Source organism: Mytilus californianus, unplaced genomic scaffold, assembly GCF_021869535.1.
Source record: "Mytilus californianus isolate M0D057914Y unplaced genomic scaffold, xbMytCali1.0.p SCAF_9, whole genome shotgun sequence".
Lineage (NCBI taxonomy): Eukaryota > Metazoa > Mollusca > Bivalvia > Mytilida > Mytilidae > Mytilus > Mytilus californianus.
The window spans coordinates 36,644,741-36,768,861 of record NW_026262745.1 but is presented as its reverse complement, the minus strand read 5'-3'; the positions used below and the strand labels follow the sequence as shown (position 1 = coordinate 36,768,861).

The window sequence follows — 124,121 nt, the reverse complement described above, 5'->3', positions numbered from 1 at the left end:
TTAGAAATACTATGAAAACTTTTAAAACATTGACAAATGAACCATGAAAATGAGCTCAAGTTCATATGAAAACTGCCAAACAGATATGTAAACCTTTCAATCATTATATATATCAAATATAGTGCTCTTATTACTTATAGTATTTGAGAAAGAGACAAAACCACAAAAACTTATCATTGTCCAATGAAACCTGGAAATGTGGTCACGGTCAGATGTGACATGCCAGTCGGCCATGTACACATTACAATCATTCCATACACCAAATACAATAGTTGACCTATTGTTCATAGTATTTCAGATACGGACTTGACCAAGAAAACTTAACCTTGATCACTGATCCATAAAATGAGGTCGAGGTAAGGAGAACCCTGTCTGACGGACATGTAGACTTAGTATTTGCAAGGATCCCATATACCAAATATAGTTATCCTATTACTCATAATAAGCATGATAAGCGAGTATTTCACATGAAAAAAAGCTATACATTTTTTTCAAGCAGTAACTTAACCATGAAAATGAGGTCAAGGACAATGGACATATGACAGACAGAAACTTCGTAACATAAAGCATCTGAATACAACATATGAATCATCAGGGTCTTCTATCTTCTGTAATATAAAGCATTATACATATATTTTCGCAGGGGAGGCAAAAAACCCTAAAACAAATGAAACTTTAAGCTGTTGCTCACTTATGACAAGAAGTCGAATAGCAATGGATGTGAAATACCTATCACACGGTATAACAAATGTCAAGCTTGAAACATTGAAGGTGTTCTGATTTCTAGATCCTGAGAATAATCCAACAAATATTTCACACAATTTCATTATGTGTAAAAATATATCAGTATTTAATTTACGGTAAACCAGAAGCTGATGATTTCTTTACACACTAGTAACTGTGGAATAATGTAATGAATAAGAAAGCCGTATCTACCAGCAATGCAGTAATTATCATCAATGACAATAGACTCGAGTACAATGCAAAAAAGTGGAACTTGGTAAAGAGACTATATCGAATATGTACTTTTTGTCTTTTGTGTTTTGCCTTGTATCGATGTGAAGAGTTGAGCCCTTTTCAACTGATTTTTATAGTTGTTCTTATGTTGTGATATTACACAACTGTCCCAGGTTAGGGGAGGGTTGACTTGCCTGCAAACATGTTTAACTTGGCACCACTACATTTTGTACGTATGTATGCCCGTCCTTTTTTCCTCAAATGTGACCTACCAATTATACTTATCACCGGGATTGTACTTAAATGAGCAACACGACGGGTGCCATATGTGGAGCAGAATTTGATTACCCTTCCGGGGCACCTGATATCACCCCCATTTTGGTGGGGTTTGTGTTACTCAGACTTTGGTTTTTTATGTAGTGTTTTATGTACTGTTCATTTTCGACTTGTGAATTTGAATATCCCTTTCGCCTCTCTTTCCCAAGTCAGTGTGGTGCGAATGTACATGTACTGGTAATGGATTTATATACAAATATATAATAAATGTATAATGTAAAATTTCTGAGGAACAGACTTAATCCTTAAATCTAAGACTAACCACTTCAGTGCGACAATGAAGTCAAGGCCATTCACCACCTATTCATGTTTTGGTAGAAAATTTCAAGTTAATCAAAATGTATAATACAAGAAAGGGATAACAGGAATACTACCATACAGTACATCAGACCACATAAACCACTGACATAACAGGAATAATACCATACAGTACACCAGACCACATAAACCAAAGACATAACAGGAATAATACCATACAGTACACCAGACCACATAAACCACTGACATAACAGGAATAATACCCTACAGTACACCAGACCACATACACCACTGACATAACAGGTATAATACCATACAGTACATCAGACCACATAAACCACAGACATAACAGGAATAATACCATACAGTACACCAGACCACATAAACCACTGACATAACAGGAATACTACCATACAGTACACCAGACCACATAAACCACTGACATAACAGGAATAATACCATACAGTACACCAGACCACATAAACCACTGACATAACAGGAATAATACCATACAGTACACCAGACCACATAAACCACTGACATAACAGGAATAATACCATACAGTACAACAGACCACATAAACCACTGACATCACAGGAATAATACCATACAGTACACCAGACCACATAAACCACATACAGTACAACAGACCACATAAACCACTGACATAACAGGAATAATACCATACAGTACAACAGACCACATAAACCACTGACATAACAGGAATAATACCATACAGTACATCAGACCACATAAACCACTGACATAACAGGAATACTACCATACAGTACATCAGACCACATAAACCACTGACATAACAGGAATACTACCATACAGAACATTAGACCACATAAACCACTTACATAACAGAAATAAAACCATACAGTACATCAGACCACATAAACCACTGACATAACAGGAATAACACCATACAGTACAACAGACCACATAAACCACTGACATAACAGGAATAATATCATACAGTACAACAGACCACATAAACCACTGACATAACAGAAATACTACCATACAGTACAACAGACCACATAAACCACTGACATAACAGGAATAATACCATACAGTACATCAGACCACATAAACCACTGACATCACAGGTATAATACCATACAGTACAACAGACCACATAAACCACTGACATCACAGGAATAATACCATACAGTACACCAGACCACATAAACCACATACAGTACAACAGACCACATAAACCACTGACATAACAGGAATAATACCATACAGTACAACAGACCACATAAACCACTGACATAACAGGAATAATACCATACAGTACATCAGACCACATAAACCACTGACATAACAGGAATAAAACCATACAGTACATCAGACCACATAAACCATTGACATAACAGAAATAATACCATACAGTACAACAGCCCACATAAACCACTGACATAACAGGAATAATACCATACAGTACAACAGACCACATAAACCACTGACATAACAGGAATAATACCATACAGTACAACAGACCATATAAACCACTGACATCACAGGAATAATACCGTACAGTACAACAGACCACATAAACCACTGACATCACAGGAATTATACCATGCAGTACACCAGACCACATAAACCACTGACATCACAGGAATAATACCATACAGTACATCAGACCACATAAACCACTGACATCACAGGAATAATACCATACAGTACATCAGACCACAAAAACCACTGACATCACAGGAATAATACCATACAGTACATCAGACCACATAAACCACTGACATAACAGGAATAAAACCATACAGTACATCAGACCACATAAACCACTGACATAACAGGAATAATACCATACAATACATCAGACAACATAAACCACTGACATAACAGGAATAAAACCATACAGTACATCAGACCACATAAACCATTGACATAACAGAAATATACCATACAGTACATAAGACCACATAAACCACTGACATAACAGGAATAAATCCATACAGTACATCAGACCACATAAACCACTGACATAACAGGAATAAAACCATACAGTACATCAGACCACATAAACCACTGACATAACAGGAATAATACCATACAGTACATCAGACCACATAAACCACTGACATAACAGGAATAATACCATACAGTACATCAGACCACATAAACCACTGACATAACAGGAATAAAACCATACAGTACACCAGACCACATAAACCACTGACATAACAGAAATAATACCATACAGTACACCAGACCACATAAACCACTGACATAACAGGAATACAACCATACAGTACATCAGACCACATAAACAACTGACATAACAGAAATAATAACATACAGTACATCAGACCCCATAAACCACTGACATAACAGGAATAATACCATAAGACATAACAGGAATAATACCATACAGTACATCAGACCACATAAACCACTGACATAACAGGAATAATACCATACAGTACATCAGACCACATAAACCACTGATATCACAGGAATAATACCATACAATACATTAGACCACATAAACCACTGACATCACAGGAATAATACCATACAGTACATCAGACAACATAAACCACTGACATAACAGGAATAATACCATACAGTACACCAGACCACATAAACCACTGACATAACAGGAATAATACCATACAGTACACCAGACCACATAAACCACTGACAAAACAGGAATAATACCATACAGTACATCAGACCACATAAACCACTGACAAAACAGGAATAATACCATACAGTACATCAGACCACATAAACCACTGACAAAACAGGAATAATACCATACAGAATATCAGACCACATAAACCACTGACAAAACAGGAATAATACCATACAGTACATCAGACCACATAAACCACTGACAAAACAGGAATAATACCATACAGTACATCAGACCACATAAACCACTGACAAAACAGGAATAATACCATACAGAATATCAGACCACATAAACCACTGACAAAACAGGAATAATACCATACAGTACATCAGACCACATAAACCACTGACAAAACAGGAATAATACAATACAGTACATCAGACCACATAAACCACTGACATAACAGGAATAATACCATACAGTACATCAGACTACATAAACCACTGACAAAACAGGAATAATACCATACAGTACATCAGACCACATAAACCACTGACAAAACAGGAATAATACCATACAGTACATCAGACCACATAAACCACTGACATAACAGGAATAATACCATACAGTACATCAGACCACATAAACCACTGACATAACAGGAATACTACCCTACAGTACACCAGACCAATTCAGTACACCAGACCACATAAACCATTGACATAACAGGAATAATACCATACAGTACATCTGACCACATAAACCACTGACAAAACAGGAATTATACCATACAGTACAACAAACCACATAAACAACTGACATAACAGAAATAATACCATACAGTACATCAGACCACATAAACCACTGACAAAACAGGAATAATACCATACAGTACATCAGACCACATAAACCACTGACAAAACAGGAATAATACCATACCGTACATCAGACCACATAAACCACTGACATAACAGGAATAATACCATACAGTACATCAGACCACATAAACCACTGACATAACAGGAATATTACCATACAGTACATCAGACCACATAAACCACTGACAAAACAGGAATAATACCATACAGTACATCAGACCACATAAATCACTGACAAAACAGGAATAATACCATACAGTACATCAGACCACATAAACCACTGACAAAACAGGAATAATACCATACAGTACATCAGACCACATAAACAACTGACATAACAGGAATAATACCATACAGTACATCAGACCACTTAAACCACTGACAAAACAGGAATACTACCATACAGTACATCAGACCACATAAACCACTGACATAACAGGAATAATACCATACAGTACACCAGACCACATAAACCACAGGAATAATACCATACAGTACACCAGACCACATAAACCACTGACATAACAGGAATAATACCCTACAGTACACCAGACCACATACACCACTGACATAACAGGTATAATACCATATAGTACACCAGACCACATAAACCACAGACATAACAGGAATAATACCATACAGTACATCAGACAACATAAACCACTGACATAACAGGAATAATACCATACAGTACACCAGACCACATAAACCACTGACATAACAGGAATAATACCATACAGTACACCAGACCACATAAACCACTGACATAACAGGAATCCTACCCTACAGTACACCAGACCACATAAACCATTGACATAACAGGAATACTACCAGACAGTACATCACACCACATAAACCACTGACAAAACAGGAATAATACCATACAGTACATCAGACCACATAAACCACTGACAAAACAGGAATAATACCATACAGTACATCAGACCACATAAACCACTGACAAAACAGGAATAATACCATACAGAATATCAGACCACATAAACCACTGACAAAACAGGAATAATACCATACAGTACATCAGACCACATAAACCACTGACAAAACAGGAATAATACAATACAGTACATCAGACCACATAAACCACTGACATAACAGGAATAATACCATACAGTACATCAGACTACATAAACCACTGACAAAACAGGAATAATACCATACAGTACATCAGACCACATAAACCACTGACAAAACAGGAATAATACCATACAGTACATCAGACCACATAAACCACTGACATAACAGGAATAATACCATACAGTACATCAGACCACATAAACCACTGACATAACAGGAATAATACCATACAGTACATCAGACCACATAAACCACTGATATCACAGGAATAATACCATACAATACATTAGACCACATAAACCACTGACATCACAGGAATAATACCATACAGTACATCAGACAACATAAACCACTGACATAACAGGAATAATACCATACAGTACACCAGACCACATAAACCACTGACATAACAGGAATAATACCATACAGTACACCAGACCACATAAACCACTGACAAAACAGGAATAATACCATACAGTACATCAGACCACATAAACCACTGACAAAACAGGAATAATACCATACAGTACATCAGACCACATAAACCACTGACAAAACAGGAATAATACCATACAGAATATCAGACCACATAAACCACTGACAAAACAGGAATAATACCATACAGTACATCAGACCACATAAACCACTGACAAAACAGGAATAATACCATACAGTACATCAGACCACATAAACCACTGACATAACAGGAATAATACCATACAGTACATCAGACCACATAAACCACTGACATAACAGGAATAATACCATACAGTACATCAGACCACATAAACCACTGATATCACAGGAATAATACCATACAATACATTAGACCACATAAACCACTGACATCACAGGAATAATACCATACAGTACATCAGACAACATAAACCACTGACATAACAGGAATAATACCATACAGTACACCAGACCACATAAACCACTGACATAACAGGAATAATACCATACAGTACACCAGACCACATAAACCACTGACAAAACAGGAATAATACCATACAGTACATCAGACCACATAAACCACTGACAAAACAGGAATAATACCATACAGTACATCAGACCACATAAACCACTGACAAAACAGGAATAATACCATACAGAATATCAGACCACATAAACCACTGACAAAACAGGAATAATACCATACAGTACATCAGACCACATAAACCACTGACAAAACAGGAATAATACCATACAGTACATCAGACCACATAAACCACTGACAAAACAGGAATAATACCATACAGAATATCAGACCACATAAACCACTGACAAAACAGGAATAATACCATACAGTACATCAGACCACATAAACCACTGACAAAACAGGAATAATACAATACAGTACATCAGACCACATAAACCACTGACATAACAGGAATAATACCATACAGTACATCAGACTACATAAACCACTGACAAAACAGGAATAATACCATACAGTACATCAGACCACATAAACCACGGATTTCACAGGAATAATACCATACAGTACACCAGACCACATAAACCACTGACATCACAGGAATAATACCATACAGTACATCAGACCACATAAACCACTGACATCACAGGAATAATACCATACAGTACATCAGACCACATAAACCACTGACAAAACAGGAATAAAACCATACAGTACATCAGACCACATAAACCACTGACATAACAGGAATAATACCATACAGTACATCAGACCACATAAACCACTGACATAACAGGAACAAAACCATACAGTACATCAGACCACATAAACCACTGACATAACAGGAATAATACCATACAGTACATAAGACCACATAAACCACTGACATAACAGGAATAAAACCATGCAGTACATCAGACCACATAAACCACTGACATAACAGAAATAATACCATACAGTACATCAGACCACATAAACCACTGACATAACAGGAATAATACCATACAGTACATCAGACCACATAAACCACTGACATAATAGGAATAATACCATACAGTACATCAGACCACATAAACCACTGACATAACAGGAATAAAACCATACAGTACACCAGACCACATAAACCACTGACATAACAGAAATAATACCATACAGTACACCAGACCACATAAACCACTGACATAACAGGAATACAACCATACAGTACATCAGACCACATAAACCACTGACATAACAGAAATAATAACATACAGTACATCAGACCCCATAAACCACTGACATAACAGGAATAATACCATACGACATAACAGGAATAATACCATACAGTACATCAGACCACATAAACCACTGACATAACAGGAATAATACCATACAGTACATCTGACCACATAAACCACTGACAAAACAGGAATAATACCATACAGTACATCTGACCACATAAACCACTGACAAAACAAGAGTAATACCATACAGTACATCAGACCACATAAACCACTGACATCACAGGAATATTACCATACAATACATTAGACCACATAAACCACTGACATCACAGGAATAATACCATACAGTACATCAGACCACATAAACCACTGACATCACAGGAATAATACCATACAGTACACCAGACCACATAAACCACTGACATAACAGGAATAATACCATACAGTACACCAGACCACATAAACCACTGACATCACAGGAATAAAACCATACAGTACATCAGACCACATAAACCACTGACATAACAGGAATAATACCATACAGTACAACAGACCACATAAACCATTGACATAACAGGAATAATACCATACAGTACATCAGACCACATAAACCACTGACATAACAGGAATAATACCATACAGTACATCAGACCACATAAACCACTGACATAACAGAAATAATACCCTACAGTACATTAGACTACATAAACCACTGACATAACAGGAATACTACCCTACAGTACATCAGACCAAATAAACCACTGACATAACAGGAATAATACCCTACAGTACACCAGACCACATAAACCACTGACATAACAGGAATAAAACTCTACAGTACACCAGACCACATAAACCACTGACATCACAGGAATACTACCATACAGTACATCAGACCACATAAACCACTGACATCACAGGAATTATACCATACAGTACATCAGACCACATAAACCACTGACATCACAGGAATATTACCATACAGTACATCAGACCACATAAACCACTGACATAACAGGAATAATACCATACAGTACATCAGACCACATAAACCACTGACATAACAGGAATAATACCATACAGTACACCAGACCACATTAACCACTGACATCACAGGAATAAAACCATACAGTACATCAGACCACATAAACCACTGACATAACAGGAATAAAACCATACAGTACACCAGACCACATAAACCATTGACATAACAGTGATTACTACCCTACAGTACATCAGACCACATAAACCACTGACATCACAGGAATATTACCATACAGTACATCAGACCACATAAACCACTGACATAACAGGAATAATACCATACAGTTCATCAGACCACATAAACCACTGACATAACAGGAATACAACCATACAGTACATCAGACCACATAAACCACTGACATAACAGAAATAATAACATACAGTACATCAGACCCCATAAACCACTGACATAACAGGAATAATACCATACGACATAACAGGAATAATACCATACAGTACATCAGACCACATAAACCACTGACATAACAGGAATAATACCATACAGTACATCTGACCACATAAACCACTGACAAAACAGGAATAATACCATACAGTACATCTGACCACATAAACCACTGACAAAACAAGAGTAATACCATACAGTACATCAGACCACATAAACCACTGACATCACAGGAATATTACCATACAATACATTAGACCACATAAACCACTGACATCACAGGAATAATACCATACAGTACATCAGACAACATAAACCACTGACATCACAGGAATAATACCATACAGTACACCAGACCACATAAACCACTGACATAACAGGAATAATACCATACAGTACACCAGACCACATAAACCACTGACATCACAGGAATAAAACCATACAGTACATCAGACCACATAAACCACTGACATAACAGGAATAATACCATACAGTACAACAGACCACATAAACCATTGACATAACAGGAATAATACCATACAGTACATCAGACCACATAAACCACTGACATAACAGGAATAATACCATACAGTACATCAGACCACATAAACCACTGACATAACAGAAATAATACCCTACAGTACATTAGACTACATAAACCACTGACATAACAGGAATACTACCCTACAGTACATCAGACCAAATAAACCACTGACATAACAGGAATAATACCCTACAGTACACCAGACCACATAAACCACTGACATAACAGGAATAAAACTCTACAGTACACCAGACCACATAAACCACTGACATCACAGGAATACTACCATACAGTACATCAGACCACATAAACCACTGACATCACAGGAATTATACCATACAGTACATCAGACCACATAAACCACTGACATCACAGGAATATTACCATACAGTACATCAGACCACATAAACCACTGACATAACAGGAATAATACCATACAGTACATCAGACCACATAAACCACTGACATAACAGGAATAATACCATACAGTACACCAGACCACATTAACCACTGACATCACAGGAATAAAACCATACAGTACATCAGACCACATAAACCACTGACATAACAGGAATAAAACCATACAGTACACCAGACCATATAAACCATTGACATAACAGTGATTACTACCCTACAGTACACCAGACCACATAAACCATTGACATAACAGGAATAATACCATACAGTACATCAGACCACATAAACCACTGACATAACAGGAATAATACCATACAGTACATCAGACCACATAAACCACTGACAAAACAGGAATAATACCATACAGTACATCAGACCACATAAACCACTGACATAACAGGAATAATACCATACAGTACATCAGACCACATAAACCACTGACATAACAGGAATAATACCATACAGTACATCAGACCACATAAACCACTGACAAAACAGGAATAATACCATACAGTACATCAGACCACATAAACCACTGACAAAACAGGAATAATACCATACAGTACACCAGACCACATAAACCACAGGAATAATACCATACAGTACACCAGACCACATAAACCACTGACATAACAGGAATAAAACCATACAGTACACCAGACCACATAAACCATTGACATAACAGTGATTACTACCCTACAGTACACCAGACCACATAAACCATTGACATAACAGGAATAATACCATACAGTACATCAGACCACATAAACCACTGACATAACAGGAATAATACCATACAGTACATCAGACCACATAAACCACTGACAAAACAGGAATAATACCATACAGTACAACAGACCACATAAACCACTGACATAACAGGAATAATACCATACAGTACATCAGACCACATAAACCACTGACATAACAGGAATAATACCATACAGTACATCAGACCACATAAACCACTGACAAAACAGGAATAATACCATACAGTACATCAGACCACATAAACCACTGACAAAACAGGAATAATACCATACAGTACATCAGACCACATAAACCACTGACATAACAGGAATAATACCATACAGTACATCAGACCACATAAACCACTGACAAAACAGGAATAATACCATACAGTACATCAGACTACATAAACCACTGACAAAACAGGAATAATACCATACAGTACATCAGACCACATAAACCACTGACATAACAGGAATAATACCATACAGTACATCAGACCACATAAACCAATGACAAAACAGGAATAATACCATACAGTACATCAGACTACATAAACCACTGACAAAACAGGAATAATACCATACAGTACATCAGACCACATAAACCACTGACATAACAGGAATAATACCATATAGTACATCAGACCACATAAACCACTGACATAACAGGAATAATACCATACAGTACATCAGACCACATAAACCACTGACATAACAGGAATATTACCATACAGTACATCAGACCACATAAACCACTGACAAAACAGGAATATTACCATACAGTACATCAGACCACATAAACCACTGACATCTATGAGAAAAAATAAACAGAAATACAAACAAGGACAACAATAAACAACATATGGTCCAGATTGCCTTACTTGGTTCTAGCACACAATGTGGTGGGGTTAAACCACTTATATATGCACACAAACCTATTGTGATGTTCAGCCTGTACCATTCTTGTCATTAATAAAAACATTGCATTACTATAAGATTTAATAGTAAAATATTCCCTCTGAATTTCCAAAGTTTGATTTTTCTTTCAATTACAGAAACTGCAGCATTTCATACTAAATTTATTTGAAATATATAACAACATAGTTACAACAACATTTTAGACCAAAAAACAATTTGATCATATGGAAACATTATTTTTATGGTCCTGGGTAGAAAGCTTGAACTATGAAAACATTTTTCATTATAAAAATTATACAATGAATTAAATAAGTGTATTCATAGTCCTGAAGAAATGTTTAAATTCAGGAAAACAACAGTATCAGCTTTTGTAAAAATACACAGGTGCTAAAAATATATAAATATCAAATGAAGAAGGTCTTAGAATCTCATCATTCACAATAAACATGTACTTTAAGGAATGCTGGTAGTCTTTGATGTTTCCCTTCCAATTTGTCTCTTCTAGGATTCAATTTGAAACTGGTTCTGTCAATGATGTTTCTGACTATACTTGAATCTTTCTCCCATGTTTGTTAATACACATGCACCATTCCATATAAAAATCTTTACCAATGTTAAGGATTTTTTTTTTAATTTTAATTCCACGAATGCGTATGCTATGAATAAAAGGAGATGTGAGTTTGTAATCAATAAGGCAGCAACCAAACAATACAAATAACCAAAGACATTAACCAAACAATACAAATAACCAAAGACATTAAGTAATCAATCATAGTCTTCAATAAACATACAAATGTTAATAAAGTATGGCAAGATATGTGAATCCCCCCCGTCTAAAACTGATAAATTAAACAAAAACTATCATTAACAAATGAAAATACAGGATAAAGCATAGGACAACCACTGACAAGTTCCTGACTTGCAACAGGCAAATGCACATTTTTTAGACATTTCAACCAGACTGTATACCAAAGCTAATTGTAAAAAAAAACTAAGGACATCAACTTCAACTCACAAAGGTTGGATAGAAGAACAAATAAATAAAGAAAGACTATTCTGACATTGAGTTGCAATCTCATTATATCCAAACTGTATATAGTAGTCTCAGCCCAAAAAACTTTCCTCTTGGGGGTATACTGGAATAAACCAGTTGGACCATCTTTCCTTGTGCCTTATCTGTATAACTCTACCTAAACAGCAGGACAAATAATGATTTCATCTTCACACATTTGTACAGCACTACCCAAGGATATCCATACAGGAATATAATCCTGGTCCCACATTTAAAGAAGATATTCCAACTTACTTGCAATATGTGGTAATAGTCTCTAGTAAGCACAACTCCTCCTCAATGGCTGGAAAGATGTTGATGAAACTTTACACAACTGTAGAACACTACCTGAGGATGTGCATAATGGAATAAAATCCCTGACCAACATGTTAATTAAAGGAGAGATAAGTAAATGTGTTTCTGATTATATGGGATCCTTTTGTGAGTTTACTTATAGTACTAGTTAACTTACACCATCACAGCTCTTTTTATGTGCGTATAATATATTTCAACATAAGAAAAACCAACTTTTCAAGAAAAAATGCTTTTTGAAATCAATTCAATCAAGTACAGTAGAGTGGTTAAAGGTCTTCACTGTTTAATCATGTCTTTAAAATTCATATGCAATGCATATTCTAATCCAAATCTGCTTCTGTATTTCCCATAGGGTCTTATGTTAAAGGAAGTCCCCCCACTGGCGGCCATCGTGGATGAAGGATGAGCTTCAAAGTAACAACACTTAGTCAGCACCTCATAAGGAACATTTATGCCATGTTTGGTTTCAATCCATTCAGTATGTGGTTCTCTAAAAGAAGACATTTGTATGTATTGTCCATAGGGTCCTTTGTTAAACATTGTCCCCATCTGGTGGCCATCTTGGATGATGGATCGGCTTTAAAGTAACAACACTTGGTCATCACTTCATAAGGAACATTCATGTCATGTTTGGTTTCATTCCATTCAGTGGTTCTCTAAAAGAAGACATTTGCATGTATTTCCCATAGGGTCCTATGTTAAACTAAGTCCCCCGCTGGCGGCCATCTTGGATGATGGATCAGCTTCAAAGTAACAACACTTGGTCAGCACCTCATAAGGAACATTCATGCCATGTTTGGTTGCATTCCATTTAGTGGTTCTCTAAAAGAAGACATTTGTATGTATTTCCCATTGGGTCCTATGTTAAACTAAGTCCCCCGCTGGCGGCCATCTTGGATGATGGATCGGCTACAAAGTAACAACACTTGGTCATCACTTTATAAGGAACATTCATACCATGTTTGGTTTCATTCCATACAGTGGTTCTCTAGAAGAAGTTCAAAATGTAAAAAGTTAACGACGACGGACAACGGAGCCAAGTGATGAGCAAATTTATTGATATTTTCCACTTGTATCACATGTTTTAGAAATAATTCCCATTAGGATTTGTTTGGATCGGTTATTTATTTTTGTAAACTAAGAGGACAGATTATTTATTTTCTGCACTGTTGAAGCATGATTTTTCATTTTCATTAAAACAAGGGACTGATTATTTATTTTCATAACTATATTAATAATATTTGAAAACATACAATTTTTAAATTCATTTTTTATTATAAATAATACATGTACAGTCAAGTCATTAATGTACCATTTAATCAGAATTAATCATCATCCTCTGTGGAAATGAATGTTCTGAATTCCCAACTGCATATACATGTATTGCATACATACACGGTATTAGAGTTGGGCTGTGACTAGCCTCTTTTAAAAGTTTTGCCAAATATATTTTCACCGAGCAGAGCGAGGCAAACAAATTTTGAAGGGTTTTAAAGCCGCTGAAGGCCCAAAGAAACTATAGAACAAATGATGCAAAATCATGCTTTCTGGGCGTTCCCAGACCCTTTCTTATTCTGAAAACGCAAGTTCTGTTTTAATAATTTTTTGACAATATTTTGGTCTCAAAGCAAAATGTATAGATTCAGCGTAAGACTTAAGTTTTTATGGACAACATCAAAAGACCAATATGAAGAATAAAGTAAAAATGTAATTCACAACGTTAAGTATGTGGCTGCTGGTTTTTTTGTTTTTTTGTTTTTTATGTTGTTGTTTCGGCATGCAGAATTTAAATCTTTTATACATGTAAATTATATGGAGTTTTATTCAAATTAAGTTAAGAGGGGGCTGATTATCAGTGATATAACTATGTCAAGTCATTTTTAATAACACATTTCAATTACAACTTGATGTAGCTCTTAACTGGGATACAATTTAAAGTAGTTAAGTTGTAAAATTAGCTAAAAAGTCTTAAATAAAATAAAACTCATTATCAAGTTGAAAACAAAATTACTAAATCACAAAAGGAATGCAACACTAAGAGAATACAGAAGGGCAATCAATGAACAAAAGACAAATTTAAGGAAACATTGATCCCGAAAAAACAGGTGCTACGTCCAAGGGAGAACAGAACTTGCTTCTTGCAAACACTTGCTGTGAAAAAAATTTGATATGAAGACAAGCTTTTGGTTTTAAAATTTCCTACATAAAGGCATTTGCCTCAATGTAGTTACAGCCCTGTAATAAAAGTGAGGTAAGTGTTCCTGAGCCAATATACCTCAAGTTAAATGAAACCCATTTTCAGACATTTCAAGTATATTTAAATAATATTTATACCTTTATTATTAAAAGATTTGGGAAGTGTTTGCCGAATTTTTTTTTGAAAAAAAGATGAATTTTATGAAGAATCTGGTGCCACCTCATACTTTCGAATAGCATTTATAAAATGGCTTAAAGACCTGCCGAGTTATTCATTTTCAATACATTGTAAGTCAGGTTATTTATTTTCGAACTACCACAGAACAAACCATTTATTTTTGTGATTATCAAGGCTGAGTTATTTATTTTATTTTCAAAATCCTCCTCCCCCCCCAGAATATCAAATGGTCGTCCCCTTATATTGGCTATTTTGAAAATTTTGTATTGTTGATAATTTTTACTGTTATCAATAATAATTCAATTTCTGTTTATCTAAAATAATTTTGAAACCTTAGGCAAAATGCTAAAGTTTGACCTATGATAGTGGGTAGGGTTGTAACATGTAAGTCTTATAAGGGTCTCCAATGAACTGCTTCCCCTGAGTTAAGATGTTTTAATCTTTACAGGATTTTTCATTTGAATTTTTTGTAAATTTCCCCGCTTAAATTTGATTTTTTAGAATCAACTTCTAGATTGGTTGATGGGCCAGGACAGCTTAAATTGGATTTTTTAATTAACAACTTCTAGACTGGTTGATGGGCCAGGACAGTTAAAAATATTATCAAAAGCAAAACTTGAGAAGATTCAAGATTTGTCCCTTGGCAATTGAAAGAAATAGACAAATATGTCTTTGAGAGGTGAAAGGTCATTAAATCAAATTATCTACCTCTTTTAAAATAAACTGTTATCACAGAGATATGTCTCGCCTTTTTGTAATTTTGATAATGCAAATGTTGAAATTAAAATAGCAATACTTTAACATGTAAGTTATGCAAATATTCAAAGTCGATGAACCATGACTGAAGGTACATGGCTAAACAATCTCCATGGAATGAGATGTGCCAATACTAACTTATACAACTGCATACCAAATACCATTGACTTATTATAAGTCATTCCCTTTAAACAAACCTAAACACAAACAATAACTTGTAAACTATGTAAAAGTTTCAAAGTCAATGAACCATGATCAGGGGTGGGGCTATATAATCTCCATGGAAACGATACTTGCAAATGCCAATACATTTGCATACCAAATATCATTGACTTAACATTAGCAGTTCATCTTAAACTGATCTAATCACAAACTAATACATGTAAACTAAGCAAAATTTTCAAAGTAATGGGACCATGACTGAGGGGGCAGGGCCAAATATTCTCCATGGAAATGAGATGTGCTAATGCTTATACAACTGAACACCAATTAACATTGACCTACTACTAATGGTTTCCCTTGAACTGACCTAATCAAAAACTAATATATGTTCACTTAGCAAAATTTTCAAAGTCTATAGACCATGACTAAGGGGCAGAGCCAAATAATCTCCATGGAAATGAGATATGCAAATGCTTATACAACTGCATACCAAATATCATTGACCTTCCACTAGTGGTTCCCCATGAATTGACCTAATCACAAACTAATACATGTAAACTATGAAAAGTTTCAAAGTCAATAGACCTTGACTGAGGGGGCGGGGCCAAATAATATCCATGGTAATGAGATGTGCCAATGCTAATACAACTGCATACCAAATCTCATTGACCTACCACTAGTGGTGCACCATGAACTAGACCTAATCACAAACTAATACATTGTTGACGCCACAATATTCAAGCTTGATACAGGTCTGAATTTGGATTGTATTAAATATTTGACATATTATAGGTTTCTGAATAAATGTAGTCAAAGAACTTGAAATTGGTTATATGAATTGAATTTATATTCAATTAAAGATTTCTTGTTGTTGTGCAATACACTGTGCTGTTGCGCAATACTTAGTAAATCTGTTGTCAGACTATAAACAATTAAAGTTCAATTAATTCTCAATATCATATTAGAAATTTATGAAAATGTAAAGGGAGCTTACATCAATAGATATAAACAATTCACCAATTGTTTCATGAGAATTGCTGACAGCATTTTTGAGTTATTGTCCGAAAACTGGAAAATCCCCCTTTTTTAATGAATAAAACCCCATAACTCAGAAATGTAAAATGTGAAATTTATAAAATTCTAAACGGAGCTTACATCAATAGATATAAACAATTCACCAAAGTTTCATAAGAACTGCTGAAAGCATTTTTGATTTTTTTGTCCGAAAACTGGAAAATCCCCCTTTTTTTATGAATAAAACCCTGTTACTAGGAAACATAAAATCTAAAATATATAAAAATAGAAAGGGAGCTCATGTCAATAGATATAAACAATTTACCACAATTTCTTGCAAGTTGGTGAAAGCATTCTTGAGTTATTGTCTGAAAACTGGAAAACCCCCCTTTTTTTAATGAATAAAACCCCATAACTTGGAAAAGTAAAATCTAAAATTTATAAAAAACGAAAGGGAGCTCATGTCAATAGATATAAACAATTCACTAAAGTTTTATGCAAATTAGTTGGAGCGTTTTTGAGTTAATGTCCGACATGTTGACGACGGACGGACAGACGGACGGACAACAGTATACCATAAAACGTCCCGTAAACGGGCGTATAAAAATGGGTCAAAGTCAAAATTGGCCTGGTTACAATATTTGTGACTAATCAATGTAGAATATTTCTGTGAAGTCTCAGGGATCTTGGTTGAAAACTGTAGAAGTAGAAAACTTGTTCTTTCTTTCATAAATTTGGCTGAAAAAAGACTGAGATCTCAAGTCTGGAAAAATGAGAAAAAAAATCACAAACAATTCCATATTAGTAGGTTCACAACTTCTACATATGTGCTATCTTCCTGTGAAGTTTCAGGGATTTGGGTTTAAAACTGAAGCAAGAGTTGAAAACACAAAACATGTACCCCCTTCATAAATTTTGCTGAGAGAAGACCATACTCCGAAGTCTGGAAAAAATGAGAAAAAAATTCCTCAAACAATTCCATTATAGCAGGTGCTCAACTTCAACATACATTGTATGCACAATCTTTATGTGAAGTTTTAAGGGTTTGGGTTGAAAACTGTAGGGGTTGATAACAAATATTAGGTACCCACTTTTCCCCATCCTCAAACCTATCACCCATCATTCTATAAGCCACTCAAAATATGTAAATTTAATGCACACATAGGCTTAAGAGTGCTTACAAAGGCAAATTTCCATAAAACTTACTTTTCCAAGAGCACAACTCTCATGAAAAAGTTGATTGGCACTAAGTTTGAACTTGTCCATTGCTGATATATACCAGTACCTTTAATATGTTGCATCTAAATGGTTTTTTTTTAGATAATGTGTCCTTATGTTGCTCTGTCATTGATATATACCAGGTATCATCTTTTATTCCTGATAAAAAATTAATGAAGAATGTGTCCGAGGACACGAATGCCCCCACTCAAGCTTCAAACAAACAAAATGGGAGGGATGGACGGTCAAGGTAACACTTAATGCTCCCATCCCCTACGGCAGCGGCATAAAAATCCAACAAGAATTGCAGGGGTAGCAGGTCTAGCAATATAACATTCCATTAAATTTAAATTATTAAGGGCTATAATATCTCCTGTTAAAATAGTCTATCTGCACTGATTTTTAATACTTGTTCTAGATATTGCTGGTATAAACCTTTGATACAAATTTCCTAAAGATTTGGAAAGATTTAGGAATAAGAGCCCATACAAGATCAGTCGTACCAATGACCAGTATTTCTATGTCCCTGCTCCCTGTTGAAGCAGGGGACAACAATAATGGCCAATTTTCACTTTAAAACTACAATGTTACCCATGAGGTGTAATGGTTATTGCCAAAGGACAAATTATACAATGGTAACAGGCACCCATGAATTGGTGATAGCTTAAGTTGGTACAACGGACCTGGTTATGAGAACACCTGTTAATAATTTTGGTACACCAAAAGGATACGTCCAAAATAAAATATATGTCTGAAAAAGAAGTTAAGGAAAACAACTTATATCAATCAAATACATGCAATGAGTGTAAATAATATAATTTTACTAAACTTTAAATGTTGACAGCTTTTTAGTATTATTACATGATTGATCAAGTTCAAAACATAAATGAGAATTCAATTTCCCAAAAATTATTTCATGTTCATTTTTCAATACATCAATTTAAGAAATGATGTAACATACTCGACAGACAGTGAAGGTTAATAAAACTCGTGACCAAAAAATTAACTTTTAGATACAAGCCAGAAGCCATATAAATTTTGATATTGTGTAATGAGAAAATAAATTGCTTCGCTGAGCGCAGCTGGATACGACCGCAGATGTCCAACCCTGAAAAGTTGGGCCAAAATGGACACAATATTCACGCTTGATACAGGTCTGAATTTGGATTGTAACTAAATTTTTGACACAGAATAACTGTAGTCAAAGAACTTCAAATTGGTTATATGATTTGAATTTATATTCAATTTATTGCTTTTGTGCAATACACTATGCTGTTGCGAATTGACCCCCCCCCCCCCCCTACCAAAAAAAATTTATTTTACCCCGTTTTTTTTTGCTTTTGTGCAATACACTATGCTGTTGAATATTAACCCCCCCAAAAAAAAATATTTGAAGAAATTTTCTTTTAATTTCTGCAATCTGAAATGAGAAAAATTGTCACCGCTCCCAATTTTTTTCACCTCCCCCCTTTCCCTTATTCCCCAAAAAAATTCTTTCCCTCGAGATATGGTCAGTATCTCAAATCAAATTTCTAATGCAGTTTGCAACCAAAATTACCCATTTAAATACATCATAAAAGTTTTAAAATATAAAATGACATACATAGTCATGGCTAAAATTAATATTAATTAATAGTAACTGCTAAAAATAAATTGACAGCTAATCACCTCAAGACAATCATCATTTCTTAATACATAATTTACAAGCAGTGTAAGGGAGGTAATCAAACAGTGTTCTTTCATTTGAATTGGATTAACTCCCTTACACTGCTTTTAAATTGTCTCATTTGTCCTTTAACCAGAAAAACCCTTGTTTTTCCCCTTTTTTTGCCCCTAACTACTAAATGGTTTGAGCCATAACCCCCCAAACTATCCCTTTGTTGTATGGAAGTTTGTGGTATAATTTCAGAGAGATTCATACACTTTAACACAAGTTATTGTCTGGAAACTACAAAAATACTTATTTGGGCCCCTTATTCCTAAACAGTTGGGACCATAACCCCCATAATCAATCCCAACCTTCCTTTAGTGGTTATAAACCTTGTGTTTAAATTTTATTGATTTCTATTTGCTTATATTAAAGTTATTATCCGGAAACCATCTGTCTTCGGACGACGCTGACGAAGACAACGTGATACCAATATACGACAAAAAATTTTTTAATTTTTGCGGTCGTATAAAAAGGGTCTTCTCTCATTTACTTATTACTTGGTATAAAATATATCTTTTAATATGCAAATGTTGATCTAATAAGGATTCAGAATTTCTTCTGGTCCAGGCAAATGATTAAAATTACCATTTTCCATTTACATTGTATCTAAAGAAGCAAATGAAATTTTGTATCTTAATAGATAAAATAAAATGCTTCGCTGGGGCGCAGCTTGATACGACCGCAGAGGTCGAACCCTGAACAGTTGGGGCAAGTATGGACACAACATTCAAGCTTAATACAGCTCTGAATTTGGATTGTTTTTAAATATTTGACACAGCATAGGTTTCTGACACAGAAAGAATGTGGTCTAAGAACTTGAATTTTTTTAACTTACCTATTATGGTCCAATGTCCAAAATCAAAATACATGGTTAGATTCAGCATATCAAAGAACCCCATATATTCAATTTTTGTTAAAATCAAACAAAGTTTAATTTTGGACCCCAACTTGGACAAACTTGAAAACTGGGCCCATAATCAAAAATCTAAACACATGTTTAGATTCAGCATATTAAATAACCCCAAGAATTCAATTTTTGCTAAAATCAAACTAAGTTTAATTTTGGACCCTTTGGACCTCAATGAAGACCAATTTAAAAAACGGGACCCAAATTAAAAATCTAAAAACACGGTTGGATTTGGCATATCAAAGAACCCCAATAATTCAATTTTTGATGAAATCAAACAAAGTTTAATTTTGGACCCTTTTGACCTCAATATGAACCAATTTGATAGCGGGGCCTACAAATAAAAAATCTAAATACATGGTTAGATTCAGCATATCAAAGAACCTCATATATTCAATTTTTGTTGAAATCAAACAAAGTTTAATTTTGGACCCCAATTTGGACCAACTTGAAAACTGGGCCCATAATCAAAAATCTAAATACATGTTTAGATTCAGCATATCAAAGAACCCCATATATTCAATTTTTGTTGAAATCAAACAAAAAGTTTAAATACTGGACCCTATCTTAGACCAACTTGAAAACTGGGCCCATAATCAAAAATCTAAACACATGTTTAGATTCAGCATATCAAAGAACCCCAAGAATTCAATTTTTGTTAAAATCAAACTAAGTTTAATTTTGGACCCTTTGGACCTTAATGTAGACCAATTTAAAAAACAGGACCCAAAATTAAAAATCTAAATACACAGTTAGATTTGGAATATCAAAGAACCCCAATAATTCAATTTTAGATGAAATCAAACAAAGTTTAATTTTGGACCCTTTTGACCTCAATATGAACCAATTTGATAACGGGGTCCACAAATAAAAAATCTAAATACATGGTTAGATTCAGCATATCAAGGAACCCCATATATTCAATTTTTGTTGAAATCAAACAAAGTTTAATTTTGGACCCCAATTTGGACCAACTTGAAAACTGGGCCAAAAATCAAAAATCTAAATACATGTTTAGATTCAGCATATCAAAGAACCTCATATATTCAATTTTTGCTAAAATCAAACAAAGTTTAATTTTGGACCCTTTGGACCTTAATGTAGACCAATTTGAAAACTGGACCCAAAATTTAATATCTAAATACACTGTTGGATTCGGCATAACAAATAAATAAATGTGATCAAAGATTTTACAAATCTAATGCGCCATACTGTGCAATTAAAGATTTCTTCTTGAAATTTTTCAATATTTGAAATTTGAAAAAAAATAATATTTGAAGAATAATATTTTTAATTTCTGAAATCTGAAATGAGAAAAATTGACCCCACAATTTCTTTTTACCCCCCCCCTCCTTTTTTCCCCAAAAAAATTCTTTCCCTCATGATATGGTCATAATCTCAATTCAAATTTCCAATGGAGTTGGCAACCATAATTACCCATCTTAATCTATTTTATAATAGAATTAAAAATATAGTGTCAAATCTTTCATATGGATTTTTTTGTAAAAAAAAAAGATGCAACATTTGCAGATATTTTTACTGGTCTTCCTTTATAAATATGCATTTCTTTAAACATAATTTAAAAGCAGTGTAAGGGAAGTAACCAAAACGTTGTATTTGGATTACCTCCCTTACACTGTTTTAAATTATCTTTATTGTTCATTAACCATTACTTTATACATAATTTAAAAGCAGTGTAAGGGAGATAATTTCAATGATGTATTTGATTTATCTCCCTTACACTGCTTTAAATTATGGTTTGTACTAAAGTATTTGTCCATTAACCAGGACAACCTTGTTTTTCCCCCTTTTTTGCCCCTAATTCCTAAACGGTTTGAGCCATAACCCCCCAAAGCAAATCCTAACCATCCCTTTGTGGTATGGAAACTTGTAGTATAATTTCAGAGAGATCCATACACCGTTCCACAGTTATTGTCTGGAAACTAGAAAATGCTTATTTTTGGCCCCTTTTTGGCCCCTAATTCCTTAACTGTTGGTACCATAACCCCCAAAATCAATCCCAACCTTCCTTTTGTGGTATTTAACCTTATGGTCAAATTTCAAAAAGATCCATTTAATTAAACTAAAGTTAGAGTGCGAAAACCAATGTGTCTTCGGACGACGACGCCGGACGACAACGACGTCGACGACACCAACGTCATACCAATATACGACCACAAAATTTTTTTGAGGTCGTATAAAAACTGGTTTCTAACAAGATTTGTCCTGTGTCCATAGTACTCAGTTTCAATTTGTAAATGATGAATATCAAGTACCATATTGAAAGATGCTGTTTTCCCCTTTCCAGATAACCAAATTCATCTGAAGTTTATCATTAATAATTATGTGTAGTAATTGTAAGTTCCTTATCTTTAAAAAAGTTTACATTTCAATAGTTTTCCTTCTTCTCTAAATCCGCTAAGATTGGGAAAAAAATAAATTTAAATAATCAAATTTGTTTTGGATTGGATAAAAGAATATCAAACTTGCTAAAAAAATTGATGGATAATAAAAAATAACAACCTCAGCAACTTTGTTGCAGGAGATATAAACAGAAGATTGATAAATCCTACCCTTTTGCAGGTGTTACATATAGTTATAGAATAAGAATTTACAAAGGGTAAATTTTTTTTACCAGTATTCAAGTTATTTTTTCAATAATGCAAAGAATTTATTTCATTGAATAAAAGGATACAAATATTCCTCCAAATAGTCCGCTTATAAAAAGGTCTCTTCTTGTTACAAAATATTTATTCCATGATCCACCAGCCTTGAACATTAACATCACCTGGAAAAGGAACAAAAATACAATGTATTTGAATGTTTAACAAGTTATTTTTAATGTATACACAATCTTATGTCCTGTTCTCGTGAATTATGTGAATCATTCCTTTATTCATATGTATATTTACTAAGCAATACTAATCAGTTATAAAGCTTGCCTTAGAAAACACATGGAATATTGAGATGTTCAAAAATTGAAATGGGATTTCCTCCTTTCTTTCAGTAAATATTATTCCTAATCATTTTTACAATCAGTATATGGTAAACAGGAAGTTAATGAGCAATGTGCATGAAATTAAAGTAAATTTAATATTATTTACCGACAATAACAATGCTGTAACAAAATAAAATGCAAAGCCTTGTAGTCCTGTCAATCCAAGAATTCCAGCCGCAGCACCTGATAATGATGACATTGACGTCCTACAATAATCCAAGATGGCTCCATTTTGACGAAGACTCATTTCATTGTACCTAACAGCATTATCTGCAACGAAAAAAAAACATAACTGGAAAGCTTAGATAAGACAGTTTGTATAATATAATAAAATTCTCCACTGGGCGCAGCTTGATACGACCGCAGAGGTCGAACCCTGAACAGTTGGGGAAAGTATGGACACAACATTCAAGCTTGATACAGCACTGAATTTGGATTGTGATTAAATATTTGACACAGCATAGGTTTCTGACACAGAAAGAATGTGGTCTAAGAACATAAAAAATTTTAATTTACCTATTCAAACCATATCATTATTATTTGCTTTTATATATAAATCAGAAATAACCAATTTAAAATGGAAAATTTTAAAGAAAAAAAAAATGAAAAAAAAATCCCCCTCCCCAATTTTGTGAACCCCCTTATGATTCATCACCCCCAAACTCAATCCCAGCTTTCCTTTTGTGGTATGGTACCTTGCAGTACAATTTCAGAGAGATCTATACACGTGAACACAAGTTATTGTCTGGAAACTAGAAAAATGCTTGTTTTTTGGCCCTATTTTGGCCCCAAATTCCTAAACGTTTAGGGCAATTACCCCCAAACTCAACCCCAGCTTTCCCTTTGTGATATGGAACCTTGCAGTACAATTTCATAAAGATCCATACACGTACACACAAGTAAGTGTCCTGAAACTAGAAAAATGCTTGTTTTTTGCCCCTTTTTGGCCCCTAATTCCTAAAATTTTGAGGCAATTACCCCCAAAATCAATCCCATCCTTCCCTTTGTGGTATGGTACCTTGCAGTACAATTTCAGAGAGATCCATACACTTGAACACAAGTTATTGTCTGGAAACTAGAAAAATGCTTATTTTTGGCCATTTTTCCTAAACGTTTTGGGCAATTACCCCCAAACTCAATTCCAGCTTTCCCTTTGATATATGGAACCTTGTAGTATAATTTCAGAAAGATCCATACACTTACACACAAGTTATTGTCATGAAACTAGAAAAATGCTTGTTTTTTGCCCCTTTTTTGGCCCCTAATTCCTTAAATTCTGAGGCAATTACCCCCAAAATCAATCCCAGCGTTCCCTTTGTGATATGGAACCTTGTGGTACAATGTCAGAGAGATCCATACACTAACACACAAGTTATGTCTGGAAGTTACAAAAAACTGCTTCGCTGAGCGCAGCTGGATACGCCCGCAGAGGTCCAACCCTGAACAGTTGGGGCAAAAATGGACACAATATTCAAACTTGATACAGGTCTGAATTTGGATTGTAATTAAATATTTGACATATTACAGGTTTCTGAATAAATGTAGTCAAAGAACTTGAAATTGGTTATATGAATTGAATTTATATTCAATTAAAGATTTCTTGCTGTTGTGCAATACACTGTGCTGTTGCGCAATACTTAGTAAATCTGTTGTCAGACTAGTATATATATTTGTTTAGGGGCCAGCTGAAGGACGCCTCCGGGTGCGGGAATTTCTCGCTGCATTGAAGACCTGTTGGTGGCCTTCTGCTGTTGTCTGTTCTGTGGTCGGGTTGTTGTCTCTTTGACACATTCCCCATTTCCATTCTCAATTTTATAAACAAATAAAGTTCAATTAATTCTCAATGTCATATTAGAAAATTATGAAAATCAATAGGAGCTTACATCAATAAATATAAACAATTCACCGAAGTTTCATGAGAATTGCTGACAGCATTTTTGAGTTATTGTCAGAAAACTGGAAAATCCCCCTTTTTTAATGAATAAAACCCCATAACTCAGAAATGTAAAATGTAAAATTTATAAAATTCTAAAGGGAGCTTACATCAATAGATATAAACAATTCACCAAAGTTTCATAAGAACTGCTGAAAGCATTTTTGAGTATTTGTCTGAAAACTGGAAAATCCCCCTTTTTTTTAATAAAACCCTGTAACTCGGAAACATAAAATCTAAAATTTATAAAAATCGAAAGGGAGCTCATGTCAATAGATATAAACAATTCACCACAATTTCTTGCAAGTTGGTGAAAGTATTCTTGAGTTATTGTCCGAAAATTGGAAAATCCCCCTTTTTTTAATGAATAAAACCCCATAACTCTGAAACATAAAATCTAAAATTTATAATAAAATGCTCCGCAGGGCGCAGCTTGATACGACCACAGAGGTCGAACCCTGAACAGTTGGGGCAAGTATGGACACAACATTCAAGCTTGATACAGCTCTGAATTTGGATTGTGATTAAATATTTGACACAGCATAGGTTTCTGACACAGAATGAATGTGGTCTAAGAACTTAAAAATTTTAAATTGGACATTCACCTATTATGGTCCAATATCCAAAATCTAAATACATGGTTAGATTCAGCATATCAAAGAACCCCAAGATTCAATTTTTGATGAAATCAAACAAAGTTTTATTTTGGACCCTTTTGACCTCAATGTGGAAAAAGTTGATAACGGGGCCCATAAATCAAAAATCTAAATACATGGTTAGATTCAGCATATCAAAGAACTCAATATATTCAATTTTTGTTGAAATCAAACAAAGTTTAATTTGGGACCCCGATTTGGACCAACTTGAAAACTGGGCCCATAATCAAAAATCTAAATACATGTTTAGATTCAGCATATCAAAGAACCCTAAAAATTCAATTTTTGTTAAAATCAAACTAAGTTTAATTTTGGACCCTTTGGACCTTAATGTAGACCAATTTGAAAACGGAACCAAAAATTAAGAATCTAAATACACGGTTAGATTTGGCATATCAAAGAACCCCAATAATTCAATTTTTGATGAAATCAAACAAAGTTAAATTTTGGACCCTTTGGACCTCAATGTGGACCAATTTAAAAACGGGGCCCAAAATCCAAAAACTTAATACACGGTTAGATTCAGCATATTAAAGAACCCCAAGAATTCAAGAATAAAACCCCATTGAAATTGATCAAGAAATAAGCAATTTATACGAAGTATCTTCTTTTGCACAATACTGTGCAATTGAATATTTCTTGCTATTGCGCAATACTGTACAATTGACAATTTCTTGCTATTGCGTAATAATGTGCCATTGGATATTTCTTGCTATTGCGCAATACTGTGCAATTGAAGATTTCTTGCTATTGCGCAATACTGTGCAATTGAAGATTTCTTGCTATTGTGCAATACTGTGCAATTGAAAATTTCTTGCTATTGCACAATACAAAACATGTACTTATTATATAATAATTTACACATCCTGTTTGGTGTGTATCTCCTACCATATCATTATTATTTGCTTTTAAATATAAATCAGAAATAACCAACTTAAAATGGAAAATTTTAAAAGAAAAAATAAAGGAAAAAAAGAAAAAAAAAAAAAAAAAAAAATCCCCCCCCAAATTTTTTGAACCCCCTTATGATTCATCACCCCTAAACTCAATCCAAGCCTTCCCTTTGTGGTATGGTACCTTGCAGTACAATTTCAGAGAGATCCATACACTTGAACACAAGTTATTGTCTGGAAACTAGAAAAATGCTTATTTTTGGCCCCTTTTTGGCCCCCAATTCCTAAACGTTTCGGGCAATTACCCCCAAACTCAATTCCAGCTTTCCCTTTGTGATATGGAACCTTGTAGAATAATTTCAGAAATATCCAAACACTTACACACAAGTTATTGTCATGAAACTAGAAAAATGCTTGTTTTTTGCCCCTTTTTTGGCCCCTTATTCCTAAAATTTTGAGGCAATTACCGGGTACCCCCAAAATCAATTACAGCCTTCCCTTTGTGATATGGAACCTTGTGTTTCAATGTCAGAGAGATCCATACACTTACACACAAGTTATTGTCTGGAAGTTACAAAAATGCTTATTTTTGGCCCCTTTTTGGCCCCTAATTCCTTAACTGTTGGTACCATAACCCCCAAAATCAATCCCAACCTTCCTTTCGTGGTATTGAACCTTATGGTAAAATTTCATGGAGATCCATTCACTTAAACTAAAGTTAGAGTGCGAAAACCAATGTGTCTTCAGACGACGCCGGACGACAAAGACGACGACGCCAACGTCATACCAATATACGACCAAAAAATTTTTAATTTTTGCGGTCGTATAAAAAACGAAAGGGAGCTCACGTCAATAGATATAAACAATTCACCAAAGTTTTATGCAAATTGGTTAAAGCATTTTTGAGTTAATGTCCGACATGTTGACGACGGACGGACAGACGGACAGACGGACGGACGGACAGACGGACAGAGGTATACCATAATACGTCCCGTAAACGGACGTATAAAAATGCTTATTTTTGGCCCCTAATTCCTTAACTGTTGGTACCATAACCCCCAAAATCAATCCCAACCTTCCTTTTGTGGTATTGAACCTTATGGTAAAATTTCATAGAGATCCATTCACTTAAACTTAAGTTAGAGTGCGAAAACCAATGGGTCTTCGGACGCCGACACCAACGACGACAACGTCATACCAATATACGACCGCAAAATTTTTTTGCGGTCGTATAAAAATGAGAAGATGTAGGATGATTGCCAATAAGACAATTATTCACCATATATATGTATATTAAAGTTGTTTACTCTTGACTGCAAGCCAACATGCTTAAGAAAGTCGCATATTCTCGTTAGCATAAATGACATTTTTTTATTTTGAATGCCTGAGACATGAACTTTTCAGTCCCTTATCTATATTATTAAGGAGAAACAATCAACAGAAGTTTCATGATTAGATCAAGCATTTCCCTAGTCTCATTTCCCAATGAGGTTTTTGCCTATAACCTTAGGTGCTCTTGGTTTGAAAATTCACTGTTAAAGTTTATCAATATATTTGTTTATCGTAAATTGTTTTGTTATAAACTAGGCTGTTAGTTTTCTCAATTGAATTGTTTTATATTTTAAGTCGGATCCTTTTATAGCTGACTATAGGGTTTTGGTTTTTCTCATTGCTGAAGGCCTAATGGTTGCCTATAATTGCTTACATGTACATCCATTTTATTTGAATTCTGATAGTTGTCTCACTGGCAATCATTCCACATCTCCTTATTTTTATATCTCTATTGATATATTGTATTGATGGTAAAATTATGTCATTGCTAACATGAAATATTAGATATTTTTTTAAACTAACTTTTTATTTCACTTAATGCCTCTCATGCATACCTGTCAACCTATGACAATGAAAATGCAGGTGATGACCTGCATAGAAGAATGAAATCTCAGGTCATAGCACGTAAAAACTTTTTCGAGCTGAATTTCAGTATTTAGGGGACATTTTTCTTATAATTTATATCAAAGTTTCCAAAACATGTCCACATGGTTAAGTAATTTAAAATTGTACATATTATTATTTCACTGCACCTGGAGGCCATTGATAGATTTGTGTTACATTGCCTTTATTCCTGTTAATATTCATTCCATGACATACAATGTGCCAATTTGTGTTTTCTTTACATATATTTGTGCAGCTTTTAAATTGTAGAATATATTATATGTTGATATTAGAGTATAATAAAATAAAGTTAAACAATTAAAAGAGGTATAGATGAAAAAAGTAATTTTCAAAATTTTTTATTTCTTAATTGTTCTAAGGTAGAATAATAAGTAAAAGTATTATTCTGATATGTTTGTACATTCAATTCATTTTAGGTTTAATTTTTTTACAAAAAAGTTTAAGGAGTATATTGTGAATTGACAAAAAAGGGGAAGTAACTCAAATTGTTTTTAAAACAACTTTGAAATACACAAGTTATTTACAACCTAAAGCTAAGGTAATTGGTGTTAATTAACAGTGTGTTTGACACCAAAGCTGTCAAGTGAAGCCATGCACTGAAATGGGTCAATTGAGCTGAGTTAACACAGCTAATTGAACTTCTTGTCCAGGAAGAATTACAAAATTTGCCGGTATTTCATTGAAATCACTTTATATCAAATCAGTCTGAAGGCTAAGGAATCCGGGTGAAAACAGGTTATTTTCCGAATTTCCCGGGTTATTTGGTCATCCGGCGGGTGTTCCGAGTGACCCCTCAGAATTGTGAAAATCTCAGGTCACACCCACAGGATCCGCGTCAGTTGAGAGGTATGCTCATGATGCATGGTTATGCAGTAGTACACACAAACAATATAAACAAACATAATGCATGAACAATATTAAACATATGTACATGTACAGAATTATCACTTTTAAAATATAGACATTAAAATTTAGAGAGTTAAGATAGGCCAACAAGAATGAATTTATCATTTACTTTTCATTAATTCATAGAACCTAACAATATTTTTCCTTCATACAATGTATATCTCTGCAGTCAATATCTTTTGTCTCTCAATTTCTTTCTGACCTATCAATATCCTCGTACATGTATTATGGGTTTTCGTGCTATTAAGAATGCATTGTGACTTCACAATTTCCATTGAAAAAGCATTAACAGTACGAATTTACAATGTATATGACGTATGAAAACGTATGATCTGACGATACTAAAGAATGCCTTTTATAGAAAGTGAAAGTAAATAAGAATCTAGTTAAGTTAAAAGTGAAAGTTAGTCAATAAAGTCATTAACGATGTGGTTAATTGCTATTCTTATAGCTGACTCAGCGGTATGGGTTTTGCTCATTGTTGAAGGCCATTTGGTTAGCTATAGTTGTCAACTTCTATGTCATTTTGGTCTCTGGTGGAGAGTTGTCTCATTGACAATCATACCACCTCTTCTTATTTTTATTATTAAACAAAAAGATGCTCATCAATCAAATTACTTATCTCCCCTTTTCTTTCATGTACAAATAAAATAATCCTCTTCTATAACAAAACAAAAATATGCTTTGATAATTATCTTACATTTAGGAAATAATTATTTATAAATATAATTTACAGTTGATGTGCACTTTTTAACTCATTCAGACAAGTTTTTGAAAACAATTTGAAAAATTATTACCTTCACCAAAATGCAAACATGATAGAAATAAAACATGAATTTCCTCAACAAACAGTAGACTTCGTCCTCTTTCACATATGTTACAAGGTAACATTTGCTTATAATAAATATTTGACACAGACTGATAACCCCCCCAGTCTGAATAAAAACTAAATAAAAGTCACTACAAGTTGCAAGTATTTGAATAAACACTATTGATAAAAGCAAAAACTATAAGTATATAAACTTTTCTTCATATCCTGATTTGTGTATAAAAAATAAAATAATCATAATGAAAGAAATCAAGGATAATTAATACAGTGTGTCATCTTAGAGTTGTGTGAACATACAGTAAGAAAGAAATGACAAATGTACATGTACTGCTAGTGGTGACTTTGATTGGTTAATTGACTCTATTTACTCTCGATAGATGAATGATGTGTCTAATACTCAAAAAGGTAACTTGTTCATTTAAATCATGTTCTTAATTACCAGCAAATTTTCCTTTTCGTTTCGTCTTCACCACCACACCTGAAGCCATCATCAGCCTGATTGCCTGATACCAAATGAGCAGTTTCAAGCCATGGAGGACAGAATCACAACCAAGGAACCAGACTGTAAACCAGTTATCGTGTTGATTTTATATTTTATAATAAATATTTTTTAAACAGAGTATGTAAAAATTAAGATCCTTTGAAAAAAATAATGCAAACATAAATAATTTAATGTTTTTCGTGTAGAAACTATAAAATTTTAGATTAAATTAATGATTTAAATCATAATATGATACAAATTTATCAGCACGTTACAAAAGAAATTTGCTCTGGATCCCTGTTTCATTCTCAAGTTTCTTCGTTTCAACTGAAAAAGGATTTTCAGTCTTCATAAGCAGACGAAAGGCAGAAAGACAAAGGACTAGTTGGGTTTCTTGTGCCTTTTCTTTTCACATGGGGTATTTTAACTATATCAGGCAGGTATAACCTGTGAAAGAGAACGAAGTATCTATTTCCAATAGCCACACCCGCACCTGAATCCGCCCCTGTATTAATATATGTATTTAAAGACTTGGAGTAGGAAAAACTCTATATTAAGTTATGCAAATACTTAGAAGAAACACCCTTATTCAGTTTGGTCGGTTTATGTAGACTGTCATTTTTTATTTCACAATTTATGAGGGTCTTAATGGGGTTACCTTCATGACGAATAATGGTAAAAAATCTTGCCAAATGACATTAACGGTAATTTTTGGTGCATTACAATAAAATGTACGACCATAAAAAAATCGACTGATTTTGACAACTCATGATAAATTATTTCCAAAAATAACAGTAACGGTTAATTATTTGAGAACTCTGATGAATCATGATATTAAAGGATACTTTGACAATGTTTGATGAATCACAATAAAATTTTAACCAATTTGATGCTAACAGTAGCCGGAAATGACCAATTGACGACTGACAGTAAAGGGCATTCCTACCCTCATTTATCAATGTAAAAATAAGAAGATGTGGTATGATTGCTGATGAAACAACTACATGTATCGACCAAAGTTCAAATGAAGTGGATGTAAGCAATTATAGGCAACCTTATGGCTAGCGACATATATTTTCCTACTTCAAGCTCTTACCATAGTTTAGTTAAGGTTGAATTAGAAAAGAATAGAATATATAAAGGGCATAGAAATCAGTTACAATTGATTGACATAATTGATAATTACAACAATAAACATCACAGTGTACATGTATATTTAGTATATTACATGTAGCATTAATCAGAATCAGATCCATCAACCATATAAATTATGAATGCACAATTAAATAATAAAATTACATTATGCATTCCTTATAAAATTATTTTTACTAGTATCTATATTCAACTTGATAATCTTAATTCAAAATGTTAGAGTAAGTGTTTATTTATGGTTAGGATTAGGTTAGGGTTTGTAGGTTTACAGTTATGGTGAAAGGTTACTATAACTCTTTGGGTTTGGACCCCTAAAGTAAAAGTAAACAGAACAATCTTTGTTGAATTGTACCTTAAAAGAAATTAGAAAGTATCCCTGTGCTTGATATGTATGCTCTTCTGTATTTTTAAAGTTATGGTGTATTTATTCTTGAGATAACTTCTCTTATGTGTGCCACATCATTCTCTTATTGATATATACTCATAACTAAAAGCAATGAAAAAAAATAAGCTTTTTGATTAGTGTTGGACTAACGGTGGACAGACAGCAAATTGAATAGTGTTGGACAAACATGAAGACATATATATTCAATTGAATTTATTGTTATAAATGGAAATAAATTCAATTGTGGATTAAAAAAAACAATCTCTTTACATTTCAGTGGAGATTAGTGCATAATTAAATACACAAGTCTGTAGAGACAACTGACAAAAAATTTATATTTTGAAAGTGGTGTTGTGATGAATCAGGACAGACTTCCTGCAATAAATAGAGGACTTTGCTTTATGAAACAACCAGTGTTACAATAAAACACATACATGTAACTATTCTGATGTACAAAATTGTCTTGTACAAGTGAAACACTGTTAGAATTAGACCAACAAATGACAGACTCGCACTGGTGTTGGGACGAACAGAAATATTCTTAGACAGACACAAACTTATGTTGGACGAACCAAAGATTTTATAAGGACAGACACACTTTCTTTTCCATGTAAGCCTTCATTTTACAGCTAATTAGCATAGCATATCATGGAATGCAATGTGAATATTAAACTGAGTACATCATCATAACTGTCATTGCAATGACTTTAGACTTGGCATACTCCCAAAAATTCATTTTTACCTATTAAAATGTTGTCCGTTTCATGAGACAGACATGAAGCAAGATTTTCATTTTTATGTGTTTTGATTCGGATGGCAATGATTTTCTTCTCTGTGCATATGTTCATTTCCTTTTTAGAACAAAAGTTGGTCAAATATTATATTGAGAAGCATTTATTATAATTATTTGCTTCTATAGGTCACTTCAAATACTACAGCAAGATTTGGACAGACACTGTTACGTCCAACAATTTTTTTTCTAGATTTTTGGGGCAAAAAAAATCAACGAAAAAGACAATTTTTAGTATTCAAATTATTTTTACACATTTATTTTTCAAAAAATGATTCATTTGACTGATGTGAGCAGTCATATGACTGCATTTTGCTCTTATACATTCTTCACTGTAATATCCTGTCACAAAATTGAGAGGGGAAAAGCCCTTAAAATGACATGAAATTCTGAATTTTCGAATTTTCTTACCACTTGTTAATGTATATTTATTCATTTTGTCTCTTTATTCTATAATGAATATAAGAAAACTGAAACAGTATGAAAATATTCATCCAATTACTTCCAATATCCATCTTTAGGCAACTACCCCTAAATGTTGCACCTTAGCAAATAAGCACTTTTATGCCAGCACTCTAGATTTGCTTTTTCCCTCTGGAATACTAAAATATGTGCCATTGCCCTTATCTAGCAGGCTGGTAGGTTATGTATAACTAATTGGACAGTTTTTTTATGCTTTTAGTTCTAGAATACAATAAATAAGTCCAATATAACCTTAAATGATCGTCGAACAACCCAAAATCAATGACTTTGCACATTGGAAAGAGTGCTCAATGGAAAGCCTAACATTGTTTTTTTTTATATTCTGCGCTTTTGATAACGATGTTAAAGAACTATTGTATGAAATATTTCATCGCTAAAAATTTCTATGTACAAGTCGTTTACATTTGCCATATGACAAATTGTGCATGAATATCGTTTGGCGGTAATTTTAAACTGTAAACAAAAAGTAGATTTCAAGAATTTATTACGAACGTTTCTCTGTGCAACTTTGTTTACATGAATCATACCTATTACAGTTTCGTTTAAACGTAGCAGTCATGTGGCAGACTTTTGGCAGTCATGCATTGATCACTAATAATGCTTTCATTCCTTTCTATTATATTATTCCGTTTTATTATATAACTGGCCCTGTCAAATGAAGTTGTTGTAGTTAGACGACAAACGATTTAATGGCTTTTTAGGTCAAAATTTTGATCACTTGACAAAAGGTCAGAGTTTACAGTGTATGCATTGTTTTGTTGTTCCATTTTTTACACCGTATCGTGTTATTTTTACTTTTATACATACACTCGCATCAAACAAAAACCTATAAAGCTAAGGGCCCCTTTACTACTTTGCAACAGCTATAAACATATTTTACATACGATTCATTGAAAAATTTATTTATAGATCGATAACATTCTATTTTTATAATTTCATTTGTCATGGAGACAATAGGAAGCGCCAGTAAACAACACATAAAAAACAGACTGACCATTGTTTATAATCTATATTAAAAGAATTAAAACAATATTATATGAGACAAATATATTTTATTGAATTTAACAAGATACATATATTTCTTTGATTTAATACTGTGACATATCGAGCATAGCTCTCCATCCTTTTTCGGGGGTTTCGGAGGTTGACCTCGTAATTTCAGATTTCGCATATCAACTGCATATCGTTTTCGCTATCTAAAAAATGGCTATGTAAGTAACTGAAATCCACTCTACTGCTGCCAAGAAAGAATAGTTACTCCTCAAAACTTTTTGAGAAGTGATTTTTACTTCTTCAAAATTCGTCTTGGTCAAAGTTTAAAAGAAAGTTATCCTATTTGGCTATAGTTCCACATCTTCAGACAACAGTGTTAGTGGACTTTATTAGGTTTTTTTCATAGAAAGGAAGAAAAGCATAACTTTTGTACTGTAGAACTTACGTCGACCAAACTCAGTGTTCTCCAAAGGCCAATATAATATTGGAGAGTGGTCCTTATACCTATCAGTCTTAGTGCTGTCCTATATTTCTCGCCCATGGTGCTAAAATTTTCAGTCAAAAATCGTATATCGATAAAATTTTACTGGACTTGTTAAATCTTATCTGTGTAGTTAAAAATTCATGGTGAAATTTAACAAACACCTTGGTTGTAATTGAGTTACCTGATAAGGTAGGTATGATGAGTCTATAAGTTGTAAGCTTGTAAACTAGCACATTAAAACATTTATTCAGCATTTTGGTCATGAACAAAGCAAGGTTCATAATCATGAACATAATATTAGCCTTCAATATAATATTTTGTGTAAAAATTGCATCCAAAGACTGAAGCTTCCCATTAAACACACTAAACCACCTTTTCATAAATTCCCATGATAGATGCATATGCTTTTTTAGCTCACCTTTCCAAAGGAAATGTGAGCTTTTGCCATCACTTGGTGTCATTTGTCGTCCGTCCGTTGTAAACTATTTCAAACATCTTCTCCTCTGAAACTAATGAACCAATTCCAACCAAACTTTAGCTGAATGATCCTTAGGGTATCTAGAATAAAGTTTATGTTTTATTATCTGTTTCGTCAAAAAACATGGCCACCATGGCTAAAAATAGAACATAGTGGTAAAATGCAGTTTTTAGCTTATATCTCAAAAACTAAAGCATTAAGAGCAAATCTGACATGAGGTAAAAATGTTCATTAGGTCAAGTTCTATCAGCCCTGAAATTTTCAGATGAATCTAACAACCCATTGTTGGGTTGCTGCCACTAAATTGATGATTTAAGGAAATTTTGCAGTTTTCGGTTATTATCTTGAATATTATTATAGATAAAGATAAACTGTAAACAGCAAAAATGTTCATCAAAGTAAGATCTACAAATAAGTTTCTGTGACCAAAATTGTCAATTGACCCCTTAAGGAGTTATTGCCCTTTAAACAAAATTTTTCACAATTTGTTCATCTAGTTTGCTTACTTTAAAAAGATCTTCTCCTTGAAACTGCTGAATCAATTTCAGCCAAACTTGGGCTGAATGAGTTTCAGAGTATCTAGTATAAATTTTGTATTTTATTTCCTTGAAGAAACATAGGCACTATGGCTAAAATGGAACATAGGGGTAAAATGCATTTTTTTGCTTTTGAAGAAAATATGACAGATACATAGAACATTTAAATGGCATTTTTAAGCCACTCATTAATATATACTGAGTGCCAATGAAAACGCAACACTAAGTTTTTTAGAAATAACATTTTTATACAAAATAATATTTTCAATATAGTAATTGTTAATGACAGTTAAAGGGTTTATCTAAAGATAAAAGTTAAACAAAAATGTTCAATTGCCACGATTCGAATGCAATACGGTTAAGCATCACAACGCTACAGTTCACTAACTCACAGTCTCAATAACGAATGTGTCCACCGCGTGCTGCAACGCAAGCTCTACAATGACGTGGCATTGACCTGACCAGACGTCGGATACGGTGTTGTGGAATGTTTGTCCATTCTTCCCGCAATGCAATTTCGAGTTGGCGCAGCGTAACTGGTGGTGGCTGTCGTCGTCTTACGGCTTGTCCAATTTGATCCCATAAGTGTTCAATTGGACTCAAATCTGGCGAAAAGGCTGGCCCTGGTAATGTCTGAACATGGTTGTTGTTGATAAACGCAGTTGTGAGTCGTGCGGAGTGTGCACGAGCGTTATCTTGCTGAAAAAGAATAACATCTTGATGCCTAGCCATAAACGGTATAACGGTCGGCCGTAAAACTTCATCAATGTAGCGTTGAGCGTTTAAATTGCCATTGGTAGTGATGAGCGGAGTTTTATGATATTCCTCCCCATACCATGACACTACCACCACCCCAACGATCTGTCTCTTGGATACATGAATCTGCATAGTGTTCTCCTCTTCGTCTCCACACACGAGTTCGTCCATCACTACAGCGAAGATGGAATCTTGATTCGTCCGTCCATAAGACAGTTGTCCATTGCCTGTGTGACCATCTCTGACGCTGTTGTGTCCATGTAAAGCGATTTTGGCGTCGTACTGCTGTCAGCATGTTACCACAGAAAGGCCTCCGTGCCCTTAATCCACTGCTGCGCAAACGGCGTCTTACCGTGTTTGCTCCAATTTGTCTCCTATGGACGCCGACAGTCTCCCGTGCTGTTTGGACAGCCGTACGGAACCGATCTCGCAGATGCTGAAGACGAATGTGTCGGTCCTGTTGGGCAGTAGTTGCTCTCTGTCTTCCGGGACGTGGTCTATCATTCAAAGACCCAGTTTGGTTGAATCTTTGGATAAGTCTTGGCATCTACGCCTTAGTTTATTGCAGTGGCTTACAAAAAAGGATGGGAAAGTTAAATTCTTAAGCGAGGCTTTCCAAAACACACAATGAAAAAATCACTCGTGGGAAAAATAGCGGTGCACTCGACTCACCCCCTTTTTCTGTAACCAAGCACGTTACTTTTTTTTCTAAAATCATTCAAGCGTAAAGTTGTCGAAAGAAGTCTGACGATTCAATTTCAAACCGATATATAGGTAATCATTTTAAAAAAAATATTTATATATTTTAAAATATTTGAAACTTACAAGTGTTGTGTTTTCATTGGCACTCAGTATATATTGAAAAGCAATAATAATCATTGATGAAAGATTTAAGCAAAAAATTTTGATAATGCTGAATTTAACCGTGTATTTAGATTTTTAGTTTTGGGTCCCATTTTCAAATTGTTCCACATTGAGGTCCCAAGGGTCCAAAATTAAACTTTGTTTTATCTCAACAAAAATTGAATTCTTGGTGTTCTTTGATATGCTAATTCTAACCGTACTTTTAAGTTTTCTATTTTGGGCCTCTGTCCATATTGAGGTCCAAAGGGTCCAAAATTAAACTTTCAAAGTTGAAATCTTGGTGTTTAACTTTAATGAAATACTGATTCTAACGATATATACAGATTTTTTCGAATTTGAGCCCCGTTTTCAAGATGGTGCAAATCATTGTCAAAAGGGTATAAATAAAACTTTGTTTAATTTCAATGAAAATTAATTCTTGGTGTACTTGGACATGCTGAATCTAACAGTGTATTTAAATTTTCGATATTGGACCATAATAGGTAAAAGACCAATTTAAAAATTTTCAGTTCTTTGACCACATTCATTCTGTGTCAGAAACCTATGCTGTATCAATTATTTAATCACAATCCAAATTCAGAGCTGCTTCAAGCTTGAATGTAGTGTCCAAAATTACTTGCCCCAACTGTTCAGGGTTCAACCTCTGCAGTCATATCAAGCTGTTCCCTGAAGCATTTTATCATAAGCTGTGATAAATAACTTAACAAACTCTTCCACAATTTTCATCATTACTTTTGCCTTGGTTTTCTATTACTGTAACTGCCCACAGCTCTCACGGTGCTTAGATTTTCTCATTTTTCCAGATTTGGGAACTAAGTCATTTTTTTAGCAAAATTTATGAAACAGGGTCCAAGTTTTGTGTAATCAACTCCTACAGTTTTCTACCCAGATACCTGAAATTCACAGGAAAATTGTATATATGTTTAAGTTTTTCATCTACCATTATTTATTGTTTGGGGAATTTTTCTAGTTTTTGGAACTTAGTCATTTTTCAGCAAAATTTAGTCACAAATATTTCAGCCTGTCCAATTGAGACTTTGACCTATTTTTTTTATTTTCAATATGTGGTTCACTTGATTAATGTTTTTAATGTGTCAAAATTCAATGATGACAATAATTTTTCCTGCTTTATTCCTAAGTCACTTTTGAGCATCACAGAAAAACGAACATCATATTTGATTTTGCAGATCACTAGTAAAAAACATTAAACTTTGTCTTTGAATAGTCTAAAAAGAAACAGATTCAGTGCAATTCAATATATCTCCTCTCTTTACAGTTAAAATTTAAATATAAGAATTGCTTCGAACACCTTATGCTTTAAATTTGAAAATTTAACTATCTGGAGAGGATAAATATTCAAATAATGTTGTATCAATCTTTGTTTAGTAGTAAACTCTATATTTTACTCTTTCATGCCTGTAGATCAAACATGTCAGTTGAAGTCAATATGACATTTCTACCAATTTTGTTCCTAGTTTTGACCCACTCTTACTTCTTGATTTGGAATTTTGATGATGTACATGCACAGCAGTTTATGCTTACCCTTTCGAAACAATGTGTGTTACTCAATTGGAGTTCATTCGATTCAAGTATTGTCAAGTATTCAGCATTTTAAAGGAGTTCATGGTTACAAAAGAAAATGTCATGTGTTAATCTGAAATTATAGGAGTACTTCTATTCTTATTTAAATGTATATTATGCACTATTTTTCTGGACTACTGTTATATGCATGTATTTTACCATAAGATATTCCAATTAAAGGGCCCATGAAGAGCAAAGTAATTTATTGTAATGATTTTGATAATTGACACAATAGTTTTGATAATCATATATAAATATGAATATTATCAGCTAAATTCTAAGATCTTAAACCACAGCCAGACCAGAGCCATAAGCAAATTAGTGAAAAAGCATAACAGTTATATAATATTAGCAGGCAAATATATGACTATATGACTTTTAAAGAGGTTAACCTCATTTCTTGATTCTTCATTTTATGTATAAGATGTCATTGTTATAAAGATGAGGTATCCCATACTTAAAAAAAAAGGCTTTGGAAAATTGTAAATATGGGAGATAACTCTTGTTTACTTATGAAATTTTTAACATAAGGTGAACACTGCATTTTTTGTACTACTCATGCTTGGTTACACTATGAATTAGTTGGTTTTAGTTAAACTGAACCACTTGTTTTAGTATATTCTGCATTTCATACAGTTTCCCATTGATGGATGCACGCAGGTGTTGTGTACATGGTTTATGCTTTGTTGTATGATTTGTTTTGACATCAAAGAATTTTTTATTACATATTATTGCATTTATTTTCAGGTAATGGAGCAGGTAGTCAGACTGATGGCATGAAAAATGAGAAAAACAGAAAGATATTTATTTGTGTTACAAAATAAGAATAAAGGCAAACAAAAATAGGTGTTTATTTCAAGTCAGGTAAGTGATATTTGTTCATTTACTTCTAATTGACATGACTTTGAGATATAAGAGGACAAGTGTTATATTGTATAAACAAATCAGTCATGGCTCATTATCTACTTATGATATACATAAAGACATACATCAGTTCATGTGTAAAAATAAAAACTGTAGATGAAAATAACACTTTATAAATAGTTTGTGTCTGCAGTCCTTTCTTCATCAGGAACTCTCAAATTCAGGCATACAAGCCAAGGAAGTCTAAATATTTGTATTCTTAAGGAGTTATATGATCTATAGGGACTGAAAAAGAAAAAGCCAAATTCCTCTAAATTCAACTTTGATGGAGGGATATGGAACCTTATTTTTTTTTATATTTTCAATTGTAAAGTTTGATATTTTTGCAAGATTTAACTTTTGAGATTTCTAGGTCCAAACCTGGTTGTTAGATTTCTGATTCTGTTCTATCACAATCAAATTTAGACAAGGGAATAAATTCATGATTTTACCTTAATTGCTAAGACAGCAAAATTTCCCAGTTCTCTGAAGCTGGATTTATAAGCACTCTCAAATGATTGAATGATGAAGTTGAAATTCAAGGCTATATTTGACCAAAAGTGAACCTTGTCCTTTGCACAGACATTGTACACTGTATGTTTTGATACATAATCATGAAATAAACAAGTCAGCACATACATTAAATATATCTGCTCTTTGGATCTTCAACATTTTACAGGGTTTGTCTGAAGGCTTAGCTTTCAATATGATGCAACAGGCCACCATGTCTAATTTTTCACCTTGTATTTCTGTATGTTTGTTCAGTATTATTACACAACTCTACATCAAATTACATAAAAGCTTCCTTTCATGATTGAATAATTTTGCAGATTTTGTTTGCCATTCCAGAGTTATTGGACCTGATTCATAAAACCATGATTTTTTTTTTATTATTGGAAATGAAAATGCACTTATTCCTGAAAATTGTACAGTGTCTTTGCTTAGGCATATGCCTTAATTTTTTTTTTAATGGAGATAACTTGTAAATGTGGAAGTTTATTTAAACCTCACCAGTTTTTTGTCTAAAACATGTAACTTATGTTGTTGGCAAAAAAAAAACAAACAAAAAAACACTACCTACCTATCCAACCCTACAAGGCTCAGGTAAGCCACATCAAACAAAGAATTTTTTAAGGGTGGCCTAAATCAGGACTTCCTGAAATTTGGTATCAAACTTCATGTGAGCATATTATTTACAAGTATACCATGTGATGTGTTTTCATATCAATCAATTATCAACTTCCTTATTAACAAATACTTATAGTGGGGGTATCATTTTTACTGACCAATAAATTGTAGCTCACAGTTCATCTTGTATAAAGTTAAGGCAAATATAAAATTAGCAAATAAATACATCCACCTGCATTTGCATTTGGTTGACAAGGAACTTTGCTAGCCTGTACATTTTACTAGAAAACTATGCAGTTAGATGTATGTTGAAGATTCCTTTGTTTTCCATAGAAAAATTTGCTATATACAGGGTATGTAATTTTGTGGTTTAATCATTTGCTACTAGATCAAAGTTACTAAAATTGATATTCTCTCAAGTATTAAGTTTCATGGTTTTCCCAAACTCTATGAAATATTGGTATCTTTTAGTATTAGTGAATACACATTATCTGTCCAAAGGGATCTAAAAATAGAACTTGCTGTCTTAAAGGACCACCAAAGAAACAAAATAAAAGTTGTGATTCTGTCAGGATTTCAGGGGTTCAAATTAGTGTGGGTCCAAGGTCAGGGACTTGTCTTTTCTAGAAGATCTTTTCTAGAAAAGGATTTTTCATTTTTGAATTACAAAAGTCAAGGACTACCATTCTTTATACTGATGCTTGATACCTGACCATTAGTTTCTTATGGTGGACCCTTCACTTAAAATTTCAAATGGCCCTGGAGTCCTGGACCTTTCATTATTTAAAGCAATTTTTAACCCTTACTGTTAAATACAGTAATAGAAGTACATGTATACAATTGATTTCAGTGTCAGTGATATAAATAATAAGTGAGTGTTGGCATCTATGTTGTTAACAGTCTACAGGTTGGGGAATTCGTTACATGTATGTGATAGATTATTCAGTATAGAAATGTTTTGTCTAGATTGTTAGGTATTTACATTACCACAAGCTCAGCTAGACTTATTCTCATTGCCAAATACTTAAACTTTACATCGTTTACAAAGTTCAGCAATGTTTGTCAAGGCCATATCATTACATTTCATTACAACATAACACATGTATGTTTTACTTGTGTTGAACTTGTTACAGTGTTATACTTACATTGAACATGAAACAACATTCCAATTGTAAAAATTTATTTCTATTTTAATAGCTAATACATTGTATATGAAGCACACCATTCCAATTCATGATTAGACAGTGATAAAACGATATAAAGTTAAAAATGAAAAATAGATATGAAGATTTAATTGAAACTAAATTTGAAAACATTGATGATAAAAGTAAATTTTATCTATATAAAAAACTTAAAAAGGATTGCAAACTAGAATCTTATCTAAATATATCTAATTTTCAGATAAGGAGATTGATCACTAAATTTAGACTAAGTGATCACTCCCTCTTAATTGAAAAGGGGAGATATTTTAAAATCCCAAGAGAGGAACGACTTTGTCATAAATGTAAAATACTAGAGGATGAGAAACATTTTTTACTCTATTGTGATTATAATAAAACACTAAGAAATGCCTTTTTTGAACACATATGTACTGAAAATAATAACTTTAATAATTTAAATGAAGAAGAAAAAATTCATTATTTACTAAATCCATCAACGCCTTTACAAACAAATAAGTTAGGATCCTTCTTGAAAAAGTCATTAGAACTGAGGGCAGGGGACTCTTAACAACTTGTTTGTTTTTATAAATTTTGATGCTGTTTTTATTGTGTTTTTTTTTTTTTTTTTATATGTATGTATATATGTTTATTGTGTTAATACATGTTGGTCACAAACTGTAAAGTTTATAAGACAATAAAATATTTGATTTGATTTGATTTGATTTGATAAGTTTTATTCAATTAGCTAAGAAGTAGGTGATTTTAAACATGCTAAATGTTAAAACACACCTAATATCAACATCAAATATTTTTCCATAGAATTTTGTATATTGTCTAAGATATTGTTATATTGTTTTAACCAACTGCATTTAAGATAGTAACCAGCTACTGTAAATTCAGAAATTATTGTGCGGTTTTTATTAATGCGAATAATGCGACTGGGTGAATGTCACAATAATAAGAACTCACGTTATGATATCCAATACATATAACTGTATGCAGATTTTCCTATAATCGCAATATCTCGCATTTTTGTCTTTCTCCAAAAATCTCAATAATAAATGCATGCAATAAATTCTGAATTTACAGTATTTGACAGCCCAAGCTAGTTGCTTGAATTAAAGGGGATAAATTTTAGTCAGTACCAGTATTCTTAATACTGGATATATGTACTAATTTCTTTTCAAATCGTTATTTTTCCATTGGAAACAATAAATCCAAATGAAGGGGAAATTAAGTACACAACTGATTTTTGTCGAGCCTGGGACTTCTGTTGCAGAAAGCTCGACATAGGGATAGTGATTCCGGCGGCGGCAGCATTAACTAACTACTTAAAAACTTAATATCTCAGAAGGTAGAAGACCTGGATGCTTCATACATTGTATATACCGGTAGATGCCTTATGTTATGAAGTTTCCGTCTGTCATATGTCCTTTGTCCTTGACCTCATTTTCATGGTTCAGTGACTACTTGAAAAAAAAGTTCAGATTTTTTTGTAATGTTGATTTCTCTCTTATTATGATTAAAAGGATAACTATATTTGGTATGTGCATACCTTGCATGGTACTCATGCCTGTCAGACAGTTTTCACTTGACCTCGACCTCATTTCATGGATCAGTGAACAAGGTTAAGTTTTCGTGGTCAAGTCCATATCTCAGATACTATAAGCAGTAGGTCAACTAAATTTAGCGTATGGAATGATTGTAAGGTGAAGATGTCCAACTGGCAGGTGTCATCTCACTTTGACCTCATCCTCATGGTTAAGTGGTTAAAGTTAAGATTTTTGTGTTTTTGGTCTGTTTTTCTAATGCTGTAATAGTTCAGCTATATTTGGTGTATGGAAATTCAAATATTTTACGATATACATGTCAGTCTGGCAGGTTGTATTTGACCTTGACCACATTTTCATGGTTCCTTGGTCAATTTTAAGTTTTCCTGGTTAAGTTTGTTTCTTAGATACTATATTTAATACATCAACTATATTTTATCCATGGAATGATCGTAAAGTGTACATGTCTGTCTTGCAAATTTCATCTGACCTTGACCTCATATTCATGGTTCATTGGTCAATATAAAGTTTTCATGGTTTGGTCTGTTTCTTGTATACTATAAACATAGGTAAACCATATTCAATGTATGGAATGATTGTAAGGTGTAAATGTATTTCTGGCTTGGTTTATCTGACCTTGACCTCATTTTCTTGGATCATGTTGAGTTAATGTGATACTTGTAGTAAAACTTTATATTTAGGGCTATCAACATTAAATCAATGGTAGTAAAGCATGCGAGACATTTCAGCGTGTGCACTCTTGTTATAGTTTGTTCTTGTATGTTGTGCTGTTACACCAATGTCCAGGTTAGAAGAGGGTTGATCATTCACAAACTTGTTCAACCCAACCATATTCTTAATGTGTCAGTCCAAGTCAAAGAGCTTGTTACCAATTTAACAGTGCAGATATATATTACTGACAGTGGATATGTTTTTAAATTGACCAATTGACTCTCCAGTCACCTATCATGTTGTCTTTAAAACATAGCTTTAAGTAGTTTGACATAATGATAATAATGAAATAACAAGCGTCAGAACCTTTCTGTAGACATTGTATCCATTGTTAGTACAGTACACAAGAAACATAAGGAAATCATAAAAAATTGTGCAAACCAGCAAGGTATGATAACCATAGATTTTCATAGGTCTTGCAAGACCGTACTTCACATTTAATTGATTGAATATAAATTGTAAATGGATTGAGGTTTATGTTAAACCCTTTTCCCCCTCCCTCCCCATGGACTAGTTGGCATACTGTGTCCATAATTTCTTTAATATAAATAAAATCAGATTCTGTATTAAGAAATTTTTTGATATGTAGTTTGATATTTATAATGCAAGGCCTTTTATAGCCGATTATACTGTGTGGGTTTTTCTCATTGTTGAAGGCCATACGGTTGCCCATAATTTCTTACATCCACTTTATTTGAACTTTGGTGGATAGTTGTCTCATTGGCAATCATACCTCATCTCCTTATTTTTATATTGTACTGTTTAAGTGATTTTCAGAATAGCCAGTCAGTTACTTTCTGTTTGACATTTTTTTTAATCAATGTCTAATAATGAGTGGGGGTATACTTTGTACAAAATTGCTAGCAACTTCTTTTTCCAATAGTCATTATCTATTTAATTTACACTTTGTCAGTATCATAAGGTTTGTTAGATAATAACAAAAAACTCTGTAAAATGTTGTTCTGTTCAATGAAATTCAGAAAACTTTAGATCCAATTAGTAAAAGTCCAATTTGATAATGGTCTAAATGAATATTTTGCTGCCTCATTCCCCAAAACTCTCGGAAGTCAAAATCACTGTGCATTGATAATAATACTGTCATGTTAAGGTGGAGTACAGTTATACAGAATGCTTACATGACTAGCTTTTAACAAATTAACATATTAACAAAATTGAGTTTTTCTCAGGAACAAACCCCTATAAACAGCTGGGTGTATAGTTATATCTTCTTATACTTTGATTTAAAAGTGATCTAAAATTTAGATGGCTATTAAAGAAGCTTTAATGTTAATGTTACACAGCTCATCATTGTTAAAAGAAAAATGATGTAATAGAGGCTCCAGAAACAGGGTTAAAGATAGTTGCAAATACTGAATGCTCTATCCGCTTGATTTCAAATCTTATTAATAATTTATCAACATCATTTGTTTGACAGCCTGAAAATGCATCATATTGCACTTTATATTTTTAGCTTGTTCATTTAGCAATTTATTTGTTTAATGCATATATATATATATATAAGTTTAATGATATTTGGCTGTTTGAAATACATCTGCTTTCTATTTGAGACTTCATTCATGAATACCTACAGATAGGAACTAGTCAAAATATATGGCAAATGAATGATATGACCTACATTTCTTGGTTCAGTGATCATTAATTAACATTTAGTTAGTTGAAGGTTGTTTTGTACATGTATGTTAACATCAAACTGATTCATAGATATATCAACAATGAAGTACTAATATAAAATTCATACAGCAGTTTTTTCATAACAGTCTTTTTCAAATTTTTCCTCGTCTTATTTATGTTATCTCAGGCATGATTTCGATGAAAATTTCATTAATGAAAACTGATTTATTTTTATTTTTGTGTATATTTAGATTATATTATTAAAATTTCAAGCGCAAAAAGTGAAAGTTTACACTGTTGAGGAAGTACAGAAAACAATTCAATTCTGGTCCAACATGTAAAAGGGCAGATAATTAAACTTAATCGCTTCAATATTACAATATGTTGTAAGCTCAACTCCTCAAATACAGCTCAACAGATATTAAAACTTTACACAGTTGAAGAAATATAGATTCCACCACTGCATGAAGGTATTTCTCCACTTGAGGCAGTTACATTTTAAAATTTATAACGGGAGCCTTGCCCAGCCTTTTTTAATATTTCAAATTTAACTATTGAGAGTGGAGAAATATCGTAATACATGAGATATAGTGGTGGAATCTGTTTCTCTAATGATTTTTAGATGATATCTTAACAAGTTTATCCTTCTTCTTCAAAGATTTTCAGAAAGTTGTGTTCTTTATATGTCACGTCATCAGGCATGGGTGCCTTTTTTCATGACGTCACAATAGGAAATTCAGAAGAAGAAATCAAGAAAATTTGACGTTGACGTCATAATTGAAATTTGACTAATCATTTGCCAAGAACAAAGTTTTTTCTAGAGATGGTGAATATTTTTCTCCCAACAATCGAGACATGTGAAAATAGCATGAAAGTTAGAGAATACAACAGATACCTTTGGGGATTGGATATACATGGTACATTCTCCATATACTAGATAGAACCTCATTGAACATTGAAAAGATAAACAAATTTAATAATAAAACAACAGTTGATTTTATAATTATAGACCAATATCATGGGGAGGGATAATCTTCTTTCCAATGACTAATTCACCCCAGGATATTGATGATAAACAGCTGTATGTATTTTTTTACCTTGTACTATAACCAGCTGAGATGTTTTTATGGTTAATTATAAACAATGCTGAGTCAATATATTAGAAAATAAGATAATTTTACATTCATCATTGAATAACAACGAAAAATGAAAATTTAAGGTTCATTTTCATGAGAAAAGATAGATGTTAATGGTGGATATCCAGGATTTTCAAAAAGTGGAGGTCAGGAGTGTCTTAATAAAATTATTCCAGAAAAAAGCACTGAACTCATGGCCTTCATTTACCTCAGGGGACCAAGAACTTCATGCTTAGGGCTTTCGTTTAAGGTTAAGGTAAGGTCAGGAGATCTTGGTTTACTTCAGGTCATGGTTTTATTGATTTGTTGTTAGGTTAGGTTTAGGTTAACCCCTTCGCCCCCAATCACGCCTGTAGTCATGATGGCGACCACCATTCTTTGATAGCCAGTATGACCCTCCATTCTTATTATATACAAAAGTCATTAACTTCATGAATCAGGATGAGTAAATTTGCATTTGAAAAAAACATAATTACTTGGCTTTATGTCAGTCAAAGTTAACATACATCGTCTCTCAACACATTTAACCCTCACAATACAAAATAGAAGATATACATTTAGCTTTATTGGACAATCAATAAAATAAAAGATATATGATTTTCTCTGAGGTATAAATTCTAAAGCTTCATCTTTGAATAATCAGACATTTGTTGAGCAATTATTATCTGATTCCTGTTTTAAAGATTAAATCATATATTTCAATTAGTTGCATAATAGTACTATTATTGCTTGTAGACTAAGTGACTACCAGTCGTTCATATAACTATGTTTGACATTTGCAGGGAGATCCCTTTTTATACTACAATTTCGTAACCTTTAATTTCAATGTTATAATTTTTGTTCTCATTTATAGAATAACTTAATTGTCCTATCTATGATTTTAATCTATATTTTTCATGGCGAAGATAACTTTTAAGCTGCAAAAGTATAGATTTATATGTATGCAGATTTTCCATGAAAAAATAGAAAATCCTAGGCCAGGAAAATTTTGAGGGACTATTCACTTCTTTTTCAATGCGATTTTAACTGCATGTACTTGTTCAGACAAAATTTAGAGGCATTTTATAGATCTTCCTTGTGGATGTTAGAAGATAACAGTCCATAAAAATGTTGTTGATTTCTTAGAAACAATAAATTCCAGTCTTTTTCATGTGCTTTCAAGATTGTTTTTTTAGATAAGACTATCTATACAGATTTCTGAGTAATGAGAAAATTGCAGAATTGACTAATGATTGCTTGTCTTAGGAATGTTCATTTGATAAGAGTACTGATTAATTGTCCAAAAATTTGCCAACTTGAAAAGTAATATAGGATATTGTTTTACAAATTACACAAAAACTGGCCATGGCATTGCTTTGATATGCCAAATTTTGTTTACATAGAGTTGGTAAGAAAAGTTTACAAGGCTCCACTCAATGGTGCCTCATGAGATAAGAAAATGAATTGTAAACAGTTATAATGCAAAGGTCATAACATGCCTGCAGAAATAAATGAAAATAAACAAGCAGATATATTTCTAGGAATTTGAATGTAAACAATATTTTTTGGAAGGTCAATCACCTTTATTAAAAAATAAAAATTATGTAACTAGAACTTAATAATTACAATACCAAAAATTCTAGTTTCTACAGTTTGATATTTATATTATGCTAATTGGACAATTACTGAGACCATGAAATAGATTTGGTTCCAGATAATTGATTTCATAAATGGACACAAAGGAATGCCAACTGAAACAGGATTAATATCAGAAATCTATGATAAATATTGATGAGAGTACCAATTAACTTGGGCAATAAATACAAGTTGTAAGTCATTTTCAAACATTCATATTATAGGGATTCTATTAATAGAGGAACATTACATGCAACACATGCCAGATGTAAATTTTTGTTTTATGAACTTTATATATGTATAATATTTGAATCATTTATTTGATGGAAGAGACTAGATGATTGTTTTAATAGCACTGCACTTTTCATTTTTACCAAGCACGTTCTATAAAGTTTTAGAGTTTTGAACAGTTTTATGGATTTTAGCGCCATAACTTGTTGACATTTTAACAAGTTAATAGATTTTTCCATTAGAAAAGTGCAAACAACAAAGTACTTTTTGATTTATTTGAAAAATTAATTAAGTCGAAGGATTAAATTTCTACATTCTGTAATTATTACATCATCTTATAAAGCCTCAGTGAAAGGGTGAATTTGAAATTTATAGCTCTGACCAACACCTGCCACCATCAGAACAGCCGTGTGCAGAGGTGTTTAGAGGTGTTGTAGTATAAAGAGCATGTGATCTGGAATGAGATAATTGGTGAACAGAACATCAACATTTCTATACATGTGTGGTGTGTGCATATCTCCAAATTGACTTGTCATTGATTAATATATATTTGTGGAGAAATGCTACACTTATGTAGAAGGAAAACAAACAATGATTGATGTATCAGGCTCCTGTTAGAACCTGATTACACAAAAATTTCTCAACATTGTGGAATTTTTTCATCAGATCTGACATAGTGATAAGAAAGATGGTATCACATGTAATTTTTTCTTTGTCTGACATCTTCAGATATGGAGTGATCATGTTTTATATTTAGATATTTATTGTGATATTATTTTGTGAAAATTGAGATTGAAGGAAGTTTGAAAAGGTGAATTTTAGGGTTTTTGTTTTTTGTTGCCTGTGAGAAAGTCAACACTTCCTGTGTCAGAAAATATGTTTATTTAACATTTTTTATGTGAACAGTGATCTGAAAACAAACAATAAAAGTTTTTTGGCGAAAATTTGCAGTACTGTAAAGTGAAATAAATTGTGTAAAGGATTCTGTAACTGGTTGGAATCATGGGAGACTACAAGAGGATGTGGGAAGAACCTGTGGGCACTGTAAAAGTACCACTATATAACAGAATGAACTTTGCTACTGTTCCTAGAAAGTCAGTCAATAAAAAAGCATGGTAAGTGTTGATATCTTAAAATTGTTTTGTAGTTCATCTGGCCCAAGTCGATGTAACTGTAGCAGTTGCCAAGCATGTGCACCCACCAAGCACCCAGGTCCCGAAAAATTAGAAATATTCCATAAAGCTTTCTATATTTATAACAATCATGTTAATCTTTTTCTACTTTTATATACCAAGTGAAAATATCTTCAGGCCTGAAGCCTTAAAAACATTTTTAAAAGAACATTAACATATGTACAGAACACCATAAACAGATAAAGATGGATTATGAATGCTTGAAGTTCAAATGCAGATATTTAGTCCATATATGAATGTACCATAAAATTTTTGAAGATTATTATTGTATGCTTGGTATGTGAATTGCATCATCTTGAAAAGTTAATCGTGTTCTACTTCAAGCATATATCTTCATCATGTTCATAGAAATGACTTTGGAAATAAGGGTCAGCATTGGTATATCTTATATCTTTCTCAGTTGGACAAAGTTTTTTAAGTCACCAAAACTTTTTTATTTTAAACCTGGAATTTATTTCTGCATTTTACCTACTAATACCCTTGATACCTGTTGTTTTCTAGAAAAGTGTTAATGATTTCACTTTTAAGTTGCCATATTGTAGCCTTACAGAAAAGTTCTTTAAACCTTAAATCCTACATGTCCTAAGCAAATTGTTGACATGGTTTACTTACAGTCATTCAAATGTAGAACTACAAACATGTGACAAAGTATTTCAGCTATCATTCAGAAATACAGAGGGATTTCAAGTCATACAAGAGCCATTAGAAAGACTCAAAAAAATTGTTTGAAATTTGTTGGTATCAATAACAATCCCTGAAACAAATGAAGGATGTCTGCATTGTTTGATTCTTATAATGCAGATTAGGTAGAAAGTTAATTTTATAATCCTTTGACTTTTTGTCTCACCTTGACAGAGTCAAAAAGCGAGGCTTAGGTGCACAAATTTTTTTTGGGGAGGGGTCAATTCGCAACAGCATAGTGTATTGCACAAAAGCAAAAAAAAGGGGGGGGGTCAATTTGCAACAGCATTGTGTATTGCTTAGGTATGCTGTTTTCGGCGGCAGCAGCGTAACAAGGTATTAGTTTGTGATTAGGTCAGTTTTATGGTGAACCACTAGTGGTAGGTCAATAATATTTGGTATGCAGTTCTTTTAGCATTGGAACATCTTATTTCTATGGTAATTATTTGGCCCCTACCCATCAGTCATGGTCTATCGATTTTGAACTTTTACTTTTTAAACATGTATTAGTTTGTGATTAGGTCAGTTTATGGGGAACCACTAGTGGTAGGTTAATGATATTTAGTATGTAGTTGTATGAGCATTGGTATATCTCATTTCCATGGAGATTATTTGGCCCCGCCCCCTCAGTCATGGTCTATTGACTTTGAATGTTTTGCTTAGTTTGCATGTATTAGTTTGTGATTAAGTTAGTTTAAGGGGACCATTAGTGGTAAGTCCATGATATTTGGTATACAGTGCACATCTCATTTCCATGGAGATTATTTGGCCCAGCCCCTTCAGTCATGGTCTATTATTGACTTTGAATGTTTTGCATCTATTAGTTTACGTGTTAAAAGTTTGTGATTAGATCAGTTTAAGATGAACCACTAATGTTAAGTCAGTGATATATGGTGAAAAAAGTCTCATTTCTATGGAAATTATATGGTCCCACCCCCTCATCATGGTTCATTGACTTTGAAACTTTTACATAGTTTACAAGTTAATGTTTGTGTTTATGTTTGTTTAAAGGGAATGACTTATGATAAGTCAACGGTATTTGGTGTGCAGTTGTATAAGCATTGGCACATCTCATTTCTATGGAGATTGTTTGGCCCTGTACCTTCAGTCTTGGTTCATTGACTTTGAATATTTTGCATAATTTACATGTTAAAGTATTGCTATTTTAATTTCAACATTTGCATTATCAAAATAACAAAAAGGTAAGACATATCTCTGTGTTAACAGTTTATTTAGACTAAGATGGAGTCTGTGGGAAATACAGATGGTTCAGCATGTTTATTTAAGGAATCAGAAAAGTGTTATTATTTTCATAGCTTTCAAAGAAACCTTTTTTATAGTTGACCTTAGTATGAATCATGATTTTGAATTCAAGATGACTCTGCTTACGGTATGTAATTTTTAATTAGTCCCCTACCAACGAAGTTGAAGGGGACTTTAGGTTTGCACTCTGTCCGTCTGTCTGTCCGTCCGTCTGTCCATCCGTCAGTCCGGCAAATCAGTTTTCCACACTTTTTTTCTTCGTTCTTGAAGATATTGATTTGATATTTGGTATATAGTTTTGCCATGACAAGTTATAGATCAAGTTCGAATTTTGTTCCAGTTTGATGATTTAGTCCAGAGTTATGGACCATAACTCTGGACCATATCTAATGTTAGAGTACTATGTTAAACCATATTTCTGTACAAAGGGAGATAACTCATTTTTTAAAAGACATTCTTTGGTAAATTATTTGAAGAATTTTTTGGCAGGTTTGTTTGTTATTTTGTATAAACTAATTTTCTGGATGCTATATATATATATATATATAAAAAAAAAATTATGAAGTGAAATCCTTTAATTAGATAATAATCTACTTTTATTAATGTATATATTACATGTATTACATTACATTGTGTAGATAAAAATTGTTGACATTTTATAGATAAGTTACAAATCTTTATCATGTTTATTAGTTGTGACAAATAAAAGAAAAAATATTTGGAACTATTAATTATATTTGATTATAATTTGAAAATAGATATACACTATATTACATCATATCTAATTTTAGAGAACTATTAATCATATCTAATGTTAAAGTGTTTTCCACACTTTTTTTCATCATGCTTGAAGATATTGATTGATAATTGTTATATAGTTTTATCATGACAAGTTATATACAGATCAAGTTCAAATTTTGTTTCGGTCTGGTAATTTTGTGCAGAGTTATGGTCCTTGGAATTCACTCATTTAATCAGTTTTCCACACTGTTTTTAGTCATGCTTGAAGATATTGACTTGATATTTTCTTTTTGTTTACACCATGACAAGTTATAGAACATGTTAGCTTTTCGTTCCAGTATAATGAATTTTTACCCAGTAAGGGACTATGTATTGCCATGCAATACTCTCAGAATGCTTGTTATTTTACATATACCTTGTTTATGGAAACTGGTATGTAAACATTTTATTAGATTATGGTTCTTTATTATAGTATGTGAGGTTTATTGCCAGTCCATAATCTATGAAGGAAACCGCAATCTTCCAAAATTTACAAAGGAGTTCTATTGGGAAATATGTTTCAGCTTATTTGATGTTTAGCATAAGTGTATGGTCTAAAGAGCAGTTAAACTGACACAGATCAGGAATACTTCAGTTTTTAAAACATCTATAATTTTTTAATCATACTTAATATTATAAGTTATATGGTTAGCTACTGACCACTGTACGAACCATAGAGGGTTAGTAAAATCCATAGGGGTGAGGCCAAAGGCCAATACTAACCCTCTATGGATGCGTAAGGTGTTAGTAGTGAACCCTATAACCAATTTATCGCACACAGGACTTTTTCTGCTAAGTTATGTATAAAAATAAGCAATGAAATACAAAAACATTTATCGATGACGTCGCCATTAATAGTAAACGTGACGTCATGAACCCCATATGAAATCTACTGACCCCATACGGATCCATAGGGGTCACCACGTGACGGCGTTAAACCAATCATAATGTCACAATTTATCCAAGGTGCGATAAATATATATATATTTCTGAAGTATATGTCATTTATAAATTAAGTGCTTTTTCATTTCAAAATTATCCTCAAAACTATAAACATTTCACATTCAGGTTTGGCTATGCTTAAAATTGATGTCAGACCTGGTTTTAGTGTATTCCTTGAGTGGTATTTGATGTCTAAAGATTTTAGAGTATGTTTTAGTCAGAAGTTATTGTGACAGCCATGACAGCTGGAGGACCTAATATATTTACAAATATTAGTCCAGTTATTGAATGGTGGTGTTTATGTTCCAAACCAAGCATTTCTAACCTTTTACCAGTAAATAATAAGAGTAAAAATTTCTGTCAAATGATCGAAATATACACCTCTGATTAACAAATAAGAGACTGGATAATGAGGGTGGTTACTGGATTGATGCCCAGTATAGGTGTGAACTGAGTGTAACCTGTAGCTAATTAAAAACACCTTAGAACTATCTACCTGGCTGTACTTTGTAATTGGATTAATTATCCTGTTATTTAGTGAGGTCAGTTGCATAGAATAGAAGTATTTACATGATTTAGATCAGGTCATAGGATTTTTAACAGAAATAACATGGCAAAGGACTGCATATAGCACTGCCTGTTTATAGTAATTCTGCATAAGACTGACACTATCTCTGAAAGAATTGTAAGTGGCATGGCAGATTTTTAAAAACATGGCAAATAATTACTGATAGTTACAGCAATGTTAACATGGCAAATTGCTTACACACTAAACATTGTAAACCATGTGACAAATGTTTGACACATTATTCATTGTAAGCAATGTGGTAAATGTCTTGACACATTATACACTGTTAGCAACATGGAAAATGGCTGACACATAAAACATTGTAAATAATGTAGTAAATGTTTGACACATTATTCATTGTAAACAATGTGGCAACTGCCTGGCACATTATACATTGTAAACAATGTGGCAAATGTCTGACACAGTATTCATTGTAAACAATTTGGCAAATGTCTGACACAGTATACATTGTAAACAATGTGGCAAATGCCTGACACATTATTCATTGTAAACAATGTGTCAAATGTCTGACACATTATACATTGTAAACAATGTGGTAAAATGTTTGACACATTATTCATTGTAAACAATGTGGTAACTGGCTGACACATTATACATTGTAAACAATGTGGCAAATGTTTGACACAGTATACATTGTAAACAATATGGCAAATGTCTGACACAGTACACATTGTAAACAATGTGGCAAATGTCTGACACAGTATACATTGTAAACAAAGTGGCAAATATTTGACACATTATACATTGTTAGTAAAATGGCAAATGATCAAACTTTGTCCACATATTAGTTATTCAATTTAGGATTTCTCCTTATGATTGTCAATGTAAAAGAAAGAACATCTTGCAAAATGTGTTGTGTTCAAAAGCCTAATACAGCATACTGGACAATAGTTTGTTGAGCTTTGCTGGGCTGAGTGTTCACTTCATATTTTCTCTTAAACTTCCCAGGCTATATACAGCTGCTCAAGAACTTTGAAATCTTCATTTGTTGATGTCTAAGATCATAGTGAATTCATGTAATAACATAATAAATTCTTCACAGGAACCTTACACATTAAGGCTGTTTTGACCTGCCGAAATATTCTAACACTCACATCAAAAAGATTGTGATATCTGGTCAGGAAAGTCTTAGATGAGATAAATAGTGCTATAAACTATCACTAAAACTCATTATTACAGTCAAATAACTTATAAACTATTTATGTAAGAAACTAATGTATGAGTAATAATCATTATCAGTTGGAGGTTCATCAAAATGTACTAAATCTTTTACTTGATCAATATAAGATTGTAAGATGTATAGTGAGTCAGACTTTAATGCATACTGGTGATTTTTAGACTCTGACCTACAGGCACTTATCTTATGAATGTGCTAATAATTATTAATTTTGAGAGTGTTTTAATCAATATTTTTTGTTTGGCATAAGAAAAATGAGTTTTCTGTGAATCTCAAGAGGGAGCAATTCACTCTAATTGGCCAGAATTATGTCTCCCCGTTAAATGAATTGACCTTTCAACTTTTAGATATTTTTATGGCATTGACAACTGATATTTATAAGGAAAATGTAGTGATAAAATGTAAAATGTAGAAATATGGTTATCAGATTATAACATTAGATCAACATTGAAAGTGAAACAAAGGTGAACCATTTTGTTGACTGATTCAATCCACAAAAAATCATTCTTATACTGGTAAAAGCAATGATAAACTTATTTTTTTAACCTATAAAATGAAATCAAACAGACCTAGAAAAGTCAAATTGCAAGAGGTTGCTATCTATTTATATCTATGTTTATGTTTATATCGGGTTATGTGACCATCGGCAGTCTTTGGAGGTCATCTTGATGGTTAATTAGATGGTGTCCAGCCTTAAATACACACGATATGCTGATATATATTATCAATTCCATGCATTGTTAATTGTTTATTTCAGACTTATTGTGATTTGGATATATGTTTTAGTATGTTATAAATCAAATATGAGTCAAATTTGTGAACATGAATTTGACAGCTTATGCCCCTTTAATCTATAATTAGTCCCCTACTGTCAAATTCGAAGGGGACTTTAGGTTTGCACTCTGTCTGTCTGTCTGTCCATCTGTCAGTCCGGCAAATTAGTTTTCCCGACTTTTTTTCTTCGTGCTTGATTTGATATTTGGTTTATTAATTTATCATGACAAGTTACAGGTCGAGTTCAATTTTCACAATTTTAGCTTTTCTCTTTGTTCAGTTAAAGCCCTTTCCCTAGAATTAAATGTTTGATGAAATAATTATTAATTAGTAGATTTCTGTTCAAAGGGAAATAACTCATTTTTGAAAAGACAAAATGACATTTTGGATTTTTTTCCTTTTCTTTGGTAAATTGTTTGAAGAATTTAGTGGTAAGTTTGTTTGTCATTCTTGAAGATATTGATTTGATAATTAGTATATAGTTTTATCATGACAAGTTACAGATCAAGTTGGAATTTTGTTCCAGTCTGATAATTTGTGCAGAGTTATGGTCTTTGGACATAGAAAATTCACTTATATAATCAGTTTTCAACAGTTTTTTTCGTCGTGCTTGTTAATTATATGAGACTACTTAGAATAAATAGAGATAGAGATAGGAAACTCAAAATGCTGGTTTTTTACCCTAAATAAAATATTTAAAGTACTGAAACTTAATACAAAAGATTTGACAAATAATACTGTTTTTAAAAATAGTCGAATAAGATATATTATAATCAGCAATCTGACTCACAACTACAAAAAATCAAGTCTGGAGCTGTGGACAGTAACTGATGCTTTTCAGTAATATTTTTGTTCCAAATTTTGTTCCCTTCTATCTTGAAACCAATCTTACCTAAAATATAAAAAGTAAAATTACACAACTACGTATCAGTGCTCATTGTTTAAGTATAGAGCAGGGTAGATATAATAAACCAAAAATTCAAAGAGAAGAATATTTTTGAAAATTCTGCACTGAAGAAGAACATTTCTTGATACCTTGTCATGAACATAAATATATAAGGCAAACTTTTTATGCCCCACCTAGAGGCATTATGTTTTTCGGTCTGTGCCTCCATTCGTCCGTCAGTTCGTCCTTTCAACCGTCCGTCCCGTTTCCGGTTAAAGTTTTTGGTCAAGGTAGTTTTTGATGAAGTTGAAGTCAAATCAACTTCTGAAACTAAGTACACAGATATGATCTTTCTAATTTTAATGCCAAATTAGAGTTTTGACCCCAATTTCACAGTCCACTGAACATAGAAAATTATAGTGCAAGTGGGGCATCCTTGTACTATTGACACATTCTTGTTTCCAATCTTATGGTTTAGATTTGAAAGATTCACATAATAATTATTTTTCAGTGTCTAAACTTTTAAATCCACAAAATATTATTGAACATAATTGTTTATAGAAATTTATTAGAGATGAATTAGAAATAAGAAACAATTTTAAATTATGTATTATATACATGTAAAACTTTGAAATGTTGTTTTGTATATTATCATATGATTTGTAATGGAGAACACTAATGTAATATTAGTTATCTTTAAAAAAGAATCTGAATAACTACTGGGTATTGTGCAAAGAATTAAGTGAACTATTTTATATAGCCTTTCTTTGTTTTTCTTGAATACAATTTTTTTAACCCAGTAATATTTTTCTGTAAGAACATTGTGGTTAATGTTCTTGTTATGATTTTTGGTTGTTTTAAGATCCAGTTTTGCATTATTTTTCAATGAATGTTTATCAGAGACATAATTTCTTCCATCCACTTCATTTGGACTTTGGTGGCTTTTTGTCTTATTTGCATTCATACTTCATTTCCTTATTTTTATATAGATAAACAAGTTATGACATACATGATACAAAAATCTTAGTTTGTGGAACATTTAAAAGTCAGTTGTCTATGTGGTCCTAACAGCTTGAAATAACTTTTGAAAAACAATAATGTGTTATTTGATAGAAAAAAATAATTTTGGCTCACATTTGTCGAAAATTGCAAATTCTGTCATTTACTTCCCACAAAAAAAAATGATATGCAACATAATGTAATCAGTGTAATGAATACTATGGTACATGAATATCACTTGAGTTAGCTCCCCTTGAACATAACATCAATAACAAAACCTCAAGAATATCCTTGGTTTTGACAAATGCCGTAATACTGTGTTCTATCTACTGTCACTAATAGTATATCATTCTTATTAAAAGTATTTAGTTATCTCCCTTTGCTGTCTAAAATACATTTGCTTTAGACTGGCTACATGTCCATTTCAACTTTCTACATATATTTTTTTTTCAAATAATGTTTTCCTTCTTATAAACTTGTGTGTTAATTGTCAGTTAACAAATCACGGTTTATCTAAAGAGATGGAATATTTGTGGATAAAGTGAATGTAGCAGAAAAAGACTTACAGCAAGTACATATAATCCTTTATATATGTTTTATTCAATGGCAAATCCAGTATTTTTAAGAAGGGAGAGGGCTTGCTGAAAAAATAAGAATAAGAATATTTTATTTCAATGAAAGGGTCCTATAAAGAGCTTTTATCACATTACATACAAATACATAAGATTAAAAAAAAGTTGGCCCTGCAGTAAAAAAATCAGGAAAAATGTACCTTATAAAACAAATTTCAGCCATAAGAGTGAGGCTTTGACCCCTTGGATCTGCCCCTGATACTTAAAAGAATTCTTTGAAATATTGTTTATAGTTTAAGAGTAATCTTTATGCAACTGGAGAATGAATATAGGGAAAAGCATGTTATTCACAATACAAGAATAGCTTTGAAACTTTGCAAAACAATTTAGCTACTAATTAAGTGCATAATATACTCAGTTGAAGTAGTAAGACATGGAAGTACTTGATATATAATTTCACAAACATAATGATAATAGGAATACTTATATTATAATTAGGACTTTTGGTTAGGAGACAATGGGTTAGGTTTTTTATTAAGTATTCATAATTGAAAATTAGCTCTTTTCTATAATTTTCAATTCTTTTAAATCAACTGGAGGATGATAATTAAGATATTTATATTAACTGAATTAGTTTTGCAGTTCTTGATATAATTATAAATTTGAAATGCATAAGTTGCCTTTCTTTGGACCCCTAACATACATAGACAATATCATGTCATTGTCAAGGCTGTGCCAGATAGAACTATGAACCAACAGTTTTATCATAGCTGTCATTGTACATGTTGTAGGATACTTGTATTACTGGAATTAGTTTGGATTATATTCAATTTTCTAAGTTCAAATAACTTGTAAAAGGTATGTGTTTAGTAAGAATAATAGAGTTTGTTTACACAAATGCTATGAAATAATACTAAAAAGCTTTCAAAGAAACAGCATCTCTCACCAAAGAACAGAAGAGAAATAAGAAATATTGATATTTACAGTCACCTAACAACCTACAATTATAGCAATAAGACACACACTATAGTGTTCTTCTTGCGATATTTATTTGCCAATTGTAAATCTTGAATAAGTTTTGCACAATTCAAGAGAACTTGATAATGTGATAGTTTTGCCCACATATAACAAATTTTGTTTTAGTAATTTTTGGTTTTGTGTATTTTATATAAAAGCTGAAATTCATGTAGCCACTCAGAAATCATTCTGACATGAATCTTCAATTTTTATATTAAAATAAGACACTATAACAAGACATTAAAGTTGATATCATGTTACAATATGAAACATAATACCATGTTTACTTGAACTTTTTATGACATTTTCAGACAGAAATTAAAAAAATTTAATTACCTGTCACGAAATTTTCACTTGACAGATCTATAGCTAAAGTATGTATACACTAACAATGCATAATTCTAAGAATAAAACGAATTTTTCAAATGTCTTTTCTAGGAAAAGACTGCAATTGATTGGGGTTTTCACAAGTTAAGGGCATTTAATAATAATCATCAATGTTGAGGATTACTATGATGAGACGAATTATTCTGAAAGAACAAGGAATAATACATTTATGTATTAAAATATAGCCTTCCTTGTTCATGACCAGCATGCTTGGTTTTCGACATTGGTAATATTCTGCACAAGAGACATAAGTCTGATTCTGAGCCAACCAGTTTTTGCATGTACTCTCTTTATCTCTGCATGGTTGAATGAGAAACAACAAATCTTTTGTTTGCTTTGGCAAGGGTCATATGTACTCTACAATCTACAGGGTTAAAGATACATATACTATAGACCACTTATGTGGTACTCCAGATATAGACTAAATTTGTTTTTGTATTTGTAACTTTTCTAGACAAGCCCCAGAATTGACAATTTCATCTATAGATGACTCCTACAAAATGTTAAAAAGAAATTCTTTATAAATGGCTGTGGCTCATCAAAATTTTGAAACGGACACTTGGATTTACAATCAGAACCCACCAAGCATACCTTTCAGTTGGTGATTGTTTTTGCGGTGATCTTGAAGAAGAAGAAAAAAACGGATTTCAAAATGGCTGTTTATTAAATGTGTATGATACTCTTTTCAATAAAAGAATCTTTCAATAATTGGAGTCTTGAGTGACCTTTCTGGCTTTTCCCAATTAACCCTCTTTTCTAGTGGCAGATAAATCTCCCCCACCTTTTAATACTGAAACTCCACATTTCCATAACCTATCATGATTGATTTATATTATTTTTTTACCATCTTGAATATGAATGAAATAATTGGCAATGGACATTAAGTAAATAACGATCAATCATTTCACTTCCATTCATTCTGTAATTATATTCTATTCATTCTCCCATCTTTATCTCTTGATGTTTCCGATAATAGTAACATGTCGACATGCATTACATGATATAACAGTTTTTGTCATGATAGCTGATAAGATTCCTTAAATCAGTTCTTGTCTGATGAAAAAAATGATAGCATGGAATGTGTTAAAAATAAGCTAGAGTTATCTCCCTTAAATTGGTCGGACATAGGGAATTTTTCTGGCATTCTTGGTAATTTATATGTAGGTCAAGGTACGTGTACTTCTGATGAAAGCTAATTACCCATCCAACATCTGTGATTCTGTTGATAGAGTCCTACGGTAAACTCCTGAATCGCTACATTTATCTTTTGGCAACAGTTTGCATTTTATCATGTTTTTGTGAGCAGTACATCTTGATGGATGTGTTAACCTTGTATTGGTACTAAAAACTGGTCTTTAAAAATAATTTTAATCAGGATGCTTGTTGAAGTAGGTAAGTGTTTAGCTTCAAAATGTTTTTTTTTTTTTTGCTTAAAAATTTGATGTCTTGAAATTAACTTTGCTTTGATATTGTATGCTAACTTTTTGAAAATATTCTATTATTCTGATTTAAATTCAAAAAGTAATTCCATTGACAGCCTGTTTGTAAAGCATTTTGATACTGCAAAATACATATACTTGAAAACAAATAGCTAATGAACTGTGCTGTAATTAACATAGTTCTTGATTCATAAAAGAATTTTGTCTGATGGGACATTTGGATATATTTCAAATTTTTACAAGTCAAATTGTTTAGACTGAACTTTTTTAATGATTTACTAATAAAACTTGTTCAAAATTCAACCGCAAGTTTTTGGTGGAGGTCTTGGGACTTGGTTTTATTTTTTCATCTTTTTTTTTTGTTTTTGCCATGATGTTGTATTTTTTTCTTCAACTTAAGATTTTTGATTGTCCCTTTCAATGGTCTTTTCTGTCTCTCCTTTGTTAGCTGATGTGCCTGATTTAAAGACTAAAATATGAACTATTTCCATCACTAAGTAATGTCTTCCTAGCACTGTCATTTCAGAGTCATCAGACATGGCTGTTGTTAATTCTTTATAATATATTTAAGAATTGAATGCTTCTTTTTGTAAATTTATTGGGGTGTAAAAGCGTTGACGAAGTACATTTTGTATGAAGCGCAGAAGCGCTTCATTCTAAAAATGTGGGCACGGTCAAAGGTTTTACAACCCTATAAAATTACTAAAAGAAGCATTCAATACTTATAATTACTTTTTTTTGCTAGGATCATGAAAACATAATTTCTATCAAGTTTTTTTTCTTTTTTTTACATGTGCACTTTATTGTGGAAGCTTGTGTCATCATGAATATTACATTTCATTTTGAAATGACGGTTAATTTCAGAATGACTCGAGATTACTGTAAGCCAATCAAAATACATGTAACATATTATTATGAAACATACATGTAATGTAATTATTAGTATATAATTTAAGTCATGAAATTATGGATATTTTAACTGTATTATAGATTATCTGTCACCAAGGTCCCACAGAGCACTGTTAGATAAGGGGGAGCTAACTCGTATGTGCTGGAACCAAGGGACAGGGGGTCAGTCTATCGCTAGACTTAATGTTCTGATAGGCATAGCTAAAACGCAAGGAAGGTTTTCATAATTTAATTAGCAATAACAATTTAGATGAATGATGATAACAATCAATTAGTAAACAATGCCAAATAATAATAATCTAATTAAAGTACAAAGAATCAAATCTAAAAATCAAATCCAAAGTAAAACTATTTCTCCTTACAATGTAAAATGTAAAATAAATGCCAAAACTACTAAATCATAAAATGAACTTAATCTCAAAATCAAAATGTAAAAGTCTCTAAAATAAAAGATTCTCAAAAGTATTTTCCAAAGTTAAATTATGAGTCAGAAATAAATTTTGTCTCAACACTAAACCGTCAACTGGTAGACTGGTAGACAGTCTTATAGGTCCAGTATCATGACGTGAGTAGTGAGAGGTTACGCTTCCGAAACACTGACTGTTTTCTAAAAATTATCAAAAATAAAAGGTGAGTCAAAAATAACATTTTTGTCTAAACACTACAAAGTCAACTGGTAGACTGATCAACAGTCTTACAGATCCAGTATAGTAGACTTTAGCAGTGCAAGTTTAGGTTCCGAAAAGATGACTGCCTTTCCTAAATTTCACAACGATATTTATACTAAATCCAAAAATAGATAATTATATCTCGACATGTTAATATTACTCTCATTAGCAAAAATAGACTTTAATTAACAAAGCCTAATCCTATAATGTTTTGATAAAATCTTAAACTTTCAAAATAACATATGCTAATTACAATTAATATTTCAAATCAAAGTGCTTTGAGCAAACTGTGACATTTCGAGTATTAATGCCACAGCATAGGTAAAATTATTAAACAAATTAATTAAAAAATTTTACAAAATACAAACTTGAAATTTTCTTTCTTAAAATAAAACATATTTTTTTATCCAAAATAACACTAACACAAATATAAGCCAAATAACACACCATGACATATTCCCCCCTACTCTTATATGTTTGTCCCCAAACATGATATAAACATTCACATTAGTTACACCTTTAAAAATCTGAATACACTCTGTACAAACTATAACCTGGTGCCAAAAAATAAATATACCAACAATTTATTTCAACGTGCTAGCTTCAGCAACCTGTATTCCTTGTAAGGAAATTTAACAGATGAATTATAAAATAATATCCCTGTAATCCAAAATTCAAATTGATGTAGTAAAAAGAACCAACAGGCGTGCACTCCTACTAATTCCTAGAACTACAAAAAAAAGATAGAAACTGATTGTTTTCTATGTACTACTGTCTTGGAAGGTTGCTATGGTAACATGATAAGCACCATCATGATATTCACTAATGTCTAAATGATCTGAGTTGGTAATGTCAAAGTTCTGTTCTTGTAGTCTTTTCGTATTGTTGTTTCACAAAAGTCTAATCCTATAAATAAGCTCTAGCAAGTAACGTTTCAAAAATTCTGAATTTCTGGTTAACTTTGTATTGTCCAAAAGAAAGTTGTAGCACTATTTCACCGATTATTGCATGCACTTCTCCACAGACACCTATTGCACTGTTGATCGTTGACTTCTGTATCACTGTAATGGTGTTTAGACGGTACAACTGATGTTGGCTGATACAGCTAAAAGAAGCTCCACTGTCAACTAAACATCTCACTTGAAGGTTCTCTAGTCCAATTCCGACAAAGTTCCTCTCCATGGTTGTTGTGAACTGGAAACTTGCTGTTCCTGGTATAACACTGGATAGCCTGGCACATCTGTCTTTTTGGCAGCACCATCCTTTTGAAATTCTCTTTCTTCCCATGATATTTCTATTCCAATTACCAAACTGAAACTAAAAGGAATTTTGTCAGTATCTTGTTTATGTTAATTTCTCTACTATGACTCAAATTTGCCAATCAAAGAAAATTGCACAAATAATATTTCTCCTGAATTGAATGTTAACTTCTGTAAAGTTTTGCACAAACAAATATAATAAAATTACAGATTCACACCAAGAATCAACATACATCTATACTTTTCACTAAAAAATATTAAAGTGTAATATACTAAGCAAGATGTACTTATCTTTTAGTTGTGTGTTGTTGAATCTGCAACTTGTCTCTGCTGTTACTGGTTCTCTCTTCCTCTCATTGTCTCTCCTGCTGTTGTCTCAATTTTGAAAATTTAAGTTTTAGATAATTTTGAATGAATTTTGCCAACCTACATTCTAGCTATGCAGTTTCAGAATTTCATTAGTATCGTGCCCAGGGTCAAACTCCACCATATCTGTCACCAAGGTCCCACAGAGCACTGTTAGATAAGGGGGAGCTAACTCGTATGTGCTGGAACCAAGGGACAGGGGGTCAGTCTATCGCTAGACTTAATGTTCTGATAGGCATAGCTAAAACGCAAGGAAGGTTTTCATAATTTAATTAGCAATAACAATTTAGATGAATGATGATAACAATCAATTAGTAAACAATGCCAAATAATAATAATCTAATTAAAGTACAAAGAATCAAATCTAAAAATCAAATCCAAAGTAAAACTATTTCTCCTTACAATGTAAAATGTAAAATAAATGCCAAAACTACTAAATCATAAAATGAACTTAATCTCAAAATCAAAATGTAAAAGTCTCAAAAATAAAAGATTCTCAAAAGTATTTTCCAAAGTTAAATTATGAGTCAGAAATAAATTTTGTCTCAACACTAAACCGTCAACTGGTAGACTGGTAGACAGTCTTATAGGTCCAGTATCATGACGTGAGTAGTGAGAGGTTACGCTTCCGAAACACTGACTGTTTTCTAAAAATTATCAAAAATAAAAGGTGAGTCAAAAATAACATTTTTGTCTAAACACTACAAAGTCAACTGGTAGACTGATCAACAGTCTTACAGATCCAGTATAGTAGACTTTAGCAGTGCAAGTTTAGGTTCCGAAAAGATGACTGCCTTTCCTAAATTTCACAACGATATTTATACTAAATCCAAAAATAGATAATTATATCTCGACATGTTAATATTACTCTCATTAGCAAAAATAGACTTTAATTAACAAAGCCTAATCCTATAATGTTTTGATAAAATCTTAAACTTTCAAAATAACATATGCTAATTACAATTAATATTTCAAATCAAAGTGCTTTGAGCAAACTGTGACATTTCGAGTATTAATGCCACAGCATAGGTAAAATTATTAAACAAATTAATTAAAAAATTTTACAAAATACAAACTTAAAATTTTCTTTCTTAAAATAAAACATATTTTTTTATCCAAAATAACACTAACACAAATATAAGCCAAATAACACACCATGACATATCCCTGGTTTAAAGTGACTGTTCCAGGTTAAAAGTTTGTGGACTGCTGGACAAGCAGCAATCTGTTGATTGTCTTCTGTTGTTTGATTGGCTGATAATGCAACATCAACAAATGCTGTTTCTTTTCTCATAGAAAAATGGTATAACAAAACAGTTGTAGTCTTGATTTCTTGGTCAACACCTATTATATTTGACCCTCAAATGTACACTGTGACCCTGTGGCTCTTTCACAAAAACTTACAACTTAACCAATTGTAAGTTATACTGTTATGTTCATACAATTATTTTTTCTCTTAATATAAAAATAAGGAGATGAGGTATGATTGCCAATAATACAACTATCCACCAAAGTTCAAATAAAGTGGATGTAAGCAATTATAGGCAACCCTACGGCCTTCAACAATGAGAAAAACCCATACCGTATAGCCGGCTATAAAAGGCCCCGACATGAAAAATATGAAACAATTCAATTGAGAAAACCAACGGCCTAATTTATAACAAAACAATTAATGAAAAACAAATATGACAGACATTAACCAACGACAACCACTGAACTACAGGCTCCTGACTTGGGACAGGCACATAAAGAATGTGGCGGGGTTAAACATGCTTGTAAGCGCTCAACCCTCCCCTAACCTGGGACAGTGGTGTAACAGCACAACATAAGAACAAACTATAAAAATCAGTTGAAAAAGACTTAACTCATCAGATCGATACAATGCAGAAAAACATCAATCATAAACACAGACCGGACTTGAATTAGCCTCAGCTCTGTGTAGCAGTTTTTTGGTCTTTGGGTTGAGCAAAAAAAAACGTTGACCTTTTGAACCAAGTCAATTACTAGATAATGGTTAGTAAAATAAAAGAAGTTTTGATTTTAGGAAAATACCAATTGACAATCAAATTATAAATCAAAGAGGTATATAAGAAACCTTGCATGACCAAATGAAAAAGGACAAAACAATTCACAAAACAGAAAACCAAATTTTTAAAAATGGTTCTGAAGAAATGACCAGTTATTTGTTTTGAAAGATTTAAATCTATATGTAAATTTACTGCAAAACATACTTCTTACTTTGAACTACAGCAAAATAAGGCAAAACATTGACATTCTGTATGTGGTCATTTTGGAAGTCTTTTATTACCCTTCTGACTTCTGCATGATACATAGTATGATACTCATAATTTAGAATCTATTGGCCTGTCTTAATTGTCCAGGTTATGAATTAGATATAGCATAGATTTAGAATATAGGACAAAGTATATAGAACAATTGATATACATTCAAAGAAAACTTTATATTGGAAAAAGTACCTATTTCGTGGTTTCATGATTTTCTTCCTTTTTTTAGCTCACCGGGGCCCTTTGGCCCCATGTGAGCTTATGCCATCACTTGGCGTCCTCCGTCGTCTGTCGTCATAAACTATTTCAAAAATCTTCTCCTCTGCAACTACTGGGCCAAAAACCTTCAAACTTTAACTAAATGTTCCTTAGGGTATCTAGTTTATAAATTGTATTCGAAGTTTTGATCCATCGACAAACATGGCCGCCATGGCTAAAAATAGAACATAGGGGTCAAATGCAGTTTTTGGCTTATATTTCAAAAACTAAAGCTTTTAGAGCAAATCTGACATGGGGTAAATTTGTTCAATTGGTCAAGATCTATCAGCTATGAAATTTTCAGACGAATCAAACAACCCATTGTTGGGTTGCTGCCACCCAATTGGTAGTTTTAACAAAATTTTGCAGTTTTTTGTTATTATTTTGAATATTACTATAGATATATATAAACTGTAAGCAGCAATAATGTTCAGCAAAGTAAGATCTACAAAAAAGTTTATATGACCATAATTTTCAATTGACCTCTTAAGGAGTTATTGCCCTTTAAAGACAATTTTACACAATTTGTTCATCAAGTTTGCTAACATTTAAAAATCTTCTCCTCTGAAACTACTGGGCCAATTACCTTCAAACTTTAACTAAATGTTCCTTAGGGTATCATGTTTATAAATTGTATCCGAAGTTTGTATCCATCGACAAACATGGCCGCCATGGCTAAAAATAGAACATAAGGGTCAAATGTAGTTTTTGGCTTATATCTCAAAAACTAAATCTTTTAGAGCAAATGTGACATGGGGTAAAATTGTTTAATTGGTCAAGATCTATCGGCCCTGAAATTATCAGACAAATCGAACAAACCATTGTTGGGTTGCTGCCGCCGAATTGGTAGTTTTAACAAAATTTTGCAGTTTTTTGTTATTATTTTAAATGTTACTATAGATATATATAAACTGTAAGCAGCAATAATGTTCAGCAAAGTAAGATCTACAAAAAAGTTAATATGACCAAAATTGTCAATTGACCCCTTAAGGAGTTATTGCCCTTTAAAGACAATTTTACACAATTTGTTCATCAAGTCTGCTAACATTTAAAAAATCTTCTCCTCTGAAATACAGGTGAGCGATTCAGGCTCTTGAGAGCCTCTTGTATAGATCATATTAGTTATTAGGAAGTCTGGCAGTATAAATGAGCCTTGGAGAGCTAAAAATAAATGTATACAAAGATACATATAGTTTAGTTTATAAATTGACATTTTTCCAGAATTTGTTCCACCTATATACATTCTTAATATTTTAATATCCCATTAAGCAACCAGTCATTTTGTGTTTAGATAACAAATCAAGACTTCCTTCAAAATAAACAGGGTAGAATGAATGCTGGACTTTATCCAAATCCTTGTCTTGATGAGATAGTATATATGTTGACCTAATAAACCAAATGTCAACTGACCAGTGAGCTAAGATAAATAAATAAATCTACAATCTTCAAATGTGTAACAACTGTGAATTTACGATTTTGTGATCCTGATCATAAGATTATGTTAGTAAATCATCTCCCTGCTGAGATAGACATATAGATGACTACTCATAGATTAACTGTAGGTTTTCTTGAAAACATTCATTTTATATTTAATTTTAAATGATGTGTGCTTTGCTGGATATCAGCAATTGAAAACACACTTATTTTTGCTGTCTGCTTTTCAAATGTCTTAAAAGTTTGATATCTCTTTTTACCCAGAGAGCCTGTGGGTCAGTCTAGTAATTAGAACATAACATTTTTTTGGTTTTTACCTAAATTAAGACTTCTATAAAGTTTAAGGATATCTGAATTCCAGAGCAATCTTCATTGAAAAATTCCACATATCAAGAACTGAAGATGAATAATCTGTATTAGTGTTGGCAATTGTCAATTTCTTGAGAACATATGGTGAAATATTCATGTCTATTATGGTTATTTAGTGCTATTTAGTGTTATTTAGTGCTATTTAGTGTTATTTAGTGCTATTTAGTTGCTGTCATATTTATAGTTATTTCAAATCCAAGTTGACAGCCACTGTAATTAATAAGATGTTTTATAAAGCCTCTGGTTGCAATGCCTTATTGTAGTTTCAATTTTGTATTATTCTAATTTTTTATGCCCCTTGCCGTAAGTGACAGGGGCATTAAGTGTTACCCTTGACCGTCCTTCTTTGCATCCTTCTGTCCCATTTTCGTTTCTGCACTCAACTTAAGTTTGTCTCATGCAAATTTTATAAAACTCATACACAATGCTCTTTTATCTTATTTAATGCTTTCTATGATTGTGTATGTTGACTAAGGTTTCAATAGTGTTTTAGAGTTATCTCCCTTCCACCATATTTTCCATTATTATAAATTCTCTTAGGAAAATAACCAATCCTAATGCAATTGTACAGAGTCAGAACTGTATTATAATGTTACAATCCTACAATTCCCATACCAAATCATCACCAATTAGTACGCCGTCTTCAACATATTGAACTTTTGGAAAATCAATTCTTGGACAGTTATAACCATACTATAGAGAAATAGCCAATGTCCATTAAGTCTTATAGTGTTGCTAAGCAGATGCTTTTCATCATTCACTATGACACTTTGTGTTATAGGCAAATAATGATTATTTCAATCTGACTTACTTGATTTGGGTCTTCCAAACAGAAAAAGAAATGTTCTTTAGTAAGAGTTCCATATGACAGGACAAGAAGAGAACAGAGAGGTGCCACAGGAGAAATTAAGTTTCTTTGGACAGCAAATAAAGCATAATTCTGTAAAAGTCATATCCTTCAATTTTTTCAACAGTTGTATGTACATACATCAATACTTTTATCTAGATGCAGATAAATGAAAGTAAGCTTTATAATTTTTGTAAATCCAAAGAAATATTCATAATTGCCATTCAGTTTTTATACGACCGCAAAACAATTTTTGTGGTCGTATATTGGTATGACGTTGGTGTCGTCGTCGTCGTCGTCGTCGTCCGAAGACACATTGGTTTTCGCACTCTAACTTTAGTTTAAGTGAATGGATCTTTATGAAATTTTACCACAAGGTTCAATACCACAAAAGGAAGGTTGGGATTGATTTTGGGGGTTATGGTAATAACAGTAAAGGAATTAGGGGCCAAAAAGGGGCCAAAAATAAGCATTTTTGTAACTTCCAGATATAACTTGTGTGTTAGTGTATGGATCTCTCTGACATTGTACCACAAGGTTCCATATCACTAAAGGAATGCTGGGATTGATTTTGGGGGTAATTGCCTCCAAATTTTAGGAATAAGGGGCCAAAAAAGGGGCAAAAAACAAGCATTTTTCTAGTTTCATGACAATAACTTGTGTGGAAGTGTATGGATCTTTCTGAAATTGTACTACAAGGTTCCATATCACAAAGGGAAAGCTGGGTTTGAGTTTGGGGGTAATTGCCCTAAACGTTTAGGAATTTGGGGCCAAAAAGGGGCCAAAAAACACATTTTTTTCTAGTTTCCAGACAATAACTTGTGTTCAAGTGTATGGATCTCTCTGAAATTGTACTGCAAGGTACCATACCACAAAGGGAAGGCTGGGATTGAGTTTGGGGGTGATGAATCATAATGGGGGTTCAAAAAATTTTGGGGGGGGATTTATTTTTTTTTCCTTTTTATACGACCGCAAAAATTAAAAATTTTTTGGTCGTATATTGGTATGACGTTGGCGTCGTCGTCGTCGTCGTCGTCGTCGTCGTCCAGCGTCGTCTGGCGTCGTCCGAAGACACATTGGTTTTCGCACTCTAACTTTAGTTTAAGTGAATGGATCTCCATGAAATTTCACCATAAGGTTCAATACCACGAAAGGAAGGTTGGGATTGATTTTGGGGGTTATGGTACCAACAGTTAAGGAATTAGGGGCCAAAAAGGGGCCAAAAATAAGCATTTTTGTAACTTTCAGACAATAACTTGTGTGTAAGTGTATGGATCTCTCTGACATTGTACCACAAGGTTCCATATCACAAAGGGAAGGCTGTAATTGATTGTGGGGGTAATTGCCTCAAAATTTTAGGAATAAGGGGCCAAAAAAGGGGCAAAAAAAAAGCATTTTTCTAGTTTCATGACAATAACTTGTGTGTAAGTGTTTGGATATTTCTGAAATTGTACTACAAGGTTCCATATCACAAAGGGAAAGCTGGAATTGAGTTTGGGGGTAATTGCCCGAAACGTTTAGGAATTGGGGGCCAAAAAGGGGCCAAAAATAAGCATTTTTCTAGTTTCCAGACAATAACTTGTGTTCAAGTGTATGGATCTCTCTGAAATTGTACTGCAAGGTACCATACCACAAAGGGAAGGCTGGGATTGAGTTTGGGGGTGATGAATCATAAGGGGGTTCAAAAAATTTGGGGGGGGGGGATTTTTTTTTTTTTTTTTTTTCTTTTTTTCCTTTTTTTTTTCTTTTAAAATTTTCCATTTTAAGTTGGTTATTTCTGATTTATATTTAAAAGCAAATAATAATGATATGGTAGGAGATACACACCAAACAGGATGTGTAAATTATTATATAATAAGTATTGTGCAATAGCAAGAAATTTTCAATTGCACAGTATTGCACAATAGCAAGAAATCTTCAATTGCGCAGTATTGCGCAATAGCAAGAAATCTTCAATTGCACAGTATTGCGCAATAGCAAGAAATATCCAATAGCACAATATTGCGCAATAGCAAGAAATTGTCAATTGTACAGTATTGCGCAATAGCAAGAAATATTCAATTGCACAGTATTGTGCAAAAGAAGATACTTCGTATAAATTGCTTATTTCTTGATCAATTTCAATGGGGTTTTATTCTTGAATTCTTGGGGTTCTTTAATATGCTGAATCTAACCGTGTATTAAGTTTTTGGATTTTGGGCCCCGTTTTTAAATTGGTCCACATTGAGGTCCAAAGGGTCCAAAATTTAACTTTGTTTGATTTCATCAAAAATTGAATTATTGGGGTTCTTTGATATGCCGAATCTAACCGTGTATTTAGATTTTTAATTTTGGGTCCCGTTTTTTAAATTGGTCTACATTAAGGTCCAAAGGGTCCAAAATTAAACTTAGTTTGATTTTAACAAAAAATGAATTCTTGGGGTTCTTTGATATGCTGAATCTAAACATGTGTTTAGATTTTTGATTATGGGCCCAGTTTTCAAGTTGGTCCAAGTTGGGGTCCAAAATTAAACTTTGTTTGATTTCAACAAAAATTGAATATATGGGGTTCTTTGATATGCTAAATCTAAACATGTATTTAGATTTTAGATTTTTGGCCCAGTTTTCAAGTTGGTCCAAATTGGGGTCCAAAATTAAACTTTGTTTGATTTCAACAAAAATTGAATATATGGGGTTCTTTGATATGCTGAATCTTACCATGTATTTAGATTTTTTATTTGTGGGCCCGCTATCAAATTGGTTCATATTGAGGTCAAAAGGGTCCAAAATTAAACTTTGTTTGATTTCATCAAAAATTGAATTATTGGGGTTCTTTGATATGCCAAATCTAACCGTGTATTTAGATTTTTAATTTTGGGTCCTGTTTTTTAAATTGGTCTACATTAAGGTCCAAAGGGTCCAAAATTAAACTTAGTTTGATTTTAACAAAAATTGATTTTTTGGGGTTCTTTGATATGCTGAATCTAAACATGTGTTTAGATTTTTGATTATGGGACCAGTTTTCAAGTTGGTCCAAGTTGGGGTCCAAAATTAAACTTTGTTTGATTTCAACAAAAATTGAATATATGGGGTTCTTTGATATGCTGAATCTAAACATGTATTTAGATTTTAGATTTTTGGCCCAGTTTTCAAGTTGGTCCAAATTGGGGTCCAAAATTAAACTTTATTTGATTTCAACAAAAATTGAATATATGGGGTTCTTTGATATGCTGAATCTTACCATGTATTTAGATTTTTTATTTGTGGGCCCGCTATCAAATTGGTTCATATTGAGGTCAAAAGGGTCCAAAATTAAACTTTGTTTGATTTCATCAAAAATTGAATAATTGGGGTTCTTTGATATGCCAAATCTAACCGTGTTTTTAGATTTTTAATTTTGGGTCCCGTTTTTTAAATTTGTCTACATTAAGGTCCAAAGGGTCCAAAATTAAACTTAGTTTGATTTTAACAAAAATTGAATTCTTCGGGTACTTTGATATGCTGAATCTAAACATGTGTTTAGATTTTTGATTATGGGACCAGTTTTCAAGTTTGTCCAAGTTGGGGTCCAAAATTAAACTTTGTTTGATTTCAACAAAAATTGAATATATGGGGTTCTTTGATATGCTGAATCTAACCATGTATTTTGATTTTGGACATTGGACCATAATAGGTAAATTAAAAAAATTGAAGTTCTTAGACCACATTCTTTCTGTGTCAGAAACCTATGCTGTGTCAAATATTTAATCACAATCCAAATTCAGAGCTGTATCAAGCTTGAATGTTGTGTCCATACTTGCCCCAACTGTTCAGGGTTCGACCTCTGCGGTCGTATCAAGCTGCGCCCAGCGAAGCATTTTATTTTTATTTTTTTCCTTTTTTGTTTCTTTTAAAATTTTCCATTTTAAGTTGGTTATTTCTGATTTATATTTAAAATCAAATAATAATGATATGGTAGGAGATACACACCAAACAGGATGTGTAAATTATTATATAATAAGTATTGTGCAATAGCAAGAAATTTTCAATTGCACAGTATTGCACAATAGCAAGAAATCTTCAATTGCACAGTATTGCACAATAGCAAGAAATCTTCAATTGCACAGTATTGCGCAATAGCAAGAAATATCCAATAGCACAATATTGCGCAATAGCAAGAAATTGTCAATTGTACAGTATTGCGCAATAGCAAGAAATATTTAATAGCACAGGATTGTGCAAAAGAAGATACTTCCTATAAATTGCTTATTTCTTGACCAATTTCAATGGGGTTTTATTCTTGATTTCATGGGGTTCTTTAATATGCTGAATCTAACCGTGTATTTAGTTTTTGGATTTTGGGCCCCGTTTTTAAATTGGTCCACATTGAGGTCCAAAGGGTCCAAAATTAAACTTTGTTTGATTTCATCAAAAATTGAATTATTGGGGTTCTTTGATATGCCGAATCTAACTGTGTATTTAGATTCTTAAATTTTGGTTACGTTTTCAAATTGGTCTACATTAAGGTCCAAAGGGTCCAAAATTAAACTTAGTTTGATTTTAACAAAAATTGAATTCTTAGGGTTCTTTGATATGCTGAATCTAAACATGTATTTAGATTTTTGATTATGGGCCCAGTTTTCAAGTTGGTCCAAATCGGGGTCCAAAATTAAACTTTCTTTGATTTCAACAAAAATTGAATATATGGGGTTCTTTGATATGCTGAATCTAACCATGTATTTAGATTTTTGATTTTTGGGCCCCGTTATCAACTTTGTCCACATTGAGGTCAAAAGGGTCCAAAATTAAACTTTGTTTGATTTCATCAAAAATTGAATTATTGGGGTTCTTTGATATGCCGAATCTAACCGTGTATTTAGATTCTTAATTTTTGGTTCCGTTTTCAAATTGGTCTACATTAAGGTCCAAATGGTCCAAAATTAAACTTAGTTTGATTTTAACACAAATTGAATTCTTAGGGCTTTGATATGCTGAATCGAAACATGTATTTAGATTTTTGATTATGGGCCCAGTTTTCAAGTTGGTCCAAATCGGGGTCCAAAATTAAACTTTGTTTGATTTCAACAAAAATTGAATATATGGGGTTCTTTGATATGCTGAATCTAACCATGTATTAAGATTTTTGATTTTTGGGCCCCGTTATCAACTTTGTCCACATTGAGGTCAAAAGGGTCCAAAATTAAACTTTGTTTGATTTCATCAAAAATTGAATTCTTGGGGTTCTTTGATATGCTGAATCTAACCATGCATTTAGATTTTGGATATTGGACCATAATAGGTGAATGTCCAATTTAAAATTTTTAAGTTCTTAGACCACATTCAATCTGTGTTAGAAACCTATGCTGTGTCAAATATTTAATCACAATCCAAATCCAAAGCTGTATCAAGCTTGAATGTTGTGTCCATACTTCCCCCAACTGTTCAGGGTTCGACCTCTGCGGTTGTATCAAGCTGCGCCCTGCGGAGCATTTTATTACTTTTACTTTGCTTTGTTATCAGAAAGATAGACAAGACTCAAAAACACATCTTTGATTCCCATTTTTCAAATGGATTTTATTTTTTTGGGGTTTTATTCAGGGGGAGAGGAGGTGGAATGCAATTTTAGTTCTCTTCTGTTGATCACTTACTCAGTCCGTTGAGGCTTTACATCTAGATAAAGTCCGTTGAGGCTTTACATCTAGATAATCGATAATTTCATTATTTTAACCAGTTATTAATGAATACTTTAGAGCCCACTTTAAATGGTGACAATATGCATATAGAATTGCTGCAAATATGCTCTTAATTTTCAAGCAAGAAGTATTGTTGCATATATTCAGTGAAATTTGAAGCTTGTAATGTTTTAGCTTATTGAGAATGTAATTATGTTCCTGTTGGCTCTTAAAAAGTAAAACCAATTGAATAATAGATCATCAGTTAATTTTTATACTGATTAAACAACACTATGCAATTTTCTGTTATTCTCAGCATTTAAGTTAACCAAAATATAATTAAATCGGATTAAAACTAAAGAAGGCATTTTGAAATCTGTAGTTCTAAGTTCCACATACACATATTCCATTGATGTTAAGAGGACAGTAAACAATGAAAACAGAAGGGTTTGAATTTGAGAAAAAAAAGGCCTTTAACATTATTAAGCCAGCTTCCTGTTTCTGAAGAATACAATGGAAATTATTTGCATTTGTAAAGTGAATTTGAAAATATATCTATGTAAAAAAAAAGTTTTAAAAAGGGCAAATTTTTATTGAATGAAATTTGATTTCTAAAAATAAAATGCATATAGAAATCTTTTTAAAGTTATTTCTATAAATTATTGGTGTATTGAAGTATAATTGATCCGTTGATTGGATTGTTATTATCAACAATTAGTTATCAATACACATTATCTCTTTGTGTCTTCAGGGCAGTAGACAGTATTGATTATTGATCAGTTGTCTCCCTTTCAAGGTGTGATAATACTGTTTGTGTATTACATAGTGATCAATAAACCTGCAGGTGCAAAAGTATTTACCTATACCTCAAGGCAATTTATTGTTATGTCTGATCATGTGACTAAACAGTTATGACCCAATATTAAAGGTGAAAATCGTTCAAGTATGTGACCAGTTTCTTAATATGGGAAGTGAACCATGTGAACTTGTAAAAACAATGGTGGACCTATTTAACTTTTGAATTTATTTGAGTTATTGAAATCAAATAGAAAGTTTTTAACAAGATGGGAGATGATCTAAATATTCCTACACCTCACAGAAATCGTTTAATGAGACTGTCAAGATCTGTTAGCCATGATATGAACAACAGGTAAAATTGTTTGTTTACATATTTATATATTGTTTTATCTGTTTGTTGAGGACAAACTTTCAAAGGTATTTTGATATATATACCTTTGTTTGTGTATTAAAGTTACTCTGTCTTTGTTCAAATTAAATACGATTTGAATAACAATATTTATAAATGCAAGACAGTACTAGTATCTGCGTCCTTTATTGTGAATGTGAAGGACTTACAAATCTAGTGAAAAGTGTAAACAAATAGGTGAGTCAGTCATACTAATAGGTCAACTTTTTACTTCTCAATATTTAAAATTTGAATGATTATCAGACTAAATACAGTAATTTGGTAGTATGGACTTAAGGAAGTATATGTTGGATGCATTTATATTATACTGTATCAAAGCCAGGGAAAATGCAGACAAGGTAAAATTCTAAAGAAGACTAGAAATGTCTTAAAAATGCAATATTAGTCAGACTTAAAAGTAAATTTTGTATTGCATTCGCTGTTTGCTGTACTAGTAATTCTAATATCTGGGAAGATGCCATTGCTTCAAAGGTAGTAGCTTTCATGGGGGAATACCTGATAGCTCAAAATCAAAAATTTTACAAAAATCATGCAATGAAATGCAAATTTTCTTTGTTTTTCATAATCAAATGATTTTTTCCCGAAAATCTTAAACAGAATCTAATATAGCAGTGATGAAATAAAAAGGCAGAGAAGATTCAAAGAAGACAATTAAGGTGGTACCTAACACTACAGGGAGATAACTCTGTAAAAATCAGCTAAACGTTTTAATTAAGTTGTATTGTTAAGGAAATATTACGCTTCTCAATGATCAAAATTAGTGTTTGTCAAACTGCTATATAACCAACGAAATTTTTCTGATAAAGTGTGTGGTTCAAATTCTTTGAAATTTTTATATTTTTGTCAAAGGGTCAAAGTAAACATTATGTCAAAATTTTATGAAAATTTAACGAGCCAAATTAATTTTAGTCAAGGTGTTGGGTACCACCTTAAGATCCTTAAGTGGAAGACAAAAGTGGGGGTTTGAATTCTGATGTGCCTAAGGGGCAGCAACTCCAGCTCCATTACTGACTCCTGACAAAATATGTCAATGAGTGATATGCAATAAAGCATCATTATACTATAAAGGATTGTTAAAAGTCCCTTGTCATACCCTATCATATCCACAAATTGTATATACTGTTGATACATCTAACTCTAAAACAAGACCAAATGTGATTGTTGATTGAAATGAAAAATAAGTTATTTCAGAACAGTCTCAGGATTGACAAGACTGTCATTGGTAAGAGCATTAAAGACATTGAATAATAAAATAGTATTAATTTAGATACAATACTGAAAACTAGCTAAAGTGAAATTATGATCAATGGCCTTCTCAATAAATTATAAAGTACCAATTACATAGGAATGTATATTAAACAGTTGCAGCCTCCTTTTTTGAGAAGTTTTTATTTGCTTATTTTTTTTTAACATTTTAGCGTATCAGTTTTATATATTGTTTGTGATAGCAAAGTTGCTACATCAAGTTTAAAGTACTGATTCCATATTAAAAAAAAACCTGAAAACTTCCCTCATTTTGGGATAATTACCCATTTGCTGGGTTTTGCACAACCTTATGATATCACAGCTACTAGGTCCTTGTGAAGGATTTTCCATGTTTATATCATATATGGTCTTTTTCACACTGTAATACAATAAATATTGTAGTTTTATAAGTGAGTAAACATGACACTTTATTTCTTGAAGAAGTTTGTCGGGATTGTTTAGTCACCATTAAGCTCAGACATAAGGATATTAGCAACACATGATTTATAATCAATTAACAACAGTACTTAGAGGGTAGAAATAAGTGTGTCAATACCCATTGTAATAAGGCTGTTAATGGTAATTTACAGTATCAGTGTGGATTAAAACTTCCTAATACTTATAAACCATATTGATTGTCTGCTAGGAAGAACAGTAAGAATCTTATTTATATAAAGAAATATTTATAAAATGCTTTAATAGGGGCAAATATTCGTATAACTTTCAGTTTAAATGTGCCTTTACTGACACTGATATTCTGAGTCTCATGAAATCAATAAAAACAAAATTTTAATTAAGATATAATTGATATGGTGACAATTCTTGAAAAGAGCCTATGGCTGAAAAAACATTAGACTTGAGATTAAATAATGATGATAAAATAACCTTATATTTTTTTGATAAATTAAAACTAAACCAAAACAAATGCTTATCTCAAACCTCTTTGGATACTGGAAACTATTACTTACTAGTAGCAAGGATTTGTATAGTGAGTCACTATACAAATCCTTGCTTAATATATTTGTCATAATAAAAACAAAAAGGGTCCCTTACAATAATTGTCCTAAAAAACAGCCAAGAAGGTCATTTTCTGAAGGATTATACGCATTTGATGTTTGTCACAACAGCTCAGAAGTGTTAATATGTTTGTTACCTTTTACAAAAGTGTTTATTTTCCTCCAATTTTTTTTTACATATTTGTAATATGATATATATATATATAAAACTTGATGATTGTAGTGTTAGTATTAATGGGGAGATAACTCATGATCAGAACAATGTTTGTGATTAGACCACATAGGACAGTGATTTGTTCTTCTTTTAGTTCTGGTTATGAAAATATATGTTCATAGATAATTTAGTGCAGAGAAATGAATTATCTTGACAATGTCAGTTGTAACTGATATAAAAATAAGAAGATGAAGTATGAGATAACTACTACAGGTATGTGCATATACAGGTCCTGATTTACAGACTGGAACTTTTTCACCAGGTGAGCAATACAGGCACATCTAGGTGTGCCTCTTGAAGTGTGCCTCTTGTTACCCTTTCTGTCTTGGTATTTGCCAAAACATGTATGCCTATTTACCCTTTCAAAGAGGCTCTTCATCATTTTCAGGTTTGTTTTTACAAACGTCTTGATAGTGAAAGAATAATGTAATTAAATCAAATGTTTAACTTAACCATTCATATTGATATTTGGTTTATTTAATCAGATAAATCATGTTCATGAGGAGGGGTATTTGCAAAAAATAAGTCTTGAAAAGACATTCCATTCCCTTATGGCTTAATACCTTATAGACTGGTATTTTTATGCCCCCACCGCAGCGGAGGGGGCATTAAGTGTTACCCTTGTCCGTCTGTACGTACATCCCAAAATTGGTTTTTGTTCTCTAACTTTAGTTTGCCTCAACCAAATGTTATGAAACTTATACACAATGGTAATTACCACAAAACACAGATCAAGTTTGAATTTTGGTGTCATCACTTTTACTGTTCTAGAGTTATGTCCTGTTATAATGTTATATGCAAGTGGGGACATCATCTGTGTCCCATGGACACATTCTCCATTTATTTGCATATACTCCTCCTAAACATGATATATCTTTTCAGAATATTCCCATAAAGATATATTTATTTGTGTTTTATGCCCCTGTCGTAGCAGAGGGGGCATTCAGTTTTTTTACTGTAAGATCAGTGTTCTGTCATTACAAGAAGGCTTCATTCTGAAAATAGCCTCTTTGGTCTCTGTCACAAATGTGACATTTCCAAGATTGAAACCAATATAAAAGACAAAAATAGCTGTAAAATTTTCTTTAATAGCAACAAACAGTCTAGTTTGCTTCCCTCATTAGCCACTTGAGAAGACTTACTACTGTATTATGACTTCTCTTGTCTTATTATAATTAAATTTTGGGCTTCAGAAGTAGCTTAATTGTATAATAGGTTTATAAGTGTCTCTAAAAGGTTTCTTTAGATGTATAATGAGAATTTGATGGTTTTTAACCTATAAACAGACTTTTGAAGGAGGCCTTTTGAAGTGCACTCCAATTTGGATGAAAATTTGATGCGTGTCAGTAAAAATGAGAAGATTCATTTGAAAATTATTTCTATAGTGTTGAAACAGTTTGAAATATTGTGGCCCAGTTTGAAATTTTATACTAATTAAGCTTTTTGTATGAATGCCAGCACTAAAGATCCACAAAGTCACATTCAAATTTCAGAATTATAGATACATTTAGTATTTGTTATTCTGAACCAATTGATTTTGCAAATTTTTAATATTCTTTAGTGTGTCTGAAAGTATGTATCAAGATAAATTAAGGATTGAACCAGCCATTTGATGTAATACTTGAATTATTCTCAGTTTTATGTTTAAGAGTAAAATTATGAATAAATAAATGAGTTAAAAGGTAAATAAGTCATATTATTTCTTTTAAAGTCATATATCTCCCTCCCCTCCTAACTCCTTGAAAGTAAAATGTTCAGTGATCTGTGGATTTGTGATAACAGAAGATTTATTAGAAAAATCACATGAGTAAAGGCATTTTAAAACCTTTTAGAGATGATTTTATTAGTTAAGTACAAAAGGCATAGACAAATCCAAGGAGGCAATCAAAGACCATAAGAAATGAAAATAATTACACTTTATAAGTTTGGCATGTCAGAAGTCCTTTTTACATCACGATGACCTTGAGGTCATTCCGATGTATTGCTATCGCCTAGATTTCCATTATGTAAATTAGTTTTGGGTTTGTAACCGATCTATAAACATGATAAATATGCACACAAAAACGAGTGCAAAATAACATTCCTTATCGTTTGATATAAATACATCTCTTCAATGAATACTGATAAAAATATTTTTTGTTGACAACATAAATTAATAATATGAAAATGTTTTGTAGTTAGATATATATATATATAAGTAAAAAATCATTGATAATATCAATGCTTACCTACCGAAAAATTGTGTTAAAGCATGCGGAAGAATATCTCAAAGAACGTTTTGCGACAATACCAGCAAGGACCGGTAACTCTGTAATTGTTTTTGCGGGAAAATATGAATGCCTACTCGTATCCAATCTTAGAAAAATCAAATTTTTACAGAAAAGTGTCCACCATGCACTTGCATTGCACTATTATTAGAATAGTAGAATAGAATGATATACAAATGGATGCAAATCATATATATATGTAACTGTTATTTTAATATAATATATAACAACAAATCAGTGTATACTGATTGTATCACTACAATATAATAGTTATTACGGTGAAGTTGAATTTCCTGTCATTTATTCATCATCCACGCACGAACTTGTCTCAGAAAAAAATATATCTCTGTACATTTACCTCAGTTTCAGGTAAAGAGATATGTTGTTTTTTTCTGAGACAAGTGCTTTTGACCATCCTAAAGAGCTTGTGGTCATCCGATGTTCAGTACTTCAGTACTTTGATTTTGAATTTTCCTTATTGAATGGGAAAGTTACTCAAACCTATACATTTGAAGCCAATGCTTAAGGAGTTATATGACCAAAATGGGATCTGTAAAGAATAACCTAATTCCTTTAAAGTCAACAATGCCTGAGGGAGTTTAAACCTTATTTTAAAAATTTAGAAAGAAGAAATTTTGAAATATAACATAAAAAAAATACTTTTGATCATAAAAGAATAGATATCTAGGATCAGGCTGGTAGTAGTATACTAGGTAGTTATTCAAAGGACATATCAACCTTATGTTGTCCCACAATGACACCCATTCTTAAATAAAGAAAACAGAGGAGGTCTTATGATAATAAAAGATCATGACATTACTTAAGTCTTCAAAAACATATCAAAATCATCAAACATGGTTTTGATTATATAAATGTGTTTAAAATATATATACAAGATTCAGTTTTTGGCACCGTTGAAGTTTGAGTTCAGACATAGATGGTTCTAATACTGACAGACATGTTTGAAGGTTTCTTTGTACTGACAGTCATTCTGGATTTTGTACCTATCAGTTTACTCATTTTCTACCTTCCCAGTATGTATACAGTCTGTGATAAAATGTTGTTTACTTGGAGAATGATGTAACTTTTGGTCTTGGTTCATTTTCGATTATTTGCCCACTTTACTTCAAATAAATAAATTCCTGTGTGGGAAAATGATTTACTTCACATGGTTACAATTTGATCATTGATAAGAAAAAGAATTTCTTACACTCTTTACTGTTAAATGGTTAGTTTTTAATTTTTTATGATTTTTTAAAATAATTTTTATACTGATAGTGTATGATTATCAGGAACCGTGTGGAGAATAGGTGTAACTTTGATGAAAGTTCAGAGTCACAGAGTTTGAATTGTACATAAGACTTTTATTGTGTGAAACCCGGCAAGACAAGATGTTCTTGTACAATGGAAATTGTCTAGATAATATTTGTGAAATACACTGAGTTTGAAAGATTCATTGAAAGTTCTTTAATTGATTTACAGGATTAGCTTATGTAGTTTAAGCCCTGCTCCAATGGTGAGGCTATTATCTGGTTTACCTCTGTCTGTCAGTGCATTCTATTGTAACACACTTATATGGCATTTTTATACGACCGCAAAAAAATTTTTGTGGTCGTATATTGGTATGACGTTGGCGTCGTCGTCGTCGTCCGAAGACACATTGGTTTTCGCACTCTAACTTTAGTTTAAGTGAATGGATCTTTATGAAATTTTACCACAAGGTTCAATACCACAAAAGGAAGGTTGGGATTGATTTTGGGGGTTATGGTAATAACAGTAAAGGAATTAGGGGCCAAAAAGGGGCCAAAAATAAGCATTTTTGTAACTTCCAGACATAACTTGTGTGTTAGTGTATGGATCTCTCTGACATTGTACCACAAGGTTCCATATCACTAAAGGAATGCTGGGATTGATTTTGGGGGTAATTGCCTCCAAATTTTAGGAATTAGGGGCCAAAAAAGGGGCAAAAAACAAGCATTTTTCTAGTTTCATGACAATAACTTGTGTGTAAGTGTATGGATCTTTCTGAAATTGTACTACAAGGTTCCATATCACAAAGGGAAAACTGGGTTTGAGTTTGGGGGTAATTGCCCTAAACGTTTAGGAATTTGGGGCCAAAAAGGGGCAAAAAAACACATTTTTTTCTAGTTTCCAGACAATAACTTGTGTTCAAGTGTATGGATCTCTCTGAAATTGTACTGCAAGGTACCATACCACAAAGGGAAGGCTGGGATTGAGTTTGGGGGTGATGAATCATAATGGGGGTTCAAAAAATTTTGGGGGGGGGATTTATTTTTTTTTCCTTTTTTTTCTTTTTTTCCTTTTTTGTTTCTTTTAAAATTTTCCATTTTAAGTTGGTTATTTCTGATTTATATTTAAAATCAAATAATAATGATATGGTAGGAGATACACACCAAACAGGATGTGTAAATTATTATATAATAAGTATTGTGCAATAGCAAGAAATTTTCAATTGCACAGTATTGCACAATAGCAAGAAATCTTCAATTGCACAGTATTGCGCAATAGCAAGAAATCTTCAATTGCACAGTATTGCGCAATAGCAAGAAATATCCAATAGCACAATATTGCGCAATAGCAAGAAATTGTCAATTGTACAGTATTGCGCAATAGCAAGAAATATTTAATTGCACAGGATTGTGCAAAAGAAGATACTTCCTATAAATTGCTTATTTCTTGACTAATTTCAATGGGGTTTTATTCTTGATTTCATGGGGTTCTTTAATATGCTGAATATAACCGTGTATTTAGTTTTTGGATTTTGGGCCCCGTTTTTAAATTGGTCCACATTGAGGTCCAAAGGGTCCAAAATTAAACTTTGTTTGATTTCATCAAAAATTGAATTATTGGGGTTCTTTGATATGCCGAATCTAACTGTGTATTTAGATTCTTAAATTTTGGTTCCGTTTTCAAATTGGTCTACATTAAGGTCCAAAGGGTCCAAAATTAAACTTAGTTTGATTTTAACAAAAATTGAATTTTTAGGGTTCTTTGATATGCTGAATCTAAACATGTATTTAGATTTTTGATTATGGGCCCAGTTTTCAAGTTGGTCCAAATCGGGGTCCAAAATTAAACTTTGTTTGATTTTAACAAAAATTAATAAATATATGGGGTTCTTTGATATGCTGAATCTAACCATGTATTTAGATTTTTGATTTTTGGGCCCCGTTATCAACTTTGTCCACATTGAGGTCAAAAGGGTCCAAAATTAAACTTTGTTTGATTTCATCAAAAATTGAATTCTTGGGGTTCTCTAATATGCTGAATCTAACCATGTATTTAGATTTTGGATATTGGATCATAATAGGTGAATGTCCAATTTAAAACTTTTAAGTTCTTAGACCACATTCAATCTGTGTTAGAAACCTATGCTGTGTCAAATATTTAATCACAATCCAAATCCAAAGCTGTATCAAGCTTGAATGTTGTGTCCATACTTCCCCCAACTGTTCAGGGTTCGACCTCTGCGGTCGTATCAAGCTGCGCCCTGCGGAGCATTTTATTCAAAGCTTCTACAAGTAGTAGCTTCTTAATATATGGCACCAAGCTTCATGTGATTAAATTCCATACTGTGTGACATATTTTCATTTCCTATAATGTTCAAATTTATGTTTGTAAAAAACTTATATTCTTAAAATGCCATTCTGAGCCATATCTCAAATTTATAGAAACTTGCACTTTAGAATTACCTTGAGAATAATAATATTAATTTATTATCAGACAATGAAATTTAAATGGTATTTTAAACCCCAGTGTTTAACTGAGGTATAGAAATATGGTAATCTCCAGGGACAGATCTGAGGATTTTGGGTTAAGGGGGTCGCAAACTTAAATTTTTGCCGAGCAGAGTGAGGGAAAAAATTTTTTGAGGTAAAATTATCGAAATATTCTTAATTAAGTTGAGGACAACCCATGCTTTCCAAATTTTAGGGGGCACATGCCCGCCAAGCCCCCGCCTGAATCCACCCCTGATCTCTGGACTTCTTTTTTGCTAGATATGCAGCCAAGTCCACTTGGAATGTGGATGTTAAACCTGATGGTTTGTGTAGGGTAAGAGCCATTTAAAACCCTCACAACAGCTATATGAGGGGTCCATAAGTGACCTTTTGCAAGGCAAATTTCTTATCCTATCCAACATACCCTCATTTTTAAGTGGCAGTCGGAATGTCCCATACTTCTTTTGTTGACTTAAATTGCAGAACCTACCTTTTGTATTAATTTCAAAATAGTTCTTGTCCTGTTTATGTATTAATTATTTGTCTCTGGACGTTAAGCAAGGAACAATCAATCAATCAATGGTATTTTTAGACATGCTGTAAAAAATGTCCTTGATATTCATTATAAACTCATTTCTAGTCTCCTTTTTTTTGAGTGATTTTTTACTGCTTCATTAAAGAAGATGAAGAAATGTTATTGTCAAGTGGACTAAAGTAGTACTGGGGATGACAAAAGTGTTTGAGAGCATGTTAAAGTTATTTCAATATATCAATCAACTGTCTAATCACTTGGGACATATTCAGCCCACCTGGATTTGTCACTGCCTGAAAATTTTAATTTAATTTATTTTTTGTTTTCATAAAAGAATTTAAATGTTTTTTACATAATTTGAAATAAGTTGTTATGAGAGGCAAAGTTACATTTGGACGATATGACGTTCGTCAACATAAACATAATTTTAATTTGTAATTGCTTTTTGAAAAATATGTCTGAAATCAATCAATATCAAATTATCAATGTTCTATTATATTTTTTTAATATCAACAAATATTTTAAAAATTGATATTATGTAAAACATCTGCCAATAATGTATAGTACACCTGGTTGATGATTGGATGCAGAAGTTGTCTCCTAAAGTGTCGATTCAATGTAATCAACAGTTGACAAATTAAGCAATAATGGTGGAGTGATAACAAGTGTTTTGCCTTGTGTCAGGAAATAAAATTAGTTTCAGTGGGATTCAAGAGAAAACAAAATTGTGATGGAAAAATATATTTTCTCTAGAACTTCTAAACATTACAGGTATGACATTTTCACTTTATTTGGTGCAGTTTTAATTTCTTTTTTTCCCCCATTTTATTTTCAATTTTTTTAAAAATTGTAGAGAAATGAAGTGATTATTTTAGCAAAATGTTTTGCTTTGAGTTTGAATTTTTTGAAGTATGATTTTTTTTATTCTGATACAAATGAATAGGTTGTATAATGCTTTGCAGTTCTAGTGTTATTAATTAGTGCACAGCACTACTTTTGAACTTAATACTTAAGCTTACTGCTATATGCTGTCACCATTTTTGAAAGTCTTTGTAAAGCTATTTTTACTTTTTGACGGTTTAAACTACTTTTCAGGATTAGAATCCCAAATATTGCAAAATTGTAAAAATCTTTATATTACAAAGTAGTTAAAAAATAATAATAATAATTAATCAATTTTATAGAAAAAAAATATTTTGAGAGATTCAGTTAGATGCAAATATTGCTTATGGGAAAAAGCTGGTTCAGTGTATGTGTCCATATTGCATGATGTATTGAAAATCAATGCTGTATACCTACTTGAATAAATATTAGCACCAGCTGGTGTAAAAACTTCAATGTCAGTTTCTCTCCACCTGAGTGATTGGGCAAGTCATCCAGTTACACAGTCTGACTCCTGTGATGACATATTATACAATGGTAAAGGTTTACACATAACATGCACTGCACTATTGACAAAATTATTGGATTTTATTTAAATTATGGATAAATATACCATTTCTAGATATTATCATAGGTAGGTGGCTCTTATATCATTTGAATTATTACAAAATAAAATTGAATTATGGTGAATTAATCATTTATAAAATTGAGTAATTGGAAAATTTGATACAGATGAGTAATATAGAGACATTGAAAATTTGTAATGATTTATGCATGCATATTGATGTATACCTCATATTTCTTTTTATTCATACTTAATATACAGAGCTCTGGTCATATTTTGCCACTGGACGTTAAGCAACCAACAATCAATCAATCAATCTGGTCATATTAACTAGAATTTGAATAAAAAAAAAAGTTCTTTACTTAACTGTTTGCAAAATGATTAATTGATATAAATTTGTTGGAGGAGACAATATTTTAGTTTACTTTACTACTACATTGTGAAAATTACAGGTCATAATTTTCTTCAGTTTTTGTTATTAAGACCTTCAGAGTTGTAGTGCAAAAGAGAGATATGCCTCAAACTGAATTATATGATAAACTTAGTACATCACTTTAATTGTCATATTACACAAAAATTGTATTTAATCCAGAGAAAAGAAACATTTAGAAAATTCATTTTCCAAATTTCATTGAAAAATACTTGAGTATAATGTGTATTGGATAATTATAGCAAAAGATAGTACAGTCATCATGATTTTATTATGTTTATCGTAAAAAAAATTACAATTGAATTTGTTCAGGAATATAATGTCTATTTTAATTTTCCTTGTTTGTCCAATATTGCGGTAACATCATGTGAAACAAGTTAAATTATTCAAAGCTTGAAAAAATACTCTACAAATAAGAATCAACAGATGATCAATATAGCCATGCCTGGTGACAGGGAAGAAAATAACCTGTTTATCTTCACAGCTCATGCAACAGCTTTTCCCTTAGAATGAATCATCTTTTTTCCAATTGTCACATTCTCCATCGGATCAATTCCGGAGATTTTCACCTGAAAAAGCACTTTAAGTTTAATCTGCTGTTATTAAATCGATGAAGAGTATCATTAGTTCTTTGATTGCGGTATCAGGTTTTGTCCTTTGACACAATTAAGATAAAAAGGAAATAAAATGCTTGGGTAATAATGAAACCATAGTTTACAATGATCAGTTACCAAGTATGTATCATGTTTTTCTTTGATCATTGACTGTAGAATAGAAAGAGAATCAAGCTACAAGTTCAAAGTAAGATTGTATCAGTGACTAAATTTTATTTGCCTTTTGACTATAATATTTTTTTGTTATTTTAAAAGTGACCATTACCTAAAGGTACATTGGTTTATGTAATGTCTTTGTTGATTTCAATACACAATTCTCAACTTATTCATATGGATACATGAAAGTGAGCATACAAGAAATAGAAAGAATTTCCAAATACAAATTATAGACAATTAAATTTTCTTTTAACTTGATGCCAAAAATAGCTAATGTTGAGTTGATGATGTCACTCAACAGTAGCATTAAAAAAAAGTGACTGTACTATGATTTTTATACGACCGCAAAAATTGAAAATTTTTTGGTCGTATATTGGTATGACGTTGGCGTCGTCGTCGTCGTCGTCGTCTGGCGTCGTCCGGCGTCGTCCGAAGACACATTGGTTTTCGCACTCTAACTTTAGTTTAAGTGAATGGATCTCCATGAAATTTTACCATAAGGTTCAATACCACGAAAGGAAGGTGGGGATTGATTTTGGGGGTTATGGTAATAACAGTTAAGGAATTAGGGGCCAAAAAGGGGCCAAAAATAAGCATTTTTGTAACTTCCAGACAATAACTTGTGTGAAAGTGTATGGATCTCTCTGACATTGTACCACAAGGTTCCATATCACAAAGGGAAGGCTGTAATTGATTTTGGGGGTAATTGCCTCAAAATTTTAGGAATTAGGGGCCAAAAAAGGGGCAAAAAACAAGCATTTTTCTAGTTTCATGACAATAACTTGTGTGTAAGTGTTTGGATATTTCTGAAATTGTACTACAAGGTTCCATATCACAAAGGGAAAGCTGGAATTGAGTTTGGGGGTAATTGCCCGAAACGTTTAGGAATTGGGGGCCAAAAAGGGGCCAAAAATAAGCATTTTTCTAGTTTCCAGACAATAACTTGTGTTCAAGTGTATGGATCTCTCTGAAATTGTACTGCAAGGTACCATACCACAAAGGGAAGGCTGGGATTGAGTTTGGGGGTGATGAATCATAAGGGGGTTCAAAAAATTTGGGGGGGGGGGGGATTTTTTTTTTTCTTTTTTTTTCTTTTTTTCCTTTTTTTTTTCTTTTAAAATTTTCCATTTTAAGTTGGGTATTTCTGATTAATATTTAAAAGCAAATAATAATGATATGGTAGGAGATACACACCAAACAGGATGTGTAAATTATTATATAATAAGTATTGTGCAATAGCAAGAAATTTTCAATTGCACAGTATTGCACAATTGCAAGAAATCTTCAATTACACAGTATTGCGCAATAGCAAGAAATCTTCAATTGCACAGTATTGCGCAATAGCAAGAAATATCCAATAGCACAATATTGCGCAATAGCAAGAAATTGTCAATTGTACAGTATTGCACAATAGCAAGAAATATTCAATTGCACAGTATTGTGCAAAAGAAGATACTTCGTATAAATTGCTTATTTCTTGATCAATTTCAATGGGGTTTTATTCTTGAATTCTTGGGGTTCTTTAATATGCTGAATCTAACCGTGTATTAAGTTTTTGGATTTTGGGCCCCGTTTTTAAATTGGTCCACATTGAGGTCCAAAGGGTCCAAAATTTAACTTTGTTTGATTTCATCAAAAATTGAATTATTGGGGTTCTTTGATATGCCGAATCTAACCGTGTATTTAGATTCTTAATTTTTGGTTCCGTTTTCAAATTGGTCTACATTAAGGTCAAAAGGGTCCAAAATTAAACTTAGTTTGATTTTAACAAAAATTGAATTTTTAGGGTACTTTGATATGCTGAATCTAAACATGTATTTAGATTTTTTATTATGGGCCCAGTTTTCAAGTTGGTCCAAATCGGGGTCCAAAATTAAACTTTGTTTGATTTCAACAAAAATTGAATATATGGGGTTCTTTGATATGCTGAATCTAACCATGTATTTAGATTTTTGATTTTTGGGCCCCGTTATCAACTTTGTCCACATTGAGGTCAAAAGGGTCCAAAATTAAACTTTGTTTGATTTCATCAAAAATTGAATTCTTGGGGTTCTTTGATATGCTGAATCTAACCATGTATTTAGATTTTTTATTTGTGGACCCGCTATCAAATTGGTTCATATTGAGGTCAAAAGGGTCCAAAATTAAACTTTGTTTGATTTCATCAAAAATTGAATTATTGGGGTTCTTTGATATGCCAAATCTAACCGTGTATTTAGATTTTTAATTTTGGGTCCCATTTTTAAATTGGTCTACATTAAGGTCCAAAGGGTCCAAAATTAAACTTAGTTTGATTTTAACAAAAATTGAATTCTTGGGGTTCTTTGATATGCTGAATCTAAACATGTGTTTAGATTTTTGATTATGGGCCCAGTTTTCAAGTTGGTCCAAGTTGGGGTTCAAAATTAAACTTTGTTTGATTTCAACAAAAATTGAATATATGGGGTTCTTTGATATGCTGAATCTAAACATGTATTTAGATTTTAGATTTTTGGCCCAGTTTTCAAGTTGGTCCAAATTGGGGTCCAAAATTAAACTTTGTTTGATTTCAACAAAAATTGAATATATGGGGTTCTTTGATATGCTGAATCTTACCATGTATTTAGATTTTTTATTTGTGGGCCCGCTATCAAATTGGTTCATATTGAGGTCAAAAGGGTCCAAAATTAAACTTTGTTTGATTTCATCAAAAATTTAATTATTGGGGTTCTTTGATATGCCAAATCTAACCGTGTATTTAGATTTTTAATTTTGGGTCCCATTTTTAAATTGGTCTACATTAAGGTCCAAAGGGTCCAAAATTAAACTTAGTTTGATTTTAACAAAAATTGAATTCTTGGGGTACTTTGATATGCTGAATCTAAACATGTGTTTAGATTTTTGATTATGGGACCAGTTTTCAAGTTTGTCCAAGTTGGGGTCCAAAATTAAACTTTGTTTGATTTCAACAAAAATTGAATACATGGGGTTCTTTGATATGCTGAATCTAACCATGTATTTTGATTTTGGACATTGGACCATAATAGGTAAATTAAAAAAATTGAAGTTCTTAGACCACATTCTTTCTGTGTCAGAAACCTATGCTGTGTCAAATATTTAATCACAATCCAAATTCAGAGCTGTATCAAGCTTGAATGTTGTGTCCATACTTGCCCCAACTGTTCAGGGTTCGACCTCTGCGGTCGTATCAAGCTGCGCCCAGCGAAGCATTTTATTTTTATAGTAAGCATAATAATTATATATACTGCCCTCATATTGCATCAAAGATAGAAAACAAAATTGACTGGATGTACAGAAAATTTCATGATGCTTTAGAAAATGGGATTTTCAATATGTTTTGGGGGGCAATTTAAAACCTCTTTATTCCTTTGTCTTTAATTTCCCACAAACAGTTTTTCGACCCATGAGAAAATTTGACAGCAACAGGCACCATTGTGATCCATTGTCCTTATCTGATGTTATGCTTCACAATTCTAAGAAATTAAATCTGATATATAGACTTATCTGACATGGCCATCTTTATTAAACCTATTTTGTTGATGTATATAAGGTACTGAGAATGCCAAGCATGAAGCCTAATCCTTCTCATGTACAGCATATAACAAGAAATCTTATATTTAAATGTCCCAAGGGTCGATGGGTTTATGTTGACTTGAATGACAATATGAAAATTGATTACATGAATCTGCTTTCATTTGCATCATTTTGGATAAAAAAATATGATTTCCCTAGAGGGATTTGCTTTGTAAAAGCAGCTTAAAATATGTTTTTCTTTTTTGGTTTCAAATTTCATTTGGAAAAGGATGCTTTTGATCAATAAATATGAATATACAATACTGCAACCATTCCCATATTGAGAAGTACATTATACAGGAAGGGTATGTGTTTTTATATGTTTTATCATTTTTATCGTGATGAAAAGGTATGAATTGTCTTTTTGTTTAAATTGTGCACAACCTGAAAATTGACACTTTTATATTGCTTACTTACTTGTATTTACTGTACCCGGTAGTAATTGATACAAAGAAAAAGTGGTTTTGCTCCTTAGAATTTTATTGTTGCTGTGTTATATATAATGTAGATCTGAGTCACAAAGAGTTATCATTGGTCATTCTGTTCCATGGTTACTAAAGGTCATTCTGTACAATGATTATCATGGGTCATTCTGTTAATTGATATTATGGGTCATTCTGTTCAATTATATAATGGGTCATTCTGTTTAATAGTTACCAAGGGTCATTAAATTTAATCATTATCAAGGGTCATTCTGGTCCATGGTTACTAAGGGTCATTCTGTTCCATGGTTACCAAGGGTCATTATATTTAATCATTATCAAGGGTCAGTCTGTCTAATAATTACCAAGGGTCATTCTGGTCCATGGTTACCAAGGGCCATTATATTTAATCATTATCAAGGGTCAGTCTGTCTAATGATTGCCAAAGGTCATTCTGTTCCATGGTTACCAAGGGTCATTATATTTAATCATTATCAAGGGTCAGCCTGTCTAATGATTACCAAAGGTCATTCTATTCCATGGTTACCAAGAATTGCTACCAACGGTCATTCTGTACAAGAGTTACAACATGTAATTCTGTTCAAATGTTGCTTTACAAGTTGAAGAATAGAAATTTAATCCTATCTGAAGGAAATGTTTGAGGAAAGGTAATACATTAGTTTTCATTATATCCTTCATTTAACTGGATTTGTTTGGGCTACTGTTCAAATTTTAGAAATTTACTCTTTTAATAATGGATCCAGGCAGTAGATAAAACAAATATTTTGTTGGTAAAATATATGTTAATTAGTCATGTTCAGAATCTCAAGGCCTAGTAATTATCGAAAGATAGACAAAAAATAAATCTTTTCACTAGATCCAACGCACATCAAATTAGAACCAACTTTTCTCCTGAGATAACTAATTAATAATAAATCTGTAGAGTAATCAGTATCACCTTCACAAAAACCTTTGTTGTTTGCGGAGGGTAAGATTCAATAATTATTTACCGCTAATATCATTAATCATTCAGCGACTTTTTTACCCAGTTTAATCAGAAGGCATTTCTTCCACATGCCAAACTAATGGTCCATCAACAGTTGGATTATGTAAGTTCAGATTGACTTGAAGAGAAGTGGATGATTTCTTTAAAGACTTTAATAATAACCTTTGCACAAAGGTACTGGTACATGAATATGATCAGTTTAATATTTGATTTTTTACTCTGTTTTGTTTTGTTTGGAAAGGTAGGCAGGGGCTTGTTGTTAGCCAGAAAACTTTCAAACACTTGATCTTCTTAAAGGTTTGTTAGAACTGAAATCATGGAGTGAATCAAAGTGATTAATTGAACCAGATTGCCTTATGAAACCTTTTTTTTGTGATTGCAGGTACCTAGTTCAGCAGACTTATGCCGCAAATCACCATCCTAATACCAGGATGGAAGACATCCCGGACCATTTCCTGTCCATGAATCATGCCGAGAGGATGATGAAGAAAATTGAGGGATATGCTGGTAAGAGGCAGCTGTGTGATGTTGTCATCATTGCTGGAAATAAAAGAATCCCGGCTCACCGTTTAGTACTGAGTGCTGCTTCAGATTATTTTGCTGCTATGTTTACAAATGATGTCAGGGAAGCAAAGATGGAGGAAATTGTGATGAAAGATGTGGACCCAGAATCTTTAGTAGCTATTGTTAATTACGCTTATACAGGTAACTAAACACTGTAGATCAGGAAATTGTAGCTATGTTTGCAGTAGGTATTTTACCACAAAATTTACCCTATTTAAACATTCACTGTACATTTAAATGCATTGTATAAGGCAGTGAAAAGCAAAAAAATGAACAGACTTAAAGATAAAACTGTCCCTACCTAGGCCTAAATTGAAATTAAAAAGTGATGCAAAAATAATCTGATATATGGTACCATGGAATCAATATCTAATGATCAATTTCATTTGATCACTTTTCTTGTTGTTTTTTTTGCAAAAGATAACATGAATTTCAGTTTAGAAATATCTTCCTTTTGAAATGGATGTCAAGATAACAACACACTTTTTTTTATATAAAAATACATGTAATAGTCACTGAGCCAAGCTTTAAGTGATTCTGTTTTTTAATAATTTTTTTAATGGTATTTCTTACATTACTTACCATTAATAACAAAGAAAAGAGTTCAGATTGGTTCAAGGAAGGAAACATCATTTTGAACCTATTAACAGTGCCAACTTCAAAAACTTATTGCAAAATATTTTCCCATAATTTTATGAATTAGAGGTGTATTTTATGGTTTTATCAATTATTGCTAAAAAATTTCAAGATGTTTTGGTCATGCAATATAACTCTGGAGGCTGTTTAGTATGACAGATGTTATATCTTCATAAATGACTTAATTGAAGTAAAAATAAGGTTTATATTAGAAAAATGTTTGTGGATAAAGGAAATCAACGGTAAAAAAACCTTTCAAAAGTTCTCCGACCTTGTAATTATTTCAAGACTGACAGAGATGAGGCTTCTCATTACAACAGAACAAATATCAAAATATGTTTTTCTATTTACATATGGTCCACTTCTCCTCTTTTGAAACTAATTAATTCAGTTTTTATGCATGTGTTGAAGAAAACATAAAATTTTTGCACAGGAAACATTAACTTGAAGTTCATTTTATGGATTTGTGTGTTCTTAATGAGTGCTTTAGCATAAAAAATGATGAAACTGGGTAAAACAAAAACAACTTGCTTCAAGTCAAATGTAATACTACTTATTTTATGTGTATTAAAAGAAAGAGATCCAACCATAGGAGTCATAAATTTTAGAAATTTTCAAACTTGAAACCAGAAAAATTTGTTTGCTCTGACATATGACTTTCTGAATTTTATACTCATTTTGAACTTGATACTGTAAAGTGAGAAATTTTTCGCAAGATTTATTTTAACTGATTGAGAGAAAATCATGAAAAAGGACCCTTGTATAATTTTGGTTTTTTGTTTTATAAAATTATGAATCAGATAGAAGAAAAATTTGTGAAATAAAACTTTTGGAAATGGTTTGGCACTTGAGAAATAGCAAAATTTCAACTCATCTAAAATAAAGCACTTTACAGTATTTCATACATGTTTGTAAATGTTATGACTCCTGGCCTTGTGGACATAAAAATTTCTAGTACAATTATTGTATTCAGACACTGAATTCAATCAAAATACTGGATTTGGTGTTTCAAGCATAAATTTTGTACCCCTGAGTACTGAGTCAAGTTTTATGACAGAGAGCCCTGTACTTCAGCTTCTTTATTGCCATTTTATTCATCATTACATTATCAACTGGTCATTGAATAGACACAATTACTTAGAAGAAGGTCTACAACAGTAAATTGAATATCTTACAGCCAAATATAAAAGCAATAAAATGTATATAAAAACAATCACCATGTAAACATTTGGGATGTATTTCAGTAACTTATGCTGCACATAGTAAAATTTCTAGCCTGAAAACTCATTAGAAGTATGTAATTAGAACATATTTCCCTGGTGATACATTTTTTTGTAGACATGAAAAAAGTTAATGTTCTAATATTACAATAATTATTTTGAAACCAATTGAATTTAGGATATTGATCAATGATATTCATTTCTATTAAAGCCCTCAAGAAATGAACTCCTGAGTCTGCTACATTGTTAATTCATCCGAATTGCACAGAAATTACTCCGGATTGCATAATTGAAGAAAATAACGGAAATTGTTCCTTCAATAATTAAATGTCTGTTGCACATCTGTACATCCTCCCGTCACGGGGGTACAATTTAATAGTTTGATTGATGATGTAACGCTCATTTATCATTCAAATACAGAATTGGACTCTCATTTTCTAAAAAACAATAACAACAAAAGTGACTCAATCTGTTGCTTCTGAAATAAGATGCTTAGTCATTACCAATATTCTTAAATACGATAGCAAGTTTAAATTCTTGGTTCACGTGTCTTGATTAATTGGTTGTTGCTTGCTAACGTCCAGTGGCAATTATTTCACATAGTCTTGAAAAAAAGCTGCAAATATATACTTCCATAATGAGCTGTTCCCTAAAAAGTGGTTAGATTTAATCATTTGATTACTAATTTTATAAAACAAACCAGAAATAAAGTCTTCAGAGATTTTTAGTACAGCTTTTTGTATAGGAAATTTTTAGGTTATAAATTGTATTAAGATAATGCCTGAATCATCCTTAAAGCTGTTTTGATAATACCTTCATCTAAGTTAAATGTACATGTTAGCATTAAATTTGTTTCTGGTATGTTAGTACTAAAAACTTTGTCCTTGGTATACAATTCCAAATGATTTTTATAGTGTGTTCTTATGTTGTGCTGTTTCACCACTGTGGGAGGTTTATAGCTTTACCTAGTTCTATAGGGTATGTTAGTTTTTTTCATTGTTGATGGCCATATTATGAATGAGTGCCTTATAGTGACTAGTTGTTAATATCCTCATTCTTCTTTTCAATTTCAATTTTCTACATGTACAGATGGTCAAACAGTATTGCCATTTAAATTTCAACTCTTGCATTTATAATACTATCGAAAGGACACACCTGTAAGACATTTGTCTGTGTTAGCAGAATATCATAGTGCATATTCAGTACATTGTGTTCGAAATTCATTTTGCATTGAAATTTGCTAGTGTTGAATTAATCATTCAATGCTGAAATCCAACAGAATCATTAAAGAAAAGCTCCAATTAGCAAATTACTATTTAAATATTGCTTGGAGAACAAACAATGGGCGACCTTTCAATATATTGTCAGGTAAAAGATTGTCATCAAACATTAATGAAAATGATGTAGATTGCATCAGTGTTTTATTGTGACAGTAGAAAAATCTCATATTTTGTCTGGTGATTTTAGATGAATACTATGATATAATGTGTGATCTGACAGAACCTATTGTTTTATGATGGTTCCAAAACTCATTACTAAAACCTGTTTCATATTTCAAATTTTTCATCTTTAAAAAGTTTTAATGTGAAGTGGAAGCATTTAAATGCAGTTGTTTGCTTTTGAGGTGTGCAATTTCATTGATGGATGCATATTTCTGATCAATAATATTGAATTGTTGAAGAAAATATGTTGGAATAGTCAATTTTATATTTGGAAAATTAGATATCATAATCAGAATTTCTACACATGACTGAACACCATTTATCATAACACCTACAGTATTAAAAAAAAAATGAGTGGAAATTCCAGTCATGGTAAATTTTGAAATTATAGAGAGAAAAATCCCTAACAGCAGCACAATTTTGAAAAGCTCTAGAAATATTATAGTGATAGCTTTCATCATTATAATTAATCTGTTCCCAGAAGTACAAGGGATGTGAGGCCTTAAAAAAATTTACCTATTACAGAAATGGCTTCTCTGATTTGAACTTGAAGCATTTCTCTTTTGATTTTGAATAAGTTACACCAGTTTTGTATCCCACAAATAATTACTGTGTTCTTATTTTCCTCATTGAATCTAGACAACTAAAAAACCTTAGTGGGTATTCACAGACCATTCATCTTTTGTTAGGGCACTTTTTTTTTTTAATGAATTGTTTGATTTCTATTCCCTGGAACAGAGCAATTGTTTCAGAATGGAAGTGAAAAAAAAATATTTATTTCAATTGATGATTAATTGATTGTTTGTTGCTTAATGTCCAGTGGCAAATATTTCACGCAAGTTCAGGACGAGAACAAATTAACAGTAAATACAATAGGTAGGTCCTGTAATAGAGGTCGTCCGGGATGAAGGTCAGGGAAATTTAGACTGCAACAGGAAAATGAGGGTATATTGGATAGGGCGAGAAATTTTGCCTTGCAACAGGCCACCTATAGACCCCATCAAAGAGTTGTTACAAGGGTTCTTAGGATGCAGAGAGCATCGCACTCTTTTTACACAAGGCATTGGATTTAACGTCCCCATTCTGACCGGATGCTATTTCAATTGAAAAGTGAAAAATGATTTCAATTTTGAGTTTCAAAAGTATTTCATTGTTCAGGTATGACATGTAAATAAATATTTATTTTTTGTTAAAATTGAGAGAATTTTTTTTCCCAAAAGAAAAGAGTTCAGTTAACACATGTACGGTTTTGGTTGTAAGAAATATTATGGAATGATTAGAGCCTCACAGCAAACACATTTTTTGAAATAACTAGTTTTTTTAAGGCGTCAAATTTTTAAGACTATATAACCTAAACATACTCAATCATGCAATGGCACAAAGCATATCGAACCACAATATACATTTTGCCTTTCTCCCAGCTGTCAACAATCATTTAAATGCTTTAAATAATTCCCAAAAGTTGTTGTCAGACACACAGTGTCACATTTTACAGTTGCAGATGCAAATGTAGACTTTTAAGTTACAAATGTATGTTTAGCATCAAGACAAACAGCAAACAAAATAAAAGAACTTTAAGTTTCAGTTTGTAATCATGTGATCTGTTTCAACTACAGAACTCGTTCATATACAATAACTTGGAACAATTTAGCATCAGATCATTCATCAGGTGTTCTGTGACTGCTGAGAACAATTGTAATAACTTGGAGCAATTTCCTAGTCATTTATCCCCACTAAGAACATCAGTTTTCAATATAGTCATCTACTGTTGTTTTTCAATTGGTAGAAAATAATTTTGTATTCTTTTATATTTATCTGTGTATAACTATATTGCCACTGATTTCCATTTAGAAAAACAATAATGTCGGGGACAATTCCGGGAGATCAGCAAATAGTATTCTGTCAATGACCACATGATGAATAGTTTTTTTTTTCAGAATATTTTAGATGAAGAGATTTTGTAGTAATAACTATTTACTTTTTATAGACTTTGCTTTGTCTTGGATACTTATTAGCCATATATATTCTTTAAGAGACTGTTACTGTCTGTATATATATATATAAAAATATTATGTCTTTTATCTGTCTGAGACCAAATAAGTGGCTGAGAAAAGAGAAGAATAGTGAGAGACCCAAATTGTATTCAATTTAATATAACCATTCAACTTTTTATAATCAGAGGGGTGGGTAATTTCAGTTTTCTTACATTAAAATGAAATTGATTTTATGCTGTTGGTAGTTATTCATTGTTTAGGACATATAAACCAGTCACATTTAGTTTTTATATGACCTCAAAATTTTTGCGGCCATATAATGGTATGACATTATCATCGTCTGAAGACATTTTGTTTCCAGAGAACAACTTGAGCATAAGTGTATGGATCTCTATGAAAATGTAGCACAAGGTTCCATTCCACAAAAGGACTTCAAGGTTATGATTGATTTGGGGGTATATTGTCCTAACTGTTAGAGAATAAGGGTAAAAAAAAGAGCAAAATGACATGAATTTTCTGGTTTCCGGACAATAACTTGAGTATAAGTCTATGGATCTCTATGAAATTGTACCATAAGGTTCCATACCTCAGAAGGAAGGTTGGGATTGATTTTGGGAGTTATGGCCCTAACCATTTAGAAAAAAGAGCAGAAAACAATACTTTTCTAATACTTTGTATAAATTGCTTATTTCTTGAACAAGTTCAAAAGGGTTAAATTCAAAGTCTTTAACTCTTATGGGTTCTTTAATATGCTGATTATAATCTTGTATTAAGATCATGGATTTTAGGCCCCATTATCAAATTGGTCCGCTTTGAGACCTGTCCAAAGAGTCCAAAAATAAACTTTTTTGTTTGATTTCATAAAAGAATTGAATTCTTGGTGTTCATTGATTTAACCGTGTATTTAGATTTTGGATATTGGACCATAATAGGTAAATGTCTAATTTCAACTTTTTAAGTTCTTAGACCACATTCATTCTGTTTCAGAAACCTATGCTGTGTCAAATGTTTAATCACAGTCCAAATTCAGATCTGTATCAAGATTGAATGTTGTGTCCATACTTGACCCAACTGTTTAGGGTTAGATCTCTGCAGTCGTATCAAGCTGTGCCCTGGCTGCGGAGCATTTTATTTTGTATCAGCTTTTGAAAATATTTCAAAGTAATACTTAGACTCTTAAACAGTGAATTATGGTATAGATTCTTTACATATTCCATAAATATAAGAACGATTATAAGTGAATCATATAAGAAGCAATTTGAAATCCGTTAGAAAGATAAGTCCAATCCAAACCTAGCTAGAGAAAACAGAGTGTGTTGCCTAATGTCCAGTGTCAAATGTATTTTTGCATAGTTAGAGCAAAAAAAAAATAGACTAGACTAAATTAGATTCTCTTTCGGATCTTTAAAATGAATTTCTTTCCTTGAAACCTGAAGATATTCCATATTTTTGGCCAGCATTTGGATTTTCAAATGTTTGGTGGTCCAACATTTAATATGTTTAGAGTGATTCATCAGACATGGAAATTTGGTTTCCAGTGATTCCCCAAAGTTGTCATGAATTACAATTGTATTTCTCAATGCTACATATCTGTATGCTGTGAGTTATGTCTTGATTAATATTATTAGATTTAAGGGGTCTTTCAATTTACTGACTCCAAAGATTTCTTCTTCTATGTTTTCTCACAGAATATTTTTTTAAATCCTGTTCCCTGTTGACAAATAATTTTTTCCCTCAGATTTATAGTGATATAACTTAGTTGCTTTTGATGAAGACAATTTTAGAGATTCTTATAATATTTCACATGGGAAAAGAAAGTCATTCACTTCTGTCAAAGTCATTCTTGAGAGAAGAATTATGATTGTTTGGTGTTAAAAGACAGGAAAATATTACTGTTTTATGGGAAAAATATTATGTCATTTGGAAATTTTGATTGAATAGAAGAAATCTATTTCAAATTTTGCCTGTAGGTTTCTTAGAGATTGTTAGTCATTATTATTCTTAGAAAATAAAGAAGAAATAAGTGCAGTCTATTTAGACTAAAAAAATTATCAACAAGTTACAAGATGATTTATATGTTTCAATATCAAAATACATAAAAACTTATTATCTGTCAATTTATTGATTTGAAGTTTTCAATTATACATTGAAGGGTTTTTTATTGTTTACATTGACAATGTCCATTAAGGTTATAGTATTGTTTGATAATCTCATGGTCAAACTTAATGTTGTCTGGTCATAATTTTTTTAGATTTCACAGGAGGTGATGCAGGAATTCATTGTTAGCAAAGCGAAATGTTATTATTTTGGACTCTAAAATAGCTTTACACCACCCCAACAACCAGAACAACAATAAAAACATTATTTTACCAGTTGGGAATCATGATTTCCCTAATGATTTTTGTTGGGCCTGCGACTTCTGTCACAGAAAGTTTGACATAGGGATAGTGATCTGGCGGCAGTGGCATTTACTAACTAATTAAAAGCTGCACATTTTTGAGGGAAGAAGACCTGTTGATAGCCGTACAATTGTCAATAATTGCTTACATCCACTTTATTTGAACTTTGGTGGCTAGTTGTCTCATTGGCAATCATACCTCATCTCCATTTTTTTGTACTGGATGCTTTATACTTTATATATATGTTATGAAGTTTCTGTCTGTCATATGTCTATTGTCCTTGGCCTCATTTTCATGGTTCAGTGACTACTTGAAAAAAAGTTAAGATTTTTATACGACCGCAAAAAAAATTTTGTGGTCGTATATTGGCATGACGTTGGCGTCGTCGTCGTGGTCGTCGTCCGAAGACACATTAGTTTTCGCACTCTAACTTTAGTTTAAGTAAATGGATCTCAATGAAATTTTACCATAAGGTTCAATACCACAAAAGGAAGGTGGGGATTGATTTTGGGGGTTATGGTACCAACAGTTAAGGAATTAAGGGCCAAAAATAAGACAGAACTTGTGTGTAAGTGTATGGATCTCTCTGACATTGTACCACAAGGTTCCATATCACAAAGGTAATGCTGGGATTGATTTTGGGGGTAATTGCCTCCAAATTTTAGGAATTAGGGGCCAAAAAGGGCAAAAAACAAGCATTTTCTAGTTTCAGGACAATAACTTGTGTGTAAGTGTATGGATCTTTATGAAATTGTACTGCAAGGTTCCATATCACAAAGGGAAAGCTGGGTTTGAGTTTGGGGGTAATTGCCCTAAACGTTAAGGAATTTTTGGGCCAAAAAACAAGCATTTTTCTAGTTACCAGACAATAACTTGTGTTCTCTGAAATTGTACTGCAAGGTACCATACCACAAAGGGAAGGCTGGGATTGAGTTTGGGGGTGATGAATCATAAGGGGGTTCAAAAAATTTGGGGGGGGGGGGATTTTTTTTCCCTTTTTTTCTTTAAAATTTTCCATTTTAAATTGGTTATTTCTGATTTATATATAAAAGCAAATAATAATGATATGGTTTGAATAGGTAAATTAAAAATTTTTAAGTTCTTAGACCACTTTCATTCTGTGTCAGAAACCTATGCTGTGTCAAATATTTAATTACAATCCAAATTCAGTGCTGTATCAAGCTTGAATGTTGTGTCTATACTTGCCCCAACTGTTCAGGGTTTGACCTCTGCGGTCTTATCAAGCTGCGCCCCAGCGGAGCATTTTATTTGTAATGTTAATTTCTCTCTTATTATGAGTAATAGGATAACTATATCTGGTATGTGCATACCTAGCAAGGTCCTCATGTCTGTCAGACAGTTTTCACTTAACCTCGACCTCATTTCATTGATCAGTGAACAAGGTGAAGCTTTTGTGTTGAAGTCCATATCTCAGATACTATAAGCAATAGGTCTTCTATATTTGGTGTATGGAATGATTATAAATTGCACATGTCCAACTGGCAGGTGTCATTTGACCTTGACCTCATTTTCATGGTTCAGTGGTTAAAGTTAAGTTTTTGTGTTTTGGTCTGTTTTTCATATACTTTATGCAATAGGTCAACTATATTTGGTGTATGGAAATATTTTACGATGTACAAGTCAGTCTGGCAGGTTTTATTTGATCTTGACCTCATTTTCATTTGCTCAATGTTTATTTTTTTGTGTTTTGGTCTGTTTTCTCAAACCATTAGCAATAGGTCAACTATATTTGGTGTATGGATTGACTGTCTATCAGGCATCATATGACCTTGACCTGATTTTCATGGTTCATTGGTCAATGTTCAGTTTTCCTGTTTAGGTTTGTTTCTTAGAATACTATATGTAATAGGTCAACTATATTTGAATCGTAGAATGGTTGTAAGGCGTACATGTCTGTCTGGCAGGGTTCATCTGACCTTGACCTCATTTTCATGGTTCATTGGTCAATATAAAGTTTTCATGGTTTTTGTCTGTTTCATGTATACTATAAGCAACAGTCAAGTATATTCGGTGTAAGGAATGATTGTAAGGTGTACATGTATTTCTGGTTTGGTTTATCTGACCTTGACCACATTTTCTTGGATCATGTTAAGTTTATGTGATTTTTGTAGTAGAGCTTTATATTTAGTACTATTAACATAAAATCAATGGTCAGTAAAATAGGCGAGACATTTCAGCATGTCTTGTTGAAAAGTTGTTTTTATGGTACTTTTGACTTTCTTGTGAATATAACAGAAATAACACGCAAAACCGAGTTTAATCAAGTCAGACTAGTGGAAATAGAATATTTTTTATAATTGTCCATGAATATTTGATTGGCCTATCATCTAACCAAATCAATAGTTCTGTATCTTACTAAGATTGAAACTCTGTTCTTTAAACCTTGTAAGGAGTTCAAATAGAAATTCATTTTTTAATATTGAGTCAAAAGTAAATGTCCCATTTGCAGCCCTTATAGCCATGTATTTGTTTAGGTGCATGAATTAAGTTAGACAGAAAACAAATTGTTTTTTACAATCTATAAACTCCCCAAAACTGGCAAATCTATTCAAACTACTTATTTCAAATTTTGAAATATTTCAAAAATATTTACCTCAGTTAATAAAAAAACAGTGCAGTTTTTTGTATGCTATATATGGCATATTTTTCACGGTAAGTAAGTATTATACTTTTTGTGTAAATTATGACGAGCGTAGCCAGGCAAAACAATTTTGTTAAATTTAATGCAAAAAAAAAAATTTAGCCAAAAAGGTAGGGCGGTCTTTATAATGCCCTCTGTGCCCCCAACCTAAATCAACTACTGCTTAATGAGACACTACTTGTTGACAATGATAAGCCAGACATGACTATACATGTCAGCTTACCTGTAGTTTGAATTTGAATTACATGAAAGCCAATTTTGACACGAATCTCAAAGGACGAATCTCAAAGGACGTTTTGCATGTCACTGAAACAAATTAAAATGACAAAAGTAAACAATAGAACATGAACTAATAGACAAAATTATAGATAAGTTAAAATGTATTAACAAGTTTTAAAAGAAAATTTTGCATGTTGCACTGACAAAATGTACATGAGCAAAGAAAACAACAAAACATGAAATAATTGACAAAAACCCATAAACAAGATGTGCAAAAGTTTGTTTATTTAAATGACAACTAAATCCACAATGATGTGATGGTTCTATAAGGGATTCAGAAATCTTCCAGTGCAAAATAAATCCACTTTCATTGGTAAAACCATTCTCTGAACTTCCTTGTATATGAAGCCTCATTACCAGATTTATATCGGTCAGCTCATCAAGAATACAGATTGAACAGTGTGAAAAATTATTTTAGGATTGTATGGGCTCAGGCTACAAAACTAATTGACTGATTACAAGGACCAAGATGGGAATTACGCTTCATTAGGACAAGTTTTCATTAGATGAAGGGGAAGAAAATTGCTTTAAGAATATATTTGTTATGAAGAAAAGTGGGTGGGTTAACTTTTAGTTGGTCAAAGAGATAAATGAATCCGGTACACACCATCTTGTAAACAATAAGTACAATGTGAGCAACAACAGCCTCACAAAATAAATCAGAAAGAGTTCAAGCTCTCAGTATTAAAATATTACCTGGTACTCAGATTGTACTTGAAAGTTTATGATCACTAGGCCAGAAGTTCAGTTTAAAATTGTTTTTTTGAAGTTATAATTTCCAAGAATATTATTCATCTTATAAGGTACTTGAGTTTTCTAGGAATTTATCAAATCATATTTCATGGTATATCCCTACATTGGCAAACCTATCAATAATGCAAGATATTTTTTCTGGAATTTTGATTGATTTAGTTTTCACCGGTTGTCAGTATGTTATTTGAGAGAAACTGAGAAAACATGAAATTGTGGATAATTTGTAATATTAACGTAACACATAAATGACATTGGTCAATAAGCTAATTTCTGTTTTTCATAGATTTTTTCATCATTTCCCTTTCTTTTTTGACATATTCGTAATGGATTAGTTTGGCATCAGTTTTGATGTTCTCTTTGCCATAAAACACAGAAATCTGTCTGGTTCATCAAATCAATATACAAAAATATTTTGTTGATAAATGGCTCTCTGTTGTTGTGGGTCAAAACCTAAGTGTCGGCTTGTTTGGTTGGGATATTGACAGAAATATATTTCATAAAGTATATTTTATGCATGATTAATGGGGTTTTAGTGCTATTGTTTATGTTATATTTGTCCACAGTCTTGGCAGAAACTAAATTTTGTAGTTGGGAAAATAAAAAAAGAGGTCATAATAACCTCTTTGAGACTTTAGAAAATAAATATTTCATTGAATGTTCAAAAATGAAATTGAGGAATGACAATTTTCAAATAAGAAGGTGTTTACAAGCTAATTGCCCAGTTCATAAATGTGTGATGGACTTTTGAAAAATAAAAGTTAAGTAACTATTTTGTTTATATGAAATGTACACTCCAAAGTAAATATTTCATGTAAATGCATGGCTTTTACTAAAACAACGAAGAAAGCTACTAAGGAAGTTAGTATTTTGTCTTGACATTTAGATGTCTTTCGATTGTTTTTGTAGTTGGATGTCGCTGTCTCATTGATGTATACCCCACGTCTCCTTTTATTTATATGTAAACTTATAGCTCCTTATTTGTGTTGTTTATTGGGAGGGTCCCCATAAGTAACATAGTTTGTCTGTGGGTTCTGAGTGCATCATAATGATTGAAAAGACTTATTTGTGTTGTATATTGGGAGGGTCTCCATAAGTGACATAGTTTGTCTATGGGTTCTGAATGCATCATAATGATTGAAAGGACCAAACAATTGTGACACATGTATGTCATCCATTAAAATACATGAGGAGGGTCTGGATGGGGTTTACAGAATAGAGAAAAATGGGCCAAAAAAAAAGATAGAGACTAATGGGGTGCTAAAATATAAAGAATAGAGAGTAATAGACAAAGCAAATATTAAAGAATAGAGAAAAATGACATAACAAATTAAAGACTTCAGAAATGAAGACCTCCCACACAAGACCCTTGTATATAATAGTATGTACTTTTTCACTAACTGCTTATTTTACTGTTTTTTTTTGTGTGTATATAATGAAGTTTTACCTTCATAATGCTGCTCCATGTCATAATATTAGCCATTAAAATGCCTTATCCACTTCATGTCAGAAAAAGTTCCCCAAAAATGTACTTTCTCAAGATTGTTTCGTCACAAGACAAGGACATGGATATCAAATTTAAGTACATTATGTAATTACGACTCTTAGTTACTGAGTTAGACAGATTATCTTGGCAATAATCTCTAAGTAGGTACAAAAGAGATGGCACTATTCTTTACAAATTATTACAAGACAAACACACACACAGTCATAGATAACTGTCATGACTTGTGTAAATTCAGAAATTTTTGTGACTCATATTCTAAATTTTGATATCATTTCCCCAAAAAATAAATCACACATTTAGATTTAAGTCCAATGCTCTTCAATCACAATAATAAAATCATGATAATATTTCTAAATCTAATGTACTTTTTGATTGAGACAATATAGTGAACATTAGATGATTTTTGGATGGCATTCATTGTTTGGTTGCTGTCAGCATTACATTAACTTTTTATCTTTTTGGATTGCATTTTTTTTTTGGTTGCTGTTGCCATTACATTAACTTTTTAATCTTTTTGTCCACCAGGAAAGATTGGTTTACAGGAAGACACAGTAGAAAGTCTATTGTCCACAGCTTGCCTGCTTCAGCTGTCAGAGGTAGTTGAAGCCTGCTGTAGTTTTCTGATGAAACAGCTTCACCCATCAAACTGTATTGGTATCAGACAGTTTGCAGAAATTCAGGGATGTACAGACTTGTATAAAGTAGCAAACAATTATGTCATGGTAATTATTACAATTGTTTTTCCTCTTATACTCAACAAAATAATACTTTCTTAGAATGTTTCTTTATTTTTACATGTGGACTTACTTGAACTCAGTTCTTCAGTGGTCAAAATTCTAGAATGAAGTCACATTTTCTTGCTTTCTTCTGATTTCGCTATTACAATTATTAAGTGTGACCATGCCTGATGATGTCTCACAGAAGAAAATAAAATCTGTTTGATGATGAGTGAAAAAGAAAACTTCCCTACATACCAACTAAATTTATATGGAAACAGATTCCACCACTGTTTCCCACCAATAGATAATTGAGAATTGTGGCAATTGCCTTTGAGACAAAATATCATTGGAATCTATGAAAGGAATTACTTTATATTTAGTCTGCAGTTTGATTATGATAATGTTGAGTTGTAGCATGTAAGCAATTTTTACATACAACAGGGAGCCACTTCCTTTTTGTGGATAGTTTGAAATTTTAAAATATTCATTGTACAAGGAAAGTTTTCACTTTTCTTGGCTGCTTTGGAAGGGAATTTTTTATATTTTCTCTGCAGCTTGATAATGTTGAGTTATAGCCTGTAAGCAATGTTTACATCTGTCGTACAGCCACTTCCTGGTTGCTGATAGTTTAAAATTTTACAGCACTAATTGTTTAAGAAAAGTTTTTATCAAGAACTCTTATGATTTTAGGGAATGATCAGTTATCTTCAGTTGAGGGAGGGGGGCTTAGCAATAAAAGAAGAAGAAGATGTGGTTTGATTGCCAATGAGACAACTCTCCACCAGAGACCAAATGACATAGAAGTTAAAAACTATAGGTCACCATACGTCCTTCAACAATGAGCAAAAGACAACTTTAGGAGTAGGACTTGAAAAAAAGTCAATGCACTAACCAAAAAAATAGCTCCATAAATGTGTCTCTGGTTTGTTGTTAAAAAGTAAGTTATTTCAGGATATATTCATATAAATATCACATAAGTTATGATACATAAGTGAAGAATATAAAACTTAACATACATTGTATGAAAAAGAGGACCTCAAAAGAACAGCTAATATTAAGTTAAGCTGACTCATAAGTTAGACTTTATTCTGTTTGATATAGAAGAAGTTTGTGTCTGTAATTCAAAATACAGAAATTCATTGTCTTTATACTGTTTTCTTTGTGACATAATTCAAAATACAAAATGTCTTTGTCTTTGTTCTGTTTTCTTTGTGACACATACTACCCAGATGGAACTACTACTGAACAAAAGACTACTAGACTTCAGAATTATGTAATAGGTATTTAACCTAGCATTGCTGACGTAGAAAAAAGCAACATTTGAAGGCTTTAATTGTTGACAGCCTAATGAACTTCATTATCAGTAAAAGCCAATGTCAGAAAAATGACATGAAAATATTCTTTGTACGAAATGTTAGTAAGAAAATGAAGCCATAATCTCATATTCATATCTCGTATGTCATAATCATTTTATATGATGTGCATATTGCAAATTCTGCAATTTCATAACTCCACACTAAAGTGCCATTCTTTAGGATGTTTTGTGAATGGAGCTATTTCATTGAATTACAGCATCGTGTGGTCTCACTAATTTCAAATCTGTACATATATTAAAAGAACATTTACAACACTTATGCATGCATTATATTTTGACACTTCCCATATGCCAAAATCTGCAAGTTTGATGCACTTTTGTACTATTCATTTATTATTTTCTTTCACTATCAACTAATTAGAAAAGAACAGATATGGCAAAAAGGTATATGAGATCAAAATTTACTGAGGAAATAATTTCATTCATGTTTGTTAAACCAATATGGCCAGAAACAAGTCCAAAGTATTACAAGGTTGATCAATTTTAGGACCAAAAAAATTTTGGGCATGGACCATCTCATTTCTTGTGTTTCAATTTTTTTTTTTAAATTCTTTGTATCATTCTACTGGTTTTCTTGCTGCTATGCATATTTTTTTAAGTAACAATTTATATGTACACCATCCATACTTTTAAATCTCTTTATATTATCCTAAGAATGAAAAAAAAAAATGTAAATTTCCCTTTTAAAGTATTTCCATCGCTGCTAGGTTCATTTTAATGATTATGAAATTCAGACTTGTTGTTACTCATCAATAGTGCATAATATCGCAATAGGTTTTCAATTACATCCGCCCACTGTCTTTTTCTTCTGGTCTCCCTGTGCACCAGTGGTAACATTAACTGTCATTTGTTACAAAAAGTTAAGTAATAAATTTTACCACAATAAAATAGAAAGATTTTCTATATATATCATTAAAACATCCCCATGTAATACAACTACATCAATGATTATTGTTGCTGGTTAGATTGGTCTCATGTTGCTTTATTAGTGATTACATAACAACTTATAAATAAATCTTCATTGATTTTGTTCTTAAGTGACAGTTTAGAAATTTAATCTAGATTAATAGAGAATACTTAAAATATATTGAATTATATACTGCAGAGCAACTTCGACTTTCATTGTTAGTCTTTTTAAACTAAAAATTTTAACAATATGATAACCAGGGCCTTATACCATATCAAGAAGGGATTTTTTGTAATTTTGAGAATTAATGGTTGTTGTGCTGTAAATAAAACCTTCTCAATTAAATTTGTTTTTTTTTAATTTGGAATGAATTGGTAATTATATGAAATTGAAAATGGTTTTTAATTTTCCATAGACAATATATATTTTACCAAAATGTTAGGAAGTTGAACTAAGTTTTTACATTTTCCAAGTGCCAAACCATATAATTCAATTCCAATCACTCTTAAACCTAGTCTGCCTCATGGTATACTACTATAGGTGTGGCATAAATAAATCAATTTGTAAACAAGATAGAACATTTTTTTTAAAAACAAGAGAATTCTGTCAGTCAAAACTAGATAGGAATGTATGATAGGAGAAGACATTTGTAAGAGGTATTATGATACTTAGAACATATAAGTCATCTTGCTCCATATACTTACCATGGTACATGTAGCAACAGATTCTGTGAGTGTGTAAGACCAGGCATTTTTTTAACACTTAAAATATTGAGTGATTTCCTACCTTTTTTTCAATGTTAATAGATTTCTATATAGCTGCCTGGACTTTGATGATACCTTCAAGTGAGCATGCTATTATGTGTTATATCTTTTTCACATCCATCACTTATCAACTACTGAATTCCCCCGAATACAGATAACAAAGGTATCATTATTGAGCAAAAGCTCAATGATCAACAAATTTGTCTTTCTCAAAGTAAATTTGTTTATTTCCAGGAAAACTTTGTACAAGTTATACAGAATCAGGAATACTTGTTGTTACCCTCTGATGAAGTTTGTCGTCTTCTTGCCAGCGACGACTTGAATGTCCCGGATGAAGAGACAATATTCCATGCTTTGATGATGTGGACCAAACACGATAATACTAACAGGAAAAGATACCTAGCCAAACTACTGTCACATATAAAACTACCTCTTATGTCTCCACAGGTATGTTTAAATCATAAAAAGTTATTTATTGCGGTCAATTATAAAGGCATACTTCTTTTTACAAGTTTACACACTATTTCACTATAGAAGGGAGATGACTCTGTAAATCATACAAGTGAATAAAAACCATTCTATAAATTGTGATGATGATAAGATTTCAACAATGAAGATGCTTATTGATTGGTCTAAAGCTGCTTTCTGGTATGATTTTTTTACTTCCACAACAATTTGAGGCTGCAACAATTTGCCTCAAATTGTAATGTAGGCAATTAATCGAAAATGAAAACAATTGTCAAACTGTTGTGTAATTTTAAAATGAAAAATATAAAAAAAAAAGTACAGACATTTAGACAGTTGCTGTCAGTTTTATTATACTATCAATCTTTTTGCAAGTTAGATCATTGCTACAAATGGTTATGAATGAAAGCAGGTGTGAAGTAAATGTCAGTGAGGCAGCAACCCAATGACATAAAACACCAAAAAAAGAGCACATTAAAGCAAAGAACTACCGATAGTTTAAAACATAAGTTTATTTTATAATACAGTTCATTGCTGATCATGTGGAAAGTAACTCAGTTCTCCATGAGGATAAAGAATGTCAAGCTTTGATCATGGAAGCATTAAAATACCATCTTTTACCTGAACGTCGCTCATCATTCCAAAGTCCTAGAACTAAACCTAGAAAATCTACTGTTGGCATTATGTATGCTGTGGGCGGTATAGATTGTACAAAAGGTTGGTGCAGCATTAAAATTTGATTTTTGGGTTAAAGATTGCATTCAATTTTCGAGACCTTATCACTACTTTTGAGAGCAAAAAAAGATATAGTAAATTGGTCAGAACATTCTATTCATTCTATCCATGAACTTTTAAAGAAATTTATCAATGAAAATATAAACTCAAGTTACAAACTGATGTGTATGTGTATTACCATTCTTGGCAATAGAATTACATAAGTTGCACATGGTGCATGAAACAATCTGCTCTAGAAATATCAATGATGTTGCTGTTAAAGTAATATTTAGAATTGGAGTTATCTTCCTTTAATATTTCAAATTTTATTAACCTGAAGAAAAATCGGTTATTGATTTGGGTTTGTACGGCGGGCGTGCTGGCAGGTGGACAGGCTTGCGGGCGGCTGCCAAACAGTGTCCGTTCATTAACATGAAAAACCCTTTAACAAAATCTTTTCAAATTTAGATATGTTGTTTCCTGTGACTAAATGAAGGTCAAGTTCAATTTTCACGATTTTAGCTGTTCTTGTTGTTAAGTTTTAGACCTTTTCAGTAGCAAAAGTGCTTATCATTATATATATATATGATTTATTCAGTTTGAGTTATTTCCCTTTGAACAGAAAATTTATAAGTATATGGATAAAATTAAACTGTGTTTCATTTCAACATAAATTGAATATATATATAGGGTTCTTTCAAATGCTGAATCTAAACCTGTATTTAAATATTGGATTTTTGGGCCCAGTTTTCAAGTTGGTCCAAATCAGGGTTAAAAATTAAACTTTGTTTGATTTCAACAAAAATTGAATTTATGGGGTTCTTTGAAATGCTGAATCTAACCATGTATTTAGAGATTTTGGGCTCCTTTATCAAATTGACATTGAGGTCTGAAGGGTCCTAAATTAATATTTTGTTTGATTTCATCAAAAATTGAATTTTTGGAGTTCTTTGATATGCTGATTCTAACAATGTACTTAGATTTTGGATATTGGACCATGAAGGTAAATGTCCAATTTCAAATTTTTCAGTTCTTTGACCACATTCACTTTGTGTCACAAACCTATGCTGTGTCAAAAATTCAATCACAATCCAAATTCAGAGCTGTTTTAAGCTTAAATCTATTGTCCATACTTGATCAACTGTTCAGTGTTCGACCTCTGCAGGAAATCCAGTTTGCTGTCACTCTGACAGCCTCTTGTTTGAACCAACTTTCATGCTGATTTTCAATTACTTTTCTGGATGACAACTACCAAAACTTTTCCTAATGCATACATATATATGGGATTGATTACGATTTACTTTTCAATTTTTTTTGTACTTTGAATATTATTCTTTACAGTGCCATCTTTTCATTACTTAGATATAAGAAGATGTGGTATGAGTGCCAATGAGACAACTCTCCATCCAAACCATTCAAACGGGAAAAGCAACGGTCTAATCTATATAAAAAACGAGAAACACTTATGAACCACTTCAACAAACGACAACTACTGAACATCAAATTCCTGACTTAGGACAGGTGCAAACAATTGCAGCGGGGTTTAAATGTTTTAATGGTACCAAACCTTCACCCTTATCTGAAACATTAATGTAACATCACAACAGAGAAAGACACACTATAAAATATCAATTGAAATGGCTTAGTTTGATTTAGAAGTAAACAGTATCACATAAGATATAGACAGTGTTTTGATTGTTTTTCCATTATTTTCAGGCGCAACTACCATTGAAAAATATGATCTCAGAACCAATGCATGGACTCAGGTAGCCAACATGAATGGCAGACGACTACAGTTTGGTGTGGCTGTAATAGATGATAAATTGTACATAGTTGGAGGAAGAGATGGTCTCAAAACACTTAATACAGTCGAATGTTATAATCCTAAAAATAAATCCTGGTCACTGATGCCACCAATGTCTACTCACAGACATGGATTAGGTATGGACAAAAATGAAATAAGTTTTACAAATTAATTTAGAAAGAACAATTCTTTGATTTTAAATCAAGGAAGACTACTGTGGATTCATTTATTTTAGTGGGTTCCAAATTTTGTGGATTGAGAAAAATTGTATTTTCATTGATATTTGATTTCATGGTTTTATCAAAGCCTGCATACAAGCCTATAAAAATTTCATGCTTCATTGAAGATTTTATTTCTTGGTTCACGTATACCCAGGAAATCCATCAAAATTGCTATCTCACAAGTAATATTGAATCCACAGTATTTGTAATTGACAGGAGGACATTTTGTCTCATTCCTTCTCTTCCAAATTAAAACAAGTCCTTTTCCTCCCTTCTTAATTCTCACTAATGGTCCTATTTCTGTTAATTTAGGCTTCCACTTTCCTGATTCTTCACTCTGGGTTCTCCCTCCCCTGTCCCCTCCCATCTTCATCAATATTGTTATTTGCATATGCAGAATTTCTTAATTAAAAAACCCAAACATTGGAAAAAAAGAACTTTTTATGCCCCCACCGTAGCGGAGGGGGCATTAAGTTTTACCCTTGTCCGTCTGTACGTACGTCCCAAAAAATTTTTTCGTTCTCTAACTTTAGTTTGCCTCAACCAAATGTGAACTTATACACAATGCTTATTACCACAAAAAACAGATCAAGTTTGAATTTTGGTGGCGTCACTTTTACCGTTCTAGAGTTACATGTATATATGCCCCTTTACAAATGGAAAAATTGCTGAATTTTTCATTTCCGTCCTCTAACTTTAGTTTGCCTCAACCATATGTTATGAAACTTATGCAGAATGCTTATTACCACAAAACTCAGATCAAGTACAAATTTGGGTAGCGTCACTTTTACAGTTCTTGAGTTATATCCCTTTATAACGTTTTATGCAAGCGGGGGCATCATCTGTGTCCCATGGACACATTCCCCATTTATTTTACATGATTTGACCTTAAGTAGGTTACTGTGAGGTCATTTTTGTTTTCCACTGAAATAAACTTTTTGTTTCCCACTGAAAGAAAATTTTTGTTTCCCATTGAAATAAAATATTGGTTCCCACTGAAATAAAAGACAGTTGAATATTTTCATTTCTTTGATTTGGGATTGTTTTTGTCATCACAAAATAATCAAATGTATTGGTGCAGAATATGTAAGAAATTTAATACCCTATACCAATTCAAATGATGTATTTACAGGTGTAGGTGTACTAGAGGGACCAATGTATGCTGTAGGAGGCCATGATGGATGGTCCTACCTGAACACTGTAGAGAGATGGGATCCCCAGGCCAGACAATGGAGTTATGTAGCACCTATGTCTACATCCAGAAGTACTGTAGGGGTAGCTGTACTGTTCGGAAAGTAAGAAACAAATGGATAACAATAAACTCAGAATTATTTGCATCCAATTGTTGAGCAATGAACACAGATTAAATATTGCTATTTCAGACTAAATTTCATACTTATCATTCTATCAAAATTCAAAATGCGAGTTTGTTTTTTTTTTTTTTTTTGGCAAAATGTGTCCTGTTGCAATTTTCCCAATAATTAAACCATCAGAAAAATTTCTGAATTTACAATAATGTTCAAAATATGGCATGCTGTGAAACATAAGTCAGTTTTCAACTCAGAAGAATTAATTTACACAAGGGAGATAATTATTATATTTAATAAGAGATCTTTTAGTGGTCTCCCTTATGTTACTTGCCTTAGTGAAAAGATTTTCAAATGATTCCCATATGTTTCGTTGATTTCTTTATAAAAAACATGAAATTTTGAAATAATGTTCAATAGGATGTATGTAGGTTCTATGATATGAAATGTTTTTTTGAAAGAAGGCCAGAAAATTTATTAAGTATTTCATTATAGAAACAGCAAATATTAATTCAAAGAGAGATAAAAAAGTAAAAAAAAAAATCCTTACATAAAATAGTGTTATTTTAATATTTTATATTTCACGTATGATATTAAATAATTTTGTTTCTTTTTCAGATTATATGCAGTAGGTGGAAGAGATGGCAGCTCTTGCCTAAAGACAGTTGAATGTTTTGACCCTCACACTAACAAATGGTTACCATGTACATCTATGTCTAAGAGACGAGGTGGTGTTGGTGTAGCCACATGTGGTGGCTATCTGTATGCTGTAGGAGGACATGAAGCTCCTGCCACCAACCCTACATGTAGTAGATTTGAATGTGCAGAAAGGTAATAGACTATACTACTTCATCATTATAAATAACTGCGTCTTTTTAAGATGACGATATTACAGCAAAAATAGATGTTGACCAATAAAACAGATTTTAAATTCAGAAACTTCCATAGTGTGGTAGGTGTATTTTTCTTTAAACATAATATATGTTATTGTCATCAAATCAAACTTCGAAAAACAGTACAGCCACATTCACAAGAATTATTCAAATTCATTTAGTGCAGACATTCATACTGTTGACAAAAAAAACTAAAGAAACATGTCAACACAGCATATTGCTTCTCTATTACCTCAGAAAATTAACCATTTTAGTATCTCAATCATTACTTGGAAACTATATATATATATACATAGTGATTGTATGCTTCTAAAAATAGAACATCATCCTGTAATTATACTGAAGAGATAAGTAGATGATTATTCCTGTACACTTAAAAATACTTTGTGTATTGTAATTAGATATCCTTGTTTAAAAACTACGAGAAGGTATCACATCCCGAAATGAAAGCTGATTTTAATCAGCTATAGTTAGAGGAGGGGATAAGGTGTCTGCGCAATGCTAGGCAGTGTTGTCGTAGATGTGAAAAGTGAAAAATACAGGTTCCAGCCCCGCTCGGGGAAGAAGTAAAGAATCAGATCTACTCTAACATTGTTAGGTTGATTTCTAGGCACTTTATATATATATACTTATATATAGTAAATATTTTGAATGTTGAAAATTGTTTATCTTTAAACAGATATGATCCCACTTGTGACCAGTGGACAATGATATCCCCTATAAGTTCTCCGAGAGATGCAGTAGGACTATGTGTGTTAGGAGATAAGATATTTGCTGTGGGAGGTTATGATGGACAACAATACCTACAGGATGTTGAATGTTATGACCCTGTCAATAATGAATGGGATAAGGTTAGATAATAACTATTCTTTAAATAAATGTGTAAAGCAATTTGTTTAGAAAATCATAATATAAAAATAAGTAGATGTGGTATGATTGCCAATGAGACAACTATCCACCAGAGTCCTATTGACGTAGAAATTATAAACTTTTTTTTATATATAACTACAACAATGTTATACAAAAAAGTAGCTTGTACTTATAAAGACAGGCAAAAGTATAATTATTTTCATCAGGCTAACCCTTTTTAGAATCCTAAAGATATAACAAAAACAAAAACCCTGATGAGTCTCAAATTAAAATTGTGAATAGAGAAATAGCATTCAGTAGATGTGTAAAGGGCCTGGTAAAGGTCAGTGAATAGCAAAAGTTGACATCATACTGGTTCAGGCTAATTCATTGCTTATTGGTTTACGCTTTTAATCAGAGAACCATTTGGAAAAAAAGATGTCAATAAAATGTTTTACTATAAAACACACAAATTGATCAAAAGCATAAAACATCAAGATAAAATTCACAGCAGTTAAATTTAATATGCCTTTTTTTACTATTTTCCAGATGGCACCACTTTGTACAGGACGAGCAGGTGCTTGTGTTGTACATGTGCCGCACAGATGACTAGAGCGGAAATGGTCACTATCTTCGCTAAAGAAGTGGCCATCGGGATTCTTCAAAGGACGAAAACACAAATCTCATAACAGATTAAAAGATACAGATGCTATATGAAGTAGTTTGTCTCTGTATTAAAATGTCACCATGGTCAGACTAAAGGTTACATATCCAAACAGACTAAGAAAACATTGTTTTAAAAACATGGATAAAGACAGATCTGGCAAATTTACCTCCTATTGTTAACAAATTATTTTGCTGGACACTACTTGTATATAGAAGGGCATTCTATTTTTAGTCATTATCAATTACCAACACATATCCTCTTATACTTACTAATTTTTAGTATGATATGATTGTTAAGTAACAAGTAGTTCATTTACGGACTAATTTACTTTCGATATTATTCAAAGTAAGGAAAACTAATCTTGATGTGCATTTCCTAATGACTTAGAACTTATAAACTTTTTTTTTTGATATTACAGAACTACAACATTTCATTGGAATGCTCAGAGCTAAAAGTGAAAGTGTGTACATACAATGAAGCATTATGTCCTTCAGATTGTGTTATTATTAGATAAACTTTAAACCTATATTTTGTTTTTTTGTGATAAAAAGGTAGAAGCCTGAACATTTTTACCAAGTGCTATTATTGATTGCTATGTCAAACAATTGACAACTATTTAATTTTGTGCAAAACTTCTTTTGTTTCTGAGAGGATGGTCAAACAGTCCATTTTAATCCTGTTTAAATCAGTAGCCATTTTTACAACAAAAAATCATGAATGATTCAGTATAACTTATGGCTATTCCAGAAAAAACATACATGGTACTCAGGGAAGGCACTTTCATAATGGGGCAACCACCTATAGAGGCAAATTTAGAATTTCAATTTCATTTCCACTGTACTTGTCACCCACCCATAGTAGAGATTTCAAAGTGCCTTCCCTGGGTCCTATGTATGTTTTTATGGAACAGCCCTTTCAATGTTAGTAGTAAAATGTGTCATGTAAAGAATTACAAACATTGTCTACCTTTAAAGGTCATGCTCCTTACAGTATTATATCAATAATGACATAGTTATTTTCGAATTATAGTATCAATGCAAATGTTATTGTGCAATCTTTTTTTATTATATAAGTGCTATATTTTGTTTAGTGTGTGTGATAGAACGTAGTTGTTTTAAAGGTAAAACATGAAATATAATCAAATAAGTTTTGGTGTTTTCTCAGTGCCTTTTGAAATGATGGTGCCTTTCATAGTAATTTAAACATTAGACAAGAGTTTAACCAACTCACAATATTGTCGGGACCAAATTTTGATTTATTGTTATAAAAGTTTTTTCATGGTAGAAACTTGACTTTTTTTGTTTTGTTGTTGATATTCGTGTTTTCATTATGTGTAATTTTGGATTAATAATAAGTTTCATCATTTTAGTTCAGTTGTGGTTGTACATATCTTTAAATTTGCATATTCCATGTGTAGTGAATTCAATAAGACATTAAAAGTTCCTCCAGCAGATATTTACTTGTAAAGTTGTAGATACAGAAGTTGAAGCTTACATTATGATGCTATCTGTAATGAGGTTGATCACAATTTAGTTGAAATTTATAAAGGTTACCACTTCAAAATCAGAGTCCTTGCTACCAAAATAATTTTTCATCAATATCGTTAATATCATTATTTGAAGAAAAAAAATACTTCTGTTTAAAAAATATTTAAAGCAATTAATGAATATGTTTATATTGGTGCTATTTGTTTTTGATCTTCCATTTCCTATCAGACTTGCTCAAGTTCTGCTTATCATATCATTTTACATCGAATATTAAACATTATTAATAGCATATCCAGTTACCAAAACTGTGTGTATGTAAATAAGTTAGAATCAGATTTCTTTATATAAGTAGTTTAATGTTGTGGATAAAAATTATTGTCATAAATTGAAAATAGTAGTTTTAAATATAATTTTTTCATATTTTTGGTAGGACATTTTTATTTAGAAAAAACCACAGGACTAGGGATCCTAATTTTTATTTCGAAAAAAACACAGGACTAGGAATCCTAATTATCTATTTAGAAAAAAACACAGGACTAGGAATCCTAATTTTTATTTAGAAAAAAACACAGGACTAGGAATCCTAATTTTTATTTAGAAAAAACCACAGGTCTAGGAATCCTAATATTTATTTAGAAAAAACCACAGGTCTAGGAATCCTAATTTTTATTTAGGATAAACCACAGGACTAGGGATCCTATTTTAGCCTAATTATTTGTCCACAAAAAAATATAATTTTGCATTTTCAGCTGATTTGTTATATGAAATAAAACTTTTTAGTAAAAAAAAATTATATCAGCAGTGATTTTAGAGAAATTGTCGAAAATCATAAAAAAATGGTAATATTTTGGTCAATACTACCAAAATTTAAGTGTTGTCCCATTCTTGTTCCACAAAAATGATTTTTCCAATAATGCAATTGGTCAATATAAAGATGTGACAATAGTATTGTGATGTGGAAAGTTTGGGATGACCAATGCAAACTGAATAAATCTGTATTTTTATCAAATTTTAACCATTTTCAAACAATTGTAAATTTGCGTCAGTAAATTCACAAAGTGAAACAACTATTCAATCAAACTTATACATAAATCTATGAACTTTGGACATTTATCAAATTCATAAAAGCATTGACTTGAAAAAATTTGAAAAATGAAAACTCTCAAAAATGTTAGGCCAAATAAAGGCATTTAATCCTTGGCATTTCAATCAACATTGATTTATATTGATATGATTTTAATTTTATTTGGAATGAATAGAATGTAATACATTTGTAGTTAGAGTGTGACAGCTAATCCAAAATATCACTTCCATTGTCAAATCGTCTTCCTCTACAATTATTAGTATGTAAATAAGGAATAAATTATTTTTATATCATAATCAATAAATATCATATTTAAGATAAGTATCTTCAAATGCATGGTTAGGATAGATTTCATATGATAGTTAGGATAAATGTTTGTTTATATAAAAGTGATATAAAAGTGCTAAAAGTGCTACATGTCAGATTGTCTCATGTGTTCAACTCAGTCTCTCTCTTTCTGCTCAGATATAACAAGGGGAAATAACCACATTATATCTTAATTCTAGGTTAACATTTTTACAAAGTACCTGTTTTCCAATTGTGTTTTTGCTGTACATTCTTTTGTCAAAATTTTTATAAATTCAAAAATAGAAAAAGATTGTAATAAATGTTTTATTTAAGTGTTTAGAAAAATGTTGATTTGTTGATGGGACATTTACTAAAATATAATGGTTGAAATTCTTTTAACAACAAGTCTTGAAAAAACACTAAAAAGTAAATAAGCTTATATTTACAGTGATGCACATTTTATGCTGTCCAATTTTGGTCATATAATTTTTTCCCTGATATAATAATCTTTTCATTTGTAAAGATTGACAAGACGCCAAGAGATAATTTGTGGTTATTTCAATAATCTAATATTACAGTTTCTTTCGTGACTGTTTTTGAATTAGGATTTTTTTCAACATAGTTATCTTTGTGAAATAAAGCATATATCAGTCACAAAAATAGAAGAAACATGTAAATTGAAGCCACACAATAACTGCATAGAGATTTTTTCCAATTCATATAATTCTTTAAGTTAAATTTTCTTGCATTTTATACAGTAAAATTAATAAGGTAGACCTAATAAGTTCCTTTTTAATTTCATAGCAAATAGAATCTGCTCCTTTATCAACAGCTAAAAATTTTTCAATTTGATTTACTGTGGATTCTTGTTGAATTAGTTGATATAGATAAACCAAGAATTTGAATGTTCAACAATGTATAAATTTTCTGTTTATTTGTATGCAGACCTGGGCATACCCTGGAATCAAATATCCGCGAAAATAAAAATTTTCCTCAATCCAGGAAAATAAATGAGTCCACAAAAGCTGCTTGCATCAAGTAGCGGGACACCTTGTATGTTACCAAATTATTGTTTAAATCAATCCCTCCATAAATGTATGTACATATTATCTCATTCCTGTTTTGTACTTTATAATAAAAAGTCAAATAAAATTTTTAAACTATATGAGTGTTGCAGTTTTTAGTTTAAAACATTATAAGTGCATTGAGAATGCATGTTGGAATTAAAAAGGCATTATTACTCATGCATAATATCCCAAGTTCACTAACAGTGTGAAAAACACTTCACAGGATTGAAAGATATGAGGTATATTGTAAACCAACTAATTTTCCCCAGCGATCTATTTTGCCACTGTGCGAGTAAAACAATAAGGCAGATATGTATAACTGGAATCTTCACTTATAAAT

General features: G+C 32.2%; 2 protein-coding genes and 1 long non-coding RNA gene across 13 annotated transcripts; 2 read left to right on the top strand and 1 right to left on the bottom strand.

Moving 5' to 3' along the window:
* Window positions 1-12,524: 12,524 nt before the first annotated feature.
* LOC127715680 (ER membrane protein complex subunit 6-like) lies at window positions 12,525-32,615 on the bottom strand. The gene is made up of 5 exons (XM_052221853.1): window positions 32,495-32,615; window positions 24,989-25,152; window positions 24,580-24,672; window positions 19,998-20,017; window positions 12,525-12,979 (listed from the first exon to the last, which is right to left on the bottom strand). Exons 1-5 carry the CDS (start codon window positions 32,544-32,546, stop codon window positions 12,949-12,951), a joined length of 360 nt encoding a protein of 119 aa, XP_052077813.1. The 5' UTR covers window positions 32,547-32,615; the 3' UTR covers window positions 12,525-12,948.
* A 266-nt stretch (window positions 32,616-32,881) lies between these two features.
* LOC127715639 (kelch-like protein 5) lies at window positions 32,882-123,877 on the top strand. 11 transcript variants are annotated; one of them, XM_052221755.1, is made up of 11 exons: window positions 32,882-32,954; window positions 41,786-41,902; window positions 96,100-96,422; window positions 109,696-109,892; window positions 113,170-113,382; window positions 113,928-114,117; window positions 115,831-116,055; window positions 117,272-117,434; window positions 118,065-118,277; window positions 119,019-119,190; window positions 119,738-123,877. In XM_052221755.1, the coding sequence occupies exons 3-11, from the start codon at window positions 96,149-96,151 to the stop codon at window positions 119,795-119,797; spliced, it is 1,707 nt and encodes a 568-aa protein (XP_052077715.1). In that variant the 5' UTR covers window positions 32,882-32,954; window positions 41,786-41,902; window positions 96,100-96,148; the 3' UTR covers window positions 119,798-123,877. The 11 variants fall into 11 exon arrangements, 8 of the variants coding, with proteins under 8 accessions (XP_052077715.1, XP_052077714.1, XP_052077710.1 ...); XM_052221754.1 differs by lacking the exon at window positions 32,882-32,954 and adding an exon at window positions 34,579-34,683; XR_007988513.1 differs by lacking the exons at window positions 32,882-32,954; window positions 41,786-41,902 and adding an exon at window positions 51,419-52,239 and having other exon boundaries at window positions 119,738-121,952; window positions 122,029-123,877.
* LOC127715688 (uncharacterized) lies at window positions 74,469-76,068 on the top strand. Its single transcript, XR_007988540.1, has 2 exons — window positions 74,469-74,582; window positions 75,106-76,068. It is a non-coding gene; the product is annotated as an uncharacterized LOC127715688 (long non-coding RNA).
* Window positions 123,878-124,121: the final 244 nt, after the last annotated feature.

Excerpts from the sequence above, each read along its gene's own strand:
- LOC127715680 (XM_052221853.1), bottom strand. The coding sequence starts at position 32,546 with ATGATGGCTTCAGGTGTGGTGGTGAAGACGAAACGAAAAGGAAAATTT. Across the intron at positions 25,153-32,494 it reads ACGAAAAGGAAAATTTGCTG|ATAATGCTGTTAGGTACAAT; the intron begins GTAATTAAGAAC and ends TTTTCGTTGCAG. Across the intron at positions 12,980-19,997 it reads ACATATATTTTATTTTGGAC|ATTTTTATATGGAATGGTGC; the intron begins GTATCCTTTTGG and ends ACATTGGTAAAG.
- LOC127715639 (XM_052221750.1), top strand. The coding sequence starts at position 52,127 with ATGGGAGACTACAAGAGGATGTGGGAAGAACCTGTGGGCACTGTAAAA. Across the intron at positions 96,423-109,695 it reads TGTTAATTACGCTTATACAG|GAAAGATTGGTTTACAGGAA; the intron begins GTAACTAAACAC and ends TTTGTCCACCAG. Across the intron at positions 119,191-119,737 it reads TCAATAATGAATGGGATAAG|ATGGCACCACTTTGTACAGG; the intron begins GTTAGATAATAA and ends ACTATTTTCCAG.